The sequence below is a fragment of the Myxine glutinosa genome, chromosome 12, assembly GCF_964187855.1.
Source record: "Myxine glutinosa chromosome 12, kmMyxGlut1.1, whole genome shotgun sequence".
Taxonomy (NCBI): Eukaryota; Metazoa; Chordata; class Myxini; order Myxiniformes; family Myxinidae; genus Myxine; species Myxine glutinosa.
This window is the reverse complement of record NC_136272.1, coordinates 16,464,849-16,606,713: the sequence shown is the minus strand read 5'-3', so window position 1 is coordinate 16,606,713 and position 141,865 is coordinate 16,464,849. Positions and strand designations below refer to the sequence as shown.

Sequence of the window (141,865 nt, the reverse complement as noted above, 5' to 3'; positions counted from 1 at the left end):
TGTGTTAGTGTTGCAACACCACTTTTTCACTTGCGTTAGTGTTGCAAAACCACTTTTCGCACTTGTGTTAGTGTTGCAAATCCACTTTTCGCACTTGTGTTAGTGTTGCAAATCCACTTTTCGCACTTGTGCTGGCATTGAAATCCACTCTCTGCACTCGTGCTGTTGTTGAGAACCACTTTTCGCAATTGGGTAAGTGTTGCAATACCACTTATCGCACTTGTGCTTATGTTGGAAACCACTTTCCATACTTGTGTTAGTGTTGCAAACCACTTTCCGCACTCGTGATACTGTTGTAAACCACTTTTTGCAATTGTGTTCGTGTTCAAAACCACTTTTTGCACTTGTGTTAGTGTTGCAAAACCACTCTTCTTACTTGTGTTAGTGTTGCAAAACCACTTTTCGCACTTGTGCTGGCGTTGAAAACCACTCTCCGCACTTGAGCTAGTGTTGCAAAACCACTTTCCACACTTGCGCTCGTGTTGAAAACCACGTTCTACACTTGTGCCAGTGTTGAAAACCATTTTCCGCACTTGTGCTGGTGTTGAATACCACTTTCCGCACTTGAGCTTGTGTTGCAGAACCACTTTCGCACTTGTGTTAGTGTTGCAAAACCACCTTTTGTACTTGCTCTTGTGTTGAAAACCACAACTCGCATTTGTCTTAGTGTTGCAAAACTAATTTCCACACATGTGCTGGCATTGAAAACCACGTTCCGCACTTGTGCGAGTGTTGAGAACCACTTTTCGCAATTGGGTTAGTGTTGCAATACCACTTATCGCACTTGTGCTTATGTTGAAAACCACTTTCCATACTTGTGTTAGTGTTGCAAACCACTTTCCGCACTCGTGATACTGTTTTAAACCACTTTTCGCACTTGTGTTAGTGTTGCAAAACCACTTTTCGAACTTGTGTTAGTGTTGCAAAACCATTTTCTGCACTTGTGCTGGTGTTGAGAACAACTTTCCTCACTTGAGCTAGTGTTGCAGATCTACTTTCTGCACTTGTGCTGGCATTGAAAACCACTTTCTGCACTTGAGCTAGTGTTGCAGAACCACTTTTCGCACTTGTGCTGCCATTGAAAAGCACTTGTGCACTTGTGTTAGTGTTGCAAAACCACTTTCCACACTTGTGCTGGCATTTAAACCACTTTACACACATGTGCCAGTGTTGCAAAACCACTTTCCGCACTTGTACTGGCGTTGAAAACAAATTTTTGCACTTCTGCTAGTGTTGAAAACCACTTTTCGCGCTCCGGTTAGTGTTCAAAACCACTTTTTGCACTTGTGTTAGTGTTGCAAATGCACTTTTCGCACTTGTTCTTGCGTTGAAAACCACTCTCCGCACTTGAGCTAGTGTTGCAAAACCACTTTCCACACTTGCGATCATGTTGAAAACAACGTTCTACACTTGTGCTTATGTTGGAAACCACTTTCCATACTTGTGTTAGTGTTGCAAACCACTTTCCGCACTCGTGATACTGTTGTAAACCACTTTTTGCAATTGTGTTCGTGTTGAAAACCACTTTTCACACTTGTGTCAGTGTTGCAAAACCACTTTTCGCACTTGCGCTAGTGTTGAAAACCACAATTCGCATTTGTCTTAATGTTGCAAAACCAATTTCCACACTTGTGCTGGCATTGAAAACCACTTTCCGCACACGTGCTAATGTTGAAAACCACTTTTCGTAATTGGGTTAGTGTTGCAAAAACCACATTCCGCGCTCGTGCTCGTGTTGAAAACCACTTATCGCACTTGTGTTAGTGTTGCAAAACCACTTTTCGCACGAGTGTTATTGTTGCAAAAACCACTTTCCACACTCGTACTGGCATTGAAAACCACTTATCGCACTTGTGTTAGTGTTGCAAAACCAGTTTTACATTTGTTTTAGTGTTGCAAAACCACTTTTCGCACTTGTGTTAGTGTTGCAAAACCACTTTTCGCACCTGTGTTAGTGTTGCAAAACCATTTTCCGCACTTGTGCTGGTGTTGAAACCACTTTCCACACTTGCGCTAGTGTTGCAGAACCACTTTTCGCACTTGTGCTGGCATTGAAAACCACTTTTGGCACTTGTGTTAGTGTTGCAAAACCACTGTCCACATTTGTGCTGGCATTGAAAACCACTTTTCACACATGTGCTCGTATTCCAAAACAACTTTCGGCACTTGTGCTAGTGTTGAAACCCTCTTTTCGCACTCCTTTTAGTGTTCAAAACCAATTTTTGCACTTGCGTTAGTGTTGCAAAACCACTTGTCTCACTTGTGTTAGTGTTGCAAAACCACTTTCCACACTTGTGTTAGTGTTGCAAAATACTTTCCACACTCGTGCTACTGTTGTAAACCACTTTCTGCACTTGAGCTCGTGTTGCAGAACAACTTTCCGCACTTGTGTTAGTGTTGCAAAACCATTTTCCACACTTGCGCTGGTGTTGAGAACCACTTTCCGCACTTGAGCTAGTGTTGCAGAACTACTTTCCGCAATTGTACTGGCATTGAAAACTACTTTTCGCACTTGTGTTAGTGTTGCAAAACCACTTTTCGCACTTGTGTTAGTGCTGCAAAACCATTTTCCACACTCATGCTAGCGTTGCAAACCATTATTCGCATTTGTGTTGGTGTTGCAAAAAAACAATTTCCACACTTATGCTGGCGTTGAAAACCACTTTCCGCACTCGTGCTAGTGTTGAAATGACTTTTCGCATTTGGGTTTGTGTTGCAAAACCACTTATGGCACTTGTGCTCGTGTTGAAAACCAATTTCAACACTTGTGTTAGTGTTGAAAACCACTTTTCGCATTTGGTTTAGTATTGCAAAAACCACTTTCGGCACTCGTACTGGCGTTGCAAAACCACTTTTCGCACTTGTGCTGGCATTGAAATCCACTCTCTGCACTCGTGCTGTTGTTGAGAACCACTTTTCGCAATTGGGTTAGTGTTGCAATACCACTTATCGCACTTGTGCTTATGTTGAAAACCACTTTCCATACTTGTGTTAGTGTTGCAAACCACTTTCCGCACCCGTGATACTGTTGTAAACCACTTTTCGCACTTGTGTTAGTGTTGCAAAACCACTTTTCGAACTTGTGTTAGTGTTGCAACACCATATTCCGCACTTGTGCCTGTGTTGCAAAACCACTTTCCGCACTTTGGTTTGTGTTGAAAACCACTTTTTGCAATGGTGTTCGTGTTGAAAACCACTTTTCACACTTGTGTTAGTGTAGCAAAACCACTTTTCGCACTTGCGCTGGTGTTGAAAACAACAATTCGCATTTGTCTTAGTGTTGCAAAACCAATTTCCACACTTGCGCTGGCATTGAAAACCACTTTCCGCACACGTGCTAATGTTGAAAACCACTTTTCGCGCTCCGGTTAGTGTTCAAAACCACTTTTTACACTTGTGTTAGTGTTGCAAAACCATTTGTCTCACTTGTGTTAGTGTTGCAAAACCACTTCTCGCACTTGTGCTGGTGTGTTGAAAACCACAACTCGCATTTTTCTTAGTGTTGCAAAACCAATTTCCACACGTGTGCTGGCATTGAAAACCACTTTCCGCACTTGAGCTGGTGTTGCATAACTACTTTCCGCACTTGTGCTGTTGTTGATAACCATTTTCCGCACTTGTGCCAGTATTGCATATCCACTTTCCGCACATGTGCTGGCGTAAACAAATTTTTGCACTTGTGTTAGTGTTGCAAAACCACTGTCCACACTTGTGCTGGCAATTCCTCTGTAACAGTAACCTCTTTTCACACATGTGGTCGTATTGCAAAACAACTTTCTGCAATTGTGCTGCCGTTAAAAACCACTTTTTGCACTTCTGCTCATGTTCAAAACCACTTTTTGCACTTGTGTTATTGTTGCAAAACCACTTGTCTCACTTGTGTTAGTGTTGCAAAACCACTTCTCGCACTTGTGCTGGCGTTGAAAACCACTCTCCGCACTTGAGCTAGTGTTGCATAACCACCTTCCACACTTGCGCTCGTGTTGAAAACCACGTTCTACACTTGTGCCAGTGTTGAAAACCATTTTCCGCACTTGTGCTGGTGTTGATAACCACTTTCCGCACTTGAGCTGGTGTTGCATAACTACTTTCCGCACTTGTGCTGTTGTTGATAACCATTTTCCGCACTTGTGCCAGTATTGCATATCCACTTTCCGCACATGTGCTGGCGTAAACAAATTTTTGCATTTCTGCTAGTGTTGAAAACTACTTTTCGCGCTCCGTTTAGTGTTCAAACCACTTCGCACTTGTGCTGGCGTTGAAAACCACTCTCCGCACTTGAGCTCGTGTTGTAAAACCACTTTCCACACTTGCGATCATGTTGAAAACCACTTTCCACACTTTAGCTAGTGTTGCAAAACTACTTTCCGCACTTGTGCTGGCATTGAAAACCACTTTCCACACTTGAGCTAGTGTTGCAAAACTACTTTCCGCACTTGTGCTGGCATTGAAAACCACTTTCCACACTTGAGCTAGTGTTGCAGAACAACTTTCCTCACTTGTGCGGGCATTGAATACCACTTTTTGCAATTGTGTTTGTGTTGAAAACCACTTTTCACACTTGTGTTAGTGTTGCAAAACCTCTTTTCGCACTTGCGCTCGTGTTGAAAACCACAATTCGCATTTGTCTTAGTGTTGCAAAACCAATTTTCACACTTGTGCTGGCATTGAAAACCACTTTCCGCACCCGTGCTAATGTTGAAAACCACTTTTTGCAATTGGGTTAGTGTTGCAAAAACCACATTCCGCGCTTGTGCTTTAGGGAAACACCCTTTAAATAACTCCATATGGGGAATCGGTGTTATTAACGATGACGTCATTGGTGCCATAATTATGACGTCATATTCGACTGGGACAACGCTTAGTCTGATCAGTTTGAAATTTATTGAGCATGATCTATGCAACAACTATTGAGAGAATATAAATTTATGATGTCATCGCTCACGTGGTCTGGCACCCATATTGGATCAAAAACAAAGAAGTCCAAAAACAGAAGAGTTGGCTCACACCAAGTTGACTGCGCAAGGATATATTCTATGAATATTCTATGAATACCATCCAGTCTTTATTCATAATTATGACGTCATAGGTCACGTGGTATGAACGCCATCCTGGAAAAACGTTACACCTCTATATCTCCCAAACCACTCAATGGAAAAAATTGAAACATGGCTCATTGTCAAGTACTCACCATGGGGAATAAGATATGTTAATGGTGATGTCATCATTGCCTTAATTATGACGTCATAATTCGACAAGTACAACTCTTGATCTGATCAGTATGAATAAAACAAAAATTCCCTCTGTAACAGTTAGACCGATGGATACGAAATTTTCAGAATATGTGCGGCTCCTGTATAATTTTTTAAATGATAATTATAACGTCATAGGTCACGTGTTACAGGCGCCATCTTGAAAAAAATTGAAAAAATCTGCACCTCTATCTCCAAAACCGCTCCATGTAAAAAATTGAAACATGGCTCATTGTCAAGTACTCCCCTTGGGGAATAAGATATGTTAATGATGATGTCATCTGTGCCTTCGTTATGAAGTCACAATTCGACAAGTACAACATGTATCGATCATTGTGATTTTTTTTTCTCAGCAACTGTTGGTCTGATGGGCACGAAATTTTCACCACAGGAACGCCTCATCATGCAGAATATTTTAATGATAATCCGGACGTCATAGGTCATGTGGTACAGGCGCCATCTTAGAAAAACTGAAAAATGTTGCACCTCTATTTCTCCAAAACTGCTGCATGGAAAAGGTTGAAACATGGCTCATTGTAAAGAACTCCATTTGGGGAATAGGTGTTGTCTACGATGACGTCATTGGTGCCATAATTATGACATCACAATTCGACAGGGACAACGCTTAGTCTGATCAGTTTGAAATGTATTGAGAGTGATCTATGCAACAATTATATTAGAGAATATAAATTTATGATGTCATCGCTCATCTGGCAGCCATATTGGATCAAAGAAAAAAAATGTTTAAAAACAGAAGAGTTGGCTCGCAACATGTTGACTGCGCAGGGTAAGTATTCTCCTTTACGTTCTGAGCCAGCACCTCCATCACAGCTACAAATAGTAGTGGACTTAGTACTGACCCCTGATGCACTCCCACCTTCACCTCAAACTCACCACTGTTCCCGTCCTTCGTCCTTACAGCTGTGCGCTCTTTTGTACATTGCCATCACTACTCTGATCAACCATTCCTCCACTTCTAACTTCCTCAATGCCCATGTCACTACTTCGCGTGGAACCCTATCGAATGCTTTCTCCAGATCAACAAACCCCTCTTCTTCCTCTTCTCCATGTACTTCTCCTGCAACTGCCTCACAATAAAAAGTGCGTCTGTCGTTCCTCTTCCTGGCATAAATCCAAACTGCATTTCGCATCCAACCACAACAATTGCGTTTCATAACAAGGTATAAAAACCCAATCATCACCAAGGACATGCAATCCATCATCACAAATGATATGAAATCCTTCCTTTTCTCCAACAGCCTCAGATCACCAATTTGGACATGCTGCTGCCACACTTCCGGCAATGGAAGGAGGCCCTCGATACATGAGATCAGGGCTGTCTCTCGTAAAGACATATCTTGATCTTTCGATCATCTGGCATCCAAGTCCGACGACTCGACACATGACTTACTGACATCCTCTACTCTCACCAACGTGTGGCTCTCATTGGAATCACCTCCTCTCCCTGTCAAGTTTGGAGTTCCCCAAGCCAGTGTTCTCGTCCCAGTCCTATTCTTAATATTCATCAATGATCTCTGACTCAGGAAAATCCTCTCTCTATTTGCTGATGACTCCACACTCGGCCGTGACATCCCTCATCCTTCAGATGGGCAGCAGCCTCTTCCCTCTCTTCCGACCTTGGCAAAGTCACACGCTGGTCAAACACTTGGAATATATATTTAATCCTGACAAATCCCCCACACACGCTCTCTGAAAGATTGCATGGGAAACCCTAACCCAACCGACTCCTCTCCGGCATAGCTCCCCCTGCTCTGTCTGTGCTGTGTCCCCCAAATATTCCTGCAGGATGCACAAGATCTGCCAGCAACCCTCTTTGGTGAAACTGCCAAAATCAAGACTCTCTGCTCACCTTCACTCTTTCATTCCTCTTTTTTTTCCATCCTCTGGAACAAACTCCCTCACTCCCTTCAATCCCACTTTTCCCTCCAGGTCTTTAAAACATCTGTTCACCATGATCTCTTTTATCTTCCCCCATCCAAAACCTTGATCTTTTCTACCCCTGTGAATCCACCCCAAACCCACCTTTTTCAAATTCCGTTTTCTTTCCTGAAATCCCCTGTAGTGTCCCCATCTTGTTTATCCCGTGTACTCCGCCCCAGCCCTCTCCCTTCCACAGATCTCCCGATGTCCCTGTTCCCTACTGTTGTTGTGCCTCCCTCTCTCAAACCCTCTTGTTTCCCGCTCCCTTTATTATTTGTTCTTAGCTTTAACTAAGCATACAAAAAAAACTCCCCTCCATTCTACTTTCAACAATCCTCTTGAAGAAGTTCAGTCACTCAAACTCTTGGGTCTCACTCTCAGCCATGATCTTTCTTCGTCAAACCATATCTCAAATTTGGCCTCCAAAGCCAGACAATGACTGGACGTCCTCCACCGTGGAGACTTTCATTGGCACACCTCAGCTCCGATCCACCTGCAATGCTTTCATCCGCACCTTGGAGTACCGCTTTCCCCTCTGGGCTTGCTCCCCTGCCTCACATCTTGCTCAGCATCTCGTGATGTAGCTGAGTCTATGGGCCTATCACTTTGCCATCACCAACAGGTCGGTGGCCTCTGTCTTCCACTGCCTCCTTTCTAGTCCTGTACCCTTTTGCCTGCTTCGAACTTATTCCCCTTCAGGTTTCTGCATGGCACATGTAATCCACCTGCAACACCCTTCTGATGAAACTCCAAAAATCCAGGCTCACTGCTCACCTTTGCCAGTAACGCTCTTCTTGTTAAACTCCCAAAATCCAGGCTCACTGCTCACCTTTGCCAGTAACGCTCTTCTTGTTAAACTCCCAAAATCCAGGCTCACTGCTCACCTTTGCCAGTTACGCTCTTCTTGGTAAACTCCCAAAATCCAGGCTCACTGCTCACCTTTGCCAGTTACGCTCTTCTTGGTAAACTCCCAAAATCCAGGCTCACTGCTCACCTTTGCCAGTAACGCTCTTCTTGTTAAACTCCCAAAATCCAGGCTCACTGCTCACCTTTGCCAGTTACGCTCTTCTTGGTAAACTCCCAAAATCCAGGCTCACTGCTCACCTTTGCCAGTTACGCTCTTCTTGGTAAACTCCCAAAATCCAGGCTCACTGCTCACCTTTTTTTTCTTTCCCCATGGATTAGCCATCGCAGCAAAGACTGGTATTTCCATCAGCGAAGCGACAAGTCTTATATTGTACTAACATAATTTGTTATCGAACATTAATGTTGAACCCACTGTGCGAACACCGGGCTGATGGCAATCTCTGCGGTCACATTTTGACAGGTGGTATATTCTGCATGGCACATGCCATAATTGCCATGATCATGCCATAATGCCATAATTGCATGTGTTTGCATCATAATGTGTTTGCATGTGTTTGCATCATAGTGCCATAATGCCATGGCACATGCCATAATTGCACATGCCATGATCAATGTACCATAATTGTGGTTGTTTTCTCTTTTCCCACATTTGGATTGTTGTTGAGCCTGTGAAGAACAGTTGATGGTTGGCGGGATGGCCTGAAGGTACGCACACTCACCTCTAAGATGTCCAGCCTGTGTTCAACCTCGGCCCAGGTATAAACCGTCATCCTGGTGCTTCGCAGCAGGACAATCCATCAATGTCTGTGCCGTCCCTTGGATCGACGTTAATCTGGGCATCCCGTCTGCTTGCATCAAGTGGTAGATGTTATTAGTCTAGTAGGAAGACTAGGTCCCCCTGCACCCCCCGGAGATATACTTCTAATCAGTGTTTCTAGATTGGAAAAAATGTGTAGAAAATGACTAGCTATGGCCCCAAGCTGAAAAAATGTCCCACATACCATTTTTATGCAAATTACTGCTGCAAATTTTATGCAAAATTATGCAAATTTTATGCAAATTTTTGATGAGGAGTAGAGTTGAGGGGTCTTTGAGGGCTTCATCGAGGTGCTCTCGGTTGCAAGACTGGGTCATTCTGAGAAGCACAGCAGGGTCAGAGATCATGATGTTCTCCTCCTCAGTGAATCTCTCCATCAACAGCCTCTCCATTGCCTCACACACTGTTTTGAGGCAAAAGAGGGACTTTGCGTAGGCCTTTCCACTGAGAACACCTTTGAGAGATCCACTTGTTACTAGTTGTGCCTCAAAGAGAATCTCTGCATATCCAGAACCACGCATCTTGTGTCCAGTGAGCATCCCGATGTAGTTCATGGATGTGTGGAAGGGTCCAATCGTTACTACATGACTAGCAAATTCATTTGGCCAGCGCCAGATGATGGGAAGGGCTTTCATGCAGACACCCAGATCAAATGTATTCAGGACCCATCTCTGACCCACCTCAGCAGTTGCTGCCTCGGAACGCTTCAGTAGCTCACGAACAACTGCGTTGTCTGTGATCGGTCTGTGCCTGGTGCCTGCATGGCATGGCAATGGCCTGCAGCCTGTGCCTGGGCTAGGGGGTTTCACCTCTGCAACTGGTTCTCCCCCACCCAGCAAATCAACAGTCGACTACTGCACGCCTATCCACCAACCGATCACAGACAACGCAGTTGTTCGTGAGCTACTGAAGCGTTCCGAGGCAGCAACTGCTGAGGTGGGTCAGAGATGGGTCCTGAATACATTTGATCTGGGTGTCTGCATGAAAGCCCTTCCCATCATCTGGCGCTGGCCAAATGAATTTGCTAGTCATGTAGTAACGATTGGACCCTTCCACACATCCATGAACTACATCGGGATGCTCACTGGACACAAGATGCGTGGTTCTGGATATGCAGAGATTCTCTTTGAGGCACAACTAGTAACAAGTGGATCTCTCAAAGGTGTTCTCAGTGGAAAGGCCTACGCAAAGTCCCTCTTTTGCCTCAAAACAGTGTGTGAGGCAATGGAGAGGCTGTTGATGGAGAGATTCACTGAGGAGGAGAACATCATGATCTCTGACCCTGCTGTGCTTCTCAGAATGACCCAGTCTTGCAACCGAGAGCACCTCGATGAAGCCCTCAAAGACCCCTCAACTCTACTCCTCATCAAAAATTTGCATAAAATTTGCATAATTTTGCATAAAATTTGCAGCAGTAATTTGCATAAAAATGGTATGTGGGACATTTTTTCAGCTTGGGGCCATAGCTAGTCATTTTCTACACATTTTTTCCAATCTAGAAACACTGATTAGAAGTATATCTCCGGGGGGTGCAGAGGGACCTAGTCTTCCTACTAGACTATATAGACTGGTCGGTATTCTCATAATTGTAAACCCACGGGTGTTTCTTTGAGAAAGTCGGCAACATATCTTTTTCTATGTGTTTTTGAATGCTGAATCCAAAAAACAATGTTGCCAAGCTGAATTTCGAAGTTAACATGCCCAGAATGACAAAATTCAAAATGGCCGCCAATTCACACAAAAAGCTTATCTTTCACTAAACTAAACAATCCCACTAAACAATGTAGAAGGTTGATTTTGGTGGCTATACCCACATTTTTGGGGACAGGAAAGTTGATTAAGCCAAAATAAATTATTATTATGGCCACCATCTTGGATTTCAAGATGGCCACCATGGTCAAACAGGTATGATTTCTAATATATCAGAACTTGTAAGCCATCGAAAGATTAATTCTTGTAGTAATACATCCACTTTTATTCTGCCAAAAAATCTGGCATTATGATAACTTTTCACATTTCATTCAATGGTTGTGTAGTTATGTTACTATACATATGCAATTCAAGACGTTTATTCAAGTCTTCAGATTTAAGTTTGGTTTATGCATGTGAGGTCTTGGTTAACATCAGCACAGGTACATAGATAGTCCAGTACAAGGAAGTTTTGCTTTCCTGCATTTGCACAGGAGATTTCTGCAGCCAGCTTTGCATTGGCAATGAATAATTTCCAAACAAGCTCGGGGAATTGGCTCCAAAGACATAAGGATGGGTGCAAGATCATTCTGTTCAATTTGCCATCCCATATCTTCTGGTTTGGGCGGTCTCTTTATGGCAATATTTGCCTGTCGCCACACCATCACCTGAAAGTGCACTCTTTGCATATGGAAACTGAAGGCATCGCTTGTTGGTGGCAACTTTTCTGGACTGTCAGTGCGAGCAAAGAGCACATGGCGGGCCTCATCAAGTGAATCCACTGCAACCTTGTAAATCTTGCACATGAAACACTCTGCTTGTTTCATATCATCACTTGTCAGTTCCCCCAATCCAACATAAAAAAGAAGGTCAAAGTGATGCTTCAAGATTTCCCATGCTGTTTTTTTGCAATGGCCATATACAAATGAAGGAGTGTCTGTGCGGTCAAAGCATGGAATTGAAGAATGGCTTTCTCTGATCCTTTATGCGTCTTCGCAAACACTTCACGCAGGGGTCTGTATTTTGGTTTTCTCGCTGTCCCAGCCATCAACCACACTTTGCACATGCAGGAAATTTCATGTAGATGAGCCAGCAGAATAATAAGGACATCAACATCCCTTGAAACAAGAACAATGTTGTCCATAGCCATCTCTTTGCTCATGTGAATGGCATGCAAAATGAGTCCAGTATCGCCTTCTTCAAGGTTGGCTGTGAGATTGGTCAAATTGAGACCTTGATTTGAGCTTATGACCCCTTCCTCATCAGAGAAACCACCAGCAACAACAATTGTTTTATCTTGATCTTGAGTTTGAAGCATCAGTTCATCTCATATGAACTTGGCAACGTCAGCTTTATTTTCAGGAAGAGCAAGAAAACTTTCCCAATTCTTTGGAAGGGGAACGTTGCGATCTTCTATGACTCGACGAACAGCATGAGTACTTCTGTTACGTCTTGATCGTGTGGATGCCTTGATTGATATTTTCCGGTATCTGTCAAATACTACATCGAACCTTTTGTATGCACTTCCTTTTTGCAAGACACATTTCACGAATGCATCTGCCACATGACCAAATGTTTTGGCCTTGTCTGGCTTTCCCAGTGCTACAACCAGTGCTTGGCCATCGATAATAATCAATCCTGATTCTCCTTCAAGTGTGATTGATGGTGGGCAAGACATCGGCCAATATGGACTTTGTACCAGTTCTGAGGGATTTGTTCATTTCACAAAGTGATCTTGGGACTGGCATGAGTTCATGTCGTAATATTTCTTCCATGTTGACTTCCCGACCACCTTGGTAAGCAACAAGGAGACGGTGCAGGATACTTGGATCTACTTTAAGAATGGTCTGCTTGGCAGTGTTCTTGTCTTGCATCTTTATTTCATACAGGGTTGCAAATGTAGATGCATTATTCTTGTGAATAGGATCTCGAAATTTATACTGTACAACACCTTGCTCTTGATCACGAGGCATGAGTCTGCCTTTGACAAAGGCATTTAGTTGTGTTTGGCCATGGTGATATGCAGTTAGAAGAGATATTTCAATGTCACCAGTGGCTATATGAGTTCATGTGGGCACAGCCACCAAAATCAACTTTCTACATTGCTTAGTAGCTGAAATATAAGCTTTTTAGTGTGAATTGGCAGCCATTTTGAATTTTGTCATTTTGGGCATGTTAACTTCAAACTTTAGCTTGGCAACATTGTTTTTTGGATTCAGCATACAAAAACACATAAAAAAAGATATGTTGCCCACTTTCTCAAAGAAACGCCCGTGGATTCATTGATTGGCAACTTTTGGAAATATCCGACCAGTCTATTGGCGATTCCACGGTGTCCTTTGCGACGAGTAGGCGACTGATCGCTAACCCCTTGAACAACTTCCTGTTCTAACCTATAGGGGGGGGGGGGGGGCTGCATCACCTGGGCACCCAGTCGATGATGCTACCCACCCCCATGTCCTGCATACGAAAGAAGACGAAGATCAGAGCAATGGGGATGCTCACTTCACTTCAAGCCTCCATGGCTGGGATCCATTCGTGGACAGGTCGACACTCGGTCAGAGTATCTGGAAATTTCCACCGTGGGCAGCCATCATCTAGTGAGGGCAAAGCAACAAGGCCTTTCCCTCTCTATCACCAAGCAGCTACCATTTTGATGCCTCACACCAATTTATTCTGCAAAGTGTTTCGTCATGACCCGGTGCCTTGTGGGCAGACAAATATCATTTGTGGATGAACTTCCCGATATCGATTTTGTCTCAAATAGAATTCCAAAACCTCTGGTAAAAAAAATCCTCAAAAAGAAACATCCAAAGATGTCCAAGGTAATGAAAAATAAATAAATAAATAAGGGTTAAATTTGTCAACTGAAATTTTCAACTGTGACTTGTAAAGGTAGAAAGGTAAAATGTTCATTCATGGACTACTGGTAGTCCAGAGGCCAATACAGATTTTGGTACCACCAAATTTCAGCAAACAATTTTGGTATTTTTGTCTTCCTACATGTCTCTGGTTTATATTTTGGTATGATAACCCTGCCTATCTACTGGCTTAATGATAGTTATCGCTCTGTAAACAAACCCACCTCCATATAATCTGGAAGTTGAATTTTAGGGGAGAGGGGTGGCATTTTCGCTTATAACTTCAGTTATACTGAACATATTTTAACAAATCATAAGTCATGGTGAAGCTACATCATATATCTACACAACTGTATTATATTTTCATCTTTAGTTATCAGATGACTTTCTCCGAGGTCAAAAGGTCATGTTTCAATTGCAAAATCGAAAATTAAGAGTGTGTTTATTTTCAACTGATCTGATTACTATTTCGTGATATGTAGATGCTGAAATTATTTCATAATGTATAGATAAGAGATTGTAGATGATTTAATATAACATATCATTCATAAAACTTCAACAATTAACCCAATGTTAACCCTTTTATTAACCCAAGCATTATTTCTTAGATTTCTGAAAATTTTTGTCATTGTCTGTAAAAATGTGAAACCTGCTTTAAATAGAGCATTATGATACTAAAAGAACATTGTGACTAGTAAATCCTAAATGAAATATGCCTTATGCCTTGCTTTCCTTGCAGGATCTTGCGGGATCAGGACATGATTGGTGAGAATGACTCCAACTTTAGTCATCCTGATCTACAATTACCAAGAATCAGGAAGGATGAAGCTCATATTCAGTCACTTGTTGAAATGATGGAGTCCAGCTGGATCAGTCCTTTCGATCCTGACCATGAAGACTGTAGTGAAATCGTATTCGTACTGAACCCGGGGTGATGCTCGCTGCTCGTTGTCACCGCTGTCACCGCTAGAGGCGTGACTATAAGACCCGCTGCTGCGACGGTGCTCCGAGACTTCTCCCTTGTGACATGTTACATCGGTAGCCTCGCTAACGGTACGCATGTATAGAATATCTAGCTTGCTTGCATTGAATGATATGACTGGACCCATGAGATGTCGCATCATATACTTATTGTGTATTTCTACTTTACAGGAATAATGTGATGATCTAAATGCAATTAAACCAACCATTGGACTAAAGTTGTGTGGACCTGATTGGTTTTCCACAACACTTAATTGCATTTAAGATCCATGGCTGGCAACAAGACGCTTACGGTGTCCATCTTCAGCGCCGATCCGCAAGCCGCGGATGGAGGCTTGCAGCTGAAGCACTGGCTCCGACAACTGCAGAATCTTTTTGATGAGCCTGAGACTGCACCGACGGCTGCCGCGAAGCTAGCCACTCTCCACGCAAAAATCGACTACCGGGTGTACAACGCCATCGCTCAATGCGCGACGTACGACCTCTCCATCGCCGAGCTTAAACGGCTTTACATAAAGGAGAAAAGCCCGGTGTACGCACGCTATTTGTTGCAAACACGACGTCAGCAACCCAACGAAGCAATGGACCACTATGCCCAGGAGCTCCGGCAGCTTTTGCTGGACAGCGTCAGGGAGCCACGGACTCCCGCGCAGGCTCAGGATGATCGTCTTTTAGATGCCTTCATTGCTGGGGTCTCCTCCCAGGAACTAAGGCTCAAACTCTTGGAGAAGACCGACCTGACCTTCGCTACGGCACTCGAGCAAGCGACAGTTTACACCGAAGCGCGGATGCAATCGCACACCTACGACCGCACGCGCCTTTTGGCGGGCACCACACTACACGCCCGGCCGGAGAGTGCCACCGCCGAGGACGCGGATCCGCTCACTGAACTCCGGGATGCTCCGGAGGATGACCCAGCCCTAACGGCTGCCGTTATGACCAGCAGACCCAAGGCCTTGCGCGGGGCCGCATGCTTTTTCTGTGGAGGGCCTCGTCATGCCCGAGTCGTGTGTCCGGCACGTGACGCTATATGCCATTTGTGCTCGCTAAAGGGACATTACGCAAAAGTGTGCAGGAAAACGGCACGCGGCTCGCGGAACATTGACTCGCGCAGCCGCGGTCGCGCGGGCGCAGCGACCTTGAATGGGCTAATAGCGGAGCCCGCAAGCCAAGCCCGACACCTGGCGCCTTACCCGACTTCGAAGGGGAGGGCCCCTCTCTGCGGCCCCCTGGGCGCTCAGACGTCCTTGGCGGGCGTCACCGGACAGCCACCACCGTCTCATTCTCCATCGGGCACAAAGGCCGTGTCCTTGGGCAAACTCCGGGCCACGCAAGGGGCTTTGAAACGTCGCCAAGCCCCTCGTACTCCTCGAGTCGTCCACGAGCTAACAGCGGCCCCCGCCCCGACAAAAGAGTTAAGGCAGCTTTCAAATACTACGGAGGCCTTTCGTCAAAGCGACCAAAAATGTCAAAAGGCGATTTCGAATACTACGGAAGCCTTTTGTCAAAGTGACCAAAAATGTCAAAAGGCGATTTCGAATACTACGGAAGCCTTTTGTCAAAGCGGCCAAAAATGTCAAAAGGCGATTTCGGATACTACGGAAGCCTTTTTCTGCCAGAAGTGTCAAAAGGCGATGTCAAATACTACGGAGGCCTTTTCTCGTCAGAATGGTCGGATTTTGAATCGCGAAACACCGGAATGCTGGGGAAAGCCCTCTGGTGACGATAATGGATTCCCCATGGTCAACGCAGACTCCGGCCACGACCGCAAAACTGCTGCTGGTGTAGGATCCACCCGCGAGGCTGGTCCGACCCATTCGGGGGGCTCAGTCCCGCTCCCAGCAGCCTCGTCTGGCCTGGCTCAAGCCCTTATTCCCCTTATGGTTGAGGGCCATTGTGTTCGGGCCTTGGTGGATACAGGATCTACGGATAGTTTTATCGACCAGCGACTTGTGCTCAGGCATGGATGGCGGATCTGGCGGTCTACGAGACGGATCTTCATGGCTTCCCAGGGACTTCGGCTCAGCACGAAGGGGGAATGCCGATTGAAACTCGTGCTAAAGGGACGGGTTTTCCCTGATGTACACCTTATGGATTTACCCGCATTATGTGCTGATATTCTGTTAGGACACGATTTTCTTAAGCTGCATGGACGTCTGGTAATGGAGTTTGGTGGGCCTGACACTCTTGTTGTGGGGGCGGACGACGCGCTAGCGGTGTGCGCCCTAGCGCAAATGGACGTCCAGCCGCTTTCGCTGTTCCCCAATCTAACCTCCGACTGCACCCCTGTCGCGGTAAAATCACGACGCTACTCTCGCGCGGACATGCAATTCATTGCGGACGAAACGGCTCAGCTCTTGAAAGACGGCATCATAGAACCTAGTAGGTCGCCGTGGCGCGCCCAGGTCTTGGTGGTGCGCAGCGAGGCCCATCGCAAACGCATGGTAATCGACTATTCCCAAACGATTAACCGCTTTACACAGCTGGATGCCTACCCCCTTCCGGGGATGGACGCGCTAGTGCAACAGGTGTCCCAGTATTCGGTCTATAGCACTCTCGATCTCCGTAGTGCGTACCACCAGATCCCTATCTCTAGGGCGGATCGTATCTATACCGCTTTCGAGTCGGGGCAGCGGTTGTACCAATTTACGCGATTGCCTTTTGGGGTAACGAACGGGGTCTCTTGTTTCCAGAGGGCCATGGATGACCTCGTTGCGCGGGAGCACTTAACCGATGTTTTCGTCTACCTCGATAACCTTACGGTTTGTGGATATGACCAAGGGCACCATGATGCTAATCTGAAGCGCTTCCTTGAGGTCGCGCAGCGGTATCACTTAACTATGAACGAGGATAAGTGCCGTTACTCCCTACGCACGATAGATCTTCTGGGGTACACCGTGACCCATGGCTCTGTCTCTCCGGATAAGGAGCGTCTGCGACCTTTGCTCGACATGGCCCCTCCCTGCGATCGGGCGTCCCTGAAGCGCGCCCTTGGGCTGTTCGCCCATTACTCCAAATGGGTGCAAAGTTTCTCCGCGAAACTTCGCCCCCTTGTGGCCTGCGACACCTTTCCCCTGAGTTCGGCCGCATTGACGGCCTTTGAAGGCCTTAAGACTGACATCGCCCGAGCCGCCGTGGCGACCATCGACGAGAGCGGCTCGTTCGTCCTCGAAAGTGACGCCTCGGATCAGGCCATCGCGGCGACCCTCTCCCAAGGGGGGCGTCCCGTGGCTTTCTTCTCACGGACTCTTACCACCGCTGAGCGGAGGCACTCGTCCGTTGAAAAGGAAGCGTATGCGATCGTCGAGTCTATTCGGCGATGGCGCCCGTACCTACTCGGGCGGAGCTTCCAAATCATCACGGACCAGCAAAGCGTTGCGTTCATGTACGACACCTTACACGCCCAGCGCATTAAGAACGAGAAAATCACTCGCTGGCGTATCGAACTCGCCGACTTATGTTACACCATCAAATATCGCCCGGGGAAGGATAACCAGGCCGCCGATGCCTTATCACGCCCGGCTACATGTGCTGGTATCACCTCTTTGGAGGGCCTACGGGTGCTGCATGCCACTGCGGGCCATCCCGGCGTAACGCGTTTCGCTCATTTCGTGCGGAGTGGGAATCTCCCTTACTCGATTGACGATATCCGCCGTATCTGTCGCGACTGCGCTATCTGCGCGGAAATCAAACCGCGTTTCTATAACCCTCCCATGGGGACTCTGGTGAAGGCTACACGCCCGTGGGAACGCTTGGCGATGGATTTCAAGGGCCCATTGCCGGTGTCGAGCGGCTCTCGCTATCTGCTCACTATCGTTGATGAGTACTCGCGATTCCCCTTTGCTTATACGTGCGCGGACATGACTGCTGCCACGGTGATGCGATGCTTACAGAACTTGTTCTCAATGTTCGGTTACCCGGCCTATGTCCATACCGACCGGGGTGCGGTCTTCTTGTCTCAGGAGGTGCGCAGCTATCTGCTCCAAAATAACATTGCGTCTAGTTACACCACGCCGTACAGGTTTTCCACAACAAAGACATTCTCAGTTTGTCGACTGGCATTGCTGCACCTCCAGATGTTGCTGAAAACCTCATTGAAGCCCACCAAATAGGTAAAGACGCTCATGAAGATTTCAAACAAGCGAGGATGGAGTCAGACAGTCCAGCCATAAAGTTTCATGACAGGATTACAAAGAAGAAGCTGAAAACATTCTCAGACATTGGCAAGAAATCACGTACCCTTGGCAACAGAAAGGAAGTTATCCTCAAGGCTGATAGGAAGCTGTTTGGGCAGATGATTCTTGTTGCAGAAAGCAGGCAGCTGCACATGGGTGAAGTTTTAGCCCACCCGCTTGGACCTTTGCCTTGGGCCCTAGCCAACATTGATGGGTCTCTGCGTAAGACCAACAAGGCTGCTCTTGCCAGGGTGTTGGAGAAGCATGTCTCACCAGCAGAAATAATCCCTCAACCTTCAGCCACTCTGATAGATGGAATGAGCCTGGTCCAAAATATGAAGGGGAAAGACAAAACGTTCTCCCAACTGGCAGAATCAGTATTGGCTCAAGTTATCCATTAAGGTGGTCAGAGCAAGCGTATTGATGTTATCTTTGATGTATATAGAGAGATGTCCATCAAAGATTTGGAGAGAGCAAAGAGAGGCGCAGATTCAGGTATTGAGCTAAGGAGCATTGCGCCTGGCCACAATATACACCAGTGGAGGAAGCTTTTGTGTAGCTCTAAAAACAAAACACACCTCATCAGGTTCTTTGTGGAAGAATGGAAAGGTCAACTTGAGAAGATCAAGGACAAAGATCTGTATGTTACCTGTGAGGATGTCTGTTTCAAGCTCACAAGGGAACGATGGGAGGTGGTTCCGGAGCTATCAAGTACCCAGGAAGAAGCAGACACCCGTCTTCTACTCCATGCTCTACATGCAGCTGAATCAGGCTACAAGGGTATCGTAGTCACAGCAGAGGACACAGATGTAATGATTATAAGCACTGGAGTCAGCAAGAGAATTCCATGTCCCATGTTCCAGAAATGTGGCACCAAGAACCGCACAAGGTTCACTGACATCAGCAAGCTAAGTCATGCACTAGGAGATAATGTCTGTGATGCTCTGATTGGAATGCACTCATTTACGGGCTCACTGGGCATGGAAAGTCGGCCATGTTCAAACAACTGAAGACTAACAAGACCTGTCAAGACACATTCAGAGAGTTGGGAAGGTCCTGGGAGGTCTCTGATGAACTATTTGGAAAGCTTCAGGAAGTAACATGTCGGATGTATTTGCCTTCCACAAACACAACTCAAGTCAACAAGCTTCGCTACCAGCTGTTTTGTGCAAGGCGTGGAGAAGTTGACTCCAGTCAGCTTTCCCCTTGTGAAGATCGTCTCTTCATGCATGCCTTACGAGCAAACTATCAGGCTGCAATCTGGCAGAGGTGTTTGGAGTGCAATCCTAGCGTACCCTATCCAATGGCTCATGGATGGAAGATTCATGATGGGGATCTGGCCATTGAGTGGATGCGAGGTACACCTGCACCAGAGGCTGTGTTGGACCTGCTATCCTGCTCATGTGTACGATCATGCAAATTACCAATCTGCACATGCCTTGGAAATGGCCTGAAATGCACAGACATGTGTAAGCTGCAAACCTGCAGCAACCAAGCAAATGAACTAGAACAAATAGAGCTGAATGATAGTGATGTGGACGATTGTGACACCGACTGAGTTTGTCCCAATGACATGAAAGAAACTGTTTGTAGTCTAAACGCACTTCAAATAACAAGATTATAATATATGAGCATTACCTAGATGGTGTTCACAACAAGTACAATGGCCTATTAGACAATTTGAATATTTTTGTACATAATTGAAACAGAGATAATAAAACTTATTTATTTCTTTTCTGATTGTTTTATCTGCTTATGTTCTTATAAATGTGTAACTTTATACCAATGCTTGCGGGTATGTGAATGATAAAACACATTGGAGACATATTCATTGGTTTTCCAAAAATATTGTCTGGAAGTCATAATATATGATATATATATACAGTCATTTTATATGGGGGTGGGTTTGTTTACAGGCAATGACTAAATTTTTCGGAAATCGAAGAAACAATGCTTGCATAAAAAGGGTTAATATAAAGTTAATTGTTGAAGTTTTGTGAATGCTAGGTTATTAAAATCATCCACAATGTCCTATATATACATTATGAAATAATTTCAGCATCTACATATCACGAAATAGTAATCAGATCAGTTGAAAACAAAAATACGCTAAATTTTCGATTTTGCAAATGAAACATGACCTTTCGACCTCCGAGGAAGTTAACTGATAATTAAAGGTGTAAATTGGATTACAGTTGTGGAGATATATGATGTAGCTTCACAAAAAAAAGAAAAAAAAAAGAACCGGGATGACACAATGAATCATAATTTGTCAAAATATGTTCAGTAGAACTGAAGTTATAAGCAAAAATGCCACCCCTCTCCCCTAAAATTCAACTTCCAGATTATATGGAGGTGGATTTGTTTACAGAGTGATCACTATCATTAAGTCAGTAGATAGGCAGGGATATCATACCAAAATATACACTAGAGACATGTAGGAAGACAAAAATACCAAAATTGTTTGCTGACCTTGGGTGGTACCAATTTGTTAAAATATCAGTATTGGCCCCTGAACTATGGAGGGTTTACCTTGAAATACTATTTACAGCAAAAGACTTCATTCTTCGAACCCGCTCTTCATCGCCTCTCATGTTTACCTGGCCAAAAATAACAACCATTCCCACCCTCAAGACCTTCCGGTCCCGCTGCAAAGTCCAAATGCGCAGTGTGCGTCCAGGTAGGGAAGTCATTGCTGTAAAGTTTCACTTCCTGTAACTGATTTCCAACAGCCCTTGTGGATAGCTCCCCGTCGAAGCAGTTGATGCTCGGGCCCACATCCTCTGCCTTGTGGTAAACAAGTTCATTCTCCAGACAGAAGTCGACGCTCGCTGGCTCCGGATCACCGGCACTTTCGATCTCCTGCCCCTTATCCCGACACTCTTCATCGAACCAGTCTGGATTCGTGCTTTGGAAAACCTGGAACTTCACCAGAGACCGGTGCAGCCGCTCACCAAAAGCTTCGCTGCTGTAGGCGGACGCGGATATTCCCAGCGAGTGCAACGTCACACCGGGGGAATGCTGCTCGAGTCCCTGCAGCCGAAAGAAGAGCTCCTCCAAATGATCCATGAGATGGTATGTGGGAAGAGTGCGGAACACGTCGGGAATGTCCGTCTCTTTGCTTACATCCTTGAAGTAAGCCACGGCATACTTACCCAGGGCCGAGACGGTGCCAAAGTCACCAGAGAGGAGGGTAAGTGCAGGTGTGAAAAGGTCACCGGTGGGTGAGCGAAGGTCTTCGCACATCCGTATAGGTGGTCTCATGCCGCAGTGCGCCCGCCATTTTTCCATGGTGCCTCGAGAGCACAGCAACAACACCTTGCCCTCAGATTGATCTATGCGTGCCATCTGATAAGACAACCACTGCAGGTGTCCAACGCAAGCGATTTTGTGCATCTGCCACAGATCAAGCGTCACCTCCACACCGCAAGTGTGTTGCAGCAACTCCGCCAGTCGCAGCACAATGTTCTTGTAGAGTTTGTGGTCGAGAGAGTACAAAATGAGAACCCGTCTTGGTTTGCTGGTCTTCAATGGAACTTCCTGTTCTGCGGGACCTGTGCCCGTCTGTGCAGACGTGTCGTTGTCTCGCCCACCATTGGCTGCACCTGGAAGAAGACAGGATAGAAAAATGAAGAGCATTTTGATTACCTATTTCACAACACAACCACCTTTCTATATCTACAGCAAACAAGTGTTGAGCATAATCGATGCACCATTAAAACAAAGGGAAAATCTCATTAGTACATCATCCAGACACATGTTCACGTGAACGCACAACTTACCCTTGTTATAATGCAGTCCAAAGATGAGTGCAGGTATCAGGATAAAGCAGGTGATCAAAATGAGAGGGCAAAGCCAAAGCCATAGATTTGGTGGAGCTGGTGTAAAGGAAGTAGGCCGGTTTGTGGTTGTCCATGGGATGGTTGAGGGTTTGTATCCTGCAACAAAAGGTATCATGGCTTGGTTGTTGTACTGGGCTACCGGAATTATTAAATATCGTTTTTATTGCAGCACCTTGGCAGCCGTACAAACACCTGTACCTGCTCTTGATGAACCATTATAGGAACCAAATCAAGACAATCAACACACTTTCTATTTACTGTACAACAAAACACCGACCAGGAGCTGGTGAATCATACCAACCCTGAGTCAGGAAGTGGTACCTCTCATCCAGGGATTAACCTATACTGGACAAAATAAATAAATAAACAAGACAGGACCCTTTAGAATTACCCTTTAGAACCCTTTAGAATTACCCCATAAAATTACCCTTTAGAATTACCCTTGAGACCGTTTAGAATTATCATTTAGAACCCTTTAGAATTACTCTTAAGAACCCTTTAGAATTACCCTTTACAACCCTTTAGAATTACCCTTAAGAACCCCATAGAATTACCCTTTACAACCCTTTAGAATTACCCTTAAGAACCCCTTAGAATTACCCTTTAGAACCTTTTAAAACCCTTGAGAACCTACTAGAATTACACTTTAGAACCCTTTAGAATTGCCCCTTAGAATTACCATTTCGAACCCTTTAGAATTACCCTTTAGAACCCACTACAATTACCCTTTACAACCCTTTAGAATTACCCTCAAGAACCCTTTTGCTTTTGCAGGCATTTGAGTGGGGGGTTTAATGGGAAATCTTTCAACACGACCCTGTGTCCACAGGTTGAAATACTACTACAATTCACCAAATGTCCGCCTGTCTGTCTGTCCGTCTGTCCGTCCGTCTACCTCTGTCTACCGTAAAAACTGCGAAACCGATCGCAAAGATATTTTGGGTGGGTAATCCTGGGACCCCTGGGAGTAAAATAGGCTATTTAGTTTTCCCAATTTCAGCTTTGGTCTCCAACATTCTCAGGTTTGGACTCCCGCATAACATTTGTGTTCGCATAGCGTTCATTGTGACGATGTTCTCATTGTGACGATGTTGTGATGATGTATGTGTTCACGGTAGTGTTTGACGTGACGGTGTGAACGTAATTTCGTAATGTTTTATCGTTTCGTAATCCTTTCATGAAAGTTTAATGTTTAATGAACGTTTAATGCCCTTCGATGTCCGGGGCCGCACGTGCGCTACACTGGACGGGTAAACCGGAGCCCCATCCGTGATGGGGACTGGGGCTTGAGACAGTGTCCCACGAACGAGGAATTCCCAGTAAGCTTGAGTCATCAGCTCGCGTTGATTAAGTCCCTGCCCTTTGTATACACCGCCGTCGCCGCACAAACATCACAATGAAACACAATCACAATTCACATATTCATGCAATTCGAGAAAAGGAACTTTTATCAGCAATGTCGTCTATCCTGAAGTTCTAAGCTGAAGAAGAGGTACACAATCATTCAATTATTTTCCCGAAAGAAAAGCGTACAGTTGATATCACGATTTGAAACACGATGGAATAATATTTACCTATATGAACAGTGATGTGTGACTTTTATTGAAATTCTAAAGATACTGTTTTGATTTTTATGATTTACGTGTGATATGATTTGATGGATGTTTATATGAATCGTTTAAAATTAAAAAGTTCTGCCTTCATTTTCTGATATTTTGCCTTTTCATTTCGGCTTCTCAATTGAAGCCCCGCCCGTAGGGCGGGTACCTTTGCTAGTCTCTCCAACTCACAATCCCACGAGATATGTGGAAAGGACGACCCAAAACCAATTATCTTCTTTTTGATTCATATATAAACATCATTAAAAGTAAATAATGACCTCGGCCAAAGTTCAAACGATGTGAGTTTAATCTCTACATGAGAGAATTCCACATAGCTATTTGGGCGGTGTATAAGCTAACAGATCGCTGTCTCCATCGATCTTGCCAAAGCCGTAACACCGTTCGGCTCAAAATCCTTTTAACTGTTGACTTGGTAGTTTTTACAATGAAGGAAACTTTAACAATGTTATTTTGTTAAAATTTAAACAATGTTAAAAGTTTATTTTGTGATTAATTTGTGATTGGAGTTACTAGAGAAATACCCGTGCTACGCACGGGTGGGAGGTCAGAAGCAAACAGGCAATGCAGATACGGTGAATGCTAAAGTATGAAACCATTAAATTCCACATTCCTGTAGCTACTTGCCTGGGCTAGCCACTTGAGCGATAGCCCGAAATCGGGCGTGCTACTTGCCTGGGATAGCCACTTGAGCGATAGCCCGAAATCGGGCGTGCTACTTGCCTGGGCTAGCCACTTGAGCGATAGCCCGAAATCGGGCCTGCTACTTGCCTGGGCTAGCCACTTGAGCGACAGCCCGAAATTGGGCCTGCTACTTGCCTGGGCTAGCCACTTGAGCGATAGCCCGAAATCGGGCATGCTACTTGCCTGGGATAGCCACTTGAGCGATAGCCCGAAATCGGGCGTGCTACTTGCCTGGGCTAGCCACTTGAGCGATAGCCCGAAATCGGGCCTGCTACTTGCCTGGGCTAGCCACTTGAGCGACAGCCCGAAATTGGGCCTGCTACTTGCCTGGGCTAGCCACTTGAGCGACAGCCCGAAATCGGGCATGCTACTTGCCTGGGCTAGCCACTTGAGCGATAGCCTGAAATCGGGCGTGCTACTTGCCTGGGATAGCCACTTGAGCGATCGCCCGTTGGTTGACGCATGGTAGATTCCGCAGGATGACAGAGTAATTCACACCCCGCTGCACGAGGAAACCGGAGAAGCTGAACTTCCACTACAGGACAAGATAATCATAACACGTCCATTTTTATACAACCACGTCATTAGATCTGTTTACAACAGCTTTTAGTTCATAAAATGCAAATGCAATTTCATCATTGGTGAGTACGTTCAAGCATTCTCCAGCCACAGCTCATCTCTCCATCTGTGGTGCACTGCCCGGAGGCAGGTTCAGTGCTTCCGGGGCCACCCTACCGCAAGGATTACAGTCGGTGGGTTGTCTTTGCCTTAGCAGGTTATTCAGGCCAGGAATTGGAATTTATTCAGGATGCTGGCGATAACAGACCTACACTTCGGAAAGGACAGTGCGGGATATTGAGCATCCACCAAGTAATGCTAGCAGATGGGACACCCAGATTAATGTCCATCTGCCGGAAGGGACACTTTGTGATGGAACTCCCTGCATGTGAAGCACCAACCTGACAGTGCATAGTTGGGCCGACACTCACGGACACGAGACAATTGAAAAGGTGTGTGCAATACCTCTGTCCCATCCTGTCGGACGGCTCGTACCTACGAATATGATTTTTTTTAAATGACTGCATGTATTTGTGGGGGGTTAATATGTCTGCCACAACTTCCGCACATTGGTCTTTGTATGGAGAAAACCTGAATATTTCAGCGTGTAAGGAGATGTAAACCTTGTAAGGAGATGTTTACATGCATGCCGTATGATCTGCGAAGAAATGCTGCAAGATGATTGGCTAAGAAATCCCCCAATGGCCGAGTGAGTTTTATCACACATCCCACCTGATCAGTTTCAATTGTAATGGGACAGAAGGACCAACGGAAGCAAATGGTGCATCAACTTCCAAATCGATCAAAGATACTGCAGGTGACTATGGGTGAGTTAACTTCCTGTTTCCATCTCTTATGGCTTAGATTGGTCAGTGTGCATTTCTATTTGGTGAAACACCTACAAAAAGGCTGCCGTTGTTCAGGTATGCTCACTAAAACCTATTATACGGTACAAGTAAGCAAGGTACTCACCCTCGTGCCACGCTCGTCCTTTGTTTGCGTTGTGAAGTTGTGATGGTAAAAGAACCACACACACTCCGCACCATCAGCACCCACTTCCTGTAAGCAAACTTCCGTCGCTTTCACAAACTGGATGCTTGCTGGTGAGAGAATGAACACAGTTGGGGAGAGTGAGCAACAATACGATTCCTCCCTTACACATGAGCCCAGGTGTGTTGCTTAGTCACGTTCTTGCTCCACATCACTGGATTAGGAATAAAGGAATGCCCAGAGATTCCGGACACAATTTGTTTGTGTGGGACACCAGGCCAAAAGCCTTTTCTAATTCAAAATATAAGGGGAGATGTTGTTGAAACCAGGACAGCCTGTTGATGCCCATTCGAAGGACAGGATGCCATGTTGTGCAGCATCCTGCATTTACAGCAGCATTTAAAGCAAGGTAACTTTACATACACGTTCCATAAGGAAGCCGTACAGACAAAAACACCTGCAGCATCAAACCCTGCAAATCACGAAAGGAATTAAATAACTCCTTGGCAACTCGATTCCAGCTCCACAATGCAAGTAAATGAGGTTACCATGTATAAAAAATAAATAATTAAATATATATATGTGGGAAAATTACACGCCAGACCAGGTCTTCTGGTGAACCGTACCAGAGCTCTGCCATCTGAGCTATCTCGGTGAACCTGAGCAGGTGTGTAATTTTCCCACACATACGACTGTCACTCTCTTTCCTTCAACGCTTCCGGGGCACTCGCTGCCAACCATAGGAGCACCAACGGCCTGAACACGAGAGGGTCTTCCTCCAATGGGGGGACATTATGGTTGGCAGCGAGTGCCCCGGAAGCGTTGACGGAAAGAGAGTGACAATCATATGTGTGGGAAAATTACACACCTGGTCAAGGTCGCCCAGAAAGCTCATATCGCAGAGCACTGGTACAGTTTTCCAGCGGACCTGGGTTCGATTCCTGGTCTGGACATGTAGTTTTCCCACATATATCAATTTAATTATTTATTCCTATGTAGTTTTCCCACATATATGAATTTAATTATTTATTCCGATGTAGTTTTCCCACATATATCAATTTAATTATTTATTCCGATGTAGTTTTCTCACATATATGAATTTAATTATTTATTCCGATGTAGTTTTCCCACATATATGAATTTAATTATTTATTCCGATGTAGTTTTCCCACATATATGAATTTAATTATTTATTCCGATGTAGTTTTCTCACATATATGAATTTAATTATTTATTCCGATGTAGTTTTCTCACATATATGAATTTAATTATTTATTCCGATGTAGTTTTCACACATATATCAATTTAATTATTTATTCCGATGTAGTTTTCCCACATATATCAATTTAATTATTTATTCCGATGTAGTTTTCCCACATATATCAATTTAATTATTTATTCCTATGTAGTTTTCCCACATATATCAATTTAATTATTTATTCCTATGTAGTTTTCCCACATATATCAATTTAGTTATTTATTCCGATGTAGTTTTCCCACATATATCAATTTAATTATTTATTCCCATGTAATTTTCCCACATATATGAATTTAATTATTTATTCCGATGTAGTTTTCCCACATATATCAATTTAATTATTTATTCCTATGTAGTTTTCCCACATATATCAATTTAATTATTTATTCCCATGTAGTTTTCCCACATATATCAATTTAATTATTTATTCCCATGTAGTTTTCCCACATATATCAATTTAATTATTTATTCCTATGTAGTTTTCCCACATATATAATAATAATACATTTATTTTATATAGCGCTTTTCAAGAAGCCCAAAGACGCTTAATATATCAATTTAATTATTTATTCCTATGTAATTTTCCCACATATATCAATTTAATTATTTATTCCTCTGTAGTTTTCCCACATATATCAATTTAATTATTTATTCCTATGTAGTTTTCCCACATATATCAATTTAATTATTTATTCCGATGTAGTTTTCCCACATATATCAATTTAATTATTTATTCCCATGTAATTTTCCCACATATATCAATTTAATTATTTATTCTGATGTAGTTTTCCCACATATATCAATTTAATTATTTATTCCTATGTAGTTTTCCCACATATATCAATTTAATTATTTATTCCTATGTAGTTTTCCCACATATATCAATTTAATTATATATTCCTATGTAGTTTTCCCACATATATCAATTTAATTATTTATTCTGATGTAGTTTTCCCACATATATCAATTTAATTATTTATTCCGATGTAGTTTTCCCACATATATCAATTTAATTATTTATTCCCATGTAATTTTCCCACATATATCAATTTAATTACTTATTCCGATGTAGTTTTCCCACATATATCAATTTAATTATTTATTCCTATGTAGTTTTCCCACATATATCAATTTAATTATTTATTCCTATGTAGTTTTCCCACATATATCAATTTAATTATTTATTCCTATGTAATTTTCCCACATATATCAATTTAGTTATTTATTCCGATGTAGTTTTCCCACATATATCAATTTAATTATTTATTCCTATGTAGTTTTCCCACATATATCAATTTAATTATTTATTCCGATGTAGTTTTCTTGGGTTTGTTGATCTGCAGAAAGCATTCGATAGGGTTCTACGTGAAGTATTGACATGGGCATTGAGGATGTTAGAAGTGGAGGAATGGCTGATCAGAGTTGTGATGGCAATGTACAAAAGAGCATGCACAGCTGTAAGGATGAAGGACGGGAACAGTGGTGAGTTTGAGGTGAAGGTGGGAGTGCATCAGGCGGTACTAAGTCCACTACTATTTGTAGCTGTGATGGAGGTGCTGGCTCAGACCGTAAAGGAGGGTTTACCGTGGGAGTTGTTGTATGCAGTTGATGTGGTGTTGATTGCGGAAAGTATGGATGGACTGAAGGAAAAGATGAACAAGTGGAAGGAAAGTATGGAGACAAAAGGTCTGAAGGTGAATATAGGAAAGACGAAGGTGATGGCAAGTGGTAAAGCATGTGGTGAGGTGGAAAGAACTGGGAAGTGGCCATGTGCTGTGTGCAGGAAGCGTGTCGGAGTGAACTCCATTCAATGTACAATGTGCGCTGAGTGGGTTCATCAAAAATGTAGTGGTCTGAGAGGGTCATTAACCAGTGTGGCAGCTACATTCAAATGTAAGGTGTGCACAGAGGGAGCTGCAGATGGCGGAAATGTTGAGTTGGATTTTGGAGATGGCGTGAAGCTGGAAGGTGTGAAAACATTTTGCTATCTCGGAGACATGCTGAATGGAGAAGGTGGATCAGACTCGGCAACGGTTGCTCGAGTGAGATGTGCATGGAAGAAGTTTCGGGAACTGAGTGGCGTGCTGATGAGGAGGGGAATGTCGTTGAAGCTGAAGGGAAAGGTGTATGCTGCATGTGTGAGAAGTGTTATGATTTATGGGAGCGAGACATGGGTCATGAATGTAGAGCAGCAACGAAGGCTGGAAAGGGTGGAAATGCGAATGGTTCGGTGGATGTGCGGAGTGTTGCTGAGAGAGAGGAAGACAAATGATGAATTGCGAAAGATGATGGGAATAGAGCCTGTGATTGATGCTGTGAAGAGGAACAGGTTGAGATGGTTTGGTCATGTGTTGAGGAAGGATGAAAGTGACTGGTTGAGAAGAGTGATGGAAATAAATGTAGAAGGAAGTAGAGGACGGGGAAGACCAAGAAAGACTTGGCTAAAGACAGTGGAAGAAGACATGCGGGCAAGGGGGTTAACAAGGAGAGATGCAGAAAATAGGGCAAAATGGAGAAGATTGTCATGGGGACCGCAAGGCTAACCCCCGCTCTAGTAGGGAAAATGGCCTTAAAATGCATGTTGTTGTTGTTGTTGTATTCCAATGTAGTTTTCCCACATATATCAATTTAATTATTTATTCCTATGTGGTTTTCCCACATATATCAATTTAATTATTTATTCCTATGTAGTTTTCCCACATATATCAATTTAATTATTTATTCCTATGTAGTTTTCCCACATATATCAATTTAAATATTTATTCCTATGTAGTTTTCCCACATATATCAATTTAATTATTTATTCCTATGTAGTTTTCCCACATATATCAATTTAATTATTTATTCCTATGTAGTTTTCCCATATATATCAATTTTGTTATTTATTCCTATGTAGTTTTCCCACATATATCAATTTAATTATTTATTCCTATGTAGTTTTCCCACATATATCAATTTAATTATTTATTCCTATGTAGTTTTCCCACATAAATCAATTTAATTATTTATTCCTGTTCATTAATCCAATAAAAAAATACATTCTGGCAATGGAATTAAACCTCATAAGGTCATGCAATGATCAAGTCATGGGACATTGTGATAGGAGTTATTTGGGAGATGCCGAGTGAAGAGAGGTCAAGGTCGTTTATTCCTGATATGTAAAACACCCTGCAGACCATGCCTGCAGACAACGGCCCTCGAGCATGAAAGATGTCCATATATGGCCACGTCCCCAGAATGGTTGCTACGTTTGGCAAGGTTATGCCACGGTGTGGACTGCGGATTGCTGCAAGCGGCTCAGGATGGAAATTTACACATAGACAGATTGTACAATGGGGATATATCTTACTATAATTCACCAAATGTCCGCCTGCCTGTCTGTCCGTCCGTTCGCAGGTACCGCAAAAACGGCTGATCCGATCGCAACGATATTTTGGGTGGGTAATCCTGGGACCCCCTGGAGTAAAATAGGCTATATTGTTTTACCAATTTTCCAATTTTTCGGATTTTAAAAACACGATGGAATAATATTTACCGGTATGAACAGTGATGTGGCTTTTTTTACTATAATTCACCAAATATCCGTCTGTCCGTTCGCAGGTACTGCAAAAACAGCTGAATCGATCGCAACAATATTTTGGGTGGGTAATCCTGGGACCCCCTGGAGTAAAATAGGCTATATCGTTTTACCTATTTTCCAATTTTTAGGATTTTCCAAACACGATGGAATAATATTTACCGATGTGAACAGTGATGTGGCTTTTATTGAAATTCTACAAATACTGTTTAGATTTTGATGAGAATTATGAACCTGCCGCGAATGCGTAAGTGGACAGATGACGGTAATGAGCGGGTTTGATAATATCTCAATACAACTGTCATTTAAAACAGTATTTTGTTAAAGTATCAATTGATGATTGGAATTGAGTGAATACAATTACGATTTTGAATTCGTAATTGTATTCACCCAACCGTACGGAACTTCACATCAGTATTTAAATATTTGTTTGTCACGAATGTTGTTAAAAGTTAATTTTTTTATATTAATGTTATTTAATTTGTGATTGGAGTTATGCTGTTTGGAATAAAAAAAGAGATATCGAGTTCAAGTGAATGACGAAATGCCGTGATGGTTTTACGTTCTGAGTGTGATATTCGTGGATCGCCATATGCAGATTCGCCATTGACTGGGTATAGAACAAACATACCCATTTGTTTGCGAGCTGGTACGTTTTTCATGGAAGTCCTTCACGAACTTGCTGTCCATGTCTGATGTGCGACTGAAGGTGCTACAGGAATGTGGAATTTATTGGTTTCATGCTTTAGCATTCGCCGTTTCTGCATTGTCTGTTTGCTTCTGGCCTCCCACCCATCCTTCTGGTGTCTGGCCTCTGTTGCGTAGCACGGGCACCTCACTGTTTGCAATAATGTAGATAACGACAAAGATGGGGCATAGAAAGGAACACCGGCATGGGGAAGACGGGGAATCTCTAAACACGTGCTTGACAACTCTCTAATTACACCAATTACAACAGACTTATTCTAACATACTATGAAATAACTATTCTGATCCATCCACTCATTTTACCCTCGAGGCCAGATTTGTTCAAAATAAATAAATAAATAAATAAACAAACACATTTATTTCAGACTCAAGTTTGCATTTAAAGCTCAGTGATATATATGTCTTTTTGTGCCCCGTGGATAAACATACCATCGGATACACATACTCATCAACATACCATCGGTCTTCATCTTCCAGCCAATAAGCAGGGGCAATGGACCACCCAGTGTGCCGTTCTGCAGCACCGGTTTAACTAAGTCTATAAGTGGTGGAGTTGGTGTCCATCTGGCACCCCCTTTACTGCAGTTTGCCATTTTTCTTTCTGTAGAAAGAAGTAATTTAATAATTCACCACTTTGTCCAGTTGGCTTTCTTTGTAGCAAATACATAAAAGGACATCAATACAAACTTATGATGAAAATCATAAAGTATAACCGGTAATGCAAGGTCCTTTCTCAAATGAGATTAAGAATCGTACATGGAACAAACTCAGAACATTGAAATAATAAAAGAGCCCCGAGTGGCCTGACAGTCATCTCTTGAGGTTGTAGTTCAGACCTCTGCTGATATTGGGGTACCCACCTGGGAGCCCCCATGATCCCCTGACACGAAATAGAAGAAGACTGAGCGATCCTAGAAGGGCTGTATCTGGTTTCAGAGCAATCGGTTGGCAAATAAGGAAGGAGTAGGGATTCAAAGTTTCCGGGGGTAACACCCCTCTCCCCTTTCCCCCCGGGATCCCCATGATCCAAAATCTAAGACCAGGCAATCCTGCGGACCATCGAGTAGAAGGGCTGTATTAGGTTTCAGAGCAATCGGTTGGTAAACAAGCATTGTGAGTATTGCGCTGCAATACATGTCCCCTACCGGCAGTCTGTCGTTCGGAAAACTGTTGGGGAAATTACCAAAGTTCAAAGTGCATAACTTTGTCAAAAATGATCGAAACGTCGTGAATTCGAACTTGATCTGTAACTTATCATGAGGAAACCATGTACCAAGTTTGAAATCATTAGCATTAAGAGTTTAGAAAAAAAGTCCGGAAAACTGTTTTGCGTGACGGACTGACAGACAGACGGAGGGACGGAGTGCAAACCTATAGTCCCCTCCGGTGTACACCGGTAGGGTACTAATAAGGGATGAGTATGGATCCATAGTTTGGGGGTTAACCCCCCTGGAAGCCCCCTGATCGGAAATCGAAAAATCGAAGCCCGAGCGATTGTGCGGGATACTTTCTTGTATTCATGCGTCAGGTTTCAGAACAGTCAGCCAAGTGATAAGGGAGGACTAGAAAAAATAGCAAAAAAGTTAACGGATGAATGGACAGACGACAGGACATCACGACCCATTTTATAAGTTAATCTTTTCGAGAATCAAGATATGATCTAAAATAAAATTGGTGCAGTACCCCTGGGTGCTCACCTGGTAAAACAAGCGTTACGCCTATGTCCCCCGTCGGTGAAGTGATGTGAGTTGACAAAGTGGAAAACGCAAGGTGGCCATCTTGGATTTTGACGTGGCGACCCAATTTTCAATAGCGTCTTCATTATGCGTAGATACACCCACACACCAGATTAGAAGTTAGTAGTTCGTTTATTTTTCAAGATATTTCGCTCACAAGGTTCAGACATATATATGGTGGCGGCCATCTTGGATTTTGACGTGGGTTGCACCCACACACCAAATTCGAATTCGGTCCTTCACTTACGCACGCACACCCGTACGCACGCACGGACGCACGCACGGACGGAGGGGAAACCCAGTCCCCCTTTCGCTCCGCGGTGCGACGGGGGACAATAAAGCAGTACACTACACTGACTAAAGGTGTTTTAAACAGTATCACGGTATTTTAAACCCATTTCAACGGTTTCTCGAAGACAGGGCAGCATGTACAATCATACTAACGTAATCATGACTTTAGACAAACAAAAAAATACCTATTTTAGGGGGCAAACCCCCCACCCCGTATACCTCCTCGGACCCCGATTTTTCTAATTCCTTGAACAAACAAACTTTGGTACATCGCGGTTGGTGAAGGTTGTGGTCAAATTTCATCGGAATTGCGTGTGCAGTTTCTCAGAAGAAAGCAAATACCCATTTTGGGGGGCAACCCCACCCCCGTAAATTTCCCTTCGGTCCCGATTTTTTTTTAATGCCTCGAACAAACTTTGGTACATCACGGTGGTGAAGGTTGTGGTCAAGTTTCATCGAAATTGTGTGTGTAGTTTCAGAAGAGAAAGCAAATACTTATTTGGGGAGGGAGGGGACGTCAAATCTGGACACACATTGACCCCCAGTAGACCTCCTTAGACCCTGATTTTTTTTTAATGCCGTGAACAAACTTGAGTTGCAAAATACCAAATATAATTTGTGCCCAGTTTGGTCACAATCCCATTAGCAGTTTCGGAGAAGAAGTTGCAAGCGTTTACAGAGTGACGGACGGTTGACACGCCATTGCATAAGCTACCCGAAACTACGTTCCCGGTGAGAAAAAAAAACCAAAAAAAACAAACTAGAAAGCATCTCAATGTATGGAAGTGATTTTATAAACGGTGCGTCTCGTGCTTGACAGTACGGTGAGGCTAATAAGGGCAACTTATAGTCACGATGACTTTGCCCTTTCACATTTTGACCCAATGTTTCATTATTTTCTCCATATTATAGAGGTTCGTTGAAAAATTGACGATGAAAACTCGAATCCTTAAATAGTAGACAGAGTTATGGGGCCTGGATAAGCACACAAGTAGACGGACAGGCAGAGATGCACAAGAGCAATGTTGGGGTTTTGGGAAACTATGGTATTTCCCAGTGCCATATACCTAAAGCCATATACCTATAGGAAGCATTCGGAGTTGCCCTGGATCACATGACTTGCCAAATAAAAGACAGCGGTTTCACTCTCGTTTTGGAATTAACCGACTTGGAATATCAAAGGGCAATTATCCAAGCTTAGGTAGGTGTTTGTCCGGGCTCAAATCTTTATAAATGCTGAACATCAAGCAAGGAAGCAGCAAGTACCATTTTTAGTTTCTTTGGTACGACTCGGCCGAGGTTCGAACCACCGACCTCCCAGATTCACAGCGGACGTGTTAACCTTCACACTCCCGATTGTGGGAATAGTTCATTCACTGTGTTGTCAATTTCCAAAGAAGGAAAAAAAATTGCTTTTAATAATGCACTTGGGCAATTTTTTTTAACCGTAAGTTAATGCCTTGTCATAGGAACATTTGCAATTGCATTGGTTGAACAACAAAAACATTAAAGAAGAAAATGTCGGAAGTTCACCCCAATTGTTCCATTCTAGTTCAACCTCAGAGCCAGGTGAAGAAGAGGAAGAAGATTCCAATCGAATATACTGTAATCGAATCAATGCCACCGCTCCAACAATACACTCAACTGGTGTAGACATCTACATCCTGTGAGGCATCCACTTGGGATTGCTTTTCCACCATCCCTCCAAACAATCCAAAGTAATCATAGAATGCAGGTCGAGTGACAGCATCGTTTGAACGATGGGTCGAATGAAACAGGTAACCGAACATTGAGGAAGAAAGCAGTTCTTGACTCCTTACCTTCTACAGTGCAATTCAGCTCCTGAAACACAAAAAACAATCTTCAATAAGTCACTGAAAAGCACCTGCATGTGTACAGAAGAAACCTGCAGTTTGGCTCCAGGCCCAATTTTACCTGTCCGTCTCATGAATCTCTTTTGCATTTAGGTGCAAAGTTGGCTTTTGATATTATGGTCTTGAATAAAAACCACCTTTAGAGGCCATTGAATATCAACCATATAAAAATAGCACCGCAAAGCGGGTGTAACCCCTCAGCCCATGCATGGTGAAAGGAAGCCGTGGCGGCCATATTGAAAATCGCAGCACGCCCATGAACCTTCCTCTCCTCAACCCCAACACACACTGCAAAAATGAATTTAATCGGACAAGCCATTCTGCTCGAAATTGACGGAAACCAATTTCAAGATGGCTGCCGTGGCGGCCATATTGAAAATCGCAGCGCACCCATTTTCGAAAGGAACCTTCCTCTACTCAACCCCAACACACACTGCAAAAATGAATTTAATCGGACAAGCCATTCTGCTCGAAATTGACGGAAACCAATTTCAAGATGGCTGCCGTGGCGGCCATATTGAAAATCGCAGCTGGCCCATTTTCGAAAGGAACCTTCCTCTCCTCAACCCCAACACACACTGCAAACATGGATTTAATCGGACAAGCCGTTCTCCTTGAAATTGACGGAAACCAAAAGTTGACGGACGCCCGGACGCCCGCGTGACGACAATAGATGTTACATAACCAAAACAGTGGGGAAATTCCCCCTTCTTACATTTATCGTTACATTTGCCATTTTTACACAGATTGACCGAATAGAGGAAGTCTGCCATATCTGAAGGTCAGAGCAGATGAACTTGGTTTATTGTTGGAATTCTCACCATAGATGAGCAGTCAACATGATGATGAGCAGTTCCAGTTCCAGCTCCAATCAGCAGAAGCAACAACATAAACACCATAATCTTCTTCTCCCAGAGACAAGGCAACAACAAACCTCAAATTAATATTCTCCAAATCAATTGGATTAATACATGTTATTCACATGTTCTGCCTTTTTGAGGAATCAGTAACAAGGTGGGTTGAAACAATTGAAAATGGGGAGTAGATTTGATGGATAAAATATTCAAACAATCCCACGCAAGTTTGATGAAAGATTTTATAAAACAGGAAAACTTGTACAACTCGTCATTTGCACAAATCAGTTTATATACTGTGCAGTGAGAAAATAAATAAATAATAATATTAATATGAGGCCCATAGTCCATACTCACTGGCAGGACGGCTTAGCCTGGGTTTGAATCCCGACCCAACTATAAACAGTCAGCCGGGTGATTCACAGATCGGGTGATTCATCAATGTGTGTGCCATCCCTCGGATTGACGTTAAACTGGCGTCTCATCTGCCGGTATAGTTGGTGGACGTTAAAGATACACTACATGACCAAAAGTATGTGGACACCCAAACATCACACACCACATCTCATTCCAAAATCATGGGCATTAACATGGAGTTGCCCCCCCCCCCCCCACCCCTCTTTGCTACTATAACAGCCTCCACTCTTCTGGGAAGGCTTTCCATAGATGTTAGAACATTGCTGCGGGGATTTGCTTCCATTCAGCCACAAGAGCATTAGTGAGGTCGGGCACTGATGTTGGGCGATTAGGCCTAGCTCGCAGCCGGCGTTCCAATTCATCCCAAAGGTGTTCAATTGGGTTGAGGTCAGGGCTCTGTGCAGGCCAGTCAAGTTCTTCCACACCGATCTCGACAAACCATTTCTGTATGGACCTCGCTTTGTGCATGGGGGCATCGTCATGCTGAAACAGGAAAGGGCCTTCACCAAACTGTTGCCACAAAGTTAGAAGCACACATTCGTCTAGAATGTCATTGTATGCTGTAGCGTTTAGATTTCCCTTCACTGGAACTAAGGGGCCTAGCCCGAACCATGAAAAACAGCCCCAGACCGTTATCCCTCATCCACCAAACTTTACAGTTGGAACTATGCATTTGGCAAGGTAGCATTCTCCTGGCATCCACCAAACCCAGATTCGTCCGTCCGACTGCCAGATGATGAAGCATGATTCATCACTCCAGAGAACGTGTTTCCACTGCTCCAGAGTCCAATGGCGGCGAGCTTTACACCACTCCAGCGGACGCTTGGCATTGCACATGGTGGTCTTAGGGGCTTGTGTGCTGCTGCTCGGCCATGGAAACCCATTTCATGAAGCTCCCGGCGAACAGTTGTTGTGCTGACGTTGGTTCCACAGGCAGTTTGGAACTCGGTAGTGAGTGTTGCAAACAAGGACAGACGATTTTTACGCACTTTGCGCTTCAGCACTCGGCGGTCCCATTCTGTGAGCTTGTGTCACCTACCACTTCATGGCTGGGCTGTTGTTGCTCCTAGACGTTTCCACTTCACAACAGCAGCACTTACAGTTGACCAGGGCAGCTCTAGCAGGGCAGAAATTTGACGAACTGATTTGTTGGAAAGGTGGCATCTTATGACGGTGCCACTTTGAAAGTCACTGAGCTCTTCAGTACGGCCCATTCCACTGCCAATGTTTGTCTATGGGGATTGCATGGCTGTGAGCTTGATTATATATACACCTGTCAGCAATGGGGCTGGCTGAAACAGCTGAATCCACTAATTAGAAGGAGTGTCCACATACTTTTGGCTATGTAGTGTACCATGATGCCTTTCGCGAAGGGTAGGTGAGCTATCGTTGGTACCCTGAACCATTTACAAATTCCAACCCTAACTATTGCTGGGAAGGCAACGGCAAACCACCCACTCAGGCAGTATAACCTTTGTTGTGAAACTGCTGCTACAGTACCGACGCTCTGTAACAGAGTATGGTACATCAGAATCAGTCCACACATCAGAATATGGGTCCTGGGGCACATGCACAACATGATAGTTGAGAAACAAAAAAAACCACGAGTTATTACATCCACCACCGAAAGTTAACGGACGTTATGTTTTCACCCCTGTCTGTCTGTCTGTCTGTGAGGAGGATATCTCAAAATGTTATGGACAAATTCTGCCAAAACTGGGTGGACATGTTTGGTGTGTGACAAGAAGGAAATAATTAGATTTTGGTGAAGATCTACATCCAAATACTCGAACCTTCAAGTGATTCTTCACCATTGGGTGATGGGGCCAAAAACTACATATAGCATGACATTTCAAAAAGTTGTGGACAACTTATGACAAAACGTGGTGGAAGAGTTGGGTAGGTGACAAAGAAGAATTGATTCGATTTTGGTTCAGGTCCGAAGCCAGATCTGGCCTATCAGTGGGATAGGCCTAAAAAACGTAAACTGTTCAGGCAGGTGGAGGTATGGCGGTTTGCCCTCCACCTCCACGGAGTGTCGTTCTACTTGGATATGAAACCCTGAAGATTATTCGTTATAGTAATGTTTGTAAAGTTATAATTAAACTATGAAACGCAGACCAAAGTTAGTTATTTTATTAAAACGATCAGTATTTAAACATGCTGTACCCACCTGCGTAATATAGACGTCCCGTGGAGGTGTCGTGTGGAATTCCAGACGGCGATCTGATATTATGCAAAATCTCATGACGTCACGCACAATGTTACGTAACATCACGCTTTAACTGGTGGACGCGTTCAGCGGTGAAAATACGAATATCTCGTAATCAACTGAAGTTATTCACATAGGTCAAAACACCTGCGCATTTACAAAGGGATTCAAGCTGTGAGATCTCACCTGTGTACGCTGTTATACTTATAGTTATATTACCTGCACAGCGTTCGTTCCCTCAACTGTTCCTTCCTGTGTTCCCCGCTTCAATTGCCCCGCACATCGGCGTTTAAACTGTGATTAGAGAACACTCACCCTAACAACTGGTTAAAAAAACGAAATAAACGTGATACAAACACGACGCTTAAACCTGAGCGGAAACTACTGTACAGTGCTGCGCGCTCTTACACCGCCTAGCGCGACGAAGCCACTCGAACCACGGAGGTATATAATAAACCTGGAGAGCCAATGACGGCTGTCGGCTGAAGCTAGCGGAAGTTGCTTGGCGGCCATATTGGGAAGCCGATTGTGTCTGCGTCCGTGTTTTATCTCACAATCAGCTGATCTCACAATTTCTGAATCATTTTGGATGCTTACCGACTGTAAGGAGTCTTATTTGTGAACGCGCTGTTTCAAAATGCCACAGTGTGTTGCATTTGACTGCACAAATACCTCAGGGAAGGCCTCCACATGCACATTTCACAAGTAAGTGACAAACCGCGATCGCGGGTGTTCTGCTTTTTCAGTTTTTGGCGTGGTCACGGTGGTGGGGCTAGGTAATTAAGTTTCAATGAAGTTTCAATGAAGTTTGAACAGTGTTTGAATTTGATGATGTTAGACCACGCGCAGGGTGTGCAATACGACACAGATCTCAAATATAACTGTATTGTGTATTCACTAGGGCTATGTGAGTATGTCAGACTGATGTCTGATTGACTCATTCATTGATTCAGATTGAAGTATCGAGATTGACTCGTCAGCTCGTGATCATTGTCAAGTGATTTAATTTGTGATGAGCTTAACTTAATTGTCCAGTCTACTACTGTCAGGGTTTCCATGCCCTCCTGTGTCACTCGTGAGCAGAAAGAGCAAATGGGGGTTACTTGTGGAAGGTACGAAAGTCCGACACATGGCAAACATTAGCAGATGAAGTTGTATTTAACTATACATATGAAACTCAAAATATTATTTTGATATGGAGTCGTTTTGACTCGGATGTTTTGACTGCCCTCTGAGGTTTTGACCCGCAACCACATTTTGTGACCACAATGTATTTTGTTTCAAGGTTTCCAAAGGATAAGGACTTGTGCTCTCGATGGACATCTGCCCTGAGAAGGGAGTCCTTCTACCCCACCCCAGGCACCACAGTTCTGTGCAGTGATCACTTCAATGAGAGTGACTTCGACAAGACTGGTCAAACCGTCCGACTGAAGCCGAAGTACTTGTAGTACTCGATGAATGTCACATGCTTAAACTTGCAAGAAACTGTCTTGGATCCATGAAAATGATGGAGGATGGCAACAAAAAAGTCATCGCGTGGAAATACATCCAGGCACTCTTTGATCTGCAGAAGAGGGAAGGCTTGCGTCTGGGAAATAAGCTCTCCCGGAAACACATCGAGTGGAAGAGCAATGTCATGAAGGTGGACACAGCCGCTCAGACATTGAGCACGAGTGTGGCAGATGCAATTCGGTTTTGCAGGGACACTTTGCAACTATCAGAATTTCAGGGCAGTGAGGCTACCTGCCAATACATTGAAACATTGGACAAACTGTTTGACATTCTAAATTCTCGCAATCCATTGGCACGAAACTACAAGGCACCACTCATGACATCACGAGAAGGACTTTTCCTGCCATTCCTGGATACTGCCTACAGTTACTTGTCCAACATCAAAAACATGAATGGTCAAGTTATGACCAATACGCGTTTGAAAACCCCCTTCATTGGTTTCATGATCTGCATAGAGAGTGTCACAATTTTGTATTTCACATATGTCAAACCTGCCTCATCTCCCCTGCGATACCTGCTCACGTACAAAATGAGCCAAGACCACATTGAACTTTTCTTTGGAGCGGTCCGCATTGCATGTGGAAGTGGGAATAACCCAACGGCCCGGCAGTTTGTTGCCGCATATAAGCGCCTCTTGATGCGACATGACATCAAGTCTGCAAGTGGGTTGCCCTTTGTCTGATATGGCGAGTTCACCAACACTTCATGTAAATATTTAAACTGTAAAAGATGTGTTGCATGAGATGTCTATATCTCCGCTCCATTATTCATGTAACAATTACCATGTCCTGCTGAACGTTCCATTGCAACATGTAAGTCTTGTATGTTATGAATAGCAAAAACTTCCGAAACCCAAGAATTGTGTGGGTTAACTATATACATGACAGCGTTTCATGTCATTAATGTGACTGGTTTCTAACATCTCGGTAATAGAAACATACACATCTTAGTTACAATATAATGACTGAATTAAGTAACATCATATAACATGACAACAAATCAGATCTTTATATTGAGGAATATTATTGAACAAGCCAAAGAATGGCAAACGACGATGTACCTCAATTTTATAGATTTCTAGAAAGCTTTCGACTCCTTGCCCAGAGAAAGTCTGGGTCATAATGAAGAAATACAGCATACCTGGAAAATTAGTGAACCTTGTAAAAGCCCTTTACCAAGACTTTCAATGTGCGGTCGTCGACCAAGGTGAAACAACAGAATGGTTCAAGGTGAAGACAGGAGTTAAACAGGGGTGTAACATGTCAGGATTCTTATTCCTACTAGTGGGTGATTGGGTCATGAGAAGGACGATAAAGAACACCGAGCGGTAATTTTGGGCACTTTTTTTTCAAACAAGCTCTAAACCATTGGATTCCACAGGAAAAATGCGTCTAGAATCAACTTCAAACTTAATGAACACCATTTCCTTAAAGAACGGGATTCTGAGCCAGAATATCAGTTCAAATATTAGTATTCTATATTAATTAAATAGTCGGCGGTCCTAAAATTTGCTCCAGCTGCATCATCAGTGCGCCACGCCTTTGCTTTGACAGGCTTTGTTTACAAAACAATCGGCTTCCCAATATGGCCGCCAGACTATTTCCGGTGGCTTCACGGCGGCTAATGCTGCGAGGTGGCCAATTGGCTCTCCATATTATATACCTCCGTGACTCGAACCGTCAACGAGGAACTTCCTTGTTCCTTCAGTGAAATTGATTGTCAGTTATTGAAATCCCGAGGAAACTGACGCCATTTCAATCCTCAAAGGGTTCATTTTATTAAGCTATTGGATTTTCAAACATGATAGCTAAAGGTTAACTTGACTAGTTAACTAGTTAACGAAAGAGGAATTTAAGGAACATGTTCGAACAGTACTGTAGGTACAGTATAACAGCTAACAAGGAACTTCAATACAGGAGGCCAAGGCCCGTCAAAGCCTGCACAATGGTTACCAACCTATGGTTGCTTGTCCCATTCTCCATATTTAAAAGTTTTTCGTATGATCCGGCCGGGATTCGGCAACCGACCTCCAGACTCCAGGGACCAAAGTTATAATGGAAAGCAAGTCCATTAATATTTTGCAACTTTCTATCAATGACAGAGATCAACATAATCATCTCCTACAGATCCATCATCATCATCTCCTGTAGATCCATCATCATCATCTCCTGTAGATCCATCATCATCATCATCATCATCTCCATCATCTCCTGTGATCCATCGGCATCATCATCTGTAGATCCATCGGAATCGTCGTCATCATTATCTCCTGCAGATCCATCATCATCATCATCTCCTATAGATCTATCGGCATCATCATCTCCTATAGATCTATCGGCATCATCATCATCATCATCATCATCATCCTCATCCTCATCTCCTGTAGATCCATTGGAATCATCATCGCCTGTAGATCCATCGTCCACATCATCATCATCTGTAGATCCATCTGAATCATCATCTCCTGTAGATCCATCGGCATCACCATCATCATCTGTAGATCCATTGGAATCGTCATCGCCTGTAGATCCATCGTCCACATCATCATCATCTGTAGATCCATCTGAATCATCATCTCCTGTAGATCCATCGGCATCACCATCATCATCTGTAGATCCATCAGCATCACCATAATCTCCTGTAGATCCATCGGCATCATCATCATCATCATCATCATCATCATCTGTAGATCCATCGGCATCATCATCATCATCATCATCATCTGTAGATCCATCGGCATCATCATCATCATCATCATCATCATCATTTTCTGTAGATCCATTGGAATCATCATCGCCTGTAGATCCATCGTCCACATCATCATCATCTGTAAATCCATCTGAATCATCATCTCCTGTAGATCCATCGGCATCATCATCATCATCTGTAGATCCATTGGAATCGTCATCGCCTGTAGATCCATCGTCCACAACATCATCATCTGTAGACCCATCTGAATCATCATCTCCTGTAGATCCATCGGCATCACCATCATCATCTGTAGATCCATCAGCATCACCATAATCTCCTGTAGATCCATCAGCATCATCATCATCATCATCATCATCATCTGTAGATCCATCGGCATCATCATCATCATCATCATCATCATCATCTGTAGATCAATCGGCATCATCATCATCATCATCATCATCATCATCATCATCATCTGTAGATCCATCATCATCATCATCATCATCTCCTGTAGATCCATCGGCATCATCATCATCATCATCATCTGTAGATCCATTGGAATCATCATCGCCTGTAGATCCATCGTCCACATCATCATCATCTGTAGATCCATCTGAATCATCATCTCCTGTAGATCCATCGGCATCACCATCATCATCTGTAGATCCATCAGCATCACCATAATCTCCTGTAGATCCATCGGCAACAACGAATACCCATTGAAATAATCGCCGCAGTCCAAGATCCAGCGTCAAAGATCTCTCCCCGTATGTGGTGATGGACGAGTGATTCACTACCTGCAGCTGCATGGATGTAGGCTGGCCTTTGCTTTTGTGAGAAGATGGTAAAACTCTCCTCAGCACCAGCATCCACTAAATACCTGGTACCTGTTGCCTTGTCGGTTACGTAGAATAGGCAACTCGATGTGTCACTGCCAGGCTGGCAAGTAGCCGCTGGTCGCTAGGCGCTGGTGTTTCCCTGCTCTGTAGCACGGGACTGGTATGAGCATGGGGTGATGCATTTATGAGCCTTTTCTCCATGGTTCCAATGGTACCAGCACATTTGTTTGACATGTTTGTGGGCATTCAAGCTGGGATGGTGTCTGCTTGATCGACGTCCAGATGGACTATGGCCACGGCTTGTCCTCCTCCTTCTTTCCACATATAGTTGTGTTGTGAGAGCTTGTACCTGTCTGGTTAAGTTCTCAACCTGGGTGGCCAAGGCACAGACTTGGTCTGGTTTCGGTGGAAGTTGCTGTTGAGGTTTTGAATCAACTCCTATATGTGTAGCAGAAGACAAAAGGAGCAGTGACTTCCATGATCTTGTTGGTGAGGTCCACCAGTTGTTCAGTGTCGAGAGCCTCTTTAGTTGAGGCCAACATCAACTGGATGTTAGTGGGAAGGCCCTGAAGCAGCAGGTGCTTTGAGATGATGTTCTCCAATGCATTGTCCCCAATCAGCTCTCTCATCCTTCGTAAAATCTGAGAGGGTTTTCTGTTACCAAGAACTTCCGAATTGAATAGTTGGTGTGGTCTCCTTTTCCCTGAAGCTAATGTATGCCTGGTGAGCTCATTTTTGAGTTTGGTACAACGTTTTGAAGCTGGAGGAGCAAGTAGGAGATCACTTCTTGCTTTATTTCTGGATGGAGAGATCCAACAACAGAGGCGAAGTGTGTATCCTGGGTGGTGACATGCTTGGTCTGGAACTGCACTTCAACTTGCGCAAACCATAATGCGGGGTCATTGGGCCAGAATGGTGGGAGTTTTGAACTCACGGCTACTACCATTGACAAGGGTACCTCAGCAGAGGCACCTTGATGGGGGGTTCATGTTGGACGGAACTTCGACAGACATGATAATAAGTGATCAAGTCGGGCTTTCCAATATAGGAAATAACATAATTGATTCCTCCTCACCGCTAGAGATTAAGGACCTCCTTCAGTCAGAGCAGCGTCCCATAAGCTATTCAGGTTAAGCTCATGGGAGTACTGTCATAAATTCAATACAAAGTATGAAATGGCATCTCACCAGTAAGCCAATCCGACTCGAGTGTCCACGGAGTAATAATCCACTCATGCATCATCAATGGTCAGCGTCCATGACTATAATCTGCACACTGCAAGTAGTTCATTAACCGTAGTTCACTGAGTGAATAAAGTGAACCATTGCTGAAAATAGGAGTCGTGAGCACGACACATGACACGAAAACCATGGGTGAAGAAAGCTAAACACCAGCTGAAAATAAGGTCGCAAACGTGACACTTGGTACGAAACATGGACGAGGAAAGCTGAACACCACACAGGTACGGGCAACAAACGAGGGAGCGAACTGGTCAACTGCAGTCCAACAACTTTCGGGGATGCCTCTTAGTGGTGGTTGTACCCCCAAATCGTGGCGGGCCAAATCTTCCCCATTCTTCCCTGCTGCCCGGATTCGTCAGGGCAGCGCAGTCACGGTCAGAGTGCCGATCTTCACGGGATGCGTGGACCGGCCCTTTCCCTCTTGTCTGTGTCTCGTTTCTCTTTCTCGTGTCTCGTGTTTCGTGTCTCGTTTCTCTTTCTCTTTCTCTTTCTCTTTCTCTCTCTCTCTCTCTCTCTCTCTCTCTCTCTCTCTCTCTCTGGATCATCCCCTCTAACCACTTGCTGCACCGCTTCTCAAGTCTCCTAGCAGATGAATGTCCCTTTTGTAAAAGGCCTGAAAACCTCTTTCATATTTATGTTGAATGTCAACGGTTGGCTCCTTTATTTATCTTTCTTAAGAATTGTTTTGGCAGGATTGGCTTGGTTTTCAACACTTGTGTTTTCATTTATGGCTTAGACATCTCACACAAGAATATGAATGATGTGTTAGGTAATTTCCTGCTTGCACAGGCAAAAATGGCAGTGTATAAATCAAGAAAAAGAAAAGTTGATGATCTCGGAGCTAATGAGGAAAATGCCTTATTCTTGTTTAAAAATCTTGTGACGAGCCGTGTAAAGTTAGACTTTGCCTTTTTCTCCATAACAGGAAGGCTGCCACAGTTTGAGACCAAATGGTGCGTGAAAGAAGTCATTTGTAAAATCCTGGAGAAACGTTTATTGTTTTGTGAAATGTTTTGTGCATAATTTTACTGTATTTTACTGTATTAATATTTTTTTGTTTGTTTCTCTGCTTGAAATGACAATGTGACCCCTATTTGGGGGTTTTCTTTTTCTATTTTTATAATAAAAAGATACAAAAGTCAAAAGTCTCTCTCTCTCTCTCTCTCTCTCTCTCTCTCTCTCTCTCTCTCTCTCTCTCTCTCTCTCTCTTTCTTTCTCTCTCTCTCTCTGCCGTGGCCCTGACTTCGTGAAGGCGGGGGTACATCATCCTGGAAGTGAGGGATCTCTGGATCGCTCATGCGAGATTGATCGGCTGGCTTCGTGCTGCGGGCTTGTTCAAGAGAACTGTCTGGGGCCATACAACAACAACAACAACAACTCCAGTCATTTTTTCCCACGCTGGTCGTTCGTAAAGCAGTCGTAACGTCATAAAACAGCTCCAACTCATGAAGTGTATCTGCACACTCTAGATAAGGCAGTTAAAGGGAGGATGCAGTTAAAGGAGACGCATTTTGCAGTTTGCGCATGTTACAGTACACCCAGTACAGTACAGTTGTGGTTCCACCTCTACCACGGATTAGAGGCCAAGAGGGGTCTTTTGTTTGAGGTGGAAAATATTGGATGGTAGAGCAAACTTTGTCTTAGCTCTGCCTAGCAATCTAATCTATATATATATAAAACACAGTTTGTGTGTGTGTGTGTGTGTGTGTGTGTGTGTGTGTGTGTGTGTGTGTGTGTGTGTGTGTGTGTGTGTGTGTGTGTGTGTGTGTGTAATGTTACCGATAGACTCCTAAACGGAGAGGCTTACGTGCTTGATATTTGGCATAGACATGGCCATTGAGCGTGGGACGAACATGGCCGAACTCAAAATATTTGACGATCCATATTTTTTATTCATATTTACCTCAGCACATTTCAGCGCACCGAATCAACGGAATCAGAGCAGGTGGGCGCTGATTCGCTCAGAGCGATCACGTGATGACGCTATGAACGCTATGAACGATAGACGCTATGACGCTATGAAAACAAAATCGCTATGACTCTATGAAACGCTAAGACGCTATGACCGCTATGACGCTATGAAAAAAAAAATCGCTATGACGCTATGAGACGCTATGACGCTATGAACGATATGACGCTATGAACGCTATGACGCTATGAAGAAAAAATCGCTATGACGCTATGAAACGCTATGACGCTATGAACGCTATGACGCTATGAAAAAAAAAATCGCTCGCTTTGCCAAGGGGCTCGCTCCCCCCCCCCCGTTCCCCTCCCCTGCCCCTCCCCTCCCCCTCCCCTCCCCCGCCCGGCAATGCCGGGTACTTCTGCTAGTAGTAGTGAAGGAGCTGCGCTCCAACGCGAGTCGAAAGAAGTGACGCGACCAAAGACGGAATTCGTCCGAGTTGCTTTATTGAAACAAAACAGCTCAGGTATTCTGACAAAAGCCCGTTTATCGGGCAGCAATATATATACACATTTATGTCGGGAAGTTATGCCCAGCAAAAGCTATACCGGGCATGCCCGGGTGTCAAGGGCGAGCCTTGGAAAGGCGAGTCTGGACCTGCCCGGGCGTGTTTGGCTGCGGCCTGGCAAGTCGAGGCTGGGCGTGCCCGGGCGCTCTGGACTAGCACTGGAAAGGCGAGAGCGGGCATGCCCGGACGCTCTGGGCGAGCCCTGGAAAGGCGATAGCGGGCATGCCCGGACGCTCTGGGCGAGCCCTGGAAAGGCGATAGCGGGCATGCCTGGACGCTCTGGGCGAGCCCTGGAAAGGCGATAGCGGGCATGCCCGGACGCTCTGGGCGAGCCCTGGAAAGGCGATAGCGGGCATGCCCGGACGCTCTGGGCGAGCCCTGGAAAGGCGATAGCGGGCATGCCCGGACGCTCTGGGCGAGCCCTGGAAAGGCGAGAGCGGGCATGCCTGGGAGGTTCGGGCGTGCCCGGGAACACTGAGTCCGGGCATGCCCGGGAGAGGCGCGTCTGGCCGTGTTCTGGCCGGTGCAAGGCGATTGTGTGCATCCAGCGGTAACCGCTACACACGCCCCTCAAGAATCGACCTGCACCGGCAGGGTCAATTTAAGGGGGGTCCGGATGACCCGGCCGAAGCGACCCCTGGAGGGTCGTGGGGAGTGGTCCGACGTGGTGGTGGGTGGTCGAGCGGGGGGAACTGTGGACGGGAGGCGGCCTCGCCGCGGAGGAAGGGCCAACCGTGGTGGTCGGTCGACGTCCATGTTCGCCGGTTTGAGGCGGTCCACAGAGATCCGGTCCGACCGGCCGCCAACGTCGACGACAAAGGACTTGTCGCCCCGTCGTAGGACCCGGAAGGGCCCATCGTACGGCAGCCGGAGTGGCCCCCGGTGCGCGTCATGACGCACAAAGACGTACTCCGCTGTGCGAAGCGCCGGGGGGACGTAGGACTGGGGGCCACCGTGGCGGGACGTTGGCACGGGGGCGAATCGGCGGGCCGCCTCCTGGAGGTCCGAGCGCTGGTGTGCGGCGGACCAGGGACTGGTAGCGTCGGGCACGAACTTGCCCGGGACGCGGAGCGGCTGGCCGTAGACGAGCTCGGCAGCGGATGCCCGGAGGTCCTCCTTGGGGGCCGTGCGGAGGCCCAAAAGGACCCACGGCAGCCGGTCGGTCCAACCGTCGTCCTGAAGGCCGGCCATGAGTGCGGCCTTCATGGAGCGGTGAAACCGCTCGCACAACCCGTTGGCTTGGGGGTGGTAGGCCGTGGTGCGGTGCAGCGTGACCCCCAACGAGCGGGCGACCGCGCCCCAAAGTTCGGACGTGAACTGTGGGCCGCGGTCGGACGAGATGTCTGCCGGTGCGCCGAAGCGCGCGACCCAGGTGGCGATGAACGCCTGCGCCACGTCGGCGATGGTGGTGGAGGTGAGGGGCACGGCCTCCGGCCACCTGGTGGTCCTGTCCACCATGGTGAGCAGGTGGGTGAACCCCCGCGATGGGGGCAGGGGACCCACCAGGTCCACGTGGACGTGGTCGAAACGCCGTGCAGGCACGGTGAAAGGTGCCAGCGGGGCCTGGGTGTGGCGGTGGACCTTGGCCCGCTGGCAGGCCGTGCAGGCATTGGCCCAGTCGCGGACGTTCCGTCGAAGGCCGTGCCAGACGAAACGCGCCGACACCAGCTTCTGAGAAGCTTTCCGGCCCGGGTGAGAAAGGCCGTGGTTGGAGGTGAAGATGCGGCGCTGCCAGGAAACGGGCATGATGGGGCGAGGCTGGCCCTGGGAGACGTCGCAGAGCAGGACGGTGCCCGCGAAGGGGATGTCGGCCAGGCGGAGGCCCGTGTCCGCCACCCGGAGGGCCTGCACCGAGGTGTCGGTGGTCTGGTCGGCCACCATGAGCGCGAAGTCCACGCCGAGGTGGACCGCGTTCGCGCTGGCCCGAGAAAGACAGTCGGCCACAGCGTTGTCTTTGCCGGCGACGTGCCGGATGTCCGTGGTGAATTCCGTCACGGCGGAGAGGTGGCGCTGCTGGCGGGCCGACCACGGCTCCGTGACTTTGGCCATTGCGTAGACCAACGGCTTGTGGTCGACGAAAGCCATGAACGGGCGGCCCTCCAGGAGGTGTCGGAAATGGCGAACGGCCAGGAATAGACCGAGCAGCTCGCGGTCGAACGTGCTGTATTTTAACTCGTTCGGCCGGAGCTGCCGGCTGAAAAAAGCGAGTGGCTGCCAAACCTCGTCCACCCATTGTTCATGGACGGCGCCCACCGCGTAGTTGGAGGCGTCCGTAGTGAGGGCGATGGGCGCGTTGAGCACCGGGTGAGCCAGCAGCGTTGCGTCGGTGAGGGCCCGTTTTGCGCTCGCGAAGGCCGCGTCCATGGCCGCGGACCAAACGATGTCATGCTCGGCCGGCTTGCCCCGGAGGGCCTCGTAAAGGGGCCGCATGAGCTGAGCAGCGCGGGGCACGAATCGGTGATAAAAATTCACCATGCCGAGGAACTCTTGTAGGGCCTTGATGGAACGGGGACGCGGGAACGTGGTGATGGCCTCGACCTTGGTCGGCAGCGGCACGGCCCCGGTCTTGGTGATGCGGTGGCCCAAAAAGTCAACGGTCGTCGTGCCAAAGTGGCATTTGGCCGGGTTGACAATTAAGCCGTGCTCGCTGAGGCGACCGAACAGTGTTCGGAGGTGGAGGAGGTGCTCGGCGCGGGATGTGCTGGCGACGAGGATGTCGTCCAGATAGACGAAAAGAAATGGCAGGTCGCGCAGCACGCCGTCCATTAAGCGCTGGAACGCCTGGGCCGCGTTCTTGAGGCCAAACGGCATCCTCAAAAATTCGAACAGGCCGAACGGCGTGATGACGGCCGTCTTCGGGACGTCGGCCGCCCGGACAGGTACCTGGTTGTATCCCCGTATCAGGTCAATTTTGGAAAATTTAACCCGTCCCGCCAAACGGGCGGAAAAGTCCTGGATGTGCGGGATCGGGTACCTGTCGGGGGTGGTAGCGTCGTTGAGGCGGCGGTAGTCGCCACACGGGCGCCATCCGCCCCCGGCTTTGGCACGATGTGCAGTGGTGAGGCCCACGCGCTATTGGAGCGCCGCACGATGCCGAGGTGCTCCAACGCGTCGAACTCGGCCTTTGCCACGGCGAGCTTGGCCGGGTCGAGGCGGCGGGCCCTGGCGTAGACCGGCGGGCCTGTAGTGGGTATGTGGTGCTCGATCCCATGCCGCACTGCGACGGCCGAAAACGTCGGCCGTGTGAGGGCCGGGAATTCCGCGAGCAGGCGAGCGAACTCGTTCGCCGTCGGGAGGGCACACGCCAGTTCGGTCGGCGCGGAGCTGCTCATCGTGCACGCCAGGGAGCTGAAGGTCTCGGCGTTGACAAGGCGACGACGTTTGACGTCGACCAGCAGCCCGTGCGCGCAGAGGAAGTCGGTGCCCAGCAAAGCCATGTGGACGCAGGCGCTCACAAAAGTCCATTGAAAACGCTGGCTGCCGAAGCAGAGGGTGACGACGCGTGGGCCGAAAGTGCGTATGGCCAAGCCATTAGCAGCGACCAAAGAGGGGCCGCAAACGGCGTCCCGCCTGTCCTGCTCGGAGGCGGGTATGACACTCAGTTGGGCGCCGGTGTCACACAGGAAACGCCGCCCAGATGCTTTGTCCCGAATAAACAGCAAGTTGCCCGAGTGGCCGGCGCTCATGGCTGGGAATGAACGCCGGCCCGGCCGTTTCCCGACCTGCCGAAAGTGCCGAAATGTCCAGCCGACACGACCAAACCCGGTTCACTGCAGGTTGCTCGTGTGGCGAAGATGGCGGACGGCTTTTTCTCAAACCCGGTCTTTTAGGCCAGGATCCTCCGGAACCTCAATGAGGATCCCCGACGACACAGGCTCCACGCACTCCGGCGATGTCTCTTATCGCCCGAACTTCCCTTCAAGGATGCAAAGTTCACTCGCACTGTACGTCGACCGCTCGGTCCGGAGCTAAAACAACCCCGTCTCTTCACGATCTCCTACCGCCTCTTCTTCCTCGCTCCACCTCTTACAGCCACGATCCGGATTTCCGGCCACATTTTTCCAGGAGCGCTTTTAAATCTTTTAACTATAATAACCCTTTCCCTTCAACCACAATCACCAGAATACTTCGAACCAACAACAATAATCATAACAACAATCATTAGGGCCGAATCCGTAACACATCACCCTACCTCATCCCCACATCCATCCCCCTCACCCATCATCCCTACACTCACATTCCCTTACCCCAACCCTCCCCCATCACCCTACCTCCTCCCCCCACTCACATTCCCCTACCCCAACCCTCCCACACCACCCTACCTCCTCCCCACACACACATTCCCCCCATTACCACAACCCTTCCCACATCACCCTACCTCTTCCCCCCACTCACATTCCCCCCATTACCCCAACCCTTCCCACATCACCCTACCTCATCCCCCCGCTCACATTCCCTTACCCCAACCCTCCCCCTGTCACCCTCCCTCCTCCCCACACTCACATTCCCCCCCATTACCCCAACCCTCCCCACATCACCCTACCTCCTCCCCACACTCACATTCCCCCCACCCCAACCCCTTTAACCTCCACGGTTGGAAAGATTCATGTAACAATTCCAGTCCAATTTCATGGAATATTTTTCTGCATCCATGTTGAGTATCATACATGCATGGTACTTATATGAATGTGGATTGTGGATCACCTGTCAAGCTGTAAAATTAATGGCGTCTTATATCAAGGCATCTCTCACTTCTGCAATTAGTGCAAAAAACATTTCCTACTTCAAATAAGTTGAAAAGGGGGTTGATGGTAGACCATGTGGGGCCTGCAGAAACTTGGTGGGGGTGGGACAGAGCATGGAAAGAGCAGAAGGTCAAAGACCAGAAAGGAGGTGGTAGAAGACAGAGGCCATTGGTTCAGCTTCATTGTGGAAGACTCCAGTGATCTTGAAGGCCTTGGTTTCCACATGATCAAACTGAGCAAGATGTGAGGCAGGGGAGCCAGCCCAATTGGGAGATCAGTATTCCATCAGGCTGTGGATGACGGCCTTAGAGGTGGCTAGGAGCTCAGATGTGCCAAGGAGGGTCTTCAATGTGGATCAAATGCTATGCAGGTAAACAAGGTTGCCGAGATACAATCTACTTGCACAGCATGAAACTTGGGTGCAGCAGAATTTCACAACGTCTCATTGTGGGTGAAGCTTCACACGCAGTTATGACCCATAATCTCACCCATGGGTAGGCATCTGCACAGTTCTTGGTCACTTGGTTCTTGGTTCTTGGTCTCTTGACCCCATCCCCTCCAGCTTTGTCAAGGCCTCCCTTCCTGCTCTCTCTCCACTTATCATTGCAACAATAAACTCCTCCCTGTCTACAGGCATCGTCCCACCATCCCTCAAAATTGCTGCTGTTACCCCCATTCTGAAAAAACCTGGACTAAACCCTGACACCCTAAATAACTTCAGACCCATCTCCAACCTACCCTTTCTGTCAAAGGTTTTGGAACGCGCTGTAGCCACTCAACTCAAACATCACCTCTCTGCCAATAACCTGTATGAAACATTCCAATCCGGATTCCGCTCCAATCACAGTACTGAAACTGCTCTCCTCAAAATCACCAACGACCTTCTCCTCTCCTCTGACGCTGGCAACCTCAACATTCTCATCCTCCTCGACCTCAGCGCCGCCTTTGACACCATCGATCACACCATCCTCCTCACCCGACTTGAAACCACCTTTAACATTACCGGCACTGCCCTCTCTTGGATTAAATCATACCTCTCTGACAGACGTCAGTTCATCTCCATCAATAACTGCAAATCCCCCACTGCTCCCCTCCCCCAAGGTGTCCCCCAAGGTTCAGTTCTTGGCCCCCTCCTCTTCATCCTTTACCTGTCCCCCCTCGGTCACGTAATCCGCCGTCATGGTCTCCAATTCCACTGCTTCGCTGATGACATCCAGCTTTTCATCTCCACCAAGTCCATTTCCACCGCCACCCACTCTATCCTGACAAACTGCATCACTGAAATAAAATCCTGGCTTCAAAGCCACTTCCTCAAACTTAACTGTGATAAATCTGAAATAATCATCATTGGCCCAAAAACGCTCACCAAGTCCACCCATAAGTTGCCCTCAACATCGACGGTTTCCCAGTATCCACCTCCCCTCACATCCGGAATCTTGGCATCATCTTTGACCAAACCCTCTCCTTCGACAAATACACCAAACAGATCACAAAGACAGCCTCTTTCACCTGAAAAACATCGCCCGTCTCCGTCCATCCCTCTCCTCCGTGGCTGCAGAAACCCTCATCCACGCCTTCATCACTTCCCGTCTGGACTACTGCAATAGCCTCCTTTATGGTTCACCCTCAACAATCACCAATAAACTCCAATACATTCAGAACTCCGCTGCCCGTCTACTCACCCATTCCCGGACCCGTGACCACATCACCCCCGTCCTTTACAAGCTTCACTGGCTCCCCATCTCCCAGAGAATCCAGTACAAAATCCTCCTCTTGACCTACAAAGCCCTCCATAACCTGGCCCCATCCTACCTGGCTGACCTCCTCTCCAGACACACTCCCACCTGCAACCTCCGCTCTGCTGGTACCAACCTCCTGACCCCCCCCCCCCCCCCATCCGGACCAAATTTAGATCCTGGGGGGACAGGGCCTTCTCCATCGCTGCTCCCACCCTCTGGAACTCGCTACCTCACACCATCAGAGACTCCTCCTCACTCACCACATTCAAAACATCACTCAAGGCCCACCTGTTCAACACTGCATTCAACATTTAACCCACAGCATCTAACCCCTGACTATCTCCTCTCCTTCTCCCTCCTTTGTGCTTTGAATATTTCCCTATTGATTCTTCTTTTTTTGCAATTGTTTTTATGTTTTGCTATGCATTATGTTTTGCACTCTGTCAAAGCGTCTTTGGGCTTCCTGAAAAGCACTATATAAAATAAATGCATTATTATTATTATTATTGGTATTCTTATGCATAGTCATTCGTAGCTACGGGTTTCCTTAAGTTTTCACAGTGGTGCTACTGATGCATTACCCCCTGTAGGTGACAGCAGAAATTTAGAACTTATTCAAGGTGCCGGCCATAGCTCCCCTACTCTTTGCAAAGGACACTGTGGCATCTTCAACTACCACCAACGAAGGTCGACAGACGGGGTCCGTCCGAGGGCGTCCATAACCAGCGGCTAAAAGGCAGTTGTTTAGCCAGTTAAACCAGTCTCTGTTGAGATATCTTGGGAGAGCATGCAGGTGTGATCTGAGAATGAAGATCCTGCAGGTTTGCCACCTTAGTGTTGTCGACAACATATTTCACAAATCGCCACAGAAAAAATAAATCAAGGGGGGTTATGTCTGGTGAATGTATGGGCCAGTGGTTGGTCTTCAGATTCTTAAAATCTCCAGTCTTTTATACAAAACCCAGTGTGCAGTGGTGGTTGGTAGTCCTAGTTCTCTGGATGATTGTCGGATTGATTTTCTGGGACTTTGTTGAAATGATTCACACACTCGTTCAACGTCTGATACACTTGTGCTTGGTCGACCGGTAATTTTCTGTTTCTGACAACTTCCTGTCTCCTTACACCTCTCTGGGCTGGTGCTCTGGACTCTCCCCTCTGGGCTGGTGCTCCTGCCTCACACCTAGCTTGCCTTCGCGCTGTTGAAACCAAAGCATTCAGAATCATTGGAATCTCCCGCGATGAAGCTACTCCAAGGGCCTCTCACTCACTCACCGCAGGCAGGTTGGTGGTCTTTCCGTCTTCTACCGACTCCTCTCTGGCCTTGCCCCCCCCCCCCCCCCCAGCTCTCTCTGGGCTCTGTCCCGCAAATATTCCTACAGGTCGCACAAGATCTGCCTGCAACCCTCTTATGGTTAAACTGCCAAAATCAAGACTCTCTGCTCACCTTCACTCCTTCATTCCTCTTTTCTCCCGCCTCTGGAACAAACTCCCTCACTCTCTTCAATCCCACTCCTCCCTCCAGGTCTTTAAAACAGCTGTTCACCACCATCTCTTATCTTCCCCCATCCAAAACCTTGATCTTTTCTACCCCCGCTAATTTCACCCCAATTCCACTTTTTGAAATACCAACTTCTGTCCTGGAAGTCCTTGGTGTCCTTGTGCTTTATACTTCCCCCTCCCCCCCCCTTCCCATGCCTCCTCCCCCCGGGCCCTCTCCCTTCCACACATCTCCCTGCTCTCGGATGTTGTGTTTGTGTGCTTCCCCTTTTCTCCCCATCTTGTCTTCCGCTCCCTCTTTTTGTGTATTTTGTTTGTCTGGTCGATTTGTTTGTGAAGTAAATGTTAGCTCTTTCACGAGCCTCGATTCAGTATACAAAAAAAAACAACCTCTTGTACCACGCTCTGATACTCGTCCGCGATGGCGAATTCCTTCCAGACCTTGTACGGAAATTATGCTGAACTTGCGTGTCGGATCTCATCTCGATGAACTATTAGATGCACTGAGCTTTCTCCTGTGGAGTCGCCATTTTATTTGACATTAAACCACCAGACCTAAAAATAAAGAAAATTGAGTTTCTGTATCATATAAAACAAAGGGCATCATTGTATCATTTGTGGTACTAAATATATTAACAGGCAATGTTGTCCAGGTAATTTTGGAACACCCTGCATCTTGCTGCCTTTATTATACAGCATTTGAAAATGTACAAAAACAGACAATAAATCCTCATCAATGGTGTGTTTATAGCCAGTCTTTAATATAAAGTGTCTGGTAGTTAAATTCGTCTCAATTTCTGTTAATTAAATGTGTTGGCAGGCCTGGGAAATGGACATCACAGTTCAATGTAATTTTTCAGAGCTAGCATATAAGACTTTCAAGAATGTGGTCTACCCTCTCGACTTTGTGTACCGCCATATGTGCTAGGGGCCGAGGGCAACCAGGCCAAATCATCAACTAAACCGCAGGGACCGCTTCATTCTCAGTAATTGCCTGCAAACATTGTTCCACAGGGGGATAGAGCAATTTTATTTGTTGCAAGTCTTGCTCAGTATATTGATTTCCGATGGGGTCCTCGAAAGCGTTTTCTCTGAAGCTTCTAATCGTCTGCAATAGTGGATTTTGTCGAACAAATGGAACCGAATCCTCAATGCCAGAATCTTCGGTCTGTAAATCGTTGCCAACAAACTGTAATTCAGTTGAAGCAAGCAATTGGTTTGCGTAATGAGAAACTGGTTCCGGTTTAAAGTACGAAAGTTGATTCTGCATTGCATTACGACCGTCATCAAAGGGACATCGTATACGGTCCAGATTGCAATGCAACTGTTCATTTTGATCCTCAAACCAGCGTGGGTTTTCCTCCTGCCAGGACCGCAAGGCCATAGCGGCCTTATACAAGTCCATCCCGCATGGTTCGTTACGATAGTCATTGAAAGAAATTCCTTCCGCATGCAAAACAATTCCTGGAGCGTATTTCTCTCGATCTTGCAGCCTGAAAAACAACTCTTCAAAATGCTTCATGAGTTGGTAGATGAGTGCGGTCTGAAAAATGTCAGGAATGTCTGCAGCAGAGCTTACGTCCTCGAAATAAGCCATGGCGTACCGAGCCATTGCTCCTGGCCGTAGAATTTCACCGGAAATGAAGGCCATTGCTGGCGTGAACAGGTCGCCGATGGGTGAATGGAGATCTTCGAGCAATTGTAGAGGAGGGACGGAACCACACAGCGCTTGCCATTTGGCCACTGCTCCACGTGAACACAACACCAACACCAAACCCTTATTCCTTTTCACTTCTGCGAGGTGAGTAGCTGTCCAAACAGCGGCACTTACTCTCCCAATCTCCTGGACACACCATAGGTCCAGGATTACTTCAACTCCACATTTGCGGCGCAAGAAAGCAGCAAAGCGAAGCACGAGCGTGACGTATAGTGGGTGGTCATTGGAATATAGTAGAAACACCATCCTTGGACTAGCGCATACACTTATTGTGTCGCTTTCAGACCCCTCGTTCTCATCAAAAGAATGTGGCGATTTCAACGGTTTTCTGCAGTGCCCTGAAAAAGAAACGATTTTGTTAAAAGGATAAAACAGTTAGAGGAAAAACACTCAAATTAAATGAGATATTGATGATAATGAATCTTTAGCGGCCACAATTATTGCCACCTCATGGTGTTGGCCTGGGAACGTTTTTGGCCCGAGTCTCTCACAAACAGGCTGGCCGGCCTGTATTCGACTGAGTAAGAAAGCAGGAATTTGTATTTTGTCCATGGTGCCGACAGCTCGCCTACTCTCTGCAAAGGTCACCGAGGGATCTTCAACGTCCACCAACTAAAACTGGCAAACGTAATGCCTAGTTTTACTGCCATCCGAGGGACGGCACACGCATTGATGAATCATTGAATCAATCTGCCTATGACACACCAGGGTGGCAGTTTGGAGCTAGGCCTAGATTTAAACGCTGGCTCAACAATTCAGAAACAAGTGTGCATACTTCTGGCCTATCCTGCCAGCACAAGGTTTGGGTAAATAAAACAATATATTGGGTAATAAAGTAAAATAATTAAATAAATAATAATAGAAATAAAATAAGAAAATTAAATCACATACATATTGTCACATCTACCCTGTAGTGAAGACCTCGTGGTGACAGATGGCCAAAACGAGCTTTAACTCCGAGGCGTATACCCCAAAATATGGCGGTGTTATCTCTTTGGCACACGCAGGGGAGGGATACAGAGTTTCTTACCTGCACGGATGGACGCAACAGGGGTTTATCCGAACCCATGAACAAATAAACGTACAAGACAGGCACGAAAAAGAAATGCAATAATTAATGGGTTTAATGAATATAATGCAGGCAATAAAAAATAAATGCACGGTAAACTAAAATTCCTAAATGAGGGACCCTCCCCATGGACTCACATACAGACGCATGGAGAAATAAAATAAAAGAGAATGGTGTGGTGAGGTGGCCGATACTCAGCCTGCTCCAACGAGGACAAGCGCGGATAGTCCCTGAGTCTCCGCGAGGGAGCGCACAAGATGGTGTGAATCGCCACATGGCACACTGAGCCGTGAAGCGGTGGGAACCCGTCATCCTCCTCCGGTGGTTCCACGCTCCACCAAGCTCCGCAAAGCTTCCCTCACGATACCAACGCTATCCCGAACCGCTCTTGCCCAGCCTTGTCTTTCATGAGCGCACCCGAGCACACACAAGCCAGGAAAATGCAACTGCCAGAGGGAGAGCAATATGCGACCGTCCACTATGCAGCCAGCACACGAGAGAGCGAAAATGGCGGGACGTTTGCTTTTTCTTCCTCCCTCATCGAAGGTTCCCTCTGATGTCATGCTCGCTCCAAACACCAAGCGTGATTCAATCACCCCATCGCTCCTCAATCAATCCTCATTCAGGGCGTGACCTCACGACCATTCTTGACGCCCATCGATTATGGTGGTTGTCAGCGATTATGGTGGTTGTAATTATATGCCGATTGCATGGCTGGCAGAGTGAGTGTTATAAGAACAAAGGGAAAAATCACAAGGACAATTACACACTGGGGATTATTCTTCAGCTCTACCTAATTAGCATAGCTCCACCCCTTGTATGGAGACACACAAACGCTTACACGGACATTCGGCCTAACGGGTTCCCTACTTAGTTACATTAGTTACTTATCCCCACACACGTAACAATATATATATATATATATATATATATATATATATATATATATATATATATATATATATATATATATATTTCTTCATGCAATTTTAGTGAAGGTAAACAGGTGTCAGTGTCCTGCGCAGGTAATATTGCATACAAGATCCTTCATGAGCTTTCACACTAAAGAAATGAGATTACATACATTCCCTCCCTTTCTCAACCATGTATTCAAATTTTGCAACTACGTCTTTTCCCCAATTGAAACACTCCCTCAGCTTGCCTCGTGCCACACCCGCTGCAGCTGTGATCACGCATAAGGTTGTGATGATTCCAAGGATTGCTGGAATGATAACAATCACCTGAGGCCCAAGCACCACCAGTGGCTCAGCTGAAAGAAAAAGAGTTTCATTAACTGATTTGATAAATTTTGAAAAACGCAAGAGCACCTCTTTGCAAAACAATCAGACACCTGTATAGACTTTAAGATGTTCATTTGCGATCGAGATAAATTTGTAGCTTCCACATTACAAATATTATTCACTTTTAGAAGCATTTCCTTAATTCATCATACTCACCATAAATATAGTACACAATTTGGCATCTGTCTGTCCGTTTGACCACGACGCATTCAATCATTATTTATCCAATCTCAACCAAACATGCCAGGAGGACTAAGGGTCATACGAAGGAGGTTGTAGCGACTTCATTTGCCCACCTTCCCCAGGGGAGTTTCCATTTTGGTCAAATGTCGTGTGAAGATGCAAATATGGCTTGTTGTGACATTTCGTGGAGCATACCTACCAGAAGTAAAACTTATTATAACCGCAAACTATTCAGTCATTTCCATCCAACGTTCGTTTCAAACAGTCGCTACAGTTGTTTAACACAACACTGAAAAATACTTGGAGGAAACCTGATGTTCTTGAGGCATTCTATGCTTATTTCATCCCCCCCCCCCCCCCCCCCCCCACAGATTAACGGACCGGAGCTGCATCAACTAGCTCGACCTCTAGGTAGGTCGCAATTATGTTGCAACAACTGCGGCCTGTTCTGGTTACTCGATTTGAGTTATGCGTGGGTCGTGTCAAAACGACCGCAACCGCCAGCTAAGTCCACAGCGCCGAGCAAGTTCCTGGACATATGCAACGCATAGCTATTGCACAAATAGTATGTCACACTTATCTAAACAAATGCTTAGACATAACTATTTTACTACTAAACAGTTTTAGTAACCCCTAAATATCATTCCCACAACACTATTTAGCTCATAAAAGTGCTTTATCGCATTGCCCGTCTGATTTTACGAGCCATCAGATTATATGTGGACTGGATATGGATTGTTTATACTTCTTTGTATAAACTTTATTTTTTATTTTTACAAAATTCGTTTTTTAAATTTGGTTTAAATATAAATTTGGTTTGTACTATGTAAAGCTTTTTTTTTTTCCCCCTATTTTTGTGGGGTCGAGATCACTTTTTGTACACCCACTAATGAATGGGATTGGGCATCATTTGGTATTACCGTTCACCGAGCTACAAAGACTTATAGGCACGATAGAACGATTATACAAAAGAAAAGAAAATCCAAAATTCTATCCTCCGACGCTATTATGGCCCAATTGTGACTTATTTTTACACATAACCCCAAGATGTTAACATTGCTAAATACTCACCTGAGGGAAATCTGGAGAAAATTGGATGCATACGTGTCCCTACATATGGGTGGTGTATAGGCTAAGAGAGATTGGTCTGCACACCTATCAGAAGTAAAAATTATTAAAATCACAAACTAATCAGTAAATTGCATACAATGACAGTGGCATAATAATAATATTAATGTTATTACAAAATCATAATACAGTATTAATAATAATGGTAACTAGAACTGCGATCAGTGATGAAAGGCTTCCAGGCAAAATGGCCACCGTACCACGTAGCTGATGACATCGTCATTTAAATCTATTTTCCTCATCGGTAGTCGATCATATCTATAAATTTTGGTTTGGATCGGTCAAGTGGTTCTGGAGATATGGATTTTAAAATACTTTTTCCTTAAATCCAAGATGGCCACCATACCATATGATTGATGATGTCATAATTCAGAAACGTTTTTCCGCATGGGGAATTGATCATACATATGAAATTTCGTATTGATCTGTTGAGCAGTTCTGGAGAAAAAGATGTTTAAAGGTTTTCCTTAAATCCAAGATGGCCGCCAAATCACGTGACCGGTGACGTTTTTTTCCACAAACGTTTATCCCCATGGCTTGGTGATCAGTGTGATCACATATGTAAAAATTAGCATTGATCCGTTCAGCGGTTCTGCAGAAGATGTTTAACGTTTATGACGTCATAGGCAATGTTAGCCAATGCAAGTCAAAATTGCAAAAACAAGATTAATGATGCACTAAGTTACATTGGTATACATAATGAGATAAAGTTTCGAAGAGATAGCTATAACGGATTTCTTGGAATTGTCTCCACAAAATGTGTGAGAATAATAATAATCCTTAAAAGAACAATAGGCTTCCAGTGGGAACCTCAATGGAAGCCTAACAATAATGTGGATAATAACATGGCCGGGTCTAACGCATCATAAGCTAAGTTAAGGAGAAAAGGATTTAATACAAACGGAACTAAACTGCGCACATACACACACAGAAGAGCCCACCCTCCACCCAGGCCACGATCCCGTATGAAGCGGTTGTATCTAGTAATGTAAAGGCATAAATACTAGATCAAAGTTGAAATTGTGTGCGATGGTCTACCCTGTGCGAGTGACACAGGAAGTGATATAAACACTGCATTGTCAAAGCATTGTGGGAAAAGCCAAGATGTCACCCATCTTTACAAGATGTTGTCACATGTGCTGTTTTTTTTAATGTGTTTTTTTTGTATACAGAGTCGAGGCTCGTGAAAGAGCTAACATTTATCAAACAAACAAATCAAACAAACAAACAAACAAAGTATATAAAAAGGGGAGCGGTCGACAAGATGGGGAGAGAAGGGGAGGAAGCACACAAACACAACATTTGAGAGCAGGGACATCGGGAGATGTGTGTGAGGCAGAGGGCATGGGGGGAGGCAGGATAAGTATAAAACGCAAGGACACCAAGGACTTCCAGGAAAGAAGACAAAAGTCACCTCAAAAAAGTGGATTTGGGGTGAAATTAGCGGGGGTAGAAAAGATCAAGGTTTTGGATTGGGGAAGATAAGAGATGGTGGTGAGCAGCCGTTTTAAAGACCTGGATGGAGGAGTGGGATTGAAGAGAGTGAGGGAGTTTGTTCCAGAGGCGGGAGAAAAGAGGAATGAAGGAGTGAAGGTGAGCAGAGAGTCTTGATTTTGGCAGTTTAACCATAAGAGGGTTGCAGGCAGATCTTGTGCGACCTGCAGGAATATTTGGGGGACAGAGCCCAGAGAGAGCTGGGGGAGCAAGGCCGGAGAGGAGTCGGTAGAAGACGGAAAGACCACCAACCTGCCTGCGGTGATTAAGTGAAAGGCCCTCGGAGATAGCGTCATCGCGGGAGTTGGTTTCAACAGCGTGAAGACGAGCTAGGTGTGAGGCAGGAGCACCAGCCCAGAGGGGAGAGCAGTACTCCATTGAGCTGCGGATGAAAGCCTTGTATGTGGTGAGGAGCTCAGGTGTGCCAAGGAAGGACTGAGCACGACGGAGGATGCCCAGTCGGCGACTGGCTTTGGAGGCCAGCTTGGAAATGTGGTTTTCCCAGGAAAGATCATGGCAGATAGTGAGACCCAAAAGCTTGAGTGACAGAATTTCTTGGAGAGGATTATTCAGAAAGTAGATGGGAGGGTTGTCCAGTCGGTCTTTTCGGAGAGACATCGTAAGAGTGTGAGATTTGTCAGGATTGAAAGACATGTTCCACTTGTTTTAGTCAGGTTCACTCTATCGATAAATTATATTTCGTTCAAAATCATGGTAGATTAGCAAACCTATACATTTTTGGAAAGGTTATAGCATAAGGAAACTAAAGATCAATGTTTAGATTTGGAGAGATACCTGTATGGCGGCCATTTTGGATTTTCAAAATGGCCACTGTAAAATACATATTTTGTTCTATTTCTGCCTCTAATTACCCCAAAAACTTTTAGAAATATACTAAACCTATATTTTCAGGGACAAGGAATCCAATGAAAGTATCAAATTAGTGCTATGGGGAATGGTAAGACACGAATCAAAGGTTTTGAATTGCAAAATACTGTCTTTATATTCGCGATAAGTTGCATAATCAAATACATGTTATCATTTTGTACAGGCAGTTAATAACATCAAAATGTGTCACAATAATTCATATCACCAAACATACACAGGCAGTCAGCAAAATCATATATACACATGCAGTCAGTATAACTTCACATCTACACAGGCAGTCAATGACAAAATATACACAGGCAGTCAATGGCATCAAACATACACGATTACAGAATATGCCATTTAGAGTTCGTCATCACTGTCCTGTGTGTCGTATCCGACAATATATTCCGCATCGTTTTCACAGTCCGTTCCACACAAGCAAAGGTCGGTCAAATTGATTGGCAAATCGAATTGGTCGAATGGTCGATCGAATCGAATTCGATGAATCGAATCGAATCAAATCGATCGAATTGGTCGAATGGTCGAATGGTCGATCGAAGCGATTGGTCGAATGGTCGAATTGGTCGAATGGAATTGGTCGATTGGTCGAATTGGTCGAATTGGTCGAATCGAATTGGTCGGAATTGGCAAATGTAAACATATATTTTCAGATTTTCCATGTAATAACGTTTCCAAAAATGTATAGGTTTGCTAATCTACCATGATTTTGAACGAAAAAACATAGTGAACCTGACTATTTGCCCAGTCTGTGATTTTGTCCAGGTCTGCAGAGAGTGGGGAGGCTGCAGACTGCCGATCTGAGGGATGAAGAATGGAGCGGCAGAGAGTGGAGTCATCAGCAAAGAGATAGAGAGGATTTTCAAGAGAGTCAGAGAGATCATTGATGAAGACCAGAAAAAGCACAGGGCCCAGAACACTGCCTTGGGGAACTCCAGCCTGAACAGGAAGAGGAGATGAGAGAAACCCATTCAGGGCCACACGTTGACTACGACTAGAGAGGAAGTCCGCCAGCCATGCGTGGAGATTTCCATGGATACCAAAGGAGGAGAGTTTGGTGAGCAGAGCGGGGTGCCAGACCGTATCGAAGGCACGTGATATGTCGAGGGAGACAGCTCTAATTTGCTGTTTGGCATTGAGGACTTCCATCCATTGTTGAGACAGCAGAAGCAGCATGTCCAGAGTAGAGTGACCTGGTCTGAAACCAAATTGATGATCAGTGATCAAGCCATTGGAGAAGAGGAAAGATTTCATATCCGAAGCAATGATGGATTCCATGACTTTGCTGATAATTGGGAAAAGGCTGATTGGTCTGTAGTTGCTAGGATCTGTTTTTGCACCTTTTTTGTGCAAAGCGGTGATGTTGGCTGATTTCCAAGCAGATGGCAGTTGACCTTGAGCAAAAGAGAGGGTGAAGAGAACAGAGAGAGGGAGTGAAAGAGCAGAAGAACAGGATTTTAGGACCCGTGGGCTGATGCCGTCAGGTCCAGTTGCAGAATCAGAGTCGAGGGTTGACAGAAACTTTTCCACCTTGTCAGGAGGAAAGGACACGGAGTCCAGGAGCAGCTGGGTACGACTGGGTATGGTGGGTACAGAGAGGGATGGGTTTGGGACACAAGATTTAGAGGCAAACACAGAGTTGAGGCATTCAGCTTTTTCACGTGCGGAGTCAGCTGTGTAGCCATTTGAGGTAAGGGAGGGGATGGAGGGGGAACAAACACCAGAAACAGATTTGACCAGACGCCACCAGGATTTGGAAGAGGGAGACAGATAAGAGAGTTCGGTCTTGAGAACGGTTCAACATGTGCTGTTGAACAGATATATTAAATATAATATGAGCAACGGTACCCGCCCTACGGGTGGGGCTTCAATTGGGAAGCCCAAATGAAAAGGCAAAATATCAGAAATTGAAGGCTTTTTAAAATTTTAAACGATTCATATAAACATCCGTTAAATCATATCACACGCAAATCATCAAAATCTAAACAGTACATGGCGCCCATTTTGAAAAAAGATTGAATTCTGCAAAACGGAAGCGGCCACTACACGTCTTTCTCAGTCGCACGTTTATGTGTGAAGAGTGTGCGCCGAATCTGTAACACGGAAGCGGCCGCTACACCTGTTTCTCAGTCGCTTTGCACACGCTGCCGTGTTACTTCGGAGCCGCACGTTTATATAGGAAGAGTTCGTTAGGAGTCGATCTACTCTCTCCTGGTACGTAGAATAAACAGTCTTTGTAGAATTTCAACAAAAGCCACATCACTGTTCATATCGGTAAATATTATTCCATCGTGTTTGGAAAAACTGGAAAATTGGAAAACTGGGGGAAAAAATGGGAAAAACAATATAGCCTATTTTACTTCCAGGGGTCCCAGGAATACCCACCAAAAATATCGTTGCGATTGGTTGAGCCGTTTTTGCGGTACCTTCGAATGGACGGACGGACATTTGGTGAATTATAGTAAGATGAGCTCTCTTACGAGGAACCCTCTCACCTTCACTCCTTCATTCCTCTTTTCTCCCGCCTCTGGAACAAACTCCCTCACTCTCTTCAATCCCATTCCTCCCTACAGATCTTGAAAACAGCTGTTCACCACCATCTCTTTAAATCTTCCCCCATCCAAAACCTTGATCTTTTCTATCCCTGTTAATTCACCCCAGATGCACTTTTCTGAAATACCGACTTCTTTCCTGGAAGTCCTAGCAGTGTCCATGTTTTTTTTGTTTTTTTTTTACCTCTCCCACCCCCACCCCCCCCCCCCCGTTCCCATGCCTCCTCCCCTAAAGCCCTCTACCTCCCACAGATCTCCCGTTGTCCCTGCTCTCAAATGTTGTACTTGTGTGCTTCCCCCTCTCTCCCCATGTTGTCTCCCGCTCCCTTTATTTCGTCTTATGTGCCCGTTCTTTTTTGTCATTAATGTTAACTCTTGCACGAGCCTCGACCTTGTATACAAAACCCCCCCCCAAAAAACAAAAAACTTCAACACAGGAGGAGGCCATTAGGTCCTTCAAAGCCTGCACAGTGGTTGCCAACCTTTGGTTGGTTGTGTGTGCCCTATCATTCTCAATTACTGACCGTCAAGCAAGGAAGCAGCACATTCCATTTTCAACGTCTTTACTGTATTTTACATCTCTTTCCTAGGGGGTGAGTAGGATATTTTATTGAAGAAGATCCTGGCATGTGATGAGACCTGCGTCTATTCCAAATCAGAGTCAAAGACGATCACCATGGATGGGAGACATTACCAAGTAATTTATTGTGGGATTCAAGGACGTTTTCTTGAAGGAAAAGAAATTGCAATTACCGTGTGATGCGACCGATACTACAAGTGGAGATTGGAAAATGTAACCATTTGATGAGAACATTATTACTCTATAATGCAGAGTTCCATCTCTTAGGACCAATCAAAGAACATCTGAGTGGTATTAAGTTCACAAATAATGAAGACCTCAAATCATGCATCCCAAAACGACTGCGTACTCATCTCAATGATTTATGCTCAGGTGTCCTCAAGGTGCGACCACACCCTAGTGCATGTGTATAGCAGGGGAATACCTAGAGAAACCTTGAAGTTTCATCAACTGTTTTGTACTTTTTTTTCCCGAAGGAAACCTTGAAGTTTCAACTGTTTTGTAGTTTTTTTTTTTTTTTTTCCTAGAATGAAAAGTCCACATCAACCTTGTAACATCCTGCATGACATATTCCAGCCCAGAAGATTTTAACAAGTGAACGAACCACCGTTGGAGGCCATTTTTCCCCACAGAGCAGGGGTTGGCCCTTTTCGGGCACCTTGGTCCCCTTTTTGAAGCAATGTTTTACAGCCGGATGCCCTTCCTGCCACCAACCCTGTTAGTCGCCTCTTGTGACACACAGGGAATAACCAGTGAGCTGGTACTCAATTTGCCGACCTCGGACGGATGACAGGCTGAGTCAACCCCCCTGTCGTTAATTCAGCGATCGACCGGGATTCAAACCCAGGATCCCAGGATCCCAAGCCGGCACCCTAACCGCTAAGCCAACACCAGGCTACGACGATTTTAACAAGTGAAAAAGAAAAATTTAATTCGTGTAAATTAACATTTATTACATATTGCACTTCACATGATTTATTGTCCAAACCTTCCACTGACATCATCAGACATATGCGTACCGGATGTGGGTGGCACTTCCAGAGTTTTGATCCTTTGAAGACAATCTGGATGGCAGGCTGGAAATTTCGGCCTCAACTGCGAGACATTGCACATTGTCAGTCCTGGTTATGGTTGAGTCAAACGTGTTTTTCATCTGAGGTGTGAAAAGGTGAATTATATATTTTTACTTGATATAAGGACAGTTTTCATGAAAGTTTGATAATAGTCAGAACTCACCGTAACAATGTTCGTGTTACAAGGCACAGCTTGCTGCGGATACGAAAATCTCACCGTTATCATGGCCAGTGTTTCCTGCTGGAAGATTGACAAGTACATTCATTAAAAAAAACAAAAACACTTTAGCTATTGGACCAAAACTTTGGCATCATATCATAATACGCTTGTCAATCTGTCCGTCTCTCCGCCGCACAAATGACAGAATCTCTCGCGTGATTCTGCATTAAACGTCATTTAATTTTAGCATGTGTGTGTGTGTTTGTTTGTTTGTTTGTTGTGCTACTCCTCCAGTTCTGGCCGATTACAAACCAGACTTGCTACATAGAATCAGCATGACCCCAATTAATGTATAGGGGTGTTTTTGTCTTTGCGGTGGTCTTGGGGGCTGTGGGAGAATGGGGGGTTGTGGGAGGAGGGGTAGCAAGGGTTAGAGTCCCTTTGTTCATTAATTTACTTTCTTCAGGAATATTTCAGTGATATTATTGAAGATGTACCTAGATATTCACTTCTCTTTAAGATCGATGACATTTTGAGCTTTGGTGACGTCATCGATGATATCAAAATAATTTTATGACCAAATTCTAGTTCAGTGTTAATATCTGATTTAAAATTATCATACTAAAATACGCAATTTGGTGTCTGTCTGGCTGTCTGTCTGACTGATGAATTTTTAACCGCGATGCAATCAGTCGTTACTTATCCAATCTCAACCAAACTCACAACCAAAACAGGATGATGAAGGGTTACACACTGAAGGTTGAAGCGCATTCATTTGCCCCCCTCCCCAAGGGGGTTTTCTCCCCAGAGCGGGTTTTATCTGTCATTGCCGTCAATGGGGTTGCGTGTTGAGGTGTATTATGCATGTTAAGTTAGCCTTATCGTGGCGTTTTACCAAGGCCGCTTCCAACAACAAAACTGACGATAATAGCATAATATTAATGTTATTACAAAACAATATTAATACCAATAATATCCCACCTCCCCAAGGGGTTTTTCCTCCTTGAAAAAAAGTCGGCTCAATGTTTATAAATGGCTTATCATGGCGTTTTTGTGGGAGCAATGGCCCAACGGCCTCTACCAGAGGTAAAAAAAATTCTAAACCACAAACACGTATGATTTGCTTTTTTAACAGTCGCTAATGCTGTTTGTAACACTAAATGAAGAAATTTGGAGGAATCCCGACATCCGTGAGGTAAGTTTTACTTGCATAACAGCTAAGATCTACTGTACTCTATATACCCCACAACGGCTGGGTTAATAACATGACCCTTCCTGCCGCTAAAGTGGCGTTTTTCGTAGTAAATGTTCTTGAGAGCACACACCCAATGTTCTTGAGACCCGACCATAGATCGACTGTAATCTATATACCCCAAAGAGCAATGACCCTTCCTGCCGCTCCCGTAGTGAGCGGGTGTACTAGTTTAATAAATCATGAATCTGGATAAAGCTAGAATCTATGCTGTTACACCATAAAATGAAAAAAAAATGATGGCTATCTGGGTTTCTAGGAATTTCCCAATTTTGGTCATTTTTCCAAAATTTCCCTTTCTGTTGAAAGTGGTTGCATAAAAACTATGTACCTTTTGAAACTTTATTGATATAAAAAACTTTGTCGATAGGTCTTCTAATATAAAGAGTATTTCTGATATTCAAACTTTATTGGTTTGTCTGAAATGGGGCAATCTATTGATGATATACATTGATTGTCACCATAAATTGGTGGCCTTATGACCTCTAGTGATGTCAACAATAATGTAATCAAAATAACAATTTGTAGTTTGTGCAAACTTTTCTGCTGATACCTAATATATATGTTTTCTTGAAAGGTGACCACTAACCATATGTATATCCCAAATGTATTTCTGCTACCCCTAATTTTTTTGGCCAAAATTGTTGCGTGCAAAAGTTCAAAGTTTGGGCCATAATTTGAGTTTGCAAGAGCTTTCGCTGAGCACACAACATAGAACATATGAGGAATTAATATATCTACCAAAAATGCTTTTAAACAAAGTATAGCATCCATCCCCACCTCCATCCCTTATTTTGCACGACAGCTCACTCTGGTTCCCCTACTATATTGCAGGAAGATGAAAAGACTTGCAGGCAACAAAACACTTTGTTGGAATATATTTGTTTGAGTTAGAGTGTGTTTTTGTGTCATACCATGCTGACAACTTCTCTGCTTTGGTTTTCCATGCAATTTTGAAGGCTGACGGTGTAATTGTGGGAAAGCGAACTGGGCCTGAATGTGATGACCAGAGCATCATGGACAACAGCCAAAGTGAGGTTCGGCTCCCACGTGCTGCCTGCAACATAAAAGGCATACGCTTGAGTAAATCATATATGTACCATACATATTGTTATGTCTGGGGGGTAAAGGAAAATCTAGAGCCAGGTAGATCTGTATAGGTAACATGCTTCGACTGGCGCGATAGGGAATCTACCCTGTAATAAGTTCTATGTGTAGTCCGGTTTGTCGGGATAAGCTGTATTGATGTCCCTGCTATGAGGGAGCAGGGCATGCTAAATAGTCCAGGTATTATGGATAAGATTCCTTTGTTCGTCGTCGTCCCTGTCGCCAAACCTTTGTCCCTTATGGCAATGCATGCACATATAAACACTTAGATAGGTCCTTAGTGCACACATTAATTCCCTTACAATGTAAGGGTTCCCTTCCCTTACAATGACTTTGATGGACAGACAGGAAGCCAGATCGGGGCACCGCCGCATGGGCCGCAGCCAGCTACACCACCAGTGAGCCTAGCAGCCAGCCTCGTGGCAGGGCTGAGAGCCACGCCCGGGAGGACTGTTGACTGGGCAGGGAGGGGGGTGAGCAATACCAGGTGGGAGGCACTCGGCCAATGAGAGGGCGCCAGCAAAAGGGAACATTGGAGGAGAGTGGACGCAAAGTGATAAAAGGGCGCTGCACGACATTTTGAGAGCTCTTGGGTTCTTCGCTGGTCTCTTTCGCTGCACGTCTCTCTCTTTCTCTTCTGGCCCTCTCTCCATTTTTGCCCGTTTTGCTTCGCTCTTCGTTCTGAGTTCGTGCTCGTGTTGGAGATCCCGTTCTTCATGGTGCGTGGAGCGGTGCTCGGCCCTTCACGGTGCTGTTGGTGCAAGGAGCGAGTGTTGGTGCTGAGTGGGCGGGACCTCGTGGTGTGCAGCGGAGCGAGTCGCATCAGGGCCTAGTGAGCGAGCGAGCAGGCAAGGGTTTCTCCGCGCCAGAGCTTGGAGCCGCGTGGGGACAAGACGACGGACAGATAAGACCGCACACCACATACACCAAACATAACGAACGTTTCTTTTCGTAATTCATTCCCTTGTCTCGTATCCCAAATCTGTCGTGTGGGGACGTCCCGATTAGGACATTTATTACCGGCGCGTGCTTTTCCTGTCCCACCATCCTTGTGAATAAACCCTTGTATTATTTTTCTATATATATATCTGAATGCAGTTTCCATGTGGTTTATTTAACAGGTAAGACTGCAGGGCTCTTGCGACGCCCCCTCCATCCCGCGCACTTTTGTGTAGCTTTTTGTTTTTGGAGTCCGCCATTGAGTTTTCGCCTCGAGAGCTAAGGCCTTCGCAATCGGCTTCCGTGACCATCTGATTTTAATCAAAGGCGGCCGCACGACAATATATAATGGAACACATGATTGTTGTTGATGTTGTTTATATATTTTGACATCATGGGACACAGGTGAGGTGCAAACCCCTGGCAGATAAATGCTGAATGATTACATGTCCATTTCATTGTGACCTATTCAGGTAATGGTGCATTGTCGCGAATGTCTTCACATCCAACGTGGAAGTACCAATCTCAATACCGTGTATGTCCACCTCCGGCAGGAGTCGCTGTGTCGAGGTCCAGGGAGCGTGTGTGCAGTACTCTGGGAAGTTTGAAATGCTTCTCCAAAATTTAATGTGAGTGACTTGTAATTAGCAGCCAGAGATCAGGATCTCGAGGCCAATGTTCAAGCTTTGACCTTTTAAATTCCAAAATACAACACTTTTATGTACATGGGGTTGGGGCTCATGGAAGAGCTAGAGCAGAATGGAAGGGAACAAAAGGTAAAGGGGGAAACAACAACAACAACCGACAAGTGCGAGAGATCAAGGGGGACACATGGGGGTGCAGAGCAAGCTGCACACTGGCTGAATGAAACAGAAAGAAAAGGAAGGGGAAGGCAGGAATGAAACAGGAAAGGAATAAATTAACCGACAACTAACAAACCAAAAGAGGTGAGGGAGAGTGGAGGGCGGGGGGTGGGGGGGGGGGGGGGAGGGGTATTGAGCGAGAGTATCATCTGGAAAAAGGGAGTGCTTGGTAGTTGGGTAATTTGGGGTTGCTGGCGGACAGATTACAAATTGGGACGTAAACCTCTTTTTTCTCTCACCTCTTTTTGTGCAAAACGAAGTGAACTTAAAGAAGGGTTCTTTGCAACCTGCAAAACAGGAAATAACATTGCTTGAGTGCAGTTACATCCGAGTGTGTTGGCTTGGATATCTGGCACATACAAGAAAATGTGAATGTACATGGTATCGCACCTGGCAAGGAGACGTGTCTGCGCTGCCAGAGATCAGGATCTCGAGGCTGAGGTTCGGGCAGGTTGTGAAGGTTCACGGAGTAGTCCCGACCAGGTTCCACCACAAACCCGTCAAAGCTGAAGATGGCCTAAAAGTTTGGATAAAACAACAACAACAAAAATCAACATGGGTGAGTTGGCACGTTCTGTTAGTTTAGCTAAGCTTTAAGATACATACTGTTGTGTGACTACCCTGTACCCTGTAGTGAACACCGCAGGGTGCCACAGATGACCAAACGAGCTTAACACTCAGAGGCGTTCAGTCAAAATATAGCAGAGAACACGCGTGGAGGGGGAGAGACCGAAAAGCGCTTACCTTCACGGATCCCACCGGCAGTCTTCACAGCTGGATAAATTAACTCAAACAACACGAAAGTAAAATGTACAAAAATAAACAGGTTTAATGAAAGAAATACCGGTAACAAGGAAAGCACAATAAAATAAAACTATGATTCCTAAATGGAGTGCTCCCGCACAGACTCGAATACAGACAAAGGACAAAATAACTGGAAAATAAATAGGTGTGATTTGTTGCACTTATCTCCAATCGGCTGGTGTATCTCGTCAGGAATCGTCAAAGATCGTCTGAGGCCTTGGTGGGAAACACACATTCGTTGGCGCGAACTAGGCCTCACTGCGCATCTGCTCACCCCTGGCCTCGCCGAGAGCGCGAAGCGAACGAGCAGGCAGTGCCTGTCCACTCGTCGTTCTTGCTCGGGAAACCGCAGTTCTCGGTCCGCAGTTCCGCCTCCTCACGACCACTATCAAGATGTCGGAACACGACCGTCCGCGATGAATTTTCCTTGCGCAAGAGCAATAGCGACTTTTCGCTATGGGATCCAGAACGAGCAGAACCAATAGGATGTCGATGCTGAGAGAGCCAAAAATGCGACCGTTCACATTGGGATCCAGAATCAGAAGAAGCGAGAAGGGAAGATGTCCGCCGCTTCAACTAATTTTGTACGCGCGGCTCTGATGTCATCCGTACTTGCTTCACCAATCCCCTAGTCCCTTCTTACCAGTCCTCTGTGCCAATCAAATCCCGACCAATCACTGCTCTTCGGGGCGTGGCTCATGGCCCTGCCTGTCCTGTGTGCTCACCAAGTCGGTGTTATCCACGGTAATGCTTCATTGCTGGTTTCCGGTTGGTTTTTTACTTAGCGTGTTTAATGGCCGATTTCTGGTTAGGTGTCTAGTGCGGTGTCATAAGGAACAGAGGAATAAATTACAGAGGCAATTACAAACATGGAATCAATTACCCATAATCCCTCATTAATTAACAAGCCCCACCCCTCTGATGGGGACGAAAATACAAGCCTACCCGACATCCAGTCTACACAAATTTCCTACTTATGATACATCGAGGTTTCTTCTTCTTCACGACAGTCGGAGCACACTAATCTATACACTCTACCTGGACTAAGGTATCCCTACCCCCCACAAACATAACAATACGTAACACCATTACACCTCATCGACTCATAACCACACCTCTTCAATTATTAATCTTCTTACATCAATCTCATTGCCAACTGTTTGCATTCAATAAGGGCACATCCATTTCAGTACCTGCAATATCAAGAATAACTGACGAGGAACCTACCCTTCCAAGCAGAGCACTCCTCCCTGAGTACAGAAACCATACGCAGACGGTATCGTTGGCAGAAATGTCCGTTACACAAAGTTCTGTGGCTCGTAGCACCACCAAGCTTGCTGTGCAAAAGGACAAACAACAGCTCATTCAACTCTTCTGAAGTTCGCACAATTTCAGATTGGGCATTGTTGCAAAACCACTTGTCTGTCATTCAATTTGTAGCATGTGACATACAGTTAGTCATGTGTGATAAAGCCAGGCCTTGGGACATATAATGTAGCAACATGACAACCTTTTAGTGGTCGATTATGGTGTTTCTAATTCTCATACCTCAATCAGACATTTATTGGAGCGTTTGGCGACAACACCATTTAAACCTTTTCTCAATAAAACTTGTAGTGGACCCCTCTTGATAAACCTCACTGTTTGCTGGATAAACTGCCCCCTGGGTTAGAACAATAAGTTTTGTGCTCCCACGGCCTGTCGTATGTTGAACACGCTTGTACCCATATGTAGCCGTGCCTCCAGTGTTACCGTCATTTGCAATGGACCAGCTGATGTTGAGGACCGGAATGCTGTCTCCGTGGTGATTTACTTTCAGGGCCGCCCAGATCTCTGGGGCACTCGGCCTGCTGGGAGTCCATTCCGTGGACCAGTTCTGCTCTGGCCCTGTGTGGATGTAAACATAACAGGCACTTATTCATATGAACGGGTACAAATATCTCCTGCCAACACAGATCATTCACAGCGGTGGATAGAGAGAGAGAGAAGAGAGAGAGAGAGAGAGAGAGAGAGAGAGAGAGAGAGAGAGAGAGAGAGAGAGAGAGAGAGAGAAAGGGAGAGGGAGAGGGAGTGAGTGAGGGTGACAGAGACAGAGACATAGAGAGAAAGAGAGAAAGAGAGAGGGACAGAGACGAACAGAGAGGGACAGAGAGGGAGACAGTGGGGCAGTGGTGAGGGGAAGTGAATGCAGGCAGTTGAGAGGGAGCAGCAAGTGCAGGCAGTGGAGAGGGGGTAGTGAGTGCAGGCAGTGGAGAAGAGGTAGCAAGTGCAGGCAGTGGAGAGGGGGGTAGCGAGTGCAGGCAGTGGAGAGGAGGTAGCAAGTGCAGGCAGTGGAGAGGGGGTAGCAAGTGCGGGCAGTGGAGAGGGGGAAGTGAGTGCAGGCAGTGGGGCACTGGTGAGGCGAAGTGAATGCAGGCAGTTGAGAGCGAGCAGCAAGTGCAGGCAGTTGAGAGCGAGCAGCAAGTGCAGGCAGTGGAGAGCGAGCAGAAAGTGCAGGCAGTTGAGAGTGAGCAGCAAGTGCAGGCAGTGGAGAGGGGGGTAGCGAGTGCAGGCAGTGGAGAGTGGGTAGCGAGTGCAGGCAGTGGAGAGGAGGTAGCAAGTGCAGGCAGTGGAGAGGGGGAAGTGAGTGCAGGCAGTGGGGGCAGTGGTGAGGAGTAGTGAATGCAGGCAGTTGAGAGCGAGCAGCAAGTGCAGGCAATGGAGAGGGGGGTAGCAAGTTCAGGCAGTGGAGAGGGGGGTATCGAGTGCAGGCAGTGGAGAGGGGGTAGCAAGTGCAGGCAGTTGAGAGGAGGTAGCAAGTGCAGGCAGTTGAGAGTGAGCAGCAAGTGCAGGCAGTTGAGAGTGAGCAGCAAGTGCAGGCAGTGGAGAGCGAGCAGAAAGTGCAGGCAGTTGAGAGCGAGCAGCAAGTGCAGGCAGTGGAGAGGGGGTAGCGCGTGCAGGCAGTGGAGAGGAGGTAGCAAGTGAAGGCAGTGGAGAGGGGGAAGTGAGTGCAGGCAGTGGGGCAGTGGTGAGGAGAAGTGAATGCAGGCAGTTGAGAGCGAGCCGAAAGTGCAGGCAGTGGAGAGGGGGTAGCGAGTGCAGGCAGTGGAGAGGGGGTAGCAAGTGCAGGCGGTGGAGAGGGGGTAGCGAGTGCAGGCAGTGGAGAGGGGGTAGCGAGTGCAGGCAGTGGATAGGGGGTAGCGAGTGCAGGCAGTGGAGAGGGGGTAGCGGGTGCAGGCAGTGGAGATGGGGTAGTGAGTGCAGGCAATGGAGAGGGGGTAGCGGTGCAGGCAGTGGAGAGGAGGTAGCAAGTTCAGGCAGTGGAGAGGCGGAAGTGAGTGCAGGCAGTGGGGCAGTGGTGAGGAGAAGTGAATGCAGGCAGTTGAGAGCGAGCAGCAAGTGCAGGCAGTGGAGAGGGGGTAGTGAGTGCAGGCAGTGGAGAGGGGGTAGCAAGTGCAGGCAGTGGAGAGGGGGTAGCGAGTGCAGGCAGTGGAGAGGGGGTAGCGAGTGCAGGCAGTGGAGAGGGGGTAGCGAGTGCAGGCAATGGAGAGGGGGTAGCAAGTGCAGGGAATGGAGAGGGGGTAGCAAATGCAGACAGTGGAGAGGGAGTAGAGAGTGCAAGCAGTGGTGGGGGTGTAGCGAGGGTAGGCGGTAGTGGGGGTGTAGCGAGGGCAGGCAGTGGAGAGGTGGTAATGAGTGCAGGAAGTGGAGAGGGGTAGCGAGTGCAGACAATGGAGAGGGAGTAGCGAGGGTAGGCAGTGGAGAGGGAGTAGAGAGTGAAAGCAGTGGTGGGGGTGTAGCGAGGGTAGGCGGTAGTGGGGGTGTAGCGAGGGCAGGCAGTGCAGAGGTTGTAGTGAGTGCAGGCAGTGGAGAGGGGTTAGCGAGGGCAGGCAGTGGTGGGGGTGTAGCGAGGGTAGGCGGTATTGGGTGTGTAGCAAGGGCAGAGATGTTTAAGATAATGAAGGGTATAGATAAAACAAGCATTCTGAGTATTGCGCTGTAATACATATCCCCTACCAAAGTTCAAAGTGCCATAACTTTGTCAAAAATGATCGAATATGCAAATTTATGCATGGTTGATGCTGGTTTTCAAACTTGATCTGAGGTATGTTGAGACACGTGTGTCACGCCTCGCCTCGTTGATAAGCCCGCAAGGTCGCTCTGTGCAGCGGCCTGCACGTATTGCATGCACTGTGTGAATTATATAAACTAGGGCATGCCCGTACTATATATATATATCTAAAATTATATCCCCCCCCTCTATTTACATGAAATGGTTTGGTCCATTCGCAAAGCCAAAGCGAACGGCTTGCGAGTACGGTGACAATCCCCCCCCCCTCTATTTACATGAAATGGTTTGGTCCATTCGCAAAGCCAAAGCGAACGGCTTGCGAGTACGGTGACAATCCCCCCCCCCCCCCCCCCTCTATTTACATGAAATGGTTTGGTCCAAAGCGAACGGCTTGCGGAGTTTGGTAAAGAAATCGCCATAGCTCGGTAACTACTTCTCCGATTAATATGAAACCTTGAAAAGGCACATCCTCGGGTCCCCAGCAATATACCTGGCAAGTTTCAAGTATATCGGACCCGTGGTTGTCGAGAAACAGCGGTCACAGACAAACACACAGACACACAGACACACACACACACAGAGATTACTGGAATTATAGATAGACTAGGGCGTGCCCGTACGTGGGTGCAAAAAAACATGCGTGCAAACAACAACAACAAAAAAAAACTTTGAAACCACGTGGCAGTAACGACCACAGAACCCCCCCCCCCTCTATTTACATGAAATGGTTTGGTCCATTCGCAAAGCCAAAGCGAACGGCTTGCGAGTACGGTAGAACCCCCCCCCCCCCCCTCTATTTACATGAAATGGTTTGGTCCATTCGCAAAGCCAAAGCGAACGGCGAACGGCTAAATCGCCATAGCTCGGTAACTACTTCTCCGATTAATATGAAACCTTGAAAAGGCACATCCTCAGGTCCCCAGCAATATACCTGGCAAGTTTCAAGTATATCGGACCCGTGGTTGTCGAGAAACAGCGGTCACAGACAAACACACAGACACACAGACACACACACATACACACAGAGATTACTGGAATTATAGATAGATTATTACCAATTCACGGTCTGAGGTACTAGCGATTCAAGAGATATCCATTTTTAAAATATTTTCGTTTAATTAACGATATCTGCCAAACCACGTGCCCTATCGCAAATTCCAAAAGGACATGTTAGTAGACTGACATGCTGAACAGATTTGTGAAGTTTCCCCTCGATTGGATCAAAAATGAGGGAGGGGCTCGGTTTTAAAGGTTCATGCTTAAAAACGTCATAACTCTGAAACCATCAGTAATTTTTTTATATTTTCTGGTTCACGATCAATGATCGATGTGTATATATATGTTGCTAGGCTTGGCTCCGCCCCTCCCGAAAGCGCGCGCTGTGTCGCGCTGTTGACGTTCGCGAGACGAGGCTGAGGGCGCGCGGTGCCGCTTGAGGAGAACTCGAGAATAAACAAGAGATATCCATTTTTTAAAATATTTTCGTTTAATTAACGATATCTGCCAAACCACGTGCCCTAACGCAAATTCCAAAAGGACATTTTAGTAGATTGATATCCTGAACAGATCTGTGAAGTTTCCCATTGATTGGATCAAAAATGAGGGAGGAGCTCAGTTTTAAAGGTTCATGCTTTAAAACGTCATAACTCTGAAACCATGTGACGCATGACGTCATAATTACCATTAAAATATTCTACAGACCGAGTCCATCATATGGTGAAAATTTTATCTAAATCGGTCCTATTATTGCAGAAGAAGTACGTGGAGAAGAGGAGGAAGTTGTTTCTTGTGTTTGTTGATCTGGAGAAAGCATTCGATAGGGTTCCACGCAAAGTATTGACATGGGCATTGAGGAAGTTAGGAGTGGAGGAATGGTTGATCAGAGTAGTGATGGCAATGTACAAAAGAGCGTGCACAGCTGTAAGGACGAAGGACGGGAACAGTGGTGAGTTTGAGGTGAAGGTGGGAGTGCATCAGGGGTCCGTACTAAGTCCACTACTATTTGTAGCTGTGATGGAGGTGCTGGCTCAGAACGTAAAGGAGGGTTTACCGTGGGAGTTGTTGTATGCAGATGATCTGGTGTTGATTGCAGAAAGTATGCATGGACTGAAGGAGAAGATGAACAAGTGGAAGGAATGTATGCAGACATAAGGTCTGAAGGTGAATATCGGAAAGACGAAGGTGATGGCAAGTGGTAAAGCATGTGGTGAGGTGGAAATAACTGGGAAGTGGCCATGTGCTGTGTGCAGGAAGGGTGTCGGAATGAACTCCATTCAATGTACAATGTGCGCTGAGTGGGTTCATCAAAAATGTAGTGGTCTGAGAGGGTCATTATTCAGTGTGGCAGCTACATTCAAGTGCAAGGTGTGCACAGAGGGAGCTGCAGATGGAGGAAATGTTGAGTTGGATCTTGGAGACGGCGTGAAGGTGGAAGGTGTGAAAACATTTTGTTACCTTGGAGATATGCTGAATGGAGAAGGTGGATCAGACTCGGCAACGGTTGATCGAGTGAGATGTGCATGGAAGAAGTTTCGGGAACTGAGTGGCGTGCTGATGAGGAGGGGAGTGTCGTTGAAGCTGAAGGGAAAGGTGTGTGCTGCATGTGTGAGAAGTGTTATGATTTATGGGAGCGAGACATGGGTAATGAACGTAGAGCAGCAACGAAGGCTGGAAAGGGTGGAAATGCGAATGGTTCGACGGATGTGCGGAGTATCGTTGAGAGAGAGGAAGACAAATGATGAATTGCGAAAGATGATGGGAATAGAGCCTGTGATTGATGCTGTGAAGAGGAACAGGTTGAGATGGTTTGGTCACGTGTTGAGGAAGGATGAAAGTGACTGGTTGAGAAGAGTGATGGAAATTAATGTAGAAGGAAGTAGAGGACGGGGAAGACCGAGAAAGACTTGGCTAAAGATGGTGGAAGAAGAAATGCGGGCAAGGGGGTTAACAAGGAGGGATGCAGAAAATAGGGCAAAATGGAGAAGATTGTCATGGGGACCGCAAGGCTAACCCCCGCTCTAGCAGGGAAAATGGCCTTTTAAAATGCCTGTTGTTGTTGGTCCTATTATTGCAGAGAAATAGGTTTTTAAAGGAAATTAAAACTTAAAATGGCACTGAGTTAAGGATCATCAGAATTATCAGAATTCCCAAAGTTCAAAGTGCCATAACTTTGTTAAAAATGATCGAAACGTCGTGAAGTTCGAACTTGATCTGTAACTTATCATAAGGAAACCATTTACCAAGTTTGAAATAATTAGCATTAAGCGTTTAGAAAAAAAGTCCGGAAAACTGTTTTTTGCGTGACGGACTGACGGACTGACGGACTGACAGACGGAGTGCAAACCTATAGTCCCCTCCGGTGTACACCGGTAGGGGACTAATAAGTGCAGAAGAATTATTCAGCAAAATAGACAGTGTTAGGACATGGGGCCATGGCCTGACAGTAATAAGAGCAGTGTGAAGGGAAGGAGCTAGGGCGAGGAGTTCGGGATATTTGTTCCTTTCACATTTTAAAATACTTTTTCACATTTCTCGTTATTAGTCCCCTACCGGTGTACACATAGGTTTGCACTCCGTCCCTCCGTCCGTCAGTCCGTCAGTCCGTCACGCAAAGAACAGTTTTCCGGACTTTTTTTTCTAAACTCTTAATGCTAATGATTTCAAACTTGGCACATGGTTTCCTTATGATAAGTTACAGATCGAGTTCGAACTTCACGACGTTTCGATCATTTTTGACAAAGTTATGGCACTTTGAACTTTGGTAATTCTGATAATTCTGATGATCCTTAACTCAGTGCCATTTTGAGTTTTAATTTCCTTTAAAAAAGATTTTCTCTGCAATAATTGGACCGATTGAGATCAAGTTTTCACCGTATGGGAGACTCGGTCTGTAGAATATTTCAATGGTAATTATGACGTCACAGGTCACGTGGTTCGGCCGCCATATTGGTTTTCGTGAAAACACGAAAACCCCTTTTTCTCTGAAACGGCTGAACAGATCGAGGCCAAACTTTGCAGGCAGAATCGCATACCCATGACGAACAAAAAAGTCATCATGCATGACATGACATCATGCGTCACATGGTTTCAGAGTTATGACGTTGTTAAGCATGAACCTTTAAAACTGAGCTCCTCCCTCATTTTTGATCCAATCGAGGGGATACTTAACAGATCTGTTCAGCATATCAGTCTACTAAAATGTCCTTTTGGAATTTGCGATAGGGCACGTGGTTTGGCAGATATCGTTAATTAAACGAAAAAAAAAAAAATGGATATCTCTTGAATCGCTAGTACCTCACACCGTAAGTTGGTAATTATATAATTCACACGTAGTGCAATACGTGCAGGCCGCTCCACGGAGCGACCTTGTGGGCTTATCAACGAGGCGAGGCGTGACACACATGTGTCTCAGCATACCTCAGATCAAGTTTGAAAACCAGCATCAACCGTGCATAAATTTGCATATTCAATCATTTTTGACAAAGTTATGGCACTTTGAACTTTGGTAGGGGACCTGTATTGCAGCACAATACTCAGAATGCTTGTTCATTCTAATTATTGCTTGTTCTTTATTTCTCTCTTTCTTTGTCTATCTGTCCAATGAGAAGTGAATTCTTGCAGAGATTTTTCTGGAAGGTTCACTTGGCTGCGCATGGATGGGTTTAAGGGTTGAGGAGTAGCGGCTGAAACCCGAATCCTATCCAGGTTCCTCATGATGACTCCATCTTTGCTCTTTACTTATTCGAGTTCCTCCTGATGTCTCCATCTTTGCTCTTTACTTATTCGGGTTCCTCATGATGACTCCATCTTTGCTCTTTACTTATTCGGGTTCCTCATGATGACTCCATCTTTGCTCTTTACTTATTCGGGTTCCTCATGATGACTCCATCTTTGCTCTTTACTTATTCGGGTTCCTCATGATGACTCCATCTTTGCTCTTTACTTATTCGGGTTCCTCCTGATGACTCAATCTTTGCTCTTTACTTATTCGGGTTCCTCCTGATCACTCCATCTTTGCTCTTTACTTATTCTGGTTCCTCCTGATCACTCCATCTTTGCTCTTTACTTATTCGGGTTCCTCCTGATTTCTCCATCTTTGCTCTTTACTTATTCGGGTTCCTCCTGATGACTCCATCTTTGCTCTTTACTTATTCGGGTTCCTCCTGATGTCTCTATCTTTGCTCTTTACTTATTCGGGTTCCTCCTTATGACTCCATCTTTGCTCTTTACTTATTCGGGTTCCTCCTGATGACTCCATCTTTGCTCTTTACTTATTCGGGTTCCTCCTGATGTCTCCATCTCTGCTCTTTACTTATTCGGGTTCCTCCTGATGTCTCCATCTTTGCTCTTTACTTATTCGGGTTCCTTCTGATGACTCCAATGTAGTATTTGGTTTTCCGTTTCATTAAGATGGTTGTGGGACAAGGGTCTTTCACTCAGAGAGTAGTCAAAGCATTGAATGGTCTCCCTAGAAAGGTATAGTAGCAGAATCAGTAAATAGGGGTTCACATTGGAATTAGATGGGTACCTGGAAGCATTGGAGATAGAGGGGTACAGGAATATTGCCAGGTGTTGTCGATAGCTAGAGTATGGATGGGTGTTCGTGTGCATCTGTGTTGAGTGTGTTGTATGTGGGAAGGCCTCGGCAAGGGATAGGTTGGTAGTGTGTGGTTGGTGTGTATTTTTCACTCTAAACTGCCTCCACCCACACCCCAAAAAAAGAAATTTTTTATTTTTTTTATTTTAACACCTTGGTGATATACCTGCCCTACTTTTCTCATCATCGTTCCTCCCTCCATCCCTCTAATCAAATGAAGTCGTTACATTGACGGATTTATTTAATCTGTTTAATCATTGCTCATCCCAAAATTCCTTTCCCTTCTTTTTCCACATCTCACCTTCCGAACCTCCTTTCTTCTTCCTTCAGCTCAATTTTCATTTCCGAACTTTAACCTCCCCACGCATCACCCATCCTGGTGCGTACATATATTAAGTAGGTATCGGGTCCAAACTTTTCAACAATTGTACAGTTTTGTAAAATACTTACTTTGAAGAGTGCAGGCCACGTTCTGCAAGAAAGGGAAATGGGGGTAAAAGTGGAATTATATAAATATTAACCATGTGCTATCGATGACGACAACATGGGACAGAAAGGTGGAGTACCAGGACCATGAACCACCACCCAAAAGAGGTCCCGATTGGCATGAACGACAGAACTGTACGTTACAACGGCTTCATCGGGAAAAAACAAAATGGCGGACATGGAAGTTGTTCAAAACAAGAACACGTGGGATCAGGAATTGGACACTTACTTACCTGGAAAGAGCAAATTGAGGAATTCCCAACAACGTCAATTCCAAATGAGGAACGTCGAGGCCTCGTAAAAGGTAACAAAGCCAGGAATAGAAAGGAAAACACCAGGATGAGTAATCCATCCATTGTTGTCTCACCGGACACGGGCAGGTCAAACAGGTGTTCCTGCCATCACTGGTAACCGCTCTTATCACGAAGGCAATGCCTCTGGAGGGAAAAATAATGGGAGAATACTGAAGGCCCAACAACAAGCCTTGTAAGAAAAGTTTTATTCAAACCAGTCAAACCGGCCAGGTTAATGACATGCCATAGCCCACCAATGGCATCACCCACTTGTGTTGCATACCTGAAGGTGTGACGCTCTCACACCTTGTTATTCAACAACACCTCCGATCGACAGGGTCCTGACGTCACAACTGTAAAAAAAAATGTCCTGATCGCAAAAAGCGAATTAACTTGTGAAAAGGAAGGTGCGGCCAGGTGAACACAACCTTGGAAGTGTCCAGGTGTATTAAATGTAAAGGATGGATGTGCAGGTGTTTGTGTTGTAAAATGTGTATTTGTTGGAAGATAACAAGAAGATTGATTGAAACGTCTAATTAAACGTTAAGCAAAATGTCAAGTTTTATATTCACTTCACCTCCAGCCGTCCTGCTCCTCCTTCCGTCCTTCCACAACTCCCCTGGGCTGGGCCACGCGTATTTTTAAAGAATCCCACACCTTTGGTGTGTTCAGCTAACGCTCTCCAAGTGGCTTAAGCACTCAATCAAGCGCTCCATTCCACACAGGTGATAACTGATAAGGAACGGTTGGCTTGGCAAGCGCTACCTGCTTGGGAACTGAACACACCTGGTCATGCTTTTAGGAATGCTCATTCCTAAACATTCACACCTCCATTCCTTCACACCTTCATTCGTTCACACCTCCATTCATTCATTCTCTCGTCCTGAAACTCACTTCTTGTGTATGTTGTCTCGTGTTCCTCCCTCCAGTCCATCAAGCTGTCCGTGGTGCCCTCTGTTGTTTATAGTGCACACCGGAAGGGAATACCGGAAAATATACAGGATTACCTACACTAGACATGAAGATGATTCATGAGATGATCATGATGATAATTCATGATGTGATCATGATGATGATCATGATGATGATGATTCATGAGATGATCATGATGATAATTCATGATGTGATCATGATGATGAATGATGAGGATCATGATGATGAATGATGATGATTCATGAGATGATCATGATGATGAATGATACCATTCATGATGATGAATGAGACATCATTCATGATGATGAATGATGATGATGATTCATAAGATGATCATGATCATGATGGATGATGAATGATTCGTGAGATGATCATGATGATGAATGATGACTGATGATTCATGAGATGATCATGATGATGAATGATGATTATGGATGATGAATGATGATGATTCGTGAGATGATCATGGTGATGAATGATGATGATGATTCATGATTCTGAATGATGATGATGATTCATGAGATTATCATGATGATGAATTTATTTATTTATTTTTTTTTTTTTTTTTGTATACAAGATCGAGGCTCGTGAAAGAGCGAACATTAATCACACAGAAAGACAAACAGACACACAAAACAAATAACATCGGGAGCGGTAGACAAGATGGGGAGAGAGGGGGAAGGACACAAACACAACATTTGAGAGCAGGGACCGAGAGACATGGAGACATCGAGAGAACTGTGGGAGGGAGAGGGCTTTGGGGGGGAGGCATGGGAAGGGGGGGGGGGGGGTGAGAGAGGTATAAAACATATGGACACTGCCAAGACTTCCAGGAAAGAAGTTGGAATTTCAAACAAGGTGGATCTGGGGTGAATTAGTGGGGGTAGAAAAGATCAAGGTTTTGGATGGGGGAAGATAAGAGATGGTGGTGAACAGCTGTTTTGAAGACCTGGAGGGAGGAGTGTGATTGAAGTGAGTGTGGGAGTTTGTTCCAGAGGCGGGAGAAAAGAGGAATGAAAGAGTGAAGGTGAGCAGAGAGCCGAGATTTCGGCAGTTTAACCATCAGAGGGTGGCTGGCAGATCTTGTGCGACCTGTAGGAATATTTGGGGGACAGAGCACAGAGAGAGCTGGGGGAGCAAGGCCGGAGAGGAGTCGGTAGAAGACAGAAAGACCACCTACCTGCCTGCGGTGAGTGAGTGAAAGGCCCTCAGAGATAGCTTCATCGCGGGAGATTCCAATGATTTTGAAAGCTTTGGATTCAACAGCGTGAAGCCGAGCCAGGTGTGAGGCAGGAGCACCAGCCCATAGGGGAGAACAGTATTCCATTGAGCTGCGGATGAAAGCCTTGTATGTGGTGAGGAGCTCAGGTGTGCCTAGGAAGGACTTCGCACGACGGAGGATGCCCAGTCGGCGACTGGCTTTGGAGGCCAGCTTGGAAATGTGGTTTTCCCAAGAAAGATCATGGCAGATGGTGAGACCCAAAAGCTTGAGCGACAAAAGCTTCATGATATGATCATGATGATGAATGATGATGCTCATGATGATGATGATGATTCATGAGATGATCATGATGATGAATGATGATGATTCGTGAGATGATCATGATGATGGTGATTCATGAGATGATCGTGATGATGATTCATGAGATGATCATGATGATGAATGATATCATTCATGATGATGAATGAGACATCATTCATGATGATGATGATGATTCATAAGATGATCATGATGATGATAGATGATGAATGATGATAATTCATGAGATGATCATGATGAAGAATGATGTGATCATGATGATGAATGATGATGATTCATGATGTGATCATGATGGTGAATGATGATGACCATGATGATGATCATGATGATGATCATGATGATGAAGGATGATGATTCATGAGATGATCATGATGATGATGATGAATGGTGATGATGATGATTCATGAGATGATCATGATGATGATGGATGATGAATGATGATGATTTGTGAGATGATCATGATGATGGTGATTCATGAGATGATCATGATGATGCATGATGATGATTCATGAGATGATCATGATGATGAATGATATCATTCATGATGATGAATGAGACATCATTCATGATGATGAATGATGATGATGATTCATAAGATGATCATGATGATGATGGATGATGAATGATGATGATTCGTGAGATGATCATGATGAATGAGATGATCATGATGATGAATGATATGATCATCATGATGAATGATGATTCATGATGTGATCATGATGGTGAATGATGATGATCATATATGATGATCATGATGATGAATGATGATTCATGAGATGATCATGATGATGCTGATGAATGGTGATGATGATGATTCATGAGATGATCATGATGATGATGGAAGATGAATGATGAAGATTCGTGAGATGATCATGATGATGAATGATGACTAATGATATTTCATGAGATGATCATGATGATGAATGATGGATGATGAATGATGATTCGTGAGATGATCATGATTATGAATGATGATGATGATTCATGAGATGATCATGATGATGATTCATGATATGATCACGATGACGAATGATTCATGAGATGATCATGATGAATGATGATGATGATTAATGAGATGATGATGATGTATGATGATGATTCATGAGATGATCATGATGATGATGGATGATGAATGATGATGATTCATGCTATGATCATGATTATGAATGATGATGATGATTCATGAGATGATCATGATGATGATTCATGATATGATCATGATGATGATGGATGATGAATGATGATGATTCATGCTATGATCATGATTATGAATGATGATGATGATTCATGAGATGATCATGATGATGATTCATGATATGATCATGATGATGATGGATGATGATGATTCATGCTATGATCATGATTATGAATGATGATGATGATTCATGAGATGATCATGATGAATGATGATGATAATTCATGAGATGATGATGATGTATGAAGATGATTCATGAGATGATCATGATGTATGATGATGATTCATGAGATGATCATGATGATGATGGATGATGAATGATGATGATTCGTGAGATGATCATGATGATGAAGATGATTCATGAGATGATCATGATGATGATGGATGATGATGGATGATGAATGATGATGATTCGTAAGATGATCATGATGATGAATGATGATGATTCATGAGATGATCATGATGATGAATGATGCTCTCCTGAATGCTCGTGGGGGTTAAACGAAGTACTGAACTGTAATTTTACTGTCCGTAATCCCAGTCGTAATTTAACTTTTGTTTTTGTTAAAAAAAATTTTTGGCTAATGTGCAAAATAAAGAGATACTTCTGGAAAACGTACAGAAGTTTAACACAGTACTGTCCATGAATTGAATTCGATATCAGTTTGCATCACTTTCAAGGATCAATTTATTTGTTTCGAAATGTCAAATGTGGTTTTTGTTTCTTTTAAAGGTCACATTAACAAAATCTAGAATAATTTCAACATCATTCCAATGAACTTTTGGTTCTCAGACATCTTGAAAAGTAAGTTCACCCCCACAAAAAAAATATTCCATATTAAATGCCAAGTCTGTATATATATATATACTATGTATATATATATATATATATATATATATATATATACTGTGTATATATATACTGTGTATATATATATATATATATATATATATATATATATATATATATATATATATATATATATATATACACAAAGAATTAAGTTAAGCACCCCCCCCCCCCGTTTTTTTACAACCTCGCACATTACAAGTTTGTTGTCGTCAAAACAGTGTAATATACCCATGATATTGCTATATTTTCTGGAGAAGTGATATTATGGACACATAAAAACATAACAATCATGCCGTTTTCAATATTTTATTCTGAATAATTTAAGGTGAAATTTTTTGGGAATTTTAGGCATATTTTCACCTCAATTTAAGTATGGAGCTATAGGTCCATCACGGACAGTGTGGATGACGTGTATGTTTTCTAACGTACAGTCATTGTTCTGAGAAGACCTCTAGCGATCTTTGCGTCAATAACGTGTGTAGGACCCACGTGATCGGATCACTGACTCAACCAATCACTTTTTTTCACTTTGATCACTCACTTTCATCAATGGATAATTGCTAATGTCATACCAATCATTATTTGATCTCACATACCTTAGAATATATGCCAATGTATACATATACACAAAGAATATATATTAGGGGGTGCTTACCTTAATTCGTTGTGTAGGGGTGCTTAACTTAATTCTTTGTGTATATATATATATATATATATATATATATATATATATACATACATATATATATATATACATATATATATATATATCTATATATATATATATATATATATATATTGTTGTGGATTTGAGAATTGTTGTAAATATCACCCTCTGTAAAATGTAATGATTTCTTGTAAATACCTCAGCTTTGTGTGTAAAGGTTAAAGGTCATCCCCATAGTTAGTCCATATACATGCACGTAGGCCACCATATACCCTTCTAAATAGTTATTTCCTTATTATGTGTATTAGTTTAAGGCTGTGTTTCCCATTAGTTGACTCTGCATTGCATCAAATTGAAATAAGGTAGAATCCCCTTTCAATTGCATTGCCTGCATTAGCAACTGCATTCGCCGCCATTGCCATGTGGTCAAGCCTCGGAGAAGAAAGGCATGTCTCCACCTTGTCATAAGAAGGAGTGAGCCCTTGCCGATCAACCAACCAAGCACGAGGGGTTTGGCTTGAGAGGGCGGAGAGAGAACGATCGGGCAGTTTCGCGAACGTTCCAGGGTGTGGCGCTATAAAACCCGTCGCCCGGAGCCTCCCACAGCAGTCCACCGGGATGCGTCAGAGAGTTGAGTTCAGTGGAGGAGGAGCAGCAGAGTTCAGTTCAGTGGAGGAGTCTGGAGTGAGCACTGAGAGAGTTGAGTGAACAAACCGCAGCTTTGAGTCAACCGGAGCTGAACCAACCGCAGTTTTGTCCACCGCAGCTTTGAGCGTCAACAGCGGTGACGGCAGTTGTGGCCACGAAGCAACGTCGCCGTGCGGAGACGATTGGGGAGAGTCGGCGGCTGCTCAACTCGAGCCGGGATCACACCAACCACCCGCATCCTTCCCGCCTTGTGATCCCACCTCCTCGTCCATCCAGCCATCCACCTCCAGCTGAACCTTCCTCCCCTTCCAGCCATTCGTTCCTGTCATTCCTATCATCATTCCCCGTGTAAGTCTGACTGTCGTCCATCTTTATGTTGTCTGGGATATAAGTTAAGCCTGTTTAGATAAGTTAATATTTGCACTGTGTCTTACTCCTTCTGTCTTTATTTTCGTATCTTTCCATCTTCCTTGGTTCCTTTGATTGTGTAAATATTAGTAATAAATTATATTTGTTCTTCCTACCTTGCCTTCTTTCCTCACATCCGTTCGTCCTTGTCTTTTCCCAAATGAATACCTGTGGCACGATTTGGCCAACGTTTAAGAATCGGGTCTAGTTACTTGTAATGGTTCGTGCCGCGGCTGCTAATCCGCTCGGCAATTAACATCTTGTCCACGGTCGAGAACGAGGTTGCTCACCTGCCTCTCCGGAGGGAGCTGGGCAACTTCAGGACTCACGTCGGTCAGTCGCACACAAGGGGATTAATCCCCCCTTCTTAAGGGGAGAAAAGGGCCGACATTGAGATCCGCAACAATTGGTGTCAGGAGCGAGATTCGGACCTGAAGTGCGCTTCACGCACTCAAAATTACGAGTGGCCCAAGATTTTATTTTATTTAACTTCCTAAATTTAAAATCGTGCCATGGATAGTCAAGGCGATTGGATGCTGGTGGGTGAGTTAGAAGAGGGGTTAGAATCAACCCAGGACCCCAGGGAGGAGGTGGGAGTAATGATGGAGGAGGAGAGCAGTGAGGATGTGGTTGCAGAGGTTTCAGGCGCACAAGATGGCGCCCTCGCGCACGGGGTTGCAGCGGCACCAAATGTCGCCGCGCCCGTGACCGTAGCAGCGCTGCCAATGGACTAGGGCCTATTCATGCTGCAAATGCGGGCCTTCATGGAAGAGAACAGGGGGCTGCGAGGCCAAATGGGAGCAATGGGAGGCCAAATGGGAGGAAGGAGGGTGCAGGAAGCACCAGGTGTGATTGCACAGGTGTGCAAGTGAACAGGTGTATGGAGCAGTGTATGAGTGAGTGAGGTGATTGTGAGTTGTATTGAGCGTGGAAGTGTATGAAGCAGCGTATGAGGAATAATTGTGATTGTGGATTGTATTGAATGATTGAAGAAGCCTGGGAGGAAGGAGGGTGCAGGTGGCACCAGGTGTGATTGCACAGGTGTGCAAGTGAACAGGTGTATGGAGCAGTGTATGAGTGAGTAATGGTGATTGTGTGTTGTGTTGAGCAAATGGTCCTGGAGGAAGGAGGGTGCAGGAAGCACCAGGTGTGATGGCACAGGTGTGCAAATACAGGTGTATGGAGAATGGTTGTGTGGAATACATGGAGTATGGAATATATGGAGTATGGAATGGATGGTGTGGAGTGAGTATGGTGGAAACTGTGGAGTGGAGTGGATGGTGCGTAGGTGTGTATGGGGAGGATGGACCCCATCACGAATACCCGGGGAGGGTAGTTTAAGAGTTAGGTAGAGGGAGTAGGTAAATTGTGGTTGGATATTGGCATCTGTGGTGCGTGGTGGAAGAATGGTGTTTGGATGGGTGCATTAGTGTCGTGGAAATGACTGGGCGTGTGGCCTGTTAGTGTGTGTAGTTAAATGGGCACTCCGCCACTGTTAGGATGTCGGCCAGGTGAGGTCGCAGGTGGGCTCTGGGAGCCGGTAGAGTTGTGGATGGGGCCCGAGGATCCAAAGGACGGATCCGGGTAGCCCAGTGCCAGAGAGGGCACCGAGTGGGGAGAGCGCCAGAGGGCCTTCCCCAGGTGGATAGGTTAGGGTAAGGAGCAGGTAAGCTCGGAGGCAACTGCAGTGGTGGAGGTGTGCAGGTGGGTAGACCTGCTGGGAGAGCCACACGACCCAGTCCTGAAATTGTGCAAAGGCACAGGGAGTTGAATCGGGGGAGTGAGACCCCAAATTGAGGAAGCACCACAGTTTGGTCAATGGGAATTTGGTTCTTAAAACCGCATAGAGTGTAAGATGGCCAATGGATTGGCAGGGAAAGACCCCGGGTAGTGTAAAGTGTATTAAAGTAATTTAGAAGGTAGTTAGGATTGAAATCTCCTCGCACCATCTACATCCACTCACCTGAGGTGACAGAACTCCACACCATGCCATGTTGGGGTTATTTTTTGTGTGCAAATGTTTTGGATTGTGAGACGCATCATGACGTGGGTGTGACATTGTGCTTTGATGTTCCATCTCTCCCTCCTTATGAGGATTGATGATGAATTGGTGATGGCAAATTTAAACAATGGGATGGTGACGAATTGGTATAGGGGAAATATGGGGAAGACATGACGGTAGTGACGGATTTGTAATGTGTAGATTGTTGTAAATACGGGGGTAAGGGGCAAGGGTAGAACAGGTGACGGGTGGGGTGACGTACGATAGGGACGAGCTTTTCTCCGCTCGGTCTCCAGGCGCACCTCACCTTGCATTGCCTTTATTGATGTGTACCCTTGTGACCTTATCCCTCGCTAACCTGCCCTCTCTGTCTTCCTTCCCCGACCCATGGATCGTGCTCTCTGGGCACCGAGGGGAGCGTGCGGGAGTCCGCCATTGTGTGCCCGAACCCCCGCAACCAGCTGCCTGCATCGATGCACCACTTATGGACCACATGTCTGTGGCTGAGCACCACTCATGGACCCCACGGGTTGGGGCATGGCCCCTCTGCTGGAACCGGCCACGATGGCCCAAGATCTTGCTTGTGGACCTCGGTGACATGGCACCTATGCCACACAGGTGAACCACCCATAGTCGGTCCCTGTGGGCCATAAATAAAAAAACAGTGGACACGTTCTGTGCTTTTTTTATTATTCCAAATAGGCCGCCAGTAAGAAGAACAAGAAAGACAACATCTGGAAGAACAATGGCCAGCAGAGGGAGCCGAAGAGGAAGACCAGCACCAAAGGTTTGGTTTTTATTTGAATTGTGGTGACTGTGCACTGACTGGTGCGTTTTTTGGTGCTTTATGGTGCTCTTTATTGGTGCTGGTGCGTCGATGCAGTGCAGGCTGTCTCCCCCCCCCCCCCCCCCAACCACCCCCAAAAGAACAATCACAGGTCCTGGGTTGCGTTTTGTAAATACAATCAGCGTCACTTGTAAATAATGCTCCCCACCGTTCATGTATAGTTTGAGAACCATTCCGCAATTCGGTTATCCTGTGGGCGTGAATCAGTTAGATAGGGTGCAATGCAGCAGGGGGACATACTTATTTGTGTTTTAAAACTATCGCACTCAGGGTCAGGTTAATTATAGAGGGAACTACACCTACGTGTCACACTAAGTAAAGTTTTATAGGCCCGGGACGTGCCTGGAGGATGAGGGTGCAGTGTTGCGGATTTGAGAATTGTTGTAAATATCACCCTCTGTAAAATGTAATGATTTCTTGTAAATACCTCAGCTTTGTGTGTAAAGGTCAAAGGGCGTCCCCCTAGTTAGTCCATATACATGCACGTAGGCCACCATATACCCTTTACTCTAGGGGCTGGGCCTGAGTTGTATGCATTTATATGTATAGGGGAAACCCCATTTTTATATGGTAGTATAGGTCCTAGGCTTTAAAAAAAAATTGGGTTCTCACTCGAAATCCCTATAGATTTTGCCCAGCTTGCCCCAAAAGTTGCCCGTCGGGCGAGAAACCATACCAGTCATATCTCGGCCATTTCTTAAGCGATTTTGACTAAAAAAAAATTTAAATAGAGGTTTTTTTGGCTGTTGAACACGCTAAAAGCAATATTTAGTCGATTTGAGAACTGGTTTACATGATAGTGGCTCTGAAGCTCTTCCGGAGAAACCAAATCAGGTCCGAAATTTTTAATCCTCAATATCTCTTAGGTCATTTTATTATTTTAGATGATACGTTTTTGCTAAAAAATGAATACAGGTTTTACTGTTAGACAACTGCCATATCACACAAATTTATTAAGATTAACACCCACATCACAATGAATTTGTGTAAACTTCCACTATCTCAGATCTAATTATATGGATTGGTGCAGGCATCATCTTGCAACTTCATGCACTTGCAGAAAGGGGTGCAGCCCATCTCCTCCATGCGGCATGGACATGTGGCTCGAGCACACTTGCCACAGTTACAGGTCACTGTCCACTGCTTATTCAGAGTCTTGCACCCTGTGACTGGAACAAGGCAGTCGTTCTCTAGCTGATACCCAAAATGTAGTGGATCTATGATGCTGGGTTGGAAGAGGTGGATAATCGAGTATGTACCGAACAAGGCTCGCATTATGTGTGGAAGCAAACCCTCTGACGTTGGAGGCAAAATTTGATGTGATGAGCCCTTGGTCTGATGATATATTTGGGCACGAAGCTGTGTGAAGGACGAAAATTGGTTAGTCTCTCTTAACACCAGCACGAGGAATTTTTCAGCATCAGCCTTGGTCTCGGGTGTAATTGTCATTTCTCTACCGAAATTTCTAAGCAATTGGGTGGGCTCGGCTTTGAGGGCAGCTTTCTTGGTGCCTACTTTGCTCGTTGCATCACATCCAGTCAAGCAGTGCAAGGCAGGAAGGACATTGCAAACGTCTTGACCTTGACGTTCGTGCAGAATGTGCAGTGGGATATATCGCACAGTTTTTCCGCGTCCACCTCGCATTGTCATCCGTCCAAACCGCATTGCTTGCGCTCCACGATCGCATAGTTTCAGTTGTCGGATATACCAAGCCCGTCATGTGGCTATCACTGACTTCCAAGTTAAGTCTGCCTATGGCCCAAGCCATATCGGATAGTCGCTTGTCCCGCCTAGTGTCATCGTAGACTGCTGGTTGATCGTGGCCTCTGTAGGATGTGGGTAGGTCATACTTTTTCAGATTTTCTCCAAATTCGTGTAGCTGCTGACATGGCAATACTTCCTTTAGGGCTTTCGGACCATGAACTACAGATGTGTCAGAGCGCTTGGGTTTGGATAAGACGGCCTTAGGCTTATGCTGGTAGAGGACACACACCGTATCATGTTCAGATGAATTTGCACCTTCGTGGTCCCAGTTGTCCGTTGCTGCTGATGTGAAGTTCCCTGGGTCAAAATGGGCTGGCAACTTCATGTCCGCTTCATTTTGGTTGACAGTGAACGCGGCCATGTCATGCTGGTACCGGCGAAGTTCAGTGTAGCTCATGGCCAGTGCCTGTCGATTCAGAGAGGTGACAAAGATTTTGCCACCACGTCCTAGACTGTGGGCAAACTCGGCATTCAATACAGACATTGGTGTTCTTTTTCTGCCAGAATGGTGAATGTAGAACATGTGGTGGAACATGGTCTGTATTTTCCAACATCGCTGGACTGAAAGAGAACCATCTTTGCGTGGCACCTGTTCCTCCGCCTGGTCTACATCATCGACATCTTCCTGCATGTCACTTGTTATTACTTGGTCAGCTGCGGCCCTGTATGTGGCTGGATTTAATTTAAACAAATGGCCATAAAACTGCAGGATGGGCTCTGGGATATTCATCTTTGACCAGGCTTGCTTTAAATCTTGGGCATCACAGAAGCGATCATCTAAGTCGAAGTTGTAGTCATGCAAGCATGCTCTGAATTGAGCTGCTACTAATTGCATGGGACTCACTGATCGGATACGCTCAGCAAGTACATTTGCCTCATTACCCAGCACATAGAATACCATGAGGCATTTTCTTGCAGAATCTGAGTAAGCAAAGTCTATCAGGTCGTTGAACTGCTTGTAGAGGAAGACCTTCACATCCCTATTCTGGACATTACCTTTACCTCCTAGGTGGCTGTTCATCTGGTCTCAAATAGTAGAAAGTTCATAACCCTTGCCAGCACTCAGACCCATCTCAATCTCGTCAACAATCTCATTCCACACCCGCTGCTTGGCATTGAGTTGTACAGGGGCACTAAAAGTTCTGGAGCGTTCATACTGCTGAATATATTTGCACATGCACTGGTTGTGATAATAAATATCAGACCCATACACAGCATGTTCGTCTTGAAGGTCACAAGTTCGACGGAAAACATCATCCTGGAAGTAGACGGTCGCATCTAGGAATGTTTGCTCAGTTGCTCTCGCAGATTCTATATTTGGTGAAGTCACGGTTGACTGACTTGTTGCCACATATGACGCATGTATACTGATAGTACACAGTGGCACGACCAGGTGCCACACAAGCCGGTGTTCGCATGCTGTTTGACTGTGAACGAGTTGTAGTAGGTGTTGGTGACTGGGTCATGCATCATCACCAGAGGGCACAGATTGCTTCAATGCTTCTTTCTGCTTCTCCTTAAGCTTGGCAATGTTGGTGCTATTTGTGTAGCCCTTGTAGCACGCATTTGTGACATGATAATTGAATAGAGCACCAGGCGTCAACTTCTTCAACCTTGCAAGCACCGCATCTTGTTGTGTCTCATTGCGGATATAATCTGATCGCACCCATGTTGTGTACACACCAGCTTGTCTTGGGTGTACTCTTGGCAAATAATACAAAGCTCCTCATCAAACTCAACCGCAGCATCAGTCGCAGCGCTAAGATTGACCGCTTCCATCATGATGTTAGTCAGTTCCAATCTGAAATGGAAAGAGAGATAAAAAAGGGTTTAAAATATCTTAAAACACATTGACAAATGACAATCACGAATATATCAAAGCTAGTGATGGTAGTAGGTACCTATAGTCCTATAAACATGGTTCGATTCCTTCGATTGACATTGGAATCACTTGATAGAGACTCCATATCGAATTTTTATTGTTTTAAACGTGTTCCCCACCCCAAAAAACCTCTATTTTAAAAAAAGGTTTGTCAAAATCGCTCAAGAAATGGCCAAGATATGACCGGTATGGTTTCTCGCTCGACGGGCAACTTTTGGGGCAAGCTGGGCAAAATCTATAGGGATTTCGAGCGAGAACCCAATTTTTTTTTTTCAGCCTAGGACCTATACTACCATATAAAAATGGGGTTTCCCCGATACATATAAATGCATACAACTCAGGCCCAGCCCCAGGAGCACTTCTAAATAGTTATTTCCTTATTATGTGTATTAGTTTAAGGCTGTGTTTCCCATTAGTTGACTCTGCATTGCATCAAATTGAAATAAGGTAGAATCCCCTTTCAATTGCATTGCCTGCATTACCAACTGCATTCGCCGCCATTGCCATGTGGTCAAGCCTCGGAGAAGAAAGGCGTGTCTCCACCTTGTCATAAGAAGGAGTGAGCCCTTGCCGATCAACCAACCAAGCACGAGGGGTTTGGCTTGAGAGGGCGGAGAGAGAACGATCGGGCAGTTTCGTGAACGTTCCAGGGTGTGGCGCTATAAACCCCGTCGCCCGGAGCCTCCCAAAGCAGTCCACCGGGATGCGTCAGAGAGTTGAGAGTTGAGTTCAGTGGAGGAGGAGCAGCAGAGTTCAGTTCAGTGGAGGAGTCTGGAGTGAGCACTGAGAGAGTTGAGTGAACAAACCGCAGCTTTGAGTCAACCGGAGCTGAACCAACCGCAGTTTTGACCACCACAGCTTTGAGCGTCGACAGCGGTGACGGCAGTTGCGGCCACGAAGCAACGTCGCCGTGCGGAGACGATTGGGGAGAGTCGGTGGCTGCTCAACTCGAGCCGGGATCACACCAACCACCCGCATCCTTCCCGCCTTGTGATCCCACCTCCTCGTCCGTCCAGCCATCCACCTCCAGCTGAACCTTCCTCCCCTTCCAGCCATTCGTTCCTGTCATTCCTATCATCATTCCCGGTGTAAGTCTGACTGTCGTCCGTCTTTATGTTGTCTGGGGTATAAGTTAAGCCTGTTTAGATAAGTTAATATTTGCACTGTATCTTACTCCTTCTGTCTTTATTTTCGTATCTTTCCATCTTCCTTGGTTCCTTTGATTGTGTAAATATTAGTAATAAATTATATTTGTTCTTCCTACCTTGCCTTCTTTCCTCACATCCGTTCGTCCTTGTCTTTTCCCAATTGAATACCTGTGGCACGATTTGGCCAACGTTTAAGAATCGGGTCTAGTTACTTGCTCATGGTTCGTGCCACGGCTGCTAATCCGCTCGGCAATTAACATCTTGTCCACGGTCGCGAACGAGGTTGCTCACCTGCCTCTCCGGAGGGAGCTGGGCGACTTCAGGACTCACGTCAGTCAGTCGCACACAAGGGGATTAATCCCCCCTTCTTAAGGGGAGAAAAGGGCCAACGTTGAGATCCGCAACAATATATATATGTTTGTATAGGCCTATTGCATGCATGATGAAATCGTCAGTAGACATCAGTATACTTTCACATTAATTACAATATTAGTAGACGATGGAAAAATCAACATATGGGATATATCAGGATATGGGATTTGAACACGCATCTCAGCATCATTTATACAGATGCTCAGGCAAACCCACTTGAAGCAGATGTCCTACCTTCAATTATTTTCCTCTGAATTAATATCCCCACCTCCTCTCACTATTATGCATGTGTATATAATAATCAACTTTATTTCAAAAGCTGAAATGCCATTGATTCTCCATTTGTGCTGAGATATTATAATTGTGCAACCCTTATTTCTTTACATTGCTGCAGGCATCATGTGTCACGTCACATGACAAACCTAATTTGCACCTCGAAGTTTGATACTGTTAAAAGTGGTCTGAATAAAGTGGCCAGAAAGTATACAGCCGAGAATAATATTGAACTCAGAACCAGACAAAGACTTAGACTTTCTACTTTATGCCTATATGCCTTTCTTGGATTTTGTAGCAACTTGAATCAGACTCAGAACCAATGGAGTTAGGATACAACAGCTTCAGGATTTGGGATGTAGAGACTTGCATTTTGGAAAGAGCTATTGCCTACATTTCTGGTTAAATTGTTAACAGCTGATCAATGAAACGGTTTGGTGTAGTTTGCTCAAATCAATATAATATGGACAGTGATCAAAATGCGATAAAGTCAAAATAGCAAAACTAGAGGGTTCAGAGAATACCTGACTCCACGCAGTGATGAGAAAAAGGACATGGAAAGGGTCTTTAAACTCCTGCTTTGTATTGCTATTGATCTATATTAGCTTCGTTGGTGTACTTTGAATAACGGGCACGATGGCAACCATATGAAGCCGATCCGTTCAACGGAACAATCCAGGGCTGAACCTTCTGCCAACATTTCTTGGACAAACTGACGATTTTGGAACAATCTTTGAGAAAAAGATGCCTGAAAATAAACAAATCTTTTGGATTAAGTTCGCTCTGTGGATGCATTACTAGGTGCCGCCATTTTGTCCTGAACCTCGTTATACTGCCCTCAGGGCACGTGGAAAATATGATTGGTCTGACTGTGTACAATTTTGCCCAAGTACTGCTAAACTGAAGGTTGTTGGAAGTGTAAACAAGGCAATTTGTGTTCTCGTCTTCAAATATATATGATTCAATTGAAATGAATCAAGAGCCAGAATTGCTTTGTAATACATGTCCCCTACCAAGTTTCAGTTCAATGTCAGTAAACACATACCTTTATTTGGGCGGTGTATAATACCCTACTCGGTGCCGAAAATAATCTGTATTATAAAAGTGTCGTGTCTGTCTGTCTGTGTGTTTGTAGTGTTATAACTTGAATACCGGTTAACAGATTTCAATAAACTCAATTACAGTGGATTCAGTGAACTCCCGGGAAGGTTTTTGACGCAAAAAAAAAAAAAAAATAATAATAATAATAATACAGCCATAAAAAAAGAGGAAGATTTGAGTATGGGTAGCCTACATGGGCACATGTGCCGAAACTGCAAACACCAACCTGCGACACTGGTATCCCACATGGAGGGGTAGGATCTCACAGGAATCCTTTTTTGGTCTTGCCCCATAGATTAGCTATCGCAGCAAAGATTGGTATTTCCGTGTCAGCGAAGTGATGGGTCTTGTATATGCTAGTAATAATAAAAATAACCCGATGTACATACATAACCAAAAGTATGCGGACACACCTTCTAATTAGTGGATTCGGCTATTTCAGCCACACCATTGCTGACAGGCATATATAATCAAGCACACAGCCATGCATTCTCCATTGACAAACATTGGCAGTAGAATGGGCCGTACTGAAGAGCTCAGTGATTTTCAAAGTTCTTCAAATTTCTTCCCTGCTAAAGCCGCCCCGGTCAACTGTAAGTGCCATTATTGTAAAGTGGAAACGTCTAGGAGCAACAACAGCCCAGCCGCAAAGTGGTAGGCCACACAAGCTCACAGAACGGGACCGCCGAGTGCTGAAGTGCGTAAAAATCATTTGTCCTTGGTTGCAACACTCACTACCGAGTTCCAAACTGCCTCTGGAAGCAAAGTTGGCACAACAACTGTTTGTTGGGAGCTTCATGAAATGGGTTTCCATGGCGGAGCAGCCGCACACAAGCCTAAGATCACCATGCGCAATGCCAAGCATCGGCTGGAGTGGTGTAAAGCTCGGCGCCATTGGACTCTGGAGCAGTGGAAACGTGTTCTCTGGAGTTATGAATCACGCTTCACCATCTGGCAGTCCGATGGACGAATCTGGGTTTGGCGGATGCCAGGAGAACACTACCTGCCCGAATGCATAGTGCCAACTGTAAAGTTTGGTGGAGGAGGAATAATGGTCTGGTGCTGTTTTTCATGGTTCGGGCTCGGCCCCTTAGTTCCAGTGAAGGGAAATCTTAACGCCACAGCATACAATGACATTGTAGATGATTGCGTGCTTCCAACTTTGTGGCAACAGTTTGGGGAAGGCCCTTTCGTGTTTCAGCATGACAATGCCCCCGTGCACAAAGTGAGGCTACCGTGTCCTCAGACCTTGGCTTGAGGCTTTTGTTTTTTGTCTCAGCGGTTCTTCGATCGCGCTGCAACTACTGTCGGTCTCTGTTTTTCACGGTCTTTTCACCCATACTCCCTTGTTTTAAAATCTCAAAAAAAAAAAAATAAATATTTTTTTCCCTTCCCTGTTCTTATCCGCTTGTACGTTCTTATTTGTTCTTTCGTTCTTTTGCTCTTTCGTTCTTCGTTATTTGTTCTTTCGTTCTTCGACCACGTTGTTCGAGATCACGTGATCAAGTTGTTAATACATGTTTCATCTGTCCCCTGAAGAACTTTATTATTATGTCATATTCTATAACACTTTTTTCTACTTCTTCTATAAAAGGATGCTTTCGACTTGCTCACCAATTCTATTAATTCAAAAAAAAAATTCCATCTCTTACAGTGCATCTTTCATTCATTCCCTAAACTCTCCAGAACTCCACCCATCCTTCAGCGTCCTCAAACGTATTTTTGACTCGAATGTCTCAAGAAACTCATTTTGCAATAAATGTTCGTTTCCCATAAATCGTACACTTTTCAAAATCCAATCTCACCCCTCCCCTCCAAATCTTCCCCATCACCCATCTCTGTCAAATCTTCCCCCTTGCCCCTCCCCCCCAAATCTTCCCAAACACCCATCCCTTTCAAATCTCCCCCCCTGCCCCTTCCCTCCTAAACTCCCCCCACACCCCTCCCCTCCGAGACTCTCCCTCACTCCTCCCCTCCTAGACTCCCCTCTCACCCCTCCTCCTCAAAGCGTCCTCCCCGCTTCTTCCCCCTTCCAACTTTCACCTTCATCTTCCTCAACATTCTGCCTCACTCTTCCCCCTCCTCAAATAACACCTCACTGCGCCTCACCCAAACACCATCAAACCTTTTGTCCGCCCCATTCTTCCCTTTCTCCAAGCTATTCTGTAATCTCTGACACACCTGCAACAGCTCTCCCTACCTCTTCCTCCTCTTCCACATCCTGCCCTACCGCTCCCCCCCCCTGTTCTGTATCCGATGCTCCCCCTTCCTCTTCCTTAACAGTATGGACCTCAAACATCCGGGGCCTTCGCTCAAACTTAACTGATCTCTCCATACAGGTTGCTTCTGACAAACCAGACGTGATCTGCTTAACAGAAACCTTCCTCCTTCATGATGTCTCTGATTCCTTGGTATCTCTCCCAGGTTACTCCCTCCTCCGGTATGATAGACCTGAGCCTCGTTCTGGAGGTGGGGTTGCTATCTTTATAAAAAACTCTCTTCCTCACTCGCCCTGCACTGCCCTCTCTCCACCTCACCCCCAGGAATACCTTTGGCTACGGCTTCCCCTTCGCTCCCACCTTTTGTTCATATGCGTGTTGTACCGTCCACCAAACAGTGATGACTCCATCTACATCTCGCTGTCTGATAATATGGACCAACTTCTATCTACCCATCCCAACTCTCTCTTCCTCATATGTGGTGATTTCAACTGTCACCATGCCAGTTGGCTGGGGGTGGGTACCTCTCTCACCAGCCATGGCTCTTCAGCAAAGGACTTCTGTGACTCACTGGGACTGACACAATCTGTCAATTTCCCAACCCGGATCTCAGTCAACGGAGAATCTTCTCTTCTGGACTTGGTTATGACTAACTTCCCTGAAAATGTCTGCTGCTCTTCTTCTGCTCCAATCGGCTCTTCTGATCATGTGCTTGTTAAAGTGGACATCTCTCTGACCATTTTCAGAGAGCCTCCTCAGCGTCGACGAGTCTGGCATTTCACTCAGGCCAACTGGCACGGTCTTCAAGCAGCCATCAATCATCTGGACTGGTCTCCCATCTCTACTGCCTCTGACATCAACTCATCCTGGGAATTCTTCCAAAGTAAATTGCTCTCTCTCATGCACAGTTTTATCCCTTCTCGTCTTCAGTTGTCATACCCTTCCTCCCGTCCATGGTACACGGAATCTTGTGGTGAGGCTATTGCCCAGAAACAACTTGCTTTTGTCTCCTGGAAAGCAAATCCAACAGAGGAAATCTCATTTCCTTTCACAAAGCCCGAAACAAGTGTGTGTCCACCCTCAGGAGAGCCAGGAAACAATATCTCTCCGTCCTCAGGACCGAACTCTCTTATCTGTCTCCCTCTTCCAAATCCTGGTGGCGTCTGGTAAAATCTGTTTCTGGTGTTTGTTCCCCCTCCATCCCCTCCCTCACCTTAAATGGCCACACGGCTGACTCCGCACGTGAAAAAGCCGAATGCCTCAACTCTGTGTTTGCCTCTAAATCTTGTGTCCCAAACCCATCCCTCTCTGTACCCAGTCGTACCCAGCTGCTCCTGGACTCTGTGTCCTTTCCTCCTGACAAGGTGGAAAAGTGTCTGTCAACCCTCGACTCTGATTCTGCAACTGGACCTGACGGCATCAGCCCACGGGTCCTAAAATCATGTTCTTCCGCTCTTTCACTCCCTCTCTCTGTTCTCTTCACCCTCTCTTTTGCTCAAGGTCATCTTCCATCTGCTTGGAAATCTGCCAACATCACCGCTTTGCACAAAAAAGGTGCAAAAACAGATCCCAGCAACTACAGACCAATCAGCCTTCTCCCAATTATCAGCAAGGTCATGGAATCCATCATTGCTTCAGATATGAAATCTTTCCTCTTCTCCAATGGCTTGATCTCTGATCATCAATTTGGTTTCAGACATGGACACTCCACTCTGGACATGCTGCTTCTGCTTTCTCAACAATGGATGGAGGTCCTCAATGCCAAACAGGAAATTAGAGCAGTCTCCCTTGACATATCACGTGCCTTCGATACAGTCTGGCACCCCGCTCTGCTCACCAAACTCTCGTCTTTTGGTATCCATGGAAATCTCCACGCATGGCTGGCGGACTTCCTCTCTAGTCGTAGTCAACGTGTGGCCCTGAATGGGTTTCTCTCATCTCCTCTTCCTGTTCAGGCTGGAGTTCCCCAAGGCAGTGTTCTGGGCCCTGTGCTTTTTCTGGTCTTCATCAATGATCTCTCTGACTCTCTTGAAAATCCTCTCTATCTCTTTGCTGACGACTCTACTCTCTGTCGCTCCATTCTTCATCCCTCAGATCGGCAGTCTGCAGCCTCCTCACTCTCTGCAGACCTTGACAAAATCACAGACTGGTCGAACAAGTGGAACATGTCTTTCAATCCTGACAAATCTCACACTCTTACGATGTCTCTCCGAAAAGACCGACTGGACAACCCTCCCATCCACTTTCTGAATAATCCTCTCCAAGAAGTTCTGTCACTCAAGCTTTTGGGTCTCACTATCTGCCATGATCTTTCCTGGAAAAACCACATTTCAAATCTGGCCTCCAAAGCCAGTCGCTGACTGGGCATCCTCCGTCGTGCGAAGTCCTTCCTTGGCACACCTGAGCTGCTCACCACATACAAGGCTTTCATCCGCAGCTCAATGGAATACTGCTCTCCCCTCTGGGCTGGTGCTCCTGCCTCACACCTAGCTCGCCTTCGCGCTGTTGAAACCAAAGCATTCAGAATCATTGGAATCTCCCGCGATGAAGCTAACCCCAAGGGCCTCTCACTCACTCACCGCAGGCAGGTTGGTGGTCTTTCCGTCTTCTACCGACTCCTCTCTGGCCTTGCCCCCCCAGCTCTCTCTGGGCTCTGTCCCGCAAATATTCCTACAGGTCGCACAAGATCTGCCTGCAACCCTCTTTTGGTTAAACTGCCAAAATCAAGACTCTCTGCTCACCTTCACTCCTTCATTCCTCTTTTCTCCCGCCTCTGGAACAAACTCCCTCACTCTCTTCAATCCCACTCCACCCTCCAAGTCTTTAAAACAGCTGTTCACCACCATCTCTTATCTTCCCCCATCCAAAACCTTGATCTCTTCTACCCCCGCTAATTTCACCCCAATTCCCCTTTTTGAAATACCAACTTCTGTCCTGGAAGTCCTTGGTGTCCTTGTGCTTTATACTTCTCCCTCCCCCCTCCCCCCCCTTCCCATGCCTCCTCCCCCCGGGCCCTCTCCCTTCCACACATCTCCCTGCTCTCGGATGTTGTGTTTGTGTGCTTCCCCTTTTCTCCCCATCTTGTCTTCCGCTCCCTCTTTTTGTGTATTTTGTTTGTCTGGTCGATTTGTTTGTGAAGTAAATGTTAGCTCTTTCACGAGCCTCGATTCAGTATACAAAAAAAAAAAAAAAAAAAAAAAAGTGAGGTCCATACAGAAATGGTTTGTCGAGATTGGTGTGGAAGAACTTTACTGGCCTGCACAGAGCCCTGACCTCAATCCCATCGAACAGCTTTGGGATGAACTGGAATGCCGACTGCGAGCCAGGCCTAATCGCCCAACATCAGTGCCCGACTTCACCAATGCTCTTGTGGCTGAATGGAAGAAAATCCCCGCAGCAATGTTCCAACATCTAGTGGAAAGCCTTCCCAGGCTGTAATCGAAGCAAAGTTGGGGTGGGGTCGGAGGAGGGGGGGACCAACTCCATATTAATACCCATTAATTTGGAATGAGATGTGTGATGTTCGGGGGTCCACATACTTTTGCTCATGTAGTGTACATACATGAAGCAAAAACGTGTGTGGCTTATGTGCATATGTAATATATCGTGGTTATATACCTGGGATCATTGGATCATTGAAATTGCACTGGGTCGTGGACTAACATTCAGGACGAAGGTCTGAGGCCTGCCGATCTGTCATGCTTCATGGAATGGCAGCGCATGATTTTAATTGGGGTGGAGTCAGGCCAACAAAAAGTCCAGCCAATGTGTGTAAGGCAGTGGGGTGGAGCCAGGCCAGCTGTCCAACCAATGTGTGTAAAGCAGTGTGGTGGAGTCAGGGCAGCTGTCCAGCCAATGTGTGTAAAGCAGTGGGGTGGAGTCAGGCCAGCTGTCCAGCCAATGTGTGTAAAGCAGTGGGGTGGAGTCAGGCCAGCTGTCCAGCCAATGTGTGTAAAGCAGTGGGGTGGAGTCAGGCCAGCTGAAAACTGACCCATGTATAATATGTGATATTTTCTAAGTTAAAAAAGGGCAAAACTCCGTGACAAATTTGGGAAACGCCCTGAAACTCAAACTTTTTCTCTAACTTATCACAATAGAGCCGTGTACCAAGTTTCAGTTGAATATGGTAAAGGGTATGGAAAAAAAGTCGAGAAAACCACAGGTGAGACGGACGGACGGAGAGAAAACCTATAGTCCCCTCCGGGAAGGGGACTAGTAAAAGTTTTAAAGCCCATACAAAAAACAACAACAAACCATTGAATCAGAAGTCTATCGCTATTGATGTACCGTCTTTTACACCACCTTATGTAACACGTTACATTAGTTCTTCATGCCTGTTGTTTGTGTTCTTTATGACATCCATAAAACAGTAAGTTTCCTGTTTGTAATAATTTTCAATTTTGTTTGACTGCCAGACAGACAGACAGAAGCAATTTGCCTTACTCCTCTGCGCGCATTCACGCTTGGGATGAGATTCCGCACAATTTGCCAAATTCAGAGTCGAAGTAATGAAAAACTGCAGGTTCGTGTTCCGATTAATGTTTCAGTGTTCAAAATATAGAATTCAATAGAAATAAAGTATCTCCTCAATCAAAGAAATAAACTGGCAGACAGACAGAGTGACCTAATTGCTTAACCCCGGTTGCGCTCCGCGCGTGGGTAATAACATGTTTGGCCCAATGTGCTGCAAAAAATACAAAACAAAAAGAATCACAGCAAAATTACATGAGTAGTGCACTTGTACATTGGACCTCTCTTTGCATCAGAAATGTTTATTATTCAAAGATTGTGAGAAACCTTCTGGACATGTCTTATCAAACCTCACAAGTGATGGTACAAAAATAATAAATAAATAAATAAATAAAACAAATTAACAAACTATGTTTCACCCAGGATATTCTAACATTGATGCATGCGCCCTCTCAAAACGGCAGCAAATCGACGAACGATCTTCACGAAACTTTTGTTGCATCGTTTGAGGATTTCAACTTGTAAAATATTCACAGATTGCGTTAAACCCAATCGGTTCACCACCGCCGAAGTGCCCGAACAAAAGCAGCACAGGCGAAGATTTAAACAGAAATAACAGTCTTTCGCTGAACATGATTGGCCTTACAAATATCGAGCCAATGGACCAGGGTATTACAATGGCTACGGCACATACAAAATGTCCAGGAAGGATTTCTGGGGCCTAGTCGGTAGCTGAATCATGCCCACACCAAACTATATTTTGTTAAGGGTTTCTTTTTAAATGATTCATCACTCTTATTGGGGCAGCCTTGGGAGTATGGCTGAAAAAGTCATCACCTCAAAACCCTTTGGCTTCACGTGACGGTATGAACTCGGACAACATTTGACAACATAGGCACTTTCACTTCCTTGCCTTCCTCCTCCAACACAGCACCTCGGTTTTGTGTACACATTCAAGGACTACCTTTATGCAACCAGGACAAGGGTCTGCCCGGATCCACAACAGGGGCATGCAAATAGTGGAGCTCGTCGAATCTTCACGACATCTTTAAACGGTTCATGCAGCGATAGAGCAATAGAAAAAGCAGGGCCAAGCATGGCTTACAATGACCGACAATTGAACAACCACGCCAATGGAGGATCGTAAGAAAAACTTTGGAAGTAACAATGCGATAATGGCTGACGTAAGATACGAATCAACTTTCGTAAAGAATGTAAAGCTATAACGAGCTTGGATCGTCGGCATTAAAAACACAAAAAAGACTTAACGAAACAAGAATAAATTTCTTATGCGTGCGAGCTCTTTGCCAACGAAATATCGTTGTGCTTTCTTTGCTATTGTTCTTTGTTGAATATCTTTGTTGTTCGAAAATCTTTTCCACTTTTTTGAAATTCCAACTTCTTTCCTGGAAGTCCTTGCAGTGTCCATGTGTTTTATACCTCTCCCACCTCCCCCCAAGCCCTTTCCCTCCCACAGATCTCTCGATGTCCCTGCTCTCAAATGTTGTGTTTGTGTCCTTCCCCCTCTCTCCCCATCTTATCTACCGCTCCCCTTACTATATGTTTTATGTATCGGTTTGATTTTTGTGTGATTAATGTTAGCTTTTTCACGAGCCTCGATCTTGTATCCCCCAAAAAAAAAAATAATAATAATAATATATAAACTGAAGGTTTAAAACTGGTGAGTCGTGGGATGTGGTTCCTTCCGATATAGACAGTGCAGAGACTTTGGTTTGTACCTGCACCTGCTAAATTGAATGCTCGCTGCCCGCCAATAACTTGCTTTGCTGTTTAGTACGAAACAACAATGTCGCATTACGCGGAATGCACTGGGACGGTGCAAATCATCGAGAGATCGGTGTTAGTCCGCTCAGTACAAATAGAAACAAGGGCTGACGTTTCCCTAATTTGCTTTAAAAATAAACAGCAGTTTCCCCTTATCAGTAATGGAGCAAGTTATTGTGGAGATATCACAAAACCTTGCATAGGGAAGAAGCAAAGTTTGCCTGCAGGTGCGCTTAGGCAATGGACATAGTTTCCTATAGGGTCATGGCGCAAATCATCTCCGTGGAGAGGTCTTCCTCTTCTCCTCCCCTAGCTGAGGTGCTTTGGTCTGTGTCGCCGCTGAGGCTGTCATCCGTATCTGGGCCACACCGGGTCAGTTCTGGAGAAGCCTGGCTCTGCCCGTGGGGGAAATGCTCAGTTCCGGGTTGTTCGGAAAGTGGACAACACGCGGCACTCTCCATCTCATCCAGTGGATGTCCACAGACTTCCATCAGTTCAGTCTTTGATGCTGATAGAATGCGGGGATTGCTCGCATAGTGGCTGATGCCCTCTGAAAGTAAAACCTAAGAAGTGACACAAAAAAACCCTCAAGTTATTGACACAAAACGTGCCTACTGTCGCTTCGCTGATGGTTTCAATCAAAAGACAGCATCTTGTACTTCACCAACATATTGCATGTCTATCTGTGAATCTCATTGAGGATGTAAAATGAAGTGAAACACAAAAAATTGATCTTTTATAACATGCGGTTGCTTTTATTGCTGCTGTTTTGGTGGCTGTGGTTGTTGTTGTTTGTGCGCTCCTTCCATGTACTATTATTATCTATTTTTCTATTGCTTCGAGAGGTATTACTATATTTACTTTTGTGTGCTCCTCACATGTCCTTGGAATGATTTCCTGCTGTCGTAGAATAATAAATGTTACCGTTGAAACTGATGTATTAAACTCCCATTACCGCTTCTACAATACTGGAAAGGATAGATGGATGTATGGATAGATGGATACTACTCACACCGCCAGGCGGATAGAGCTTCCAAGGCAGTTTCATTAGCTACAGAGCATGATCCTGGATGGGTCGCAACTCGAACGCAGGGAGTCAGGCAGGACGATAGCTCGCCTACTCTGCGCGATGGACACCGTGGGATCTCTAACGTCCACCAAATAATGCAGGGAGATGGGACGCCCAGTATAATCTCCATCCGAGGGACAGAACACACATTGATGAACCACCATGCCGGCGAAACACTGGGATGACAGATTTATAATTCAAACCCAAGATAGACAGCTTAGAGGCGAGTGCGAGCATCACAAGGCCATCCTGCGCAGCCCAATCCCAGAAAGAGGGTTTTTAAAACAGGAATCTTGATGATTGAGCACGAACAAATTTTTTTCAAAGCAAATACATTATTAGCTTTCCAACGGGACCATTTTTTATTATTCTACGACAGCAGGAACCGCTACATTGAGGCTTCTTCTTCTTCAACGCCAGAAAGAGGGGCTTTTAAAACAGGTACTTTCAGGATTAAACGGGCACAACTTTCTGTTGCAAGTAAGCCTATTATTAGCTTTCCAACCAAGTAAAGCGATTAAAGCCCTTTAAAGTAAAAATCGATTAATAATTAATGTAATTAATTAATTTAATTAATTAATTAAAGTAATTAAGTAAAGTATATCGATTACTAGCTTTCTAACAGTACCCTTTTTATTATTCCACGACAGCAGGAACCCTTGTATAAGAACGAAGCATGACACAGTGACACACGGATGGATACTTTTCCTTTTAGTAACAGATGCATCACAATTTGATCATTAGAAAAGTGGTTCAAATGTGATTTGCACGTTTTGTTTGAAGTAATTAGAAAAAAAAAGAATGGCAGATCGCTGAAGTTTGTGGAGTCATTGAAGCAACAGTTGCGTGAAGTGACATCACAACTTCATTAAGCCTTCCGGGTATTTCTGAGATAGCAAGTGAACTGTGGGTGCTTCATGTGTAGGGATCGAGTGATATTCTTACCATGCCTTGCCATAAGGTAAGCGGCCGATCAAGATCCAAAGGGTCAACAAGGAAAGAATCATTACAAAGAAGACGTTTCATGAAAGAGTGCAAAACCTACCGCCTCAACGAGGCTGTCCGCACTGCTCTGGAAGCTGGTTTCTTCCTCTTGCACTCTGTTTACAGTGGAGGTGGCAAGGGTTTCTTGAGGAGGCTCCTGCTCCCCCTGCCACATGCAGTGACCATTATCTCTGTAAAACCAGCACGAGGTCGGTGACAGATTGTGACGAGGTGGGGATGGTGAGGTGTAGACATAGCCTGGGCCAGATCGAGGTAAAGTCCACACGGAAGATTGCCAGTGGTTATACGTCTCCATCTCAGCAGAAGGTAGTGCCTGGAATAAAGAATCATTTGAGCACATTGAAAACAACATGAGGCCGGACTCACTTGCATCATTACATGCTGAGAGAATTTTTTAAAATTCTTAACAGAAAACGTCTTCAAGTAAAAGAAGACCCAAAATATCATCAATTAGGCCGGCATAAGCCTCCTTCCCAAAGATTTCATCAGTGAAACGATACGTGCAATTTTGGACTTTCTGCACAAAGGAAAGTGTTTGTAACCATCGATAACCTCTAAAGAAAAAAACATAGGGGCAATACCCCTGGCGCTCACCTGGTGGAATAAACAGTATACTGCACCAACTAAGGGTATTTTAAACCAATTTCAATGGTTGCTTGAAGACAGGACATCATGTAAAATCATACTAACATAATCATAATCGACTTTAAACAAACAAAGAAAAACATACCTATTTTGGGGGGCAATCCCCTCTCCCCCAATCCCATATACCTCCTAAGACCAAAATTTTTCTAATGCCTTGAACAAACATTGGTACATCATGGGTAATTATGGTTGTGGTCAAGTTTCATCGAAATTGCATGTGTAGTTTCTGAGAAGAAAGCAAATACCTATTTTGGGGGCAACCCCCCACCCCCCGTAGACCCACAAAGAGGCAGATTTTTTTTTTAATGCTGTGAACAATCTTCAGTACATCACGGGTCATGAAGGTTGTGGTGAAGTTTCATTAAAATAGTGTGTGTAGTTTCAGAGGAAAAAGCAAATACCCTAACAACACAACAAATATCATTTGTGCCAAATTTGGTCGTAATCCCATCAGCGGTTTCGGAGAAGAAGTTTCAAGTGTTTGCGGACTGACAGACTTCTCACAATAGGTATTTTTTTGTTTGTTTGTTTACAGTCTTATTATTATGTTAGTTTGATTCTACATGCTGCGCTGTCTTCTAGCAACTATTGAATTTGGTTTAAAATACCTTTAGTCAGTGCAGTATACTGTTTATTCTACCACGTGAGCGCCAGGATGTTTATTATTCAGAATATTGATACCAATATTGATAATGCTGGTGCTGAGTTACTCCACATCAAACAATTTAGGTATTTAAATAAAAGTGGAGATCATTGCTCATTAACCTATCATGATGTCATTTGTCAAGGCAATGCGTATGGAATACGATCTCAAAAATCAAGCTCACCTGTAAACTTTTTCCTGTTGTCTTGATGTCCCATACTTGTTTCCTGTCTGTGTGTGCTCCCTAAAATATAAGGAAAAATCAGCAGAAAGTCTTGTGTGTAAATTTTCAACTGTCCCACTCGATTGACAAAAATGATACATTTCACTCTATCCATCTTGTCCATCTACTGTGTCCTCCAGGTCCCCCATTTTCCCCCGATCCCTTATTTTCCCAATTATCCCTCCATTTTGTCCATCATCCCTGCTGGTGCGACTTTTTACCCAAAAAATTGGTATTTATTCTTGTTGTTTTTTTTTGCTTACAGAATTTTCAGATAATGTCATAATTACTGATTTTCAGTTCAGAGTAAGCATATGATGCTATTTTTGTTTAATTAATTAATGCTTTCAGTTGCTTCGAATATAAGCAGTGCATGCAATTGTACAGTAATCAGTATTTACAAATACATTTCATAAAACCATTATAAAATCATGAGTTCTTTGTAATTTGTTATACCGCTTCACCTATGATGTCATCGTCATCACCCATCATCACCCTTCACCTATGATGTCATCATCATACCACATGGGGAGTTTATGACAACTGCCAAGTTTAAAAAAATTCATTGAGCGGTTTCAGAGAAGAAGATGTCCAATATTTTTTCCCTTTCATCCAATATGGCTGCCATATGTGACCTATGATGTCAGAGTTATTAATACAATATTCCACATGGGGAGTCCCTCTTATGTTCAAAGTTTTGCATCGCTCAGACAAGTGGTTACAGAGAAAACCAGAACGGCACTCAGTAGAGAACATACCTCCGCCTGGTTGGACATATCACTCAATGGTGAAGAATCACTTTTAAAATTCTACTAGCCGAATCCGGATCCGGATCTTCACCAAAATCGAATCGATTATTCCTTGTCAGACACACAACCTGTCCACCACGTTTCGTCCAAATCCATCCATAACTTTTTAAGATATCTACCCACCTTTGGTGGCGAAGGTAAAAATTTTAGCGAAAATATATAGATGTGGACGCGCACGTGTACGCACACGCACAAATGAGGTTAAAGACTACTATTGGATGGGTAACATGGGTCATTTTTAGAATATTTTCCAGGGATGTTCTAAGTTCCCAATCGTGCCCCTGCTCACACCCTGTTTCTCCTCATTTGCTGTTGATTTCTGCTATTTGTTGTATCCAAATGTGGCTCCAATACCCCACTGTGTCTCTCTTCCATGAGCTCAACCTTAAGCAATAACAAATACAATTTCTTAACTGCACTAAATCTTTTAAAAAAAAACTCTTTCCCACATCAATTTGCAACGGCCACACCTCCCCGTACAACACAAATACCTGTTGACTTGCTACAAGCAGAGGCGGCGTGTTGGAGCAAGAAGGCGCAGTGCGACATGCATACCCCCGCAGGCTCCCTTTATTTTGTCGGTATTCCAAAGTAAAAGATGGCCGCCGGCCTGAGGGATAAAGCAAGCAATGTTTTGCTATGGTTAAGGCTACCTGCTGGTAAAAAAAAGATCCATAATTAGCTCAGATAACAGTATCATGGTACAGCAGGAAAACTTGCAGCTCTACCCGGAGGTGTAGCGGGTAGTAAGCGGCGACGTGGAGGGCAAGGCAGCTCGCGTACTCCTCTACGGTCATAGTTTCTCCAGCTAGAATACCCTTCCAGCATGTGCTCCCTGTTTCTTTCCAAAAAGGAATTCTGTGCAGACCACTGTGAATGGTACGGCCTGTAAAGGTAGCCAAGAAAACTCTCCAAATAAAATCGAATGACATTACACATATTTGAAAGCATTTACTGATTGCAAAACATCAAAAGCATTGAAGGAACCACACCTTATGCTTGCAAATGGACTAGATTCCTCATCCTCCTCTTCACTGCAACTACAGCTACTTTCAGCTTCAGTTTCTGGCTCTTCAGCATTCTCCTCATATCCTTCCACTTCCTGGTCATCACTTTCATTGGTCTCTTCTCTTCGAATGACAGGAAGTCGCCCTGAATTGTAGTCCATTCTACAAGTAACAACCATACCTCGGAGTGAACAACACGCCACTCACGGGACGAAATGTTGAAGCACAGAATTTGAATGCAGAGAAGTCGGCCAATCCGGCTTCAATACCTCCGGGCACAAATGCACACCATGTGATGTTAGCTTGTCAGGTGATATAGCATTACAGATTATGATGACATCCTGAGCAGCTTGAAGGACTTTTCAGCAACAAGTGAACCTTAAAACCAGTGAACAAGTTAAATGTGTGATAATGCTCGAGATAGGATGATAACGTAAGCTAGAAAGCATTTAAAAATGCAAAGCCTGTCTGCATCTGTTTTGTTTTCAGAGTTCTTCTTCTTCCAATCATTAAACATGACGAAAATACATTAAACATAACAAAGACAGCTAAAGAAATAAACAAAATATTTGATGATTTTAGGTGACCATGACCTTTTGACCTCAAATGCAAGAGGCTTCAATGATCCAACATGCAAACCCTGCTTATATTTCAAGTCAATTGGATGAAAATTGATGGTTTGATACAATGTTGACCGTTGACCTTTTGATCTAAAATTTAAAAAAACAATCGGTTTCGAGCTTTTGATTGGTGAACAAATTCAGTGACCCAATATGCAAATTCTTAAAATTTCAGATCAATTGAATGAAAATTGTTGATTTTAGGTGATGCTGATCTTTGACCTTTTGACAAAATAATTTATTTGTCTTCTCAATATTCTCATAATAAAGCTTTGTTGAAACTTTGATGACAAAGCTCAAATGGTAAATTAAAATTTCAGGTCAATCGGATGAAAATTGATGATTTTAGGTGACGCTGACCTTTGACCTTTTGACAAGATTATTAATTTGTCTTCTCAATATTCTCAAAATAAAGCTATATTGAAAATTTGATGACAAAGCTCAAATGGTAAAAAAAAAGTTACAGCCCGGACAGACACACAGAAGTGATTGCAAAACCCCGTCTCCCGCTGCACGGGGGACAGGCTAATAATGTGCACAGGTGTATGTGTTTCTCATTGCATTCTAACAGCAAATAAAACCAAAAAAAAAGAAAAACTTACCGAACATACGTCTCATAATACCGTGCCCTGTCACAAAAAGTAGAAAAATGTTATGAGAAGATGTAGACTCTGCTTCATGATTCTAATATAGAAGCGTAAGTAATACCATGATTTTAACAGAGTGGCTAAACAAGTACAGATACATTCAAAGTACACCGCCCCCATGCCAATTAAATAAATAAATAACATATTGTCGTGTGACTACCCTGTTAGTCAGGTCAAAATACAGTTTAACCCCCAAAAAATTGCTACAAAAGGTTTCTCAATTGATTCTGGTAGGGTTTAGCGTACGTTATAATTATAACATACTAAAAGTTTACCAAAGTAGGACCCCCGGAAAAGTGTTTTTTTCAAGATGCGTCCAAGATGGCCGCCGAAACCTCTTAATGATCATAACTATGTAACTATCAACTCAAATTTGATGATCTTGGTGTCTATCCCTAGGTTTTTGGGGGCAAGGAACACATTAAGACCATTAAAAATGAAAGTGGGCCATTATATGCAACACAAAAATCCAATATGGCGTCAATAATGGCCGCCAACACCTCCAAATGACCGCAAGTCCATAACTATTGACTCAAATTTAATGATCTTGATGTCTATCCCCAGGTTTTTGGGGGCAAGGAACACATTAAGACAACTTTGGATATTACTGAGCTGTTGAATCATTATGAAATTGAACTCATGACCTTCAGCTGTCACCTAATGCACAAACACCTTTGTCCATAGAATAAGTTTCAGAGCGTTCAGTTTTGAGTGTCATCCTCCTCCTCAGTATCGACCTCTTGAGTGTTGTTTGGATTGTCACAGTTTTCAGTTTGGCAAGGGCCACATGCAGCAGTGCAGCGGAGTCCATAGCGTCTGCAGCTGCATCGAGAGGATTTGCATCCCCCCAAACAGTTGCAATGGATAATGTTCAAGAGTTCGTCAGGCGCAGCAATGTTTTGGGTCATAATTGGAATTAACTGATCATTTTCCTGTTTCCATCCCCATTCAGTTGGGTTCATTTCATTTGCCATCCCCATCCATACCATAATTTGAAAGTACACACGTTGGCTATGGAATATTGTTGCAGGTGATGTTGGGGGGAGCCGTTCAGAAGTGACAAATGCTTGAGCAGTTGCCACTTTTTTGGTGAAAATGATATGGCGCAGTGATGATAGCGTATCATTAGACTTGCCACCAAAGAGATCAACCATCAGGTCTTTGCCAAGATCTGATATGTCCTCTTGAGATTTGTTTTGAAGGATGAATGCACTAGCACAGGACTTCATGACAGGATCAGATTTCACTAATTTCCGGAAGGCTGACTTTTTTCCGATGCCGAAAATCCTTGAAGTAGAATCACATCCTGAGTAGGCATGTACAAAGAGCAACTCATTGCACACATCGTCTCCTAAAGTTTCTTTCAACAGGTTAATGTTATACACTTTGTGTTCTTTTGACTGCTTGTTTGCATCAGAACGGAAGTAGATGATCTCATTGTCTGTTCTGGAGTAATGAAGGAGCAAGATCAGCAAATCTGTATCCTCACCGACCAACGTTGTGGTGCAATGACGGGATCGTTCAACAGTTGCCTTAACGATATCAACGTCTGCATCCCCTGGTGACTGAATGACATGGCATCCCCTTTTAGTTAGTGCTGTGCTGATGAGAGCAATCATGTCTGCCTTGTTTTTGTCACGAGACAAAAAGTCGTCCTTTTTGCCTGCAAACTCTGTTTCTGCAGTGAAACTAACAATAGGGTGCAGGTTATTTCCTCGTCTCTGATGTGTGTTGTCTTTTATGGAGGGACCTTCACCATAGCCATCGAACACCACTGTCGCTTGTCCGTAATGTCTCACAGTGAAGTCTGCATAAGACTCAGCTATTGCATTATATGAGTCGCCTTTGTTCCACGGTAAACGATGGAGCAAAGAGCCACCATCAAGCACGTAACAATCTGTTTTGGGAATAGAGTTCATCACAGCCTCACTTGATAAGTCCGCAGCATGGTCTCGAAGAGGGCTGGAGGGTAGGGGCTTAGTTCATACGTCAAAACCTCTTCAAGGGAAAGATCTCCTGACCTTGACACCAGAAGGAAACGCTGGAACAGAAGGGCAGGATCAATGGTACGATCAGGAGCAATCTTCACAGCAGAGATATTCCCAAGGGTTTTGGCTCTGTCTTTCCGCTTGAATTTGTAAGTAAATGCCGACTTTCCGATTATATCTTCAATGATCTCGTTTCCAACCGATTCAAAGTCATGTACATTCACATCTGTCCCAGCCACTATCCCGTTGACAATGTTTCTCAGAGTAGGATCAGATGTGAAGGGTGAGCAGGCTGCAAGCTTTATCCGAATTTTCTCGAGATCAGATGCATCTCTTTTGATGCGCGCCTCAGTTGAGTCTTTGTGTTGCGGACTTGTAGTATAGGTTAGGTTTGTGAAATCCTGCATCGCAATGTTGTACTCGGATGTTACAGGTGCAGATAAGGTCCAAAGGTTTCGCATGTCCTCGGTCATCCCACTGCTGCGAGTTAGACCACCAGTGCTCTTCAGAGACCTCATCAACGTTTGTTCGATGACAAGATCACTACTAAGCCCTGCCCAGCACTGATTGCTCCTACGAACAACGTGAAAACCATCACGGAACTTTCGATAAACGTCTGGGTGCTTTTCCTCCAGGTTGCTCATTTGCTGCAGGTAGTAATGAGCAGATCGCAGGTAATTGAAGTGCCCAGCTGCAGCAAAGACAGTTAGGCAATTGGACACTGCCTGCAAATGCATCAACCAAGACCCAGTACGATCCGCCTTGATCAACATTCTTGCCATGCCAACCATATGCTGATAATTCAGCCACAACTTGCTGGTCTTTGAGGTCTGAGCAAGTTCAGATTTCTTCTTCTCCGTTACTGTCTCGAGTTGGATCAAAACCTCAGAACAAGCAGCATCTCCTAGCGTCGTCTCTCCGCTAAGAAGGGAGGAGTACAATTCCTCGGCTTGATCCAGCAGTGTCTGAATCTCGGGATCGTCTTTGGCCATTTCCGCTATAAGCTGGCTATGTAGGCACTTGTCAACAAGAAGATGGCCCCGCAAAGCCCTCTGGACAGCTTTCCCTGTTATCATGTGCACAACTGCATTTTCTCCATAGACAGTCTCAAGTATGTTTTTGAGACCGGTCCCTTCCATGAGAGTTCCTATGGCCCCCAGCAAGTTCATAAGTGTATGGAAACACCCCAACATCAGAACAATGCCTTTCAGGTGACTACTTTGTGGCGCATCAATGATGATTTCGGTAGCCTTCCAATACAAGGGCTGGTCAAAAGTTACAATGGTGGGAAGGTTGTGCTTCATGGCAAGGTTGCAAACAAAGTCTAATGTAGACACAATGCACGATTTGTCTCCAGAGTACATATTGATCATAGGCAAGAATTTGACTGACGACTGCCCAGGGTGCTGGCTCCCGTGATGCAAGATATGCATCATCCCCTGCCAATTCGGTGTTGCCTCTTTGAAGCCGAGGGAGACTTCCCACAGAATATCGATCCTCTTGTCACAGTCAAGAAATCTCGGCAGGTCCTCGAAGACTACCTCATGACAAGCATGCCTTGCAAACCTGTACTCCAAGATAGGAATTTTTGTCTTGTTTTCAGTTTTCAGTTCTGAGATCTGTCTTCGCGGAATGAGATGGTTCGTCCGTTTTCCAGGGGTGACACAGGCAATTACACCCATTCCATGAAATGTCCCTTTGCCGTCAATAGTGATAACGTTATGATCAACATTATCAGCGGCAAAGAGGACAGACATCTCCAGCAAATCTACATCACCACCTAGGACATCAGGTTCCACACAATCCGCTGCATTTATTTCAAATCTGATCACTTCTGTGTATGAGCAACAGAATCCCATTTCATGAAGAGTATCCACAATGAACTTCGAACGATACAGATGATGGATTTGCACAGCAAGTCCCATTTGTAGCGGTGCAATGACAGCTCGTGGGCGAACTGCCTGAATTATGGCATGACCAACTGCCGCAACCTTGCGTCTTGTGTCTTTCCCAACGAACAATGTTTCCAGTGCTGTCCGCAGACTAGTCGGAATGAACGATAGGGCTGAATCAAGTTTTAAATCATCACTACTTGGATACTGATTCGTCACGGTAGAAACCTGAGATTTTATATCACTTCTGATTAACCTAGCAGCAGTTTCAATAATAGCGCGTTTTTGGGACTCTTCATCGCCTTCCTGACACGTTTGCTTGTAGTATGATCTCAGAATCTGCGACGCTTGTTCTCTCATCGTAACAATATCGTCCACGCCTTCTCTTTCACCAAAAAAAATTGAGTCCTCAAAGCGTTCTTTAAGACGCTTTTTCAAACTGTAATTGTCATACGGTTCCGAATCAGGATTACAAAGATACCCTTTCATTATGAGGCTCAAAGATGTAACAGTTAGTTGTTCCTCACTGTTCAGTTCTAGGTAAGCACACATTTTCTGAAATGCTTCATACTTATCTTCATCTTTAGGACGACCACACTTTCTGCGCTTGGCTTCGGGAGCTTTCTGGAACTCTAAAGGCACAGACTTGAAGGACCGGAAATTACCACTACACGAATGATGATAAAGTCCGTCTGCTGCATGTAAATCTCGTAAATAGTATTCAATCCGACCCTTTACAGTATGTCCCCAATCATCTGAACGGGATTCACAGACCTCCACAATTGTCTCCACAAATTTGTCAGTCCGTACCCAGCTAAAGTGTCCCTTGTCCAAATCAATTGTACATCCACAGAATACGCAATCCTTTTCACTGTCAAAACCTCCACTTGATTGTCTTGTGGTTCTCTTTGGTGGCACAGAACCACTACTTTTCTTTGCAACATGGCTTTTAATGTTTTTATCATTTATGTACTGTTGACGACAGCTTTTATGCACTTTAGTACTGGCTTCAACACAAGATCGTCCTTCCGCTTTACACTGGCTTCATTTATTCCCTTCGCCCCCATCCACTGAATTGCAACCCAGTTATCACTGGAATCCTCGATATCCTCCTTGCAGATTGGACAAAAAGCTTGACTGGCTGTGCTTGCACTCATTGTTGAATCATGTCTGAAAAAGAGAAAGATGAGAATTAGTTATTCAGTTAGATCCTGGTGTTGGGCTGGTGTTGGGTGTTGGGCTAGCGGCTAGGGTGTCAGCTTAGGATCCTAGGATCCTGGGTTCGAAACCCGGTCGATCGCTGAATTAACGCCAGGGGGGTTGACTCAGCCTGTCATCCTTCCGAGGTCGGCTAATTGAGTACCAGTTCACTGGTAATTCCCTGCTTGTCGTTAAAGGCGGCAAAAAGGGTTGGCGTCAGGAAGGGCATCCGGCCGTAAAACATTGCTTCAAAAAGGGGACCGAAAAACAACAACTACCACGGTTCCCGAAAAAGGCCAACCCCCGCTTGCGGGGAAAAATGGCCTCTAAAGGTGGTTTTTTTTTTTGGTTTTTTTTTATCCAATTCGACACATTCTTCAGGTCAATATATGGAAAATGCCCCCTCAACCTGTTAGATAATGGCCCACTTTCATTTTTAATGGTCTTAATGTGTTCCTTGCCCCCAAAAACCTAGGGATAGACACCAAGATCATCAAATTTGAGTTGATAGTTACATAGTTATGATCATTAAGAGGTTTCGGCGGCCATCTTGGACGCCATCTTGAAAAAAACACTTTTCCGGGGGTCCTACTTTGGTAAACTTTTAGTATGTTATAAAGTACACTAAACCCTACCAGAATCAGTTGAGAAACCTTTTGTAGCAATTTTTTGGGGGTTGAGGGGGTATTTTCCATATATCGACCTTACTATGTAGTGAACACCGCAGGGTGACACGGATGACCAAACGAGCTTTACTCCCAGGTGTTCAATCCAAAATGACGGTATTCATTACACACGAGGGAAAGGAGGATGACGAACTTACCTGGTCGGATTCCACCTGACTTCTCCGCACCTGGATAAATTAACTCAAACCACACAGAAGTAAAATGTACAAAAATACCGGCTTTATTAAAGAAAATGCCAGTCACAAAGAATGCATGATAACACTAAATTCCTAATTGGAGTGCCCCTACACAATGGCCTTAAAACGATCATTCATTCATTCATTCTATACAGACTCGATTACACACGAAGGGAAAAATAACTGGAAAAGAAATATGTGTGATTTGTGGCACTTAGCTCGAAGCTACTCTTGAATCTCGTCAGGAATCGTCAAAGATCGTCAGAGGCCTCTACGTCCCTGTGTGCGAAAACGCGCTCGTTGGTGTGCAGTAGGCCTTAGCGCGCAGCTCGCTCTTAAAGCCGTGCTTATCCTCACGATCTTGTTCACCAGCACCAACACCACAGCCAGACGATGCGAGGAAGTCCAGAGTCTCGACCGTTCGTTGTCAAAAGTCAGGACTCGAGAATGAAAGAAGAAGAGTGATGTCGGGACACGACTGTTCACCACCAGATCCAGAACCCGAGAGAGAAAATGTCCACCGTTCTAATTGTTTTGCACTCGAGGCTCTGACGTGATTCCACGACGTCTCCATGTCCGCTCCTATCAGCGAGTCCCATCTTACCAGTCCTTGCGCCAATCAAATCTCGGACCAATCACTGCTCTTCGGGGCGTGGCCTCATGGAGCTTTTGTGCCTGTCTGCTCACCAGGTCGATGTTATCCGCGGTAGTGCTCAATGCCCTGATTCCGGTTGGTTTTTATTTAGTGTGGTTAATGGGCGATTTCTTACCATTTGTGTGTGCTGCTTGTGTCATAAGGAACAGAGGGAAAATAACAGAGGCCATTACATACAGGGGATTTATTTACCCATAATCCCTAGCTAATTAACAAACCCCACCGCTCTCATGGGGACGGAGATACAAGCTTACACGACATACGGCCTGACTTACGTACATCAAGATGGCTACACGACATTCAGAGCATATTACCTATGCATTCTACCTGGCTCTAAGGTAATCATTGTCTACCCCCTACAAACGTAACAATATCATTCAGTGCGCGACATTGCCGGGGAGCTGCAGTGCAGCACATAGAGACGGTATTGGGAGGGAGGGGGAAAAACAAACAAAAAAAACAACAACCTTTAGAGGCCATTTTCCCCCGCAAAGCGGGGGTTGGCCTTTTTCGGGCACCGTGGTTGTTGTTGTTTTTGTTGGTCCCCTTTTTGAAGCAATGTTTTACGGCCGGATGCCCTTCCTGCCGCCAACCCTTTTTGTCGCCTTTTACGACAAACAGGGAATTACCAGTGAACTGGTACTCAATTTGCCGACCTCGGAAGGATGACAGGCTGAGTCAACCCCCCTGGCGTTAATTCAGCGATCGACCGGGATTCGAACCCAGGATCCTAGGATCCTAAGCTGGCACTCTAGCCGCTAGCCCAACACCAGGCTTTGGCAGGTATTGGGAGGGAGAGTTGTACAATAATGATTGAGTAATTAAAATAAATAAATAATAATCGTTAAATAATTCATTCTTAATCAATTGGTGAATAGCACACCTAATTCACCAGTGTTTTATCCAAAGCTGTAACTTTTTGAAAATTCATTAAATAATTAATTAATCAAAAACATAAATAATTTATCGATTAATTGATTCATCAATAAATAATTAATTGATTCATCAATAAATCAAGAATATCCTTGAAAGCCTTTTCATACGACTAAAACATAATTATAGAATATCCTTTTTTATACTACCAAATTACCATTTGAGCTTCAATATTTGTCCATTAAAAATGAAGACGAAGAACCTTTCCAACCCACCGTGTTTAATTCTAAAGGGTTCTAAAGAGTAATTCTAAACGGTTCTATAGGGTAATTCTAAGGGGTTCCAAAAGGTCACTCAAAAGTTTTCAAAGGGTAATTCTACGGGGTTCTAAATGGTAATTCTAAAGGGTTTCTTTCGTGTCTAAGCTTTGCCTATTTCATATTAAAAATATCAAACTGAACCGCTTCCTTCGGACATGGGTGCGATTTTTACTGACAATAAAACAACAATTTATCAATGGGTCTATCACTAGACCATCACAGACAGGTTGGTGGTTCCTCGTTCTTCTACCACCTCCTTTCTGGTTTTGTACCCTCTGCTCTTTCCGTGCTTTGCCCCACCCCCACCCCTCCTCCTCTCTCCCTCCCCACCCCCTCACCCCCCACTCCAGGTTTCCACAGGGCTCAAAACGTCCACCATCAACTCCCTTCTGGTGAAACGACCTAAATCCACGATCACTGGTCACCTCCATTCATTCGTTCCTGCCTCTTTTCTCCTGCCTGTGGAACCAACTTCCACATCCTCTTCAATCTCATTCTTCCCTTCAGGTCTTCAAGAAAGCTGTTCATCACCATCTCAGATCATCCCAAATCCAAAACCATGATCTTTTCTGCCCTCGTTAACCCCCTTCCATCCCCAGCCCAATCCCTCCTCCTTCCAAATTTCCAGTTTTTCCTCCTGAGTTTCCTTCTGTATCCATCTTGTCCTCCCCATGCATCCTCTCCAGCCCTTAATTTCTCTCCACACCCATTGGTTGTCCAAGTCTGCCTCTATCTTGGCCTTCAGCTCTGCTGTTGGTGTCCCTCCCCTCTCTCTCTGCTGTTCCTTTTGGCCTGTTGTGTCCTGATCCATTCAGTGTATTAGTACTAGCTCTTCCACGAGCCTCGACTATGTGTACAAAAACACAATATGGTAATTATCTTGATACTTTCTACACATCGATGAAGAACCTTACAATGCTAATTATTTATACTGTTGCCTTCAGCTGGATTCAAATCATGGAATCTCTGGTATGCCAATGTAGTACCCTAACCATACCCCTTGTATATATGATCTACCATGATAGCTTACCGTTTTTTGTGCACTCGGCCCATGCCACGGTCTTCATACCGCATCTCACGAGTCGTCCTGGACGAGCGACGAGTACTCCTTTGTACAGCTGGGTCATTTGAGTCCATCACAACTGATACTCCAGGGGAATTCCAGTGATATTCCCCTTGGACCGAGCTCCGAGAAGGCTCTCTGCTCTTTGACGTTCTTCGCTCACGAATCCAAGACTCGGGTTCTGGATCCACCATCATTACCTCACAATCCTGGTTTGTGGCTGAACCAGGCAAGGCCTGCCGGCTGGGTGGGGCCTGCAGTAGAGAAGGCCATGGGTAGCTGAGCACACAGATTTTAAAATACAAAACTCTAATTAATCATGACAATATGATCATTTCACTTATTTAATGACAGAATCATTTTCCTATGTGAATAATCAATGAGCAGAAGGTGAAAAGAGACTTTTAAAACATTAATATGTGGAATAAAAAACGTAGAGAGGCCTCGTTCAGCATGTTTTCAGAAAAATGCGCTGCCCAGGTGAAAATGTAGCTTTCTTACCTGTTCATCATCTTTGCATTGTTGTTTATTAGGGGATTGCTTGGTGTGATGCGGCTCTCCAGATATGGCTTGATGGTTGTTGGGGTCCATTTCATGTAAGGTATGAAGGCCCGTCTGAAATGTGCGCATACGAAACAACGTCACATGGTGCAGAAAGCAATGTTCTCGAATATTAATACACAAAACACACAAACATACACAAAACAACAAATATATAGCGATGACTATCAGCAAAAAAAAGATCTACAGCCTGTGAACTCATGTTAATTCCACAAGTAACAATCAGCCGATCCGGCATATTATTTGAACAATGGTCTAAACTCTAAGGCATATGGAGGGATTTGTACCTATGTATCATATGCAGGAGAAGGACATTAGGAGACATGCATGATCTGTGTAGTGGGTGGACATGAATTACAAAGACATTATTGAATACAGGAATCGACAAATCAAAAGGCTTTGTGGGATTGGAGCAATCATGGGCTCGTATAGGGTACAGCTTGCCAGTTAAATAGTTGGGGGGAGTCCATGACTCCATGCTGATGAAAACCATCGAGCCAGAAATGTGTCCATGGATTCATTTCCTTCCCAACGGTCCGGCTGGCATTGCCAAAAAAGGCCTTAGAAGACTATGTTGACTGACTCATACTGTGGATAGCAGTGTAGCAGTTGACATCATTCCTTTTTTTAGAGTGGTCAGTTCTGTTTTTCACAGACTACAACTAAAAGCCAGAAGTACATTTTTAACTGTAAGATATATGGATAATTTTGCACACGCATGCACACACACATGCACCAAAACTTTGAGAACATCAAAACCTCACAGCTTGGTCCATGAATCGTGATCCCTTATTAAAACGGAGATGGACACTTCCGAGCCCTGGGAGGACTCAGTTCTACCATCTGACACCCAAATGTGAAGACGACAACCAATGAGGTGCATGCAGACGCACACACACCTTCTACTCCACTCTATTACTAAGATGTCTCCATGTTAAGCTAAGCCTGTCAAAAAAGTCACCCATGTGGATCGGGGTCTCCCATTTTTGGAGACCCCCCTCCTTCGTAATCACAAAAATCTCCTGAACAGGACCTTGTTTTTCCATTTTTATTTTTACAAATCTCTGAACCAAGTTTTGCTTTCATCGCAGCAAGACTTCCGCTGGATTGGTTCCCTGTCCTCCGCTTGGTGTCGCTTCAGTTGTGACCATAGTAAATACTCTACCAGCTAGTAGGCAATGCATTATGGCTCAGCCCAGTTGAATATCAAGATGCTTCTCAGACAAACCCATTAGTGATATTAGAAAACCTTTCAGAAGTATTCACATAGTGTGTTTTGTCTTAAACATTTTGGAACGAGCTCTTGCACTCCAAAATGAAAAATCACCTGATCACCTTTCTTGGGGGGGGGGGGGGGGGGGGGGGTTGACCGGCATCACTAAGGTTCTCAACCAGTATCAACACTTGTATACAATTAAACTCATTCTCACAGCATTTCTAACTCACCTGCAATACATTTGTGTTGTCCGTGGGTTGCACGCCCACTAACCCAACTTCTTTGCGCTTTCTGAAGCGCCGGAAATAGTCCTGGATGAGGAATGTTGCATAGAACTTTCCTACAGTGATGTCATCATCTGTGGGAATCATCGGAAAAGACGTAACGAATAGTCTCGAATCTCCGTTAAAATACACAAGACACTCTGATAGTCTGATATTCTACTCGCACAAATGCCACAGTAAAGTAATGAATTGTAATTCAGTGTCTGATGAGCTGGCATCATTCTATTTTATGCCTTCCTTTGTTGAGGCCTTCACCTGAGTAATCGAGGCCGAGGATTAAAAAACAACTAAATCTAGACTCATGGATGAGCGAAGCGACAGAGGGTAAGAAGTCAACACACTACAACAGGGCTGGTGTATTGTCATAACAGGTGGACAAGAAAGAAAACTAAATATACAGGTAAAGGAAGGGAAACATATTGACCTGGTAGTAAAATGGGTGGAGATGAATGGGATTGTAAAGATCACGGCTTCATGGTATGAAGCACTAGAGAAGAAGGCCAATAGGCTGGGTTCTGTTTTATGGCATAAGGTAGATTTATCGCACTACTTTGCCTTGGAAGGAAGACAGGAAATAAAAAATGACAAAACAGAATGTGAATTGCAGTCAGAGGTAAGTGATAAAAGTTAATTACCTTCACCACCGAAGGTGGGCGCAGGTTATGTTTTCACCCCTGTAGTTCTGTTTGTCTGGTTGTTTTTTTGTGAGCAGAATCTTTACTATATCTAATTCACAGACTAGTGTGTTTGTGTGTGTGTTTGTATGTGTGTGTTTGTTTGTTTGTTTGTTGCACTACTCCTACAGTTCTGGGCCAATTACATCCAGACTTGCTACATAGGATCAGCATGACCCTAATGAGTGTCTAGGGGAGTTTTTATCTTTGTCGGTCGTCTTGGGGGTGGGAGGAAGGAGATGCAAACTCTCTATGTAAATGAGTATTTTGTAGCGCTGCCTGCAGGTGGGAGAGAGTATTACAAGTCCCCACCATTTACAGTCCAGTATTCCTGTCCCCACATTTTCCAGAGCAGTGACATGTTTTCAGTTATAAGCAGTAGGCATGTTTTTGCTTCATGCACCAGGTTTTTTATTTATTTAAATTATTGGGAGTGATTAAGGCAGCTGTCAGTTGCCTATACACCGTCCAAATAAAGGTATGCGTCAGAAGAACGTGTTGCATCTCAAAAATAAGACCAAGAAAGGAACAAGATCGCACCTAGGGCGGGTACTCCACTAGTATATCAAGAAGTTACGAACGGATTCGGTGGAGATGTTGGGTGTGTGACGAGCACGAATTTATGAGATTTTAGTAAAGATCCAGATCTGGATACGAGAAATTTTTAAGTGATTCTTCATTGAGAGATAGGGCCAAAAAATATATATATTTACAGCATAATAGCTCAAAAAGTTTCAGACGGATTTGGACAAAACTTGGTGGATGAGTGGGCCGGTCTGGATGGAGATCCAATCAATTATTGGGATACAAAAGATAAACTGTTCATCCCGACGTAGGTATGCGGTGTACTACCGAGTGCGGTTGTAGTTGCTTAAACATACATATTCGGCGATCCTCTTAATTCATGCATTAAAACACTCATTGTAAATAACAGCTCCCTGAGTGCAAGTTTATGATACCCACTGAAATTACACAAAAGTATGAAATTCCTTACTTCAATCAAATATCTCACACGCTTAAAGTATTTTACAACGACAATTATATTAAAGCAGATACGGTTCAAGGACTTTGAAAAGAAGGTGAGTTGCTTTGGAGAACATAATGGATGCATGCAGGACAGCTGTTGGTAAATGATGAAATGGACCCCTAATCCCCAGGAGAATAATAATAATAATAATAATAATAATAATAATTTTTTAAAGGAAACAGATTCAAAATGGTGAAGAGTGGGATTTCATTTCCGAACACCTTCCCTGTTCATCTACATTTTCCACCCTTTCATTATAGTACCCCCTGCGATAATGATGTACCTGCACGACCGACATACCTCCAGCTGGTGGGATCACCTGGTCCAAAAGTTTCATGCTTGTTCGCTTCCAAATCTTTTTGATGATTGTCCGTAACTCCTCATTTGCCTGGTCCAAATTCCCTTGGGGGGGGGGGGATTTTTTTTTTTTAACCAAAATGAACAGACAGTGCAACAAGCTCAGACGCTGGTGCTTTAAAGTTGTGTATCATTATTTCATGTGCACCATAGTATAACTACCAGAGCAAGTGTAATATATATCATAGCTCACTATAATCAGTATTATTACGAGTAACACAAGAGGGTCTCAAGGGGGCACTGGACAAGCTACAGGGAAAAATAACAACAAAGATTTCCTGTTCAGGTGTACCTTCTGCCTTTATTTTCAGTGATGTTCGAACAAGAGCAAACAGGGTTGCGTTGAACATGACGGTCCCGTCACTGTTCAGTGGCATGTTCATGGACACAAGACGCTGTACACATGAAATGATATTCACACATCAACCTTGCATGACACAGACAAAACCTGTTCAACTACAATTTTACACTATTAAGGATCTACAGGGCTTTGAGAAAGTATTCACACCCCTTGACTTTTTTTTCATTTTGTTGTGTTACGCCCTGAATTTAAAATGGCTTAAATTTAGATTTTTTTCTCACTGATCTACACATAATGAATACCCCATTAATGTCAAAGTGGAATTTTTTTATTAGATATTTTTACAAAGCAATTGAAAATTAAAAGCTGCAATGTCTTGAGTCAATAGGTATTCAACCCATTTGCTACGACACTACAAATTGAGCCCAGGTGCATCCAATTTCCTTTGATCATTCTTGAGATGTCTCTAACTAGATTGGAGACCACCTGTGGCCAATTCAATTGATTGGACATGATTTAGAAAGAAACATACCTTTCTATATAAGGTCCCACAGTTGACAGTGCATGTCAGAGCAGAAACTCTACCATGAAGTCCAATAAACTGTCTGTATAACTCCGACAAAAAAAAAAATCTAACAAGAGGCATAGATCTAGGAGGCATAGATCTGGGGAAGGGTATAAAACAATTTCTGGACTGTTGAAAGTTCCCAAGAGCACAGTGTGCTCCATCATTAGGAAATGGAAAGTATACAGAACTACCCAGACTCTTCCTAGAGTTGGTCATCCAACCAAATTGAGCAACCAGGCAAGAAGGACCTTGGTCATGGAGATGACCAATAACCCAATAACCACTCTGACAGAACTCCAGAGTTCCTTGGCTGAGATGGGAGAACCTGCCAGAAGGACAACAGTCTGTGCAGCACTTCACAAATCCAGCACTTATGGGAGAATGGCCAGACGGAAACCACTTGTGAGAAAAAGGCACATGACGGCATGCACGTGAAAGACTGAGAGCATGAGGCAAAATATTCTGTGGTCTGATGAGACGAATATTGGACTCTGGCCTGAATGCAATGTGCAACGTCTGACAGAAACTGAGCACAGCGCACCCACCTAACAACATCCCCACCGTAAAACATGGTGGTGGCAGCATCATGCTATGGGGAGGCTTTTCAGAAGCAGGGACTGGGAGACTTATATGGATAGAGGGAACAATGAATACAACCAAATCCTTGAGGATAACCTGCTTCAGAGTGCAAACGACCTTAGTCTGCGGTGAAGATTTATGTTCCATCAGGACAATAACCCCATGTACAGCCAAAGCAACACTGGAATGGCTTCAGAACAAAAATGTGAAAGTCCTTGAATGGCTCAGCCAAATCCCAGACTTGAATCCCATTGAGAATCTGTGGAAAGACTTAAAGATTGCTGTTCACTGATGTTCCCCATCCAACTGGACAGAGCTTGAGCAAATCTGCAAAGAAGAATGGGAGAAACTCCCCAAATCCAGATGTGCAGAGCTGATACAGACATACCCAAGACGACTCTAAGCTGTAATCACTGCCAGCGTAGTTTCTGCAAAGTATTGACTTTGGCAGTTGAATACTGTTAAGAATTTTGGGGTAGGGGAATATCTAGATTTAGGTAGATCTGCATAGGTAGGTGTCCGACTGTCGTGATAGGGAACCTCACCTGTAATAAGTTCTGTGTTTAGGCGGTTTGTTCGGATTAAGGTGTCTCTTCGTCCCCATTATGAGGAATGGGCGTGATAAATAGTTCTAGGGAATAAGGATAAGACTCCATTGTATGTCATTCCCTCTGTGATCATACCTGTGTCCCGTATGGCAACGCACTCTTATACATTAGATAGGCCCATTAGTGCACCACATTAATTAATCTCCCACCGCCATAAGGACTGACCGGAAAGACCAACAGGCAGCGGCCGCGCAGTACACCACCATGGCGATGGAACATCGTGCAAGGCAGGCTGGGAGCCACGCCCAGGAGAACTAGTGATTGGCCAGGGGAGGGGCGAATAACAAACACCACACCGATTGGCAGTGTAGGGGAGGATGTGCGATTGGTCAAAGGAAGGGCAGAGAGCTTCTCCGTGATTGGGGGTGAGAAAGGTAAAGGAGCGACACACTGATTGGCCACCAACCAATGAGACCACGGCCAATCAGTGTGGAAGGCGCGAACGAACGACCAAAAAGCTACGCACTGGTTGGAGGGCAAGCGCTGGTGATGTAAAAGGGCACAAAAGGCGACAAGTAAGTGACGCCCTGGTTGGAGGGGAAGGAGCTGACGTCAGAAGACCGCCAGTAAAACCGCTCGCTCGCCGGCATTTAGCTCTCTTCCCTTGCCTTCTCGTCCCTGGTTCCTTCCAGCCCGGAGCTCTTCCCTTTGCATCTTGCCTTCCCTTGACTGTCCCTTCGTGTTGGACCTGTTTCGCATGGTGGACGTTGGAAAGACGGTGGGCGCCGACGGTCATCCTCACCTGGTGCCTGTGTGCAAGTGCTGTGCTGTGTGGCGTGGGACGGACAGTGCAGGAGGCCGGTGTTCACGCCAGCAAACGGGGCCAAGTGGTTCGCGCCGACCAGAGCCGCGTCGGACGGAGCGTGAATGGACCGACCCGACATACAGACTGAGACAAGCCTGACACAAATGCAATGCGCACACAGCGTTTTTTTATTTATCCTCCCATTGTTCTGTATGTGAAGTGAAGTGTGCGGGATCCCGATTTAGGAATATTGTTTAGTTTTGATCATCTCGTTTCCCTGTCCCGATATTTATTAAATAAATCCTTTCATTATTTTCCCTTGTACATTTCACATCCGTTTTGGTTGAATTATTGATTGCAGGTTGAAGACGCCTGAGGCCGTGAAGGTAAGCGGCATAGTTCGTCCCGGTTCGTGTGTTGGTCCGCCATCAATTGGAAATGCCTCCATTAAAGCTCAGTTCCATCCGTGGTGACGCACGGTGTTAACTGAGTCACCACACGACAATACTTATGTGAATTTGATATTTCTGTATTTCATTTTTAATTATTTTGTAAAATTTCCCAAAAATTATGGGGTATTATGTGTAGATCAGTGACATTGATCTCTCTATACCTGAGATCAGTAGATCGATCTATCTCTCTCTCTCTCTCTCTCTCTCTCTCTCTCTCTGTCTCTCTCTCTCTCTCTATCTCTCTCTCTATCTCTCTCTATCTATCTTTCTCTCTCTCTCACTCTCACTCTCTCTGTCTTTCTCTCTCCAATTTCACACATTTCTCCCAATGGTGGGTGAGTTCCCAGACACTATTGCAACAGAAGTCAGTCTTTGGCTCTCAAACGTTGTGAAAATGGGAAAAGACTTTTGACCACCCACATAGATTTCCATTATCTACATCTGCAAAATGTTCATGTTTATGTTTTGCAAGGTAGTCAAAGCACACAAGGGAATAATTTGACTCATCATGTTTATGCCTAAGTGGGCAGTGCTAATCTCTTTTTAAGCAATTTATTCAGGATTCCTACATACAATGGCCTACTCTTTTCGAGAGATACCGTAATATCAGCTTACATGCACAACCTAAATACAGATAGGAAAGCTGGCTTTATGCTGCCATCTGAATGATGTGTGTCCCAGGGTTTCTCCAACGCCTTGGATTAAATCGACAAGATTAAAATCCAAATGAGATACCTCACTGGTGAGTACATTCCCAGATAACAGAGTTCCACCGCAAAGGTATTGGGAGAACGTGGGCCGAACCCCATGCAGACTCCAGATCATTATATCATACCAGTGAAGGTGTTAAATAAAGTAAAACTACATTTTACTGTGCAATGTGTGTTTCATATGCAAGTGAATGCACAGATACAAAACACCAACCTTGCACGCAACACGATGTGGGCAAAGTTTGCCAAAGCCTAATGGAGGTTGGATCCGCCGAAGCAAAGTCACCACATCCAGGTGTTTGATGCGGCCCCTGTGGTTCAACCATTCATAACAAAAATAACCATCACCATCTTCATTATTTATCCAGGAATCCTACATGCAATGGGCTGGCAGGAGTTTCTTCCGGTTGATTCATCAACGTGTGTGATGTAGCTCGGATGGACGTTATACTGGGCATTCCATCTGCTGGCATTAGTTGGTGGATGTTAAAGTTCCCATGGTATCCTTAGCGCATAGTAGGGGAGTATTCGCCAGCACCATGGAACAAATTCCAAATTCCTGCTCTAACCGGCAGGGGGCACTGCATCAGCGGCATGGCCGCACTCCCAGCAAGGATGCAAAACAAACGGCCAGAGGTTGCACACGAAATGAATGAAACCGTCTTCATCATATTTCATGATCACTCTATCATGATTTCTTGATGGACCAAAAGTTTTGGGATGAATTGGGCATGTCAGTGGATTTGATGAAACATAAAAATAGATTATACTTTAAAAAGAGCATTCAAATGAAACATTTCTTAGCCAGATGGGTGAAATCATCACAACGTTCATCGAGGTGTGATAACCACCGTGGGAAGCAAGGAGAAGCTGACGTTTCGAACATTAATCCTTCGTCGGAGCTAAAGAAGGCAGTATATTAATTAAGACCGAGTTTCGAGGAGGTTCAACTCAAATGGTCAATTGAAAGCGAATACAAAAATGCAGAAATATAGTGGTGGCCTCATGATGAAGACAGCGAACTCGTTACTCAGAGGTTATGGGTTCAAGTCCAGCTGAACGGAACAGTATTAAAGATTTCGATTCTGGAAACAAAGCCAGTCTCAGTACAATTACCATAGGCCACAATTGAATTGCCAGAAAAAGCTTACGTGGCTCTTTCATGGACCAACAGGGCAGGCGGTAACGTGTCTGCCCTGCACAGTCAGATGTCCATGTAGTGTCCGTTTACATTTTGTGGTTGGCTCTTAAAAAGCTCGCTGGGGATCTAGGGATGCTGCCCCCCCCAACCACCGCCTCAAAAAAACAAATCCCACAAAGTCTGGAATATGTCTGATAATACAAGGAAATGCATATCTAACTCCGGAACTCAGGAGCAAAACTGCTTTACTGAACGTTTTTGGTGAAATGGTTGGAAAATATCCACCAGAGGATATTAAAGCAGGTTGGTAAACCAGGTGAAAGTTAAGCAGTTCACACTGTCATGTACAAACTCCAAGATAGCATCAGAATATCCTGGCAGGTATCACATCAATTCGGGCTCGTTGGTAACACAAAAGTTAACAAGAAAAAGAGCAATCAGAGATTGCAAACCCTCGCCAGGATGTATTTTCAGTGGTTTTTAAGGCTTTTGTGTTAAAACAAATATGGCGGCCGAACCACGTGACCGATGACGTCATCACTCTTTTTTTTTCTAAACTAATTTATTCCTTGATTATGCTCAAGAAATTTCATCTTGATCGGATGAGGTTTTGCACTTGTCTAATTATGACATCATAATGGAGGCACCTATGACATCATCATGAACATGCTTTATTCCCCATGGAGAGTTTTTTTTTACAATGAGCCATGTCTCAGTTTTTTCTATTCAGCGCTTTCCGAGATATAGAGGTGCAAAGTTTTTCAGTTTTACAAGATGGCGACCGAACCACGTGACCGATGACGTCATCATTTTTTTTTTCTCCACCACTTTATGCCGACATGGCGCTCAAGAAATTTCATCTAAATAGGATGAAGTTTTGTACTTGTCGAATTATGACGTCATAATGGAGGCACCTATGACATCATCATTAACATATTTTATTCCCCATGGAGAGTTCTTTATAATGAACCATGTCTCAGTTTTTTCTATTCAGTGCTTTCCGAGATAGAGGTGCAAAGTTTTTTGATTTTTCCAATATGGCGGCCGAACCACGTGACCTATGACGTCACAATTATCAGTAAAAAAATTTACAGGTGGAGTTGCACCTATGGTGAAAATTTCCTGTCAATTGGACCAACGGTTGCCGAGAAAATCATATTTATTTTGTGCGGACAAACAGACAAACAAATAAACAGACAAACAGACAAACGGACTCAAACGGACTCAATAAATTTCAAACTGATCGGACGAAGCGCTGTACTTGTCAAATTATGACGTCATACTGAAGGCACCAACGACGAGCATGGTTAACAACGCTTATTCCATATACGGAGTTCTTTAAAATGAGCCATGTTTCAATTTTTTCCATGGAGCGGTTTCGGAGATTTCGAGTCCAAAGTTTTTTGGGTTTTCCAAGATCATGCCTGTACCATGCGACCTATGGCATCATAATTATCACGAACAAATTCTACACGAGTAGACACATAGTATGGCGAATTAAAATTTTTAAATAAAAATAAGTAAATAAAAGAATTTAAAAAAAATGCAGACATACGTACGTAACCGATTGCTTAACCCCGCTTTTCACTTCGCGAGTGCAGGATAAAAGAATAATGAACATGAATCTGCTCAATTTCACACAATCATGAAATTTCACCGGGATAACGTTTCATTAAGAAAAGAGACCTGCTCGTGATGCCATGTTTGCCTTTTCCGGCGAAATGGTTTTAAAGCACAAACAGATGATGATTGTGGAGAACACTCTTGGGAGGAGGTGATCTACCTATGAGCTGTGCATTAAATACAAATCTCATTAGTGTGCAATCCCCAAAAAACCCAAAGGAGATAGAAAATAATAGAGCATATGATGAGTCAGCTGATGTGTGGGAAACGCACTTTGCCTCGGGGTCAAATTCCGACCAGATGCGCTTGAACTCATCCAGATGGTGTGGCCCCAGGATAGACCAGTCCCGAGTCAGGTAGTCAAAGTTGTCCATGATGACAGCGACAAACAGGTTGATGATCTGGTAAGTGGGTGGCACACATCGGGGAATTAAGGTTACTTTTGCTAACACATTGATAGTTTAACAATCTTGAGAGTTCCAAGCTCTCACTATCCCTACTGCAAGAATCAGGCCTAGTTTACTTTTCTGGCCATCCCTGGAGTACCTGCTGTACAAGTCTCATTTGATGTCACAACCTGTCTCAGGTGGACCCTATTGCTAAGCGGTCGCCAAGAATAACTGACACCTTGGAATTCGCTCCAAAAACAAAGTACGTCATGAACCAGACAGCTCATTCCAGTGTACAAGACTTCCACCCAAAGTATAACAAGGAGTATGGCTCCCTTATTGGGCTGGTGCAGCTGCATCCCCAGGTGTGGTTGAATCAACGGCTCTTCATATTACTCTATCGGCATCGCCTGGCAGGAATCCGAGTCCCAGGGTGTATTTCTCATCGACTGCGGGCAGGTTGACCTGGACTCTATTTTCTATCACCAGATTACTTTTAGCCTCCACTTGCCCTTCTCTTCTTTCCATCTGCCTACAGCACCCCGAACCGCTTTAACCTCCTGATTACACATGTTCTTCCAGAAAACAACACATGGCTTCCCTCCCTAAGTCCAAGCTGAATGCTCTCATCCATTCCTTCGTCGCTCTATTCCCTAATCTTTACCATTCATTCACCCCACATCCCCACCACCCCTTTTTGCCCTCCTGCCTCTGTAATGTGTCTTTGTGCATTCCTCTAACCCTTTCACATTCTGTTAGTCTGGAAAGATGTTGCTCTTTATGAGGCAAGATTTCTGTATTTAAAAAGGTCAAGAAGATTTTATTCCTCCATAAAGGATTCAGAATACCATGTGATTGGCCGGTCCCTGTTCATCAATAAAACAAAGCAGTGCAGTGATGGATTTAACACTCAAATACTGCATTTTGGTTCTGCAAATGGCTTCGTGTTTGGATGAAGAACTCGTCCTGCCGATGAAGGCCAGTGTCGATCTGCGTCAGTAGACAGGTAGGACAACGCATGAAATGAACAGAGCGTTGATCGAGGTATGCTAACCAAAGGTAGTGCAGGCTGATGGCCAAGTGTTAACACATGAAACCTCAGCGTATTCTTGCTTTCCACAGCGGATAGCATATCTCAATCAACGTCCTGTCAATTCCATCTACTTCTTTCCTTTTCGACACTGTTTCATCTTTGTCATTGAGCATCCTCATCCATTTTTCCAAGTACAACAGCTGGTGTACAAAAAACCGTTTCATCGATTCAAATTCAGCTCGCCCTGTTACAATATATTCAATGTCCTCCCCAAATGTCATCGACTCGGATTCCTCACACAAAGCTACAAAAGTGACTCCATTGGGGAAGAGCATGGTTTGGATTTGAGAGCAAAGCAAAGAAGAAACGGTTGAGGTTATTTCCTGGAGAAGAGTATGTGTCAATGTAAGGAGGACGTACCAGAAAAGCACAGAGCATGTAGAAACTGATGAAGTAGAGGATGGCGAAGTTACTGCCACACATCGCTTGGTCCACTGCAAACTCAGACTCTGGGTCACACATTTGGCCCACCATGCAAGCAAGCATGATCTCCTGCCAGGCCTCACCCGTTGCACACCTGCCAAGCATAACGACCAACGTTTAGGCTCATAGGATGTCCATTCTTGTTTTCTATTAGTACAGCGGGGATGGGTGGGTAGGGATTCTCAGCAGCACTTCTTTTGTCAGAGGCAGCATTATATGAGTGCCATGCCACGTTGAGCTGGTCAGATGGACTCCAGGTATGTACACTCACCTCCAAGCTGTTCGACATCGACCCAGCTACAAATCATTATCCTGGTGTTTCACAGGCAGGGGGATTCATCAATGTGTGTGCCATTCATCAATGTTTCACATCCGTTCATTGGATGGATGTTAAACTGGGTGTCCCGCCTGTCAACATTATAATTGGTGGATGTTAGAGATTCCACAGTGTTCTTCACGAAGAGTAGGCGAACTATCGCCGGCACCATAGCCAAATTCCAAATTCATGCCCTAACTACAGCGAGGAAGGCAATGGTAAACCACTTGGTATACCCCTTGCCAAGAAATTGCTTCGGCAGCACCGAAGTTCTGAAACAGAGTATAGCACATCGGAATCATCCTAAGTTGGTCTGAGTGTGGACAGGCACACATGTCGACTGGGCAGGAAGATTACGCTGTCCCACAGGCCGTCTGTTAGTGAGCTGGGTTTTTATCTAACACTATCTATCTTACTATAATTCACCAAATGTCTGTCTGTCCGTTCCCAGGTACCGCAAAAACGGCTGAACCAATCGCAACGAAATTTTGGGTGGGTAATCCTGGGACCCCCTGGAGTAAAATAGGCTATATTGTTTTTCAAAATTTTTCCCAATTTTTCAAATTTCCAATTTTTTCCAATTTTCCAGTTTTTCCAAACACGATGGAATAATATTTACCGATATGAACAGTGATGTGATTTTTTATTGAAATTCTACAAATACTGTTTAGATTTTGATGATTTGCGTGTGATATGATTTAACGGATGTTTATATGAATCGCTTAAAATAAAAAAAGCCTTCAATTTCTGATATTTTGCCTTTTCATTTGGGCCTCCCAATTGAAGCCCCGCCCGTAGGGCGAGTACCGTTGAACCACCTTTGAGGCCATTTTTTCCCTGCACAGCAAGGGTTGGCCTTTTTCGGGCACTGTGGTCCCCTTTTTGAAGCAATGTTTTACAGCCGGATGCCCTTCCTGCCGCCAACCCTGTTAGTCGCCTCTTGCGACACACGGAATTACCAGTGAACTGGTACTCAATTTGCCAACCTCAGAAGGATGACAGGCTGAGTCAACCCCCCTGGCGTTAATTCAGCGATTGACCAGGATTCAAACCCAGGATCCTAGGATCCCAAGCCAGCACCCGAACCGCTAAGCGAACACCAGGCAACACCTAATATAAGGCACCAATAAGCAAGCATTCCCAAACAACCGTTGCTAGTAATAGAAATGTGAATTTGTGTATACAGTACTGGATATATTTGTTTATTTGTTTATATATGCTTCAAAAACAAATAAACTACTGAACCAAATCCAACCAAATTTTGCATGTTGCCTCAGGGTACCCCAAGTATGGTTTCTGTCTGGGTAGCATATCTGGGGTTAAGGTGTTCAGGGTGGGGGGAAAGACCCCCACTCTCTCCATGTAAATGTGTATTGTATAGCTCCACCTGGTGGTATCCTGTATTGCAAATAATCTTACATGAAGAAAGTTGAAACAACTTAACAATATGCATTACAGTGATGCCCAAATCTGAGTGAGAATAATTCGAAATTTTCAAAATGTTTATTTTCACTCATTTTAAGCGGAGGTTCAAACCAAAGCATCAAACACCGAGCTCAACAGGAAGCGGAGGTCATTTTTCTCATACTATATATGGACAGCAAGGATGGTTGATGAAGATGGTGTTGGCTGACTTCCAAACAGATGGAAGATGACCTCGGGCAAACAAACGAGTAAATAGAGCATAATGCTTGTGATGTGCAACATGCCGTCCTTTGATTAAATGCGTCAGCGAAGTGACGGGTACCTTTGTTAGTTCCTGATAACTTGGTTTGGCATGTGCAGCATTCCGATCTGAACCTACTATGTCTGATGATGCTGGGAACCCAGGTTGAAATCTCATATACGATACGTATTTGCCCATTGTCTACTAATGTCCTTGTAATTCACATGAAAATACACAGATATAAACGCACGTCTTTGGTCTGCATGCAATTCATGTAAGCAAGCTCCTTCATGAATCTTAGATCAATGAAGAAAAAAAATAAATTTGATCGCAGCGTGGGAATTATCCTACGATTCACTTTGTTCACATAAACTAAGAAGTAAAATCATTAAGCCTGCTATCCTCAGCCATTTTTGAATCCACAACCTCTGAAAGAGACATCCAGTGCCATCAGAACTAAACTACCATGTTTATGATTTTGGAAAAAAACATCTTGAAAATAGAATGGCACTCGGTAGAGAGCATACCTCCGCCATGTTGAACAGTACGTTTACGCTTTGTATCCCATTGACCGGATCTGGATCCGACCTGAACCAAAATCAAATTGGCTTGTTCTTGTCACCTAACCAACTTATCCACCAAGTTTTGTCATAACTCGTCCATAACCTCAGGTTACGGATTCGTCACTTCCGTCTTTGTGGTTTTCATCCACTGGAAGCATTTTTAGTTCCATGTACTATTATTGTTATAGTTTGAGTGAAATGGAGATAACTGTCTTCAAAAGGGAAAATTAGTGTTTTAAAAGAAAAACGAAATGGATCGAGAGAAACCGGAGGAAGAGGAAGAGGAGGCTGAAGCGGCGCAAGTGAGATCGGAAGAGAAAAGGCCGATCTGCTTTGAGGTGTCGAGCGGACGCTGGCGAACGTTGGTCATGAGCGAATATTGGTTTCTCCGGGAAAGGGATTCCTGTGACAGTGTCGCTGTGGCAGATAATCCTGCGTGGGTTTTGCTGTTGATTCCAAAAAGTGAATCATTGTTGGAGAGCAGGTACGCCTCCATTATGGGCCCATCCGCCATTTCGCCTCACACGAGCCATTTCACCTCGAGCCAGCCGTTAGCCTGGTTCGCGTGCGTGACGTGGATTTCGCCTGGGAATTCGCGGTTTTCCGCTTGGGAGCCGCTGCTCATTCATATCAGCGTCCTTATCTGGTGAACTGAAGGTGTGAATTCCCAGTCGCCTTTTGGGTGAACTTTTGCCTGACCGACGTCGGCCCGACACCCACCCAGCGGCTCTTCGGCAGCGTCGACTGTCAGCCGACCTGGGATCTGGTCTCAATACGACCTTTTTCTTGTGATCACCGGAGCGTGGATCGACTTTGGCCTGGTGCCGGGACAGTGACTTTGGGGGTGTTACATTTCGCTCACGTGGAGCACCGTGAGTTATTGAGTAAGACACTGGTGGTACCATCATAGGAATTATATGGTATTTTGTTGTATTATTGTACTTCTGCAAGTTGTTATTATTGTGTGATCTTAATACAATACTTGGTTTTTGGTATCAACTGATATGTGTGCTTTCACCATTGGTCGTTGGCACACATAATAGCACATCTTTCTGCCATGACTCCTTTCGGGGCTCAGAGGTACACCGTGACCGGGGTTTGGGGAGGAGCACGTAACACTCAGACAACAGATCCTAAGATTATCCTCATCCTCAGACAACAGATCCTCAGATTATCCTCATCCTCAGACAACAGAATTAATGCAGGTAAACGGGGCACCTGGTTTAACATGCATTCTCTCATATCCGAGATCTGGATCAGGATTTTCACCAAAACCAAACCAATTCGTCCTCGTCACACACGCAACCTGTCCCCCAAGTTTTGTCTGAATCCGTCCATAACGTTTTGAGATATTATACTCACAAACAGACAAACAAACACAAACAGGGGTGAATACATAACCTCCGTCCACCTTCCGTAGTAGAGGTGAACATCAGTAACACTTCAGGTATTATATAATTATATAAAATGTACTCATGTTTGTACGCAACATCACCAACGTTCATGGCATCCAAAGCGTTTGCACGATGTGATGTTTTGTTCTTTTTGAGACTATAATTTGATGTTTTTCCTTTTTCCAGATGTCCCTTTTGCATCTCCATTTGTGTTAACTATTGTATGTTTATGGTTTCCCTCATTCTGAAGCAAAAAACATGAGCGTGCCAAAATGGGTTGTCTACAAGTACAACTTCAGTTCAATGAAGCATGCCTGTGTTCCCAATGAGGGACAACTTACTTACAACATACACATACAGTGTATGGCCGAAAAGACATTTAGTACATAAAAGACTATGTATACTTGACAAAGGCAACTGATGTTAGACAAAGACATTCATCCATAGTGGAAGCGGTTTTGAAGAATGCAGCCAGATCCAGGATGAGACAGTATAAGAGCGGAAGGTGAAATCGAATGAAAGAGGCAGATACAAGCAGGTGATTATTAACCCTTGGATGCAGTGATTGGGCCTCGGAGGCCCACAAGGTTTTTTTTTGTTGCAGAAACTATGCTGTACAATATTTTTTTTGGAATGAGCCTCATTTTCACCGACTTTCATGTTGTTAAAAAAAATTGAGTGACATTAAAAAAAAGAAGAAGATAATTCAGGTTCGTGGGAAAATCTTCATTCTTCACTTATAACCCGAAAATCCGACATGAATGCAGGCCTGGGGCCTCCGAGGCCCCGCATAAATGTTGTTGTACTACTATGGTATATCATTATTTTCTTGATATGAGCCTCATTATATGCTCCTATAACTTGGTTACAAATAATTCAGTGACAAAAATATGAAAGTTAAAAAACTTTACAGGAATACATTTGTGGGGCCTCCGAGGCCCAATGGCTGCATAGGTGTAGGATTTTTGACAGTTGTGGACATATACACTCTAAATAAAAGGATTAGTGAATCATATTTTTTGAGCAAATACTCCTCCATGAGCCTCAACTTTTTAGAGAAAAAAAAAGTTGAAAAACCAAGAACAAAAAAATTTTTAGGCCAAAAATAATAATAAAAGGATTCGTTACTTGTATGGGATTCTTCCAACTAATAGGATCAATGATTCACATTTTCTGAGCAACTACACGAGCATCGACTTGCATTGAAAAAGGATATGAAAGAAAAAAAATCAATTTAAAAAAAACATTACACGAAGACATCCGTTGGGCCTCCGAGGCCCAATTGCTGCGTTTATGTAGGATTTTTGACGCCTGCATCTAAGAGTTAAAGAGAGACGGTGATGGATACAGGAACGGAGGAATCCCATTACCGAAAAAGCAGCAGCACAGCCTGTGGGAAGGTCTGGAAGTTGTTGTTCCGATTGATCTGAGTTCCATCTTCGAGAGCTATCTTCCCAAAAATCTGTCGAAAGAAACCACGAGAAGGTAGTTTTGGTGTTAACAAGCGCAATCCAAGGGCAAAAAAGATTTTCGCTCCATTTCATTCAAGAGGGTTCCATTGCGACCGCGACGGAGACAAATGGATATTATTTCAAGTTTGTCTTGCACCGAATCCTCCAGGAGCATAGTTACCTGCATGCCAATCACGGCGTAGATGAAAAACATCATCACAATGAGAAGGGCGACATACGGCAAGGCCTGCAGGGACAATGGGAATGTGCACTTCAGAACGACAGATTCGTCAGGTCAACAAATAGGAACATAACGCACACATTCATTTCCAGAGAAACTTTTTGATAAATACTCGTGGCTGCTTCAGATGCATTAATCTCCACAACAGCACCCTGGAGCTCTGAATGCTCTCTTCAAATATTATGGATTGTTAAAAGGCGAACAATTCACTTTTGCCACCACAAATTTCGCCTCCAGTTGAACACAACAGAAAAGTGAGAAAACTAGAACGACACTCAGTAGAGAGCAAAACTCCGCCTGGTTGACCATATCACTCAATGGTGAAAAGTTGTCGATGTTTTTCAAATTTTACAAGCCGGATCCGGATCTTTACTA

General features: G+C 44.8%; 3 protein-coding genes across 4 annotated transcripts in view; all 3 read right to left on the bottom strand.

The window, feature by feature from the left end:
* Positions 1-20,410: 20,410 nt before the first annotated feature.
* LOC137438168 (interleukin-17 receptor A) lies at positions 20,411-39,478 on the bottom strand. 2 transcript variants are annotated; one of them, XM_068133177.2, is made up of 8 exons: positions 39,165-39,478; positions 36,542-36,625; positions 35,667-35,688; positions 32,277-32,420; positions 26,259-26,386; positions 25,152-25,263; positions 22,366-22,521; positions 20,411-22,188 (listed from the first exon to the last, which is right to left on the bottom strand). In XM_068133177.2, the coding sequence occupies exons 1-8, from the start codon at positions 39,264-39,266 to the stop codon at positions 21,164-21,166; spliced, it is 1,773 nt and encodes a 590-aa protein (XP_067989278.2). In that variant the 5' UTR covers positions 39,267-39,478; the 3' UTR covers positions 20,411-21,163. The 2 variants fall into 2 exon arrangements, with proteins under 2 accessions (XP_067989278.2, XP_067989280.2); XM_068133179.2 differs by lacking the exon at positions 39,165-39,478 and adding an exon at positions 36,932-37,041 and having other exon boundaries at positions 21,018-22,188.
* Positions 39,479-56,556: 17,078 nt separating this feature from the next.
* LOC137438169 (interleukin-17 receptor A) lies at positions 56,557-84,452 on the bottom strand. The gene is made up of 13 exons (XM_078766516.1): positions 84,058-84,452; positions 83,764-83,833; positions 83,421-83,624; positions 83,152-83,173; positions 74,807-74,941; positions 74,282-74,391; positions 72,641-72,767; positions 72,490-72,537; positions 70,256-70,398; positions 68,093-68,170; positions 67,876-67,951; positions 59,893-60,000; positions 56,557-57,999 (listed from the first exon to the last, which is right to left on the bottom strand). Exons 3-13 carry the CDS (start codon positions 83,541-83,543, stop codon positions 56,903-56,905), a joined length of 2,067 nt encoding a protein of 688 aa, XP_078622642.1. The 5' UTR covers positions 83,544-83,624; positions 83,764-83,833; positions 84,058-84,452; the 3' UTR covers positions 56,557-56,902.
* A 21,631-nt stretch (positions 84,453-106,083) lies between these two features.
* The window catches only part of LOC137438171 (voltage-dependent L-type calcium channel subunit alpha-1D-like), a 429,914-nt gene continuing 394,132 nt past the window's right edge, over positions 106,084-141,865 (bottom strand). The window contains exons 32-48 of the mRNA XM_078766514.1: positions 141,431-141,496; positions 141,169-141,260; positions 135,797-135,953; positions 134,228-134,355; positions 131,405-131,501; positions 127,520-127,622; positions 127,171-127,272; positions 125,116-125,243; positions 123,610-123,723; positions 123,076-123,362; positions 114,211-114,237; positions 112,974-113,150; positions 112,710-112,867; positions 112,473-112,591; positions 111,134-111,193; positions 109,702-109,974; positions 106,084-108,150 (exon numbers count right to left, since the gene is read on the bottom strand). Of these exons, the coding sequence (XP_078622640.1) occupies positions 107,842-108,150; positions 109,702-109,974; positions 111,134-111,193; positions 112,473-112,591; positions 112,710-112,867; positions 112,974-113,150; positions 114,211-114,237; positions 123,076-123,362; positions 123,610-123,723; positions 125,116-125,243; positions 127,171-127,272; positions 127,520-127,622; positions 131,405-131,501; positions 134,228-134,355; positions 135,797-135,953; positions 141,169-141,260; positions 141,431-141,496 (2,397 nt within the window). The 3' untranslated portion in view covers positions 106,084-107,841. The remainder of the gene's footprint in view (positions 108,151-109,701; positions 109,975-111,133; positions 111,194-112,472; positions 112,592-112,709; positions 112,868-112,973; positions 113,151-114,210; positions 114,238-123,075; positions 123,363-123,609; positions 123,724-125,115; positions 125,244-127,170; positions 127,273-127,519; positions 127,623-131,404; positions 131,502-134,227; positions 134,356-135,796; positions 135,954-141,168; positions 141,261-141,430; positions 141,497-141,865) is intronic.

What these genes read in the sequence shown, in the direction of transcription:
- LOC137438168 (XM_068133177.2), bottom strand. Translation starts at nt 39,266, where the DNA reads ATGTTACGTAACATTGTGCGTGACGTCATGAGATTTTGCATAATATCA. An exon ending in ATGTTGACTGCTCATCTATG is followed by an intron (nt 35,689 to 36,541) that starts GTGAGAATTCCA and finishes TTTGTGTTTCAG; the next exon opens with GAGCTGAATTGCACTGTAGA. An exon ending in TGGACTGCATTATAACAAGG is followed by an intron (nt 22,189 to 22,365) that starts GTAAGTTGTGCG and finishes GTCTTCTTCCAG; the next exon opens with GTGCAGCCAATGGTGGGCGA.
- LOC137438169 (XM_078766516.1), bottom strand. Translation starts at nt 83,543, where the DNA reads ATGGATGGATTACTCATCCTGGTGTTTTCCTTTCTATTCCTGGCTTTG. An exon ending in GGAGTGCTCTGCTTGGAAGG is followed by an intron (nt 72,768 to 74,281) that starts GTAGGTTCCTCG and finishes CCAAACTTTTAG; the next exon opens with GCCATCTTCAGCTTTGACGG. An exon ending in GTAACACGAACATTGTTACG is followed by an intron (nt 67,952 to 68,092) that starts GTGAGTTCTGAC and finishes AATGTCTCGCAG; the next exon opens with TTGAGGCCGAAATTTCCAGC.